Genomic DNA, 121,896 nt, shown 5'->3' on the forward strand with positions numbered 1-121,896 from the left:
CAGGGCCCATTTCTGTGTTGGGTATTGGACAGTAGCTCAAAAAAATGTCAGGATCAGAAATTCTTTTTTTTTTTTTTTTGTGAATTTCTTTTTATTGTTTATGCATAGAAAAAAAAGCAAAAAAAAAGTAATAACATTTTTCGTCACGCAGGGCGTAACACGACAGTAGAAAAACACAATTTCAATAGTCAAAAATCAACCCCCCACCCCACCCTCTCAGTCCTGGCAATCGTCCTCGAAGTATTAGGGCATATATATAGGGCATATATATTTTTATACATATTAGGCAGCATCTAGGTCTGACACAACCCAGGGTGCAGGGTCAGAATCTTAACCAGGATCCTTTATCTATTCAGGGCAAAGCAACAGGTTGGCTTCAATGCCCCTCTCAGCAGCAGTACATGTATTTTCTTTACTTCTCTGATGCTTCATTCAGTGGGGACTTAATTAACATCTGGTACCATCATGTATGAAGTAATACAGTGTCTTGCAAAAGTATTCACACCTCTTGAAAATGTCCACATTTTGTCATGTTACAACCAAAACATAAATGGATTTTATTTGGATTTTATGTGATAGACCAATAGAAAAAGTTTTTCCAAATAAATATGTGAAAAGGGTGGCGTGCATTTGTATTCAGCCCCCCCCCTGAGTCAATACTTTGTAGAACCACCTTTCATTGCAATTACAGCTGCAAGTCTTTTTGGGGATGTCTCTACCAGCTTTGCAAATCTAGAGAAAGACATTTTTGCCCACTAGCTCAAGTTCTGTCAGATTGGATGGAGAGCGTCTGTGAACAGCTTGGCCGTCATGATGCTGATTGGTCACTAAGGTTCTCTAACAAACCTCTGAGGGCTTCACAGAACAACTGTATTTATACTGAAATTACATTACACACAGGTGAACTCTTTTTACTAATTAGGTGACTTCTGAAGGCAATTGGCTCCACTATATTTTAGTCAGGGGTATCAGAGTACAGGGGGCTGAATACAAAATGTACGCCACACTTTTTAGATATTTATTTGTAAAAAATTTGGGAAACCATTTATAATTTTCCTTCCACTTCACAATTATGTTCCACTTTGTGTTGGTCTATCACATAAAATTCCAATAAAATACATTTATTTTTTTGGTTGTAGCACGCCAAAATTTGGAAAATTTCAAACGGTATTAATAAGGAAAATAAGTGTGGCCTCTGTAATGAATTTCTAAAGGTAACGATAATTAGAGGCTTGTACCATCAATCCCCATCAGATGAAGGGATTGGGAGCCTAGTGCTCAACCAGGCTGCCACTAAGATATGGGGGCACTTGGACTATCGTGGTACAGTAAAGCAATAAAATTCAAATATAAAAAAAGATACAACAGATTTTTATGGTGCAGAAAAAATGATAGATTATAGATTAAAACATGGTAGCAATTCATATATATCACCAAAGTAATTTAACCTCAGAAGGGGAGAATCACAGTGGGACAATTGATCAGAGATGGCATCTCTGTCAACTAGTTTTGCGGACAGTAGCCGATTCGTAAGGAGGGTATCCATATCCCTGCAGGCACCACCACCACGCGGCGACTTGGGGGGGAACTACCAATCATGATGAACTGGAATCTGGTAATAAGATACACAGAGTTAAGGGGTCCTGGGAAAGGCAATCCCCCTGAGGGAGAGGGTACGAGCGTGCGACTGCAGTGTAAAGCACTACAGACAAATGGCAGAGGGTAGAGGCATGGTAAGGCATATCCACCCCATGCCAGAGTCACTGAGGGCTGACTGAGGCACACGATCCCAGGTTCCCAGGTCCAGAGCCAGGGGTATGAATACTTTTTCAAGGCACTGTATGTGACTCACTCCTTTTCCTCTCATGTCACAATACTGGCATGGGAAGTAACTTAACAGATCTGTATAGGTTCTAAACTATATTGGCTCATAGCTTACAGAGCGCTTCTTTCCTCAGTCCCGGTAGTTGAACCTAGTAGAGGCGAGCCAGGGAAAGTATATGTAGCTGGGCAGGGGGCACTAAACAAACCTGTTGCTTGGCCTTGCATGTACAAGGTTTGTTTTAAAGACTGCAAAGCTGCAGAGGAAAAAGCAGAGAGGTAAATTGTGTCTGCAAGGTGCAGCTCTGTGCTTGTCTGTACGATCCTTGGCAAAGGCCGGCTCCTGGTCTTGCATACCAGGGATCATTTTATCTTTCTTTAATCTTCTTCTGTAAAAGGTTTCTACTCCTCAGCCCTCGGATCTTCTCCTGCCTGGCAAGGTTTTTCACAGAGATGAAAAAGTCGTCCTTCCATATGCACGAAAACCTCCTTCCTTTTCCCAAGGACAGTGCCTTATAGGACTTTTGTTAGAGGCAACATTCAAACTATAGATATGAATATTTTTACAAGCATTATGTAAAACATATGACTTGCTGGGAGATTTACATACATATTGAAAGTCCAAACTGCTTTCCAGAAAGCCACAAAATGATATCATTTTTCACATACACTCCTAGAAATCTTTCTTGTGATAAATAAATGCAGGGAGTTATTTGACTTTCAAAGCTTCTCTGAGGCTTCTGTTTATCCCTCCTCCGGATTTACATTCCTCTGCTAGTCTTGCTCTAGAAAGCCTAGGTTTGACTCATTTTTGTTAAAATAGAAAGTGTTGCTTGAATTCCCAAATATGAATATTACGGAATACAGAATGAGGAATACAATATCATCAACGTTTCTACCAAATCTGTCTTCTTACTGGTCCTATCCAGATCAGAAACAATGACTATCTATCAAATCCAAAACCTACCATACCAATAGACATAATTCTGATCAAAGGATCATTTTGAAGAAATAATCATGTTTTTTTTCAGAAATCAGATCCATTAAATGGGTGGTTTCATTGAAACTGTCCTGGTGGTAAATTCAATATGATTCAACCAAATGAATAATTTCTTTGTCGTGTTGAAGCAGAGCTAAAGTATCTATTTTTTAAGCAATTGCTTTGAAGTTGCAGGTTAAAAATAGTGTATTGATGCACACTGGCAATTCTACGTTAGCTTTTTATATTTTATATTTTCTTTGTGCTATCTTGCTCTTGCAGAGTTCATTCCATTTACTTCCTCGGCTTCAGAGGGAGATAATGAAGATGTGCTGTAATAATTGATGTAAAGAAGTGATGTAATAATTCCCTTTCAGAAAGTTACCTTTAGAAACGACTTTTATTTTTTATTTTTACTAAGAATGTAATAGGGTAGTTCTATTAATATAGGATTATTATTACATACTGAGGTTCTGAAAGCCTGTGCAGCCAGCAGGGACTGAGCTGGCCATACACGATTCAAAATTCGGCTGATTTATTCAAAATCCAGGCAAAATTCAAGCTGTGGGTGGTCCTGTTGGCAAGAAAATATTTGCCCAGGGTCCAACCAATATTGGACAAGCACAAAGATTCTTTTAGTTGGAATATCAACATCACTCACGCAGAATATTTTGCTCTCAATGTGGACCTCATGATGACTTTGAGACTCAAGAAACACTGACCCAGATAGCAAGGATAACTTTCCACAAACTTGTGCCAGTGTTGAATTGTAAGTCTAGATAACTTGCTGCAGATTTTCACTGGCAAGTTGTACGCTTGCAGAGCATTTGAAGCACAAGTTCTAGTAGACACTTTTCCAATTTGTAGCAAATCTGCATGGCGAGTCTCCAGCAAGAGCAATGTTGCAGTGGTGAGTCTAGCAAGAGCAAAGTTGCAGTGGTGAGTCTACAGCAAGAGTTCGGCAAGTCACAGTGACCCCTGTGGCGAGAGGACTATTGCACAACATAACTCAACCAGAACTTGCAGCAGACTTGCAGAATGTTTGCAAAGAAAATTGATCTGGAGTCATGCAATGCAAAATTTCTGCAATTGTGCAACAAACTTGTGAAGCCTGGTAAGTCTAGCAATAGTTTAGCAAGTCATTTTTAAACTTCCAGCTCAATTTCTTGCTATCTGGGTAGTGTTCTCCGGTTGGACAGGTGCTACCACCTGTAGAGCAGGATGGAAATTCAGCTCCAATTTGTAAAATCCAGTGTAGGCTTCTCCTTTAAGGGGCCAAGTAGTCCAGCTAGTTCTCTTCTATCTCACCAACTCCACTGATATTTGGGAAGCTACAAAATTATTGCTTCTGCATGAATTGGATGACCTATATTTGCATAAAATTATATTTTCTGTGTTGGTAAAATCAGACAACACAGCAGTGCTAATGTCAAACATTCACACATTTCACCATTCATTTTTATATGAAACTCTTCACCTCTTTAAGTTTTTAAATAGTACTTTTGGGTTGTTACGTGATTCTTTGTAAAGCATTTCTTCTCTAATGCCGCGTACACACAATTGGAATTATGGTCGGAAAAAGCTCCGATGGTTTCCCCGACGGAATTCCAATGGGATTTCGCTCAAGATAAAGAAGATAACAGTAACAAGAAAAACGAAACTTGATTTCTAGTGTGCATCTAGTTATATATATATATATATATATATATATATATATATATATATAGTAGAGTACAAGAAAGACAAACAAAATGGAAGCCAATTATAAGAAAATAGATGCAGTTAAGCTAAATATCCCTTCAACGGTCACACCAAATTCCGGCCATCAAGAACACGGTGATGTACAACACATACAACGGGACTAGAAAAAGGAAATTCAATAGCCAGTAGCCAATAGCATCCATCTCGTAGTTGAATCTGAGCATGCGTGAGTTTTGGCGTCTCAGAATTGCATACACACGTTTGGAATTTCCGATAGAAAGTTTTTCCGTCTGGAAAATTGAGAACATGCTCTCAAATTTTTGCTGGCAGGAATTCGGCCAGCTAAATTCTGATGGAGCATACACACGGTTGCATTTTCCGATGAAAAGCTCTCATCGGTCTTTTGCTGGCCGAAATTCCGATCGTGTGTACGTGGCATAAAGCCCCAATTTGTCAAAACAGCAATGGGGTTATAAAGAGGGCAGTACGCAAAAGTAGAGAACACCCTTTGCCTGCATTTTCACAAGCTCAGGCTCAGGTCCCTTTACAAAAAGAGTATCAGCAATGTGGGATTTAGCTAGAGAAGCAGCCAGGTATAGAAGAAGGTACATGTTTTCAATGACAAACTGAAGGTGTAAAACCATAGAAATGGGAAATGTTCAGGTATGAGTGAAATCTACCTTTAAATTGCATGTGTAGGTTAGTTTGAGTATTCAGAAGTGGCAAAATTAAATTACAGCTATTTTTCATTATTGCTTCAAATTAACAGAACACATTGATACCTCTGTTTTCTCTGAAAAACAACAGCAACTTCTAATACTTGACAGGAAGGTACAGCAGCGCCACCCACTGTTCATAACAGATACTGTGGAAAGAAAATGTACAATAGCTTCTCCATCTATCGGGGTAAAATTTGAATTTAGAATATAGAATTTCAGTTGCATTAACCTAGGGGTGCAGGAGAACATTCAAGTAATTTGCTACTATACCGAATTGAGTGTGTGTGTGGGGGGGGGGGTTGGCTGGGTGACAAATACAACCAACAAGCCTTTTCATAGGGATTATATGGGATGAATTATAAAACATTAAGTAGTTATTGAACTCAACAAGATATTATTTGTACTGCCCTGGAAGGGGGAGGTAAAGACCCCCCCAGACCAGTCCTCCCCAGCACTAAGACCCCTTTCAAACTGTGCTGCCTAGGGCGTCAGCGGTAAAGCGGCGCTATTTTTAGCACCGCTTTACTGTCGTTTTAGCAGCGCTATTCGGCCACTAGCGGGGCGGGTTTAACCCCCCACTAGTGGCCGAAAAGGGGTTAAATTCGCCTGCAAAACGCCACCGCATCGGCGTTTTGCCGGCGGTATAGCAGCACTGCCCATTGATTTCAATGGGGAGGATCGGTGGAGGAGCGGTGAGTTCACTGCTCCTTCACCGCTCCAAAGAAGCTGCTGGCAGGACTTTTTCTGATGGCCTGCCAGCGTACCTATCCAGTGTGAAAGTCCTCAGGCTTTCACACTGGAGTGAATGGAGCGGCTGTTTTAGGGTAGTTTGCAGGTGCTATTTTTAACGCTATACCACCTGCAAAACTCCTCAGTGTGAAAGGGGGGTGTAAGTTTGCTAAAGAAGAGATCTTACATCCAGCATAGCAATGCAATTATTTTAAGTGGCAGCTACATCACCCATGAAATCAATAGAATAGATTTATTAAAGGCGTAAAGGCTGTTCACTAAGCAAAGTGAATGTTTACTTTGCAAAGTATTTTTACTTAGCTTACTAAATGAGATATAGCTATATTCAATCTAAAGCCTCGTACACACAATCAGATTTTCGGCAGGGAATTGTTGGCTGTTGGCCTAAAATCCGACCGTTAGTATGCTCCATCAGACAATGTTGTCCAACTTTCCGCCAACAAATGTTGGATATCAGGCTAGTAAATTTTCAGCGGACAACGGTCTATTGTCAAATTTTCATTTTCGTCTGTACACAAGTCAGTCACACAAAAGTCCAAAGTACAAACATGCAGGCATCAGTGCTTACCAAACACGACAATAGCAGAAGGTGCCCAAAGGGTTGGGCTCAAGAGCTGAAATTCCAGGTAGTACGTCACTACGTTCGTGTTTGTTGGCCGACAATTGTGTGCCATTAGGATGCAAGACAAGTTCCTGGAACATGCCCTTCAGAGAAAAATCTGATGCTCTGTTGGCCAACAATCCGATCCTGTGTACGAAGCCTAAAGCCCCAATCATGGGACATAGGGGTTGATATACTAAAACTGGAGAGAGCAAAATCTGGTGCAGCTCTGCATAGAAACCAATCAGCTTCCAGGTTTTATTGTCAAAGCTTAACTGAGCGCTGAATTTAGATGCTGATTGGCTATAATACACAGCTGCACCAGATTTTGTACTCCACAGTTTCATATAGTTACATAATTGGTCAGGTTGAAAAAAGACACAAGTTAATTTAGTTTAACCAATAGAAAAAAGAAATAATAAATAGAAAACGATCATATACAGAATTCTTTACCCGCTGCGGATACAAGGGAAGGCAAAAAAAATAAAGCATGGTTCAATTTGTTCCAGCAAAATACATTTTGTCCTGATCCATCTGAAGGCATCAGATATTCCCTGGATCAACAATTGCTGGTGTTATTACCTATAACTAACTGTTAAGATCCAGCTATATTTTATGCATTCATGAATGTATCCAGCCCTCTATTTAAAACAATCCACTAAACTAGCCAGAACTAGTTATATTTCACATATTCACAGCTCTTACTGTGAAGAAGCCTTTCAATATGTGGAGGTTAAATCTCTTTTCCTCCAGGATTAAAGAGTACCCCCTTGTCCTTTGTAATGACCTTAAAGTGATTAATTCTACACCATGTTCACTATATGGACCACTTATGTATGTATACATGTTGATCATATTTCTTTAAGCCCATTACAGGGGGCATACCAACCTGTGATTTGCAGCTACTAAAACAAATCATATCAAGAGCAACAACTGAGATGTGTTCTTTCTTCAGAAGCCAACAAACATTGGCTATATCTGTCCCTGCCCTGATTCAAACCGATGTCTTATAAGAAAGAATGGGGAAGAGGTCTGGGTCCTATTCTGGGGTAGATTTAGAAGAAGGCTCTTGGAGTGATCCTGGTGGTAGAGCTAGATTTAGACCTTGGGGGCCCGGTGCACTTCATGTTTTCTGTGTCCCCCTTATACACAAAGTTGGTTTACATTCTTAATGACATTGTTAATGACAGTTACACATTTTTAAAATGTATGATACAACGTCATTCTGAGGTCACATGTGCACACAGACACACATGCAGTCATAGCGCACAATACAGTGTACCAGTTCAGAGTAAAAACTTTTACAGATGATGGACGGCAAAATATTACTTCCCAGGAACATTTAATAAAAGAAAGTAATTTTTCATCATTATTATGTACAGGAATTTAAATTATTTAAAAAAATATATATTTTATATCAATTTTATATTGTTTTTGATAATGTTTGTATGGGGGGGGGGCTTCTGTCAGGGGGCCCAGGGCAATTGCCCCTTTTTTCCCCCTTATAAATCCCGCACTGTGGTATTCCTTTCTATTTCTCCAACAAAATGTATATTGCATAGAGCATATTATACCCCACAGAGGTTGTTTCACTGACATTGTAGGAATGCTCTGATTAGCCTCAGGTGTCACGGTGGCCCAGTCAGTCATTCTCTTATGATGCTACATACACATTTACATATTTACATAGTTAGAGTACATACTTGGTAAGGTTGAATAAAGACACCAGTCCATCTAGCTCAACCTCTGTGGGTGTGTGTGTTTATCTCAATATAATTTCCTCTATCCCTGTATATTGCATTCGCTAAGATGCTCATCTAAGAGAGTTTTATCGACACTTCCTGCTGACACCACTGATTGTGGGAAGCAGATCTACATCCTTATCACTCCAACAGTAAGCAACCCCCTACGCAGTTTAACCACTTCAATACAGGGCACTTCCCCCCTTCCTGTCCAGGCCAATTTTCAGCTTTTAGCGCTGTCGCTTTTTAAATGACAATTGCACAGTCATACAACACTGTACGCAAACAAAATGTTTATAATTCTTTTCCCACAAATAGAGCTTTCTTTTGGGTGGTATCTGATCACCACTAGGGTTTTTATTTGTTGCTAAACAAATAAAAGAAGACCGACATTTTTTTCTTTGTTTCTGTTATAAAATTTTGTAAATAAGTAAGTTTTCTCCTTTACTGATGGGCACTGATGAGGCTGCACTGACGGGCACTAATATGCAGCACAGATGGGCACTGATAGGCGGCACTGATGGGCACTGATATGCTTCACTCATGGGTATTGATAGGCAGCACTTATGGGCACTCATAGGCAAAACTGATGGACACTGAAAGGCGGCACTGATAGGTGGCACTGATGGGCACGACTGATAAGGAGGCATTGGCAGGCATTTATTAATGGGCACTGATTGGTATCATTTATGGACACTAATTGACATCCCTTCATGGAGATGGGTGGAATACCTGGTGGTCATCCATGGTGGGCATCCCCGGTGGCATCGCTGGTGGTCCTGGGGGAGCATCCTCCATCAATCAGACCCCCCTGTCAGGAGAGCAGCCAATCTGCTCTCTTCTACTTGCGTCTGTCAGACGCGTTAGAGGAAAAGCTGATAAACTGCTTTTCCTGTTTACACAGTCAAACTGACATACCGCACCACCAATCGGTGCACGCTGGCTTGTTATCTTGAAAGATGTCATATGACATCCAGTAAGGATAACGGAACCACCACCCGACCGTCATTCTGCTATAGGCCGGGTGGGAAGTGGTTAAGGTTGAACAGCTTCTCCTCCAATTTCAATGAACCCCCATGTATCTTCTTAAGTTCCCTGAAACCGAATAGTTTTCTCCCTATGCTAGAACCACCATTAAGTTATTTGTATATTTCTATCATATCTCCTCTCATGCGTTGCTTCTCCATGGAGAATAAGTTTAGTATTTGTAGTCGTTCTTCATAACTGAGGTCCTCCAGTCATCTTATTAGCTTTGTCAACCTTCTCTGGACTCTCTCCAGTTCCAGCACATCCTGAGGACTGGTGGCCGGACCTGGATGGAAAACTCAAGATGTTGTTAGACCAGAGGTCTTATCTCATGAGTAAATTCCTTTTTTATTGCATTCTAATATTCCGCTTGTTTTGCTTGCTGCAGCTTGACATTGTAAGCCATTGCTGAGATTGTAATCTATTAGGACCCCCAGATCTTTTTCCATCCTGGCATCCCCCAATGGTTCTCCTCCTAGTGAGTAACTTGCATTCATGTTTTTGCCCCCCAAATGCATTATTTTACATTATTCAACATTAAACCTCATTTGCCATGTAGATGCTCACCCATTTATTTGATTGAGGTCCTCCTGTAAGGTTTCAATATCCTGCTGTGAAGATATTGCCTTGCTTATCTTTGTATCATCAGCAAACACTGAGATTGAGCTATTTATGCCAACCTCTATATCATTTATGAATAAATTGCAGAGAATTGGTCCCAGGACAGATCCTTGAGGTAACTCAAGACTATTCTGAGCGTATGCTATTTACCACCACCCTTTGGATGTGCCCCTGTAACCAGTTAACTATCCAGGTACCTACACTATGGTCTAAGTCAACAAACTGTATGAATTTTTTTTTTGCAAAATCCAGATATATCACATCCACAGGCCTTCCCTTATCTAAATGGCAGCTCACTTCCTTGTAGAATGTTAGCAGATTGGTCTGGCAAGAATGATCCTTCATAAATCCATGCTGATTACTACTAATGATACTGTTTTCATGTGCAAATTATTGGATATAGTCCCTTTTCGTCCTCTCCAATAGTTTATAAACTATTGATGTTAGACTGATTGGCATGTAGTTTCCAGGCAGGTATATAGCCTTGCCCTTTTTTCTGTGCTCCACTCATTACCTGTATTAATGGCACACTTGTAATCACACTTGACTACACTTGTAATCAGTGTAAAAGACACCTGTCCACAACCTCAAATCACACTCCAAAATCCACTATGGTGAAGACCAAAGAGCTGTCGAAGGACTCCAGAAACAAAATTGTAGACCTGCACCAGGGTGGGAAGACTGAATCTGCAATAGGCAAGCAGCTTGGTGAGAAGAAATCAACGGTGGGAGCAATAATTACAAAATGGAAGACATACAAGACCACTGATAATCTCCCTCAATCTGGCGCAAGATCTCACCCCGTGGGGTCAAAATGATCACAAGAACGGTAATGTAAGGGAAGTTTGGCTAACAGAAGCATGGGCACACCAGTGTGCATAGGCGCATACACGGGCGCGCACAGACGTGTGCGCACACAGATGCGCGCCAATGCTCACACACGGGTGCGCGCACATGCACACGTCTGGGCGCCAAGTAGTGTATTTAAACAGAATGCTGACACATGAGCTTTGCTGAGTGGTCTTTCAGCTAGTACCTGTATCTGATCTGTATCAGCGTTCCTGTGTTTGACCCAGCTTGTACCTGAACCTTCCCGTTGACTTCGGCCTGCCTTCTTGTGACACCGGCTTGTTTTTTCTTTTTTCTTTTTTTGCTAAATGCGAGCCCCCAATATTGTATTGTATATGCCTTACAGCAATCTCAAGTAGAGCCAAGTTAAAATATTCTAGTTTACCGGCTTGTTTTTGACCTTGTTCCTGCTTCATGCTCCTCTACTACACTGCACGACTATGTACTGAACCCAACCTGTATCCTGTCTTTAATTCCATCTCACATTCCAGTACCTGTTCTGCTCGGCTGTTGATGACCTCCTGGCTTATGTTCCGACCATGACTCTCCTGCTGATCCAGCAACACGGAGTTAAAGTCCTCGGTGCCCATCTGGTGATCTGAAGCTATTGGGTTCCTGCCAAGACCCATCCTGCGCCATCTGCTACATCGGCCCTAGTGCCACTCTGTGTCTTTCACTCCCTGTCATCTCTACCAGGGGGGCTAGACAGGAGGTGCAAGAGAAGCCCTCTCTACAGCTCAGTCTCCACCAGGTACGTGACAGGTGAGCAAAAATCCCAGAACCACACGGGAGGACATAGTGAATGACCTGCAGAGAGCTGGGACCAATGTAACAAAGGCTACCATCAGTAACACACTATGCTGCCCGGGACCCAGATCCTGCAGTGCCAGACGTGTCCCTTGGTTAAGCCAGTACATGTCCGGGCCCGTCTGAGGTTTGCTAGAGAGCATTTGGATGATCCAGAAGAGGATTGGGAGAATGTCATATGGTCAGATGAAACCAAAATAGAACTGTTTGGTAGAAACACAACTCATCGTGTTTGGAGGAGAGAGTTGCAACCAAAGAACACCATACCTACTGTGAAGCATGGGGGTGGCAACATCATACTTTGGGGCTGTTTCTCTGCAAAGGGAATAGGATGACTGATCTGTGTACATGAAAGAATGAATGGCGCAGTGTATCGTGAGATTTTGAGTGCAAACCTCCTCCCATCAGCAAGGGCATTGAAGATGAAATGTGGCTGGGTCTTTCAGCATGACAATGATCCCAAACACACCGCCCGGGCAACAAAGGAGTGGCTTCGTAAGAAGCATTTCAAGGTCCTGGAGTGGCCTAACCAGTCTCCAGATCTCAACCCCATATAAAACCTTTGGAGGGAGTTGAAAGTCCATGTTGCCCAGTGACAGCCCCAAAATATCACTGCCCTAGAGGAGATCTGCATGGAGGAATGGGCCAACAAACCAGCAACAGTGTGTGACAACCTTGTTAAGACTTACAGAAAACGTTTGACCTCTCATTGCCAACAAAGGATATATAACAAAGTATTGAGATTAACTTTTGTTATTGACAAAATACTTATTTTTCACCATAATTTGCAAATTAATTCTTTCAAAAATCAGACAATGTGATTGTCTGAATTTGTTTCCACATTTTGTCTCTCATAGTTGAGGTTTAGCTATGATGGCAATTACAGGCCTCTCTCATCTTTTTAAGTGGGAGAACTTGCTCAATTGGCGGCTGACTAAATATTTTTTTGCCCCACTGTAAATAGGTGAGCCAAGGCAAGGAGGTGTCATGAACCTCATTGGACTTAACGCATAGTGTGCCTTTATTTTTTCAAAGGAGCTAAATTCCTGGAATTCAGCTTTAAATAAACACAGCTTCCCCGTATTAAGCTAAGAGGATATTTAAAGAAGAGTACAAATTGATAAGCCGTGAAATGTCTAATTAAACCTGAACAACTGACATTACTCTTCATGTAAAGTTAAAAGATTGATCCTTTTAAAAACAAGAGAAAGCATGCTGTACCCCACATTTCTACTTCTGCTGCCAAGCTGTCAGCAGCTCCCCGACTGCGGGACAATGTCTTCACTGGAAGACGAACAAGTGTTCAATGCAGACTCTCACAGGAGAATAGGAAGGCACAGGTTCTGTATTCAACCCTTTCAAAGTGACAGAGCGGGGGATGCAGCTGGGAATGGAGTGACAAAACGAGAGAAAAGAACTGACAGTCCAGGGATTATCGCAGCAACAGGAAACTCTAACAACCCTCGCTTCTGCATGAACGACAAGTTACAGGAACTGTCTAAACTCCGTCTAAGCTGGGAGCAAAACTTTTTATAGGCAGCAATATAGAAGAGCATTATGCATAATTATCAGCAGTTAAAAGGTAATTCCAGTCAAACATGAAAATTGGACATTTAAACTAGCACAGGGGAAACACGCTACCAGTTAAGTGGCTCTGATATTTTTCCTTTCAGCAGCTGGCTGCATTGCTAACTACTGTAACGACAGGTGTAGATGGACCCTCAAGAGGATCCCTGAACCCTGATTGTACTGGGCTTTACCATTTCACCAAATGCAATGCAAAGGATCTCAATAGGAAAAACTCATATGCACACAGTGGGAGCACTACTTATGGGGCAGGGGGGCTTCTGCAGCCTGATGTAGGCAAAGCTTGGCGAACTTCTTAATGGCAGACTATACCTTCCCTAAGATCTCATTCATGTTTTGCATTAACCACTTCAGCCCCGGACCAATAAACACCCTAAGGACCAGAGGTCTTTTTACAATTTCGCACTGCACTGCTTTAACTGGTAATTGCGCGGTCATGCAATGTTGTAACGAAATTTGCGTCCTTTTCTTCCTACAAATAGAGCTTTCTTTTGATGGTATTTGATTGCCTCTGCGATTTTTATTTTTTGCACTATAAATGGAAAAAGACAGAGAATTTTGAGAAAAAATTATATTTTCTACTTTTTGTTATAAGAAAAATCGAATAAACTCAATTTTAGTCAAACATTTAGGGCAAAATTTATTCAGCCACATGTCTTTAGTAAAAAAAATGTCAATAAGCGTATATTTATTGGTTTGCGCAAAAGTTATAGCGTCTACAAACTAGAGTACATTTTCTGGAATTCACACAGCTTTTAATTTACGACTGCCTATCTCATTTCTTGAGGTGCTAAAATGGCAGGGCAGTACAAACCCCCCCCCCCAAATTATCCCATTTTGGAAAGTAGACACCCCAAGGAAATTTCTGAGAGGCATGTTGAGCCCATTGAATATTTTTTTTTTTTGTCCCAAGTGATTGTATAATGACACAAAAAAAAAAAAAAAGTTTACAAAAAGTTGTCACTAAATGATATATTGCTCACACATGCCATAGTTATATGTGGAATTGCACCCAAAAATATATTCTGCTGCTTCTCCTGAGTACAGGGATACCACATATGTGGGACTTTTTGGGAGTCTAGCCGCGTACGGTACCCCGAAAACCAATCACTGCCTTTAGTATTTCTGAGGGTGCAAATTTTTGATTTCACTCCTCACTACCTATCACAGTTTCGAAGGCCATAAAATGCCAAAATAACACAAAACCCCCCAAATGACCCCATTTTGGAAAGTAGATACCCCAAGGAAGTTGTGGAGAGGCATGTTGAGCCCATTGAATATTTTTTTTTTGTCCCAAGTGATTGAATAATGACACAAAAAAAAAGTTTACAAAAAGTTGTCACTAAATTATATATTGTTCACACATGCTATGGGCATAAGTCAAATTACCCCCCAAAATAAATTCTGCTGCTTCTCCCGAGTACGGGGATACCACATGTGGGGAGCCTAGCTACGTACTGGACCCCGAAAACCAAGCACTGCCTTCCGGATTTAAATATAAAATGCTACCAAAAAAACTGTTAGCGATCGCAGGGATCAGGCCTGACTCTGCGATCGCTGCAGTTATGTGTTTAGTGTTTTGTAAGTGACAGTGATCGATCGATACTGCACTTGGGTGGGCTTGGCAGAGGGGCAAAACGCAGGTGCTAGCAGGTATCTGGGCTGATCCCGCTAACAATGCATTTTTTTGGAACCCTAAACTGCTGGGGATGCTAGTATAGATCTGATCAGATCAGATATTGATCTGTTCAGATTCTATACCACTACGGGAGGTTTATGCTTTGCGTGTGGGTGTTAGCGGTACTGGCACTAACCTAGCGCTGCCTGGGGCGACGCAGACCCTGACCCTAAAACCTAATTGATATCACCCGCCGGGTGATCAGGGGGTTAAACCTTTCTTGGGTAATAAATGGTGGGTGCCCTGATGCTATAAAAAGCAAACTAACCAGAGTCACCCGTAACACTTATATGGTGATCACTGGTGAAAGGGTTAACTAGGGGCAATCAGGGGGTTCAAATTTTTATTAGGTAGTATATGGGGGTCCCTGGCACTATATAAAAACCTGACGGGGAACCTAAATAGCTAACTGGCTAACCAGCGTCACCAGTGACACTTATACTGTGATCGCTGGTGAAAGGGTTAACTAGGGGCAATCAGGGGGTTAAAACCATTATTGGGTAGTATATGGGGGTATCTAACGCTATAAAAACCTGGCGGTGAACCTAAAAAAATAACTAGCTACCTAACGACACTAGTGACACTAATGCAGCGATCAGAAAAATGATCGCTTAGTGACACTGGCAAAAGGGGGTGAAAGGGTTAACTAGGGGCAATCGGGGGGTTAAAACCATTATTGGGTAGTATATCGGGGTACCTAGTGCTATAAAAACCTGGCGGTGAACCTAAAAAAAAAACTAGCTACCTAGCGACACTAATGACACTAATGCAGCGATCAGAAAAACGATCGCTTAGTGACACTGGCAAAAGGGGGTGAAAGGGTTAACTAGGGGCAATCAGGGGGTTAAAACCATTATTGGTTAGTATATCGGGGTACCTAGCGCTATAAAAACCTGGCGGTGAACCTAAAAAAAGAACTAGCTACCTAGCGACACTAATGCAGCGATCCGAAAAATGATCACTTAGTGACACTGGCAAAAGGGGGTGAAAGGGTTAACTAGGGGCAATCAGGGGGTTAAAACCATTATTGGGTAGTATATCGGGGTACCTAGTGCTATAAAAACCTGGCGGTGAACCTAAAAAAATAACTAGCTACCTAGCGACATCAGTGACACTAATCCAGCGATCAGAAAAATGATCGCTTAGTGACACTGGCAAAAGTGGGTGAGAGGGTTAACTCTAGGGGCAATCAGGGGGTTAAACCTTTATTGGGGGTTGATAGGGGGCTACCCTGGACCTAACACTATCTGCCCTGACAGTTTTTACTTTTACAACTGACACTGAATGCAGTGATCAGTAAATAAATGATCACTGCAATCAGTGACACTGTGACTGGGGGGGGGGGAGGGGGGGCGATCGGGGGGGGGGGGGGGGGTTTGTGTGCCTGTGTGTACCTACATGTCAGTGTAGTGTTGGTGCAAACTTACTTTCTGTCTTCTCCTCGTAGTCCGGTCAAAAAGACCGCCCCGAGGAGAATGACATCACTTCCTCCTTCCTGTGTATACAATACACAGTGGGAGGAAGCTTCTCATTGGCCAGGAGCGATCGAGAGGGGGTGGCCAGAAACCAACGGCCATCCCCTCATCACGGATCGCTCCTGCAGCGAACCGGACCGCCGTATCCAGCGGGAGGGGGTCCGATCGGACCCCCCACCCGCTGGAAGGCAGGCACGTACATGTACGTGCTTGTGCCTGCCTGTGCCATTGCGATGACATACAATGGCAATACGGCGGTCCTTAAGTAGTTAATACTTGATAAAATGTGTTCTAGGAGATATTTACAAAAAGACAGTCACCGCTGTCTACGGTGCATGCGCCGTAGACAGCGGCGCAGGCGCACTGAGTGTGCCGCTGCTAACGGCGATATGCCGTTAGTGGTGGCTCCCGTGCACATGCGCGAGAGTGATGTCATCGCTGCTCCGATGCTGTGAGTGGCCGGAGCAGCGATACCTGGAAGAAGATGGACGCTCCGAGCTACAGGGGACAGCGGCGACATCGCTGGCTCCTGTGTCAGGTAAGTGACACATAATGGGCGATGCATAGTAGCCCATTATGCTTTACCTTTACAGGGAGACAAAGAGGAAGTGAACCCATCAGGGATTACTTCCTCTTTAATTTTGAGTGCATTATTACTAGGGATGCACCGATACCACTTTTTTGACATCGGTTACGAGTACCGATACTTGACATCATGTACTCGCTGATACCAATTACCGATATCTGATTTTTATCATGTGACCATTTTTTTTTTAAATTATGAAAAATTACACATTTTCGCCATAATGTGAGGAATTTAAATGCAGTCAAAAGACATTATGAAAGAAAACATGTTTATTTGCTGGTCACAAAGCTGTTAAAGCGCAAATTGCACAGAGCATGTTATATAAAAATACTAGAAAGCAAGCAAGCAACAGTTAGAAATAGAGCAGAGCACTCACCGGCCGCCATGAGGGGACATGGTGTAAGGAGAAAGCTCGCCATGTGGGGCAGCCATGTAGCAGCAAAACACGTCATGAGGGAAACAGCACTCACTGCCGTGTGGAGAGGCTGCAACCTTATTCGCTTCCCAAGCTTCGCCCAAGCTGATGTCACTTCCGGTATCAGTTTCTGGTATTGGTGCATTTTCACGAGTACCGATACCCCTGAAAATGTCAAGTATCGGTATCGGTGCATCCCTAATTATTACAATAGCAAGCAATGCACCTTCATTGAGGAATTTCACCATGATGCCCTATTACAGTGGCAGGCAACACACCACAAGGCACATGTGACACATGCGTTTAATGTTTATTTATTAAAAGTTCACTCTACGAATGTCTCAAGCATTTTCCTCCTATAATTGTCAGCTCCATCTATTGGCCATATTGTGGTATTTTCCTGATTGCAGCATTTTAGAAAAATAACACATTATGACCACTAGATGGAGATGATCATTGGAAATAAACGTATTAGACATATTACAGGATTATTTGTGAAGTGGAACAACATTTTTCCCTGATACATGCTTTGAGAAGGCAGGCATTTTATTGCAGAAGAGACGTGCAATGTCTCTTCTGCAATAAACTACACCTACCTGCTTGCTCACAGTGATCCCAGGACTGTAAACTGAGCTGTGCATGCTTACAGCAGTCGGTCCAATCCCTGTGTACTGGAAATGACTAGCTCCCGCACATATGCATGAGTGACGTCATCCTGTGCTGGCCAGTGAACATGGACAAAAAACAGCACCAGATCCTGGTGCCGCTGAAGAACCTTTGAAAAGGTGAGACGTTCAAACAGCAATTTTATTAATAGAGCCTATAGCAGTGGCTGAAATACCAGGGTCGCAAAGGTCACACTTACGACTGGGCCCTGCCACCATGTAATTAGGGGGGCTCTGTGGGACCATAACGCTAGGTTGCCACTGTTGTGAACCCAAAGTCATACAACTTACTTACGCTACTTACGACTTGCTTGCAATTTACTTGAGACATAGTTACATAGTTAGTAAGGTTGAATAAAGACACCAGTCCATCCAGTTCAACCTGAGTGAGTGTCTACAATTGTCCCTATCCCTGTACATTGCACACTCACATCAGTCCCTACCCACAAGGAGCCCACAATCCAAGGTCCTCATTCATATACTAGGGTCAATTTTGGACAGAAGCCAATAAACCGGAGTACCCCGGAGGAAACCCACACAGTCACAGGGAGAACATGCAAACTCCATGCAGGTAGTGTCGTGGTTGAGATTCAAACCAGCGACCCTTCTTACTGCTAGGTGAGAGTGCTACCCACTATACCACTGTGCTACATGCTTGTGATTTCCTTGCAACCTTTGTGATTTAACATTGCAGTATATGGCACTCAAATCATATATATATGTCAGTACTGCCTGTACTGACTGAATATAGAGTAAACACTGAATATATAGTCCAGGGGTTGACAAATTTGCTTGGAATCTAGGAGCCAGCTTAAAAAGTTAGGAGCCAGGTCCTTGACGGCGATCCGGACCTGTCCCTGGCCTGACATGGAGACGAGTGAGGGGAAGATAGCAGCGCCGTCGCCGCCCCCCCCCCCCCCCCCCCCCCCCGTCTCCAAGTCATTGCCCATAGCTCTTAGAGGGACATTTTTTTTTTTTCAAATGACAATTTTTTTTTCAATTGCATTTTAGTGTAAATATGAGATCCGAGGTCTCTCTGACCCCAGATCTCATATCTAAGAGGACCTGTCATGCTTTTTCTATTACAAGGGATTTTTACATTCCTTGTAATAAGAATAAAAGTGACACAACATTTTTTTTAAAAGAACAGTGGAAAAAAAAAAAGTTAAAATAAGCAGAAAAAATAATAATTTTTAAACGCGCCCTGTCCTGCCCGAATATAAAATCGGTGTTCGAACCACACATAGGAGGTAGCGCCGTGATCGGTAGAGCGAGAGCAATAATTCTAGCCCCAGACCTCCTCTGTAACTCAAAACGTGCAACCTGTAGAATTTTTTTAAACGTCGCCTATGGAGATTTTAAAGGGTAAAAGTTTGTCGCCATTCCATGAGCGGGTGCAATTTTGAAGCGTGACATGTTGGGTATCAATTTACTCGGCGTAACATTATCTTTCACAATATAAAAAACTTTACTGTTGTCTTATTTTTTTATTAACTAAATTATTTTTCCCAACAAAAGTGCGCTTGTAAGTCCGCTGCACAAATACGGTGTGACAGACAGTATTGCAACAACCACCATTTTATTCTCTAGGGTGTTAGAATAAAAAATATATATAATGTTTAGAGGGTTCTAAATAAAGGGAAGAAGAGGCAGGTAATATAAAACAATCATTAGCATTGCTGGTTTGTCATACCAACGGCGACCACAAGAGGGCGCCAGATTCCATAAGGAATCATAGGACCGCAGAAGGCCTCAAAGCCGCGGCCTAAATTTTCGGCCGCCGGCGGAACGGCCCGACGCGATCATGCTGGGGGGGTCCACAGAGACAGGATACCCCCAGCTGTGCTGCCCCAGGCGCGAGGTCGCTATTTCTAGTCGCCAATGCGACCTGGCGCCTGGGTTTTGTCGAGCCCTGATATAGTCTATGCTAAATGTAGCTCCCCAGTGCCGGCAGCACTCATGCAGCCCTAGACCATGACACTCCCACCACCATGCTTGACTGTAGGGAAGACACACTTGTCTTTGTATTACTCACCTGGTTGCCGCCACACACGCTTGACACCATCTAAATCAAATAAGTTTATCTTGATTTCATCAGACCACAGGACATGGTTCCAGTAATCCATGTCCTTACGTTCCTAGTGACTACATTATGTGAATATAAAGTAGTGTCAAAATGACAACATAAATAAAGTGTCACAGTGCAAATTGTAATGCATAAAATGACGTAGTGCTAATGAAGGTCTAACCACAAAGTGACCCGAGCATAAAGTGACAAAGAAAATGAATAAATAAATAATGTCAATATAATGACTAAAAAGTGGAAGGAAAAAGACTGATGTCCTTCATGACTACAAATAATAAAAATGCACAAAAGTCAGGTATTGAAAAAGTCCAAAAATGAAGATATGATGGATTTACAAGTCTATGAAAAATAATAGCATCTTTCAAATCACATGGATGTATATCAAAAATAATCCTGATAAAACACTGAATATAGTGATAGTGATTTAATGATGGTATTATTCCATATGTGCTCTTCCTCAATTACAGTCTCTCAGAACTCTCACCTTATAGCTATGTATTCTCGCCTCAAAGCAGTGGCCTGATTCTCCCGTAGTCCGATACCAATGAACAGTGTTCGGCTTAGTTGGTTTGTTTTTTCCTGATGTATTGTACATTTTGTCGCTAAAAAAAAAGAATAAAAAAAAAAAAAAAAAAAGAACAGGGTTGGTCAAGGATGGAGTTGATTGGTGCATTTGGGTATTTTAACCCTTCCTGCAGCACTTACCCGTAGATGCTGTCTAGCTGCAAGACAGTAATTAATCTTGAGGGGTTCAATTGGGTTTTAAAACATAACATCCTTAAAAGATGTTAACTATGCAATAATGAACCTTGGATCCTCTCATTTAATTGATAAGAAAATCATAGCTCTGCCAAAAACTAACAGTGTGCTGTCATCTCAGTAAATATACAGCAGCAGAAAGAAGGGATATTATAATGTAAGCCTGCGTCCGCTTACTGTGTTATGAGTGAGGAGCACATGAAAGATTCGACACTGCGATGAAAGGAACTAAGAAAGCATTCATCTTTGTAGATTTATAACACTTAAAGGGGTTGTAAACCCTTGGCATTTTTCACCTTAATGCATTCTATGCAAAAACCTTCTTTACTGCAGCAGCGCCCCCGAGCCCCCCTTATACTTACCTGAGACCCGTAATTCCCATGATGGGAACGGGCACACTAGCACCGGTCGGTGTCTCATGTCCTGATTGGATAGATTGATAGCAGTGCAGCCACTGGCTCCTGCTGCTGTCAATCAAATCAAATGACGTGGGCTCTGGGGGCGGAGCCAAGTCCTGCTGTCTGTGTCAACAGATGCAGTAGCAGAACACGGGAGCCCACCCTCACGGGTGTCCCGTAGGAGAGTGCTTCTCCAACTGGAGACTCAAGAAGAGGAGGAGCCAGTAGTGCCACGGAGGGACCCCAGAAGAGGAGGATCAGGGGCCACTTTGTGCAAAACCAACTGCACAGCAGAGGTAAATATGACATGCTTTTTTCTTTTCTTTTTTAAACCTGAAGCTTTACAACCCCTTTAAAGCAGTATAAAACCCAAAAAACAAAGTGTAATATATTGCAGCTTATTAATCCTTAGATGTGGTGGCTGCATTTGTTTTTTTCTTTAGTCTAGGGGAGTGTTATATATACTAACAGACTTAGTTGTGCTCGACTAACAAATTAAAGGTGAACTCCATCTCACAGTATTCAAGCAGTTACAGCAGTAGTTTTTTTTCTTTTGATATAGGGTTTTTACATAAATGTATAAAAGCTGTTGATTGTAAGCACCCCTTTCAGTGGTAAAGTCTAACTAAAGGCAAAAATAATAGTAATAATAATTAGAAATAATTAATAATAATGCATAGAAGTAGTACTTACCTTAGTTCCAAAATAGTCCAGTGCTTGTGTGGTCCCTCACCGGCAGCAGCATCTTCTCCCCAAATTCTTTCAGGTGTCGGTCTTAAGCCGTCTCGATTGGCCTGAACGGGATGACATAATTTCTGCACATGGACGCAGCTCAGTGTACATACTGCAGGGGATTGTGGACAGGCAGAGACATTGCATGTACTGTATGTTCTGCAATAACAAGCCTGCCAGTTTACATTTTTTCATTTTTCTACTTTAGTTCCACTTTAGGGATCGTAAAGTTTCAAGGTTTTTCACCCTAATGCATTCTATGCATTAAGGTGAAAAACCTTATTTGCTGCAGCTGCACCCAGAGACCCCCCCCCCTTTTTCTTACCCGAGCCATCGTTGTGCACGATCCCAGCTGTCTCTGCCCTCATTGGATAGATTGATAGCAGCAGAAGCCATTGGCCCCCACTGGTGTTAATCAAATCCAGTGACACGGGAGCAGGGGACATGGGCTGAATCCCACTGTCTGTGTTAATGGACACAGCAGTGGGACTCGGGAGCGTGCCCACATGGGTGCCCCCATGAAAAAGAGCTCTCCATGGGGGCACCCAATGAAGAGGTGGAACCAGGAGTGCTGGCAGGGAAGCCCAGAAGAGGAGGATCGGGGCTGCTCTTTGCAATACCCTTGCACAAAGCAGGTAAGTATAAAACCTCATACACACGATAGGACTTTGTACAAACTTTCCCTTGGATTTTTGTACAAAGGGCGTCGGCCCTGAACTTGTATTGCATACACACAGCAGGACTTTTTCAGCCAACTTTCACCAAATCATGTGATTTTTCTGCTCTTTACCGCCACCTTTGGTCAACTTCTGTATTGTTGTCTGATCTTTTGCATTGGTTCTGAGCATGCCTGTTTGTACTTTGTACAAAAGTCCTATGGTTTTCTGTACACACGATCAGACTTTGCTCCATCTGACTTTTGTTGGCAGTCTGATGAAAACCAAAAAAGTTTGTCCGATGGAGCGTACACACGGTCGGATGTTGCTCCAAAACAGCTAATTTGCATGTTTGTTGTCAAAAAGTCTGATCGTGTGTATGGGCCTTAACATGTTTGTTATTTTTCTAAAAAAAAAAGTGAACCTTTACAACCCCTTTAAATGATTTGTCTCAACACTCTAATGACACGTACACACGATTGGACTTTCAGCCAACAAAACCGTGGAATTGTGTTCGAAGGTTGTTGACTCCAACTTGTCTTGCATACACACGGTCACACAAATGTTGGCCAACAATTACGAACGTGGGAACATGGTGACGTATAAGATGTACGACGAGCCAATAAAAAGGAAGTTCAATAGCCAGTGCGGCTCCTCCTGCTTGATTCTGAGCATGTGTGAACTTTTGTACGTCAGACTTGTGTACACACGATCGGAAATTCTGACAACAATGTTTTGTTGGTGGAAAAATTGAGAACCTGCTAGCCAACATTTGTTGGCAGAAAGTCAGACAACAAATGTTTGATGGAGCATACACACGGTCGGACTTTTAGCCAACAAGCTCACATCCAACATTTGTTGTTGGAAAAGCTGATCGTGTGTACGGGGTATAACTGTTAAGTCCCATACACACGATTGGACTTTTTGACAACAAACATGCAAATTAGCTGTTTTGGAGCAACATCCGACCGTGCGTACGCTCCATCGGACAAACTTTTTTTGTTTTCATCAGACTTTTGTTGGCTGTGTGAACGGACAAACTTTTTGACAACATAAGTCCGATGGAGCAAAGTCGGATCGTGTGTACAGAAAACCATCTGACTTTTGTATAAGGTACAAACACGCATGCTCAGAACCAATGCAAAATATCAGACAACAATACATAAGTTGACCAAAGGTGGCGCTGGAGTAAATGAACGTCCTCTTTTGAAGTGTCGTCAGTATGTTGAAATGTCACTACGTCTACGTCAATCTAGGGATTGGTACGCTGCAATATATTACATATTAAAAAATTTTGTATTTGGATTAAATATAATTTTAACAACTTTTATTTTTACATGAGCAGTACACAGAATGTACAAGGGATATCGATGGTAACCATGGTCTTCATATCTTAAACGTGTCATAGATGACAGGAGGTGAAGTACAAGCTTGCCTTTGGATGACCTCCCGCTAGGACATGCCAGACTTTTCTTCCCGACCTGGTCGATGGACACAGGAGATGCACTGGCAGGGAGAGAAGTGTTCTTTTTTTTTTTTTTGCAGAGAAGGAACTAATTGGTGATAAGATGTGAACAGACTTTCCAACATGTCAGAAAGTCTCCATCTGCAGAAAGCACTTAGGATGATACGGAAGTGCTTGTTATGGCTCTTTTTCTAAACCCCTGCAGAGGTCAAATGTGCATCCAGAATATTAAATCTGGTCTCTGTGTACAGGGTGTAAGGGGCTGATTGCTTGTTAGGAGGAAAATTCAGACAGTATGAGGCTGTTTTATTGGAATATGCATATTAATTATAGTGACAAAAAGAAGAGAGGTATATGTTTCCTAGCATCATATCTATTTACCTAAATAAATATGTATAAAAGGGAACCTGTAGTAAGAGAACTGAGGCTGCCATTGCTGACCTCTCCTTCTGAAAATTCTAGTATCCTGGTTGTTATGCTGATCCAACAGCTTTAATGTTTTTTAGCTACTTGCTGACCACCCTATAGCAGTGTTACTGCTGCAGGGCGGCAGCGCTGCGCAGGATAACGTATATTTACGCGATTCTGCACTTCCGGGTATCGGGCACAAGTGTGCCCTGCCGCCGACTCACAAAATCACAGCAGGTCCCAGTGATCCGATGTCCACTGGCACATGCTGATCGTTTGGTACGCCGGCTGAAACAGCGATATGCCTACATAAACAAGGCAGATCACCGTTCTGTCAGTAAGGAAGGTATGGATCCTGTGTCCCTGCAAAGCAGGGACACGGATCCAGCACAGTTTTTAAGGCAGGGCAAAAGGGGCAGCTGCCCTGGGCCCCATCATTGTAGTGGGACCCAAAGCAGCTGCCTCATACTTGTCAACTATCCCAGTTTAAATGCCCTTATTCCTTGGAGTTTTAGTCCCATGCTGTGTCCCCATATCTCAGTCTAAACTTCTGCTGCTGCTGCCCAGCTTTATGCAAATAGTCATGGACCGCGGCATTGATATTTAAATAGAGGTGGCATTCATATGTATATCATGTCCCCCTGAGGTCATATCCACAATTACTTCTGCTGAATTCTGCCCACTGGGGAGGTAAAGGGACATGCTTGATAGTCCTGCCTACAACTGTAGTCATTAAGCCTAACATCAGTCTGTTCTGCAACAGTAAGCAAATTGGATGTGGAACCCTTCTTCAAAATAACATGGTGCCACAGCACCCTGAATTTTGGTGCACGTGAATACGCAGGCAGTGAGGAGATGATGGGTTGTAACCTTTAGCAACCAATCAGTGAGCAGTAATGCTGTGTACTAACCTCTTGCAACCAATCAGTGAGCAGTAATAATGTTCAGTAACCTCTAACAAGCAATTAGTGAGTGGTATAGATGTTCATTAAATATATAGAAAGAATAGGGCCCGAGGCGCTACCTTACATTTTGTGAGCTGCATCAATAATAAAGGGGTCTCCAGAAGCAACTATTCCCCAGAATTCTCTCTAGCATCAGAGGAAGAGGCCCTCTCGGTGAAGGGAAGGCAAGGTCACCCTGTATCTCCTCTAGTGTTAAAAGCACAAGGAAAACATACATTAAGTGCCCCCTCACGCTACGTTAAATATACTAGGCTATGATATCCAATATAAATATCAAATCGTGTACATAAAGTGCTGCCCTATATTAGTGCACACAACAGACTCCAAACAGGCTAGAATTGGGCACACCATCCCATACACACACGCTGCCAACACTATTATATAAGGTAATTCCAGAATATCGAGATGGATTGAACAAATGAAAAATAAATTAATATAAAAATACATATAAATAACAAAAAGCAAAATATATATCAAACCATATATATATAAGTGTAAGATACTCAATAAAGATGCTCCTCTGTCATCCAACTAGTCCACAATATATATCTCTGAGAAAAGGAGAGCAGCATCCACCATTAGTCCATATGTCAATATAGTCCAAAATTAATGAAAAAACAATTCTCTTATGTTCATAAAGTGCAAGGTGCAAAAAAGTGCAAAAAACATGTGCAATAAGTGCAAAAAAAGGCTTTTTTTATATATGTACCACAAGAAGCTTCCAAAAATATATATATATATATATATATATATATATATATATATATATATATATATATATATATATATATATATATATATATATATATATATATATATATATATATTGCGCACAGTCAATAAGTGTCAGTTCTCAGGAATTATGAAGTAGATCAAAGGTAATACAGCAGGTTAAAGGTGACTTTAGTGCTTGATCAAAAGTAATCCAGTGACTTCCGTGCTCACCCGTTTGGGTCCCCACTCACCAGATCCTTATACCCCAAAAGGGTTAAGTGCATGTAGTCCCTCAGTGTCTGGCTGTTTCCGTTCGGCTCGTCCTCCTCCTTTCACTTGTCCATATTCTTTATGCCTGGGATAGTTCCCTTATTTAATTATGGCCTGTGGCGATATGATGGATCCTCAGAAAGAACAAAAAGCAGCTCCCATGGTGGAGTATTTGTAAACACCAAGATTCATTTATTAAAAAAAAAAAAATCTTACAAATCAAAAAATACTAAATTAAAAAATAAAAAATATTGTAGCCAGCAAAAACAAACAACAGTTAGTGAATACCAAATATAAAAGCACCTATCGAGTCCCAATAGTATCCACTGGTGACACTATATAGAGCGTTATACACCCACTACTGGCCCGTGTGCTGTAATACCCAAATTCTCACATAATTAGCAAAGAACGCTAGGCAAAAATCGATCGCTCAAAAACCTGGTACAGGCGCTAGATCTGTGGAGGAGCGGCGTGCGCGCCACACGATCTGCGACCCGGAAGTGACGTAGTGTGCGTGGCTCCATCGTACGCGTTTCGCCATTGATGTCCTCAGCGGCAGTGCCACGCCACTACACACTATGCTCTATAAGGACGAACTAGTCACCTCCTACTTCTGATCACCCAATCAAAATGCTAAAATTCTAAATATGCTTTCTTGCCAGTATGAAAAGCTATAGTATTATGCATATTAAAAGGAGCCTGTAAGTACCAGCATTTGCCCCAGTATGCTATGCGTGTGACTACAAGCCTTCCTACTTGTCAGCCATTAAAGCATAGTCTACTTATCACGCATCTACACCAGCCGATTCTAATATTATCCTATGAAACTACCGTTGCAACAGATATTACCTTGTAAAACTATTGTTACAACAGCAGGGTTCTGTAATAAAAAGAACCTATATGCTAATGGTTACACCCATATGTGCTCTCCATGGGAGCATAAATATACGCCTCCTCTATCAAATTAAATACACATAAATACACCTAAAGAATAAATTACCTTCCAAAATACTCCATTTGTCCTAGGTTCCATAAAGGGGTCGAAAATATGATTATACACACATGTATTTACATACATCCTGAGCGAGGGCATCTAATCTACCCCTCAGCTAAACCTGCACCTTACACATTTGTTTGGTATATTCAATTAATACACCCATTTGGTGCCATTTCACCATCCGCAGCGTTGATATATTACGTAAAGTAAATGCCACCATAGGTTAATATAGAACCCCTGATTATCCAAGAGGGGCCCGAGGGATTCTTACAGTGAGAAAGTCCCAACCCACTAGTTAGAGAAGGGGGGGAGAACTACCATATAATATGAAATATAATATAAAATAATGTAAAAAAAAAATTAAGGTAAAAAATAAAATTCTAATATAAAATATAAAATAAATAAAAATATTATGAATAATAATAGTAAATAAAACTAAAAAAGGAAACTAAAAAAAGGAAGAATGGGGAGATCAGTATATGTCTATCGCAAAAACCTTTACTATTAAGGTGGGGATCTTAACTAGTCCCCTAAAGCTTTTAAACCTTTAGTCATTTGTTGTCCTACCTAAAGCCACAGGCTGATTGTCCATACCCTAAATGTATATATATATATATATATATATATATATATATATATATATATATATATATATACAGTGGTTTATAATATTTTATTGGCCAGGTGTTGTTTGTTTTCACTGTGGGAAGTTGTTTATTTTCAGTATCATCTCTACTTCGTAGATCACATGAAGTACTATATATATATATATATATATATATATATATATATATAGCCCCCCCATGGTGTCATTAGGGGTTGGCTATAAAGCAATTTAGATCTATATCGAGATTCAACCCTCTAGAGGCAAGGGACCCCAGTCGGTATATCCAAGCGGTTTCGTTTTGGGATATAAGGGTGGTCATATTTCCTCCTCTCCACTTATATTTTATACAGTCTATCCCATAAAAGACCAGACCTGACAGGTCTCTGTGATGAAATTCGTCAAAATGGTGGGATAGATTGTGTTTCGGAAATCCTTTCTTGATGTTATTAATATTCTCTCGTATGAGTACATATAAGGGCCGTGTGGTTCTGCCCAAGTACTGTAAATTGCATGGACATTCAATTACGTATGTTCGTGTGTACTTCGGCAGGTGATTAGCTCTCGGTTCTTATATTATTTGTGGTCTGTCCTCCATTTAAAAATTTATTTTCTATGAGGTTGAGGTTTGCTAACCCTACATGGTAGACATCTTTGACACCTATAGAATCCTTTCAGCTCACTAAAGATTTTTATTGGCTTAGGTGGGTCGATCACATTGTGCACCAAATGGTTCCGAAGAGTAGGAGCTCTTCTATATACAAAGCAGGGCTTTGTTGGGAGGATTTTAGATAGAACTTTATCTTCCTGTAGGATTGGCCAATATTTCTTTACGATTTTCTCAATATCTTGATATTGTGTACTATATCCTGTAATGAAAGCCAGATCCATTTTTCTTGTTTCTTTTTTTTGCTTTATTAAACAGGGTTTTTCTATCTGTATTTCCAATATCCTTCTTGCGTTTTAGTAATGATTCCTGTTTATAGCCTTTCTCCACAAATTGCATAATCAATCTATCAGCTTGTATGGAGAAATCTTTCAATGTATTGCAGTTTCTTTGGAGCCTTAATAGCTGTCCTTTCGGAATGTTCCCCTTCCACTTAGGGTGATGGCAGCTAGAAATTGGTATATAACCATTTCTATCTGTTTCTTTAAAGAAAGTCTTTGTATTAAGAGTATCTTCGTTTTTGAAAATTTCCAAATCTAGATGCTCAATCTTGTGATCGTTACATTTTCCACTGAAGGTTAGAGCATATTTGTTGCTGTCCAGGCTACTCAGGTATTTCTCAAGAGAGTCAGATGTTCCATCCCATAATACTATGAGGTCGTCTGTGTACCTCCGATAGAATTTCAGTTGTGGTATGTTCTTAGCGTATATATACTCGTCCTCCCACATATTCATGAGTAGGTTGGCCACGCTCAGGGCATAATGTGCCCCCATTGCTACCCCCTTTGTCTGTACATAGTAATGCCCCGTACACACGAGAGGGATTAAGTCTGACAGACCTCCAAAGGAGTTCCGCCGGAGTTCCGACGGAGTTCTGGCGGACTTTTCGACCGAACGGACTTGACCACACACCATCACACCAAACTCCGACGGAGTCGAACGTGATGACGTACGACTGGATTCGACATAGGAAGTTCATAGACAGTAGCCAATAGCTGCCCTAGCGTCGGTTTTAGTCCGTCGGAGTAGCACACACACGAGCGAATTATTCGAAGGGGACCGGGTCCGGCGGAGTTCCGTCGGGAAAATTTGAAGCATGCTTCATTTCTAAAGTCCGTCAGACTTTAGCGAAGCTAAAGTCCGTTGCAGCCCACACACGATCGGATAGTCTGACGGACTCAGTCCGTCGGAGTTTGGATGTCGAAAAGTCCGCTCGTGTGTACGGGGCATAATGATGTCCATACCAGAAGTAGTTACACCCCATGGCCAAACATAACCCTTCAACGATATACTGAACCTGGTCCTGCTTCATATTTGTATGTTCATACAATGCTTTCTCCACGCTCACAAGTCCATCCTCCTGTACAATGCTGGTGTATAACGAATTAGCATCTATAGTAGACAACAGGTAATTCTGTGTCCCCTTTATGTTTTGCAATTATTCTATGAGCTGAGAGCTATCCCGTAGGTATGACCTACCTTTAGGGATCAAAGGTTTCAAAAATGTATCCAATTATTCCCCTAGTTGTGAGAAAACTGAGTTTATCCCACTAATAATTGGCCTCTCAGGGGGCTTGGTTAGCCTTTTATATATCTTAGGTGTATAATAAATAACCAGGGTTTTTGTAGAATTGGATATTAGATATTCAGCTTCCTTGGCATTGAGGATGCCAGTTGATTTTCCCTTATTTACGTACGCTTTCAGTTTTTCTTCATATTTTAATTTAGGATTCCCCCTTAATTTCTTATAGGTATTTTCCACTTTTAACGAATTCTCCATCTCTTATTGGTAGTCTTTTTTATCGAGGATAACCAGACCACCCCCCCTTGTCACCTGGCCTTATGACAACTTCCTTTTTATCTCCTAGATCTTTAATCGTTTTCCACATATTTTTAGTCTTCCTTGTATTGCGTTTCTCAAGTTTCCTTAAGTCGTTCTCTACCATTTTACTAAAAGCTCCCAAACACTGGTTACCCGGTGTATTCGGATTAAAAATGGATTTGTTCTTCAGATCTGTTTGAATATATGCTGGTTCTGGATTCACTCTAGCATCTGTATTTAATGTAAAATGCTTTTTCAGGTTAAGCTTTCTCATGAATTTTTTTAAGTCTATGTAGGTTTCATTTATCTATGGGTTTATCCGGAGCAAATTTTAACCCAAGGTCTAAAACTTTTATTTCTTCTTCAGTGAACTCCACATGACTTAAATTATATATCCCTTTCCCCATTACACTCTTCTTTTTCTTGTTCTTTCCTCCTCGACATCCCCTATTACGCTTCCTTTCTCCATATCTCTGTACAGGTCCCATTCCCCTCCCATAACTGTTGTCCCAGTCTGTCCTGGGGGTACGTTGTTCCATATATCCTTGGTGTTCCTCCTGATCTTCAGATATTCTGTGGTAACCCCCTCTGGGTTAGATGTTCAGTAACCTCTAGCAATCAATCAGTGAGCAGTAATAATGTGCAGTAATGTCTAATAACCAATTAGTGAGTGGTATAGATGTTCAGTAACCTCTTGCTATCATTGAGCAGTATTGATGTACAGTAATCTCTAGCAACCAATCAACAAGCAGAAGTCATGTGCTGTAACCTCTAATATATAACAGTGAGGCATAATGTGTGCTGTAACCTCTAGCTGCCAGTCAGTGAGTGGTAATGATACACTGTAACTGTAACCAATCGCAATTGCTGTCTGATCTGATTCAGTAAACTGATTTTGAGTCTAGCTGCTATTTATTGTATGTCTCAAAGCATGTGAAGAGCGAAATTGCATGGAGGGGGGGGGGGGGGGGCATGAAAATGTTTGTCCAGGGTCCAATCGATATTAAAGACGGCCCTGCATGGATCTATGCCTTCCTATAGTAAAAAAAAAACACCTCTCACTGTACAGTAAAACACCAGCTAGGTACACATTTAACCCTTGGATTGCACCTGATGTTAACCTCTTCCCAGCCAGTGTCAATAGCACAGTGACAGTGCATAATTTTAGCACTGATCACTGTATTAGTGTCACTGGTCCCCAAAAAAGTGTCAGTTAGTGTCCAATTTGTCCACCACAATATCGCAGTCCCACTGTAAGTCACTGATTATCACCATTACTAATTTAAAAATAAAATAAAAAAATACATAAATATAATGTGTATATCTCATAGTTTATAGACGTTTTAACTTTTGTGCAAACCAATCAATATGCTTATTGGGATTTTTTTTTTTACCAAAAATATGTAGCAGAATACATATTGGCCTAAATTGATGATGAAATTAGATTTTTTTACTTTTTTTTTTTTTCAAAATTGTCAGTCTTTTTTTGTTAATATTGCAAAAAATGAAAAACGCAGAGGTGACCAAATACCACCATAAGTAATGAAAAGGGGGGGACTTTTGTGGGACATTAAATGAAATGTATGTGAATACGTCTCCATCCCTAAATCAGTACAGAAAAAATAGGTGGTGCGGTAGCAGAAAAACAGTCTGTGTAAAAACACAATGTTTATTTCTTGGTAATAATTGCATAACATGTTAAAAAATCCATTAACAAAACATTGTAAATAAAACTGCCAACAACAGCAAATTGATACATTGTATAATAGATATGAAAACTGACAACAGCATCAAGATAATGCATTGTAGGATAAATATGTAGCAGCCATCCTAGATGACATGGACCACCTCAGAAACAGAATATGAACATGAAATCTGTATGAATAAAACAAATTGAACCATGTAATGAAAATGCAATGCGTCAAATAAGTCCTACGTGTTTTGTGGATTTATTCAACTTTTTGAGCTGAATATGAAGTGGCTCCTACTAAGTAGAAACAACGATCGCTCTCCTCCTCTAGTCAGCCACTTTCCCCCCCACAGTTAGAAACACACATAGGGAACACACTTAACCCTTTGATCGCCCCCTAGTGTTAACCCCTTCCCTGACAGTGACATTTATACAGTCATCAGTTAGCTATGGTCGCTGTATAAATGTCACTGGTCCCAAAAAAGTGTCAAAAGTGTCTGATGTCAGTCGCAATGTTACAGTCCCAATAAAAATCGCAGATCACCGGCATTACTATTAAAAAAAAAAATAATAATAATAATAAAAATGCCATAAAACTATCCCCTATTTTGTAGACGCTATAACTTTTGCGCAAACCAATCAATATAAGCTTATTGTGATTTTTTTTTTACCAAAGATATGTAGAAGAATACATATCGGCCTAAACTGATGACATTTTTTTAGGGGGGATATTTATTATAGCAAAAAGTACAAAATATTGTGTTTTTTTCAAAATTGTCACTTTTTGTTTATAGACCAAAAAATAAAAACCGCAGAGGTGATCAAATACCTCCAAAAGAAACCTCTATTTGTGGGGAAAAAAGGACAACAATTTTGTTTGGGTACAACATTGCACGACCGTGCAATTGTCAGTTAATTCGACGCAGTGCCGTATCACAAAAAATTGCCTGGTTAGGAAGGGGACAAATCCTTCAAGGGCTGAAGTGGTTAACACCAGTGCTCTAAAGCTTGCCATATAGGATTAAAATGTAACTGGTTCAGCAAGACCCGGATGAATTTTGGTCCATGTATGGGCACTGTGGTTGAACAGAAGTCAATCTACCTATCAACTTCTCCTGAACTTCCCTATTGGAAAATGTCTGCTTAATCAGTGCTGCAGGCTATACAGTGGATATGAAAAGTAGGTAGGTGAGGAAAATTAAAGGGATAAAGGATTTGTGCTAGGAGGGTTTTTCTGTTTTGTTTTGGGGGAGGGGGATTTGTGCTGGGGGCATATGGGGAGAGAGAAGATTTGAGCTGGGGTGGTGGGATGGGGGGCAAAGATTTGTGCTGGGAGGGGGATATCAGCAGGGGGGCAGATTTGCAGATTTGTAATGAGAGGAGGGAGAATTAATACTTGGGGGTCGAGCATGCAGATTAGTACTCAATTTTTTTTTTGGGGGGGAGGCAGGATTTTCGCTGACACAGTGCACATACATCTTGGGAGGGGGGCGAAATTTGGCATGTTCGCCCTGGGATCTAGATTACCTTTTCCCAGCACTGCCCTGACCTGTCTGGTGTGTTCCTTGGCCTTCATGATGATGTTTGTTCACTAAGGTTCTCTAAAAAAACTCAGAACAGCTGTATTATTACTGAGATTAAATTACACACAGGTGGACTTTATTTACTAATTAGAGGATTTCTGAAGACAATTGGTTCCACTAGTATTAGCAAGGGGTATCAGAGTAAAGGGGGCTGAATACAAATGAAATGCAACTTTTCAGATATTTATTTATAAATATTTCCACTTCACAAATATGTGGCACTTTGTGTTGGTCTATCACAGGGGTCAGCAACATTTTTCCACTTAAGGGCCAGATTCAATGTATGTGAATGCATGTAGAGCCGCATTCACCTGCTAATAAATGAAGATGAGGGGTAAAAAGGGGAGTACAGTGGAGGCTGTGGACGGGGTGGGGGGAATACAGAGGTGGCTGTGTACGGGGAAGTACAGAGATGGCTGTGGATGGGGGTACAGAGGTGACTGTGTATGGGGGGGTACAGACATGGCTGTGGATGGGGGGTACAGAGATGGCTGTGGATGGGGGGTACAGAGATGGCTGTGGATGGGGGGTACAGAGGTGGCTGTGGAGGGGGGGTACAGAGGTGGCTGTGGAGGGGGGGTACAGAGGTGGCTGTGGACAGGGCGGGTTCAGAGGTGGCTGTGGACAGGGGGGGTACACAGGTGGCTGTGGACAGGGGGGGGGGGTACAGAGGTGGCTGTGGACAGGGAGGGTACAGAGGTGGCTATCGACAGGAGGGGTACAGAGGTGGCTGTGGATGGGGGGGTACAGAGGTGGCTGTGGACAGGGGGGGTACAGAAGTGGCTGTGTATGGGGGGTATATAGGTGGCTGTGTACGGGGGGTACAGAGGTGGCTGTGTATGGGGGGTATATAGGTGGCTGCGTACGGGGGGGTACAGAGGTGGCTGCGTACTGGGGGGTACAGAGGTGGCTGCGTACTGGGGGGTACAGAGGTGGCTGTGGACAGGGGGGTACAAAGATGGCTGTGTAGGGGGTACCGAGGTGGCTGTGGATGGGGGGGTACAGAGGTGGCTGTGTGGGGGGGTATATAGGTGGCTGTGTACAGGGGGGTACAGAGGTGGCTGTGTACAGGGGGGTATAGAGGTGGCTGTGGGCAGGGGGGTACAGCGATGGCTGTGAAGGGGGTTACAGAGGTGGCTGTGAAGGGGGAGTACAGAGATGGCTGCATAGAGGGGTACAGAGGTGGCTGTGGACAGGGGGGGTACAGATATGACTGTGTAGGGGGGTACAGAGGTGGCTGTGGATGGGGATATATAGGTGGCTGTGTACGGGGGGGGTACAGAGGTGGCTGTGTACGGGGGGGGGTACAGAGGTGGCTGTGTACGGGTTGGGTACAGAGGTGGCTGTGTACGGGGGGGTACAGAGGTGGCTCTGTACGGGGGGGGTACAGAGGTGGCTGTGTACGGGGGGGTACAGAGGTGGCTGTGGATTGTATTCCTATTATTCACTCTGTTTAAAAAATACAGGTATATACCTCATTAAGAGCGCTGCTCGGCACTCACGTGACCCGTCACCTTTCTCTTTTCCTCTTCTGACAATTGTAGCAGCAAGGCCAAGAATGACGTCAGTCAGGGGGGGAGGAGAAGAGGAGGGGAGGAAAGGAGCAGCGCTCTTAATGTGGTGTATAGCTGCATTTTTATTATATAACAGACACTTTTGCAGATTACATTTTTAAACAGACAACCACTTGTCCGTGGGCTGAGTGCCCCTGAATTAATCACGACACTGTTTTAGCGGTGGTGGGCCGCGGGTTGCTGACCCCTGGTCTAGCACATAAAATTCCAATAAAATACATTTACGTTTTTGGTTGTAAAAATTTGTAAAGTTTTTAGGGGTATGAATACTTTTTCAAGGCACTGTATAACATACTGTAGATATGAATACTATGCAACCTGAATCTTCCCTTTTATCTAATATAAACACTTTTATGGGACGCTTGTAACTAAACCTTGCGGGTCAGTGTCAGGGTCTGCTGCTTCTTGTCATCCTGACACTACAGTAAATGATGCTCCATCAATTCTATTGACCACTTGATTTAATTTTCACTCAACACAAAGTTGGTGAGGCAGAAACAACAGATACAAATTAGCTAGTTAACATTTCAAGAGACTGGAAAAATGAAGGAGCCGGGTCTTGAAGATGGATCGATGGGACCTGCTCCACTGATGGATTCCATTCTAATTAAGAAAACAGGTCATCTGGGAAACGATCTGACTGAGTCACTGTCTAGATCTATAGCTTGATAGCTACTTTGCAATCAGCAGATACAGGTTAAAGTATTACCCTGAGCCTACATATATATAATGAACACCTGGCTTGTTAGGAGGAGCATGGATAACTAGATTCTCATCAAGACAAAACTCTGAGGCCGCGTACACACGCGGGGACTGTTCGCTCAACTTTGTCCGTCAAACAGTTTCAGCGGACAGTCCGCTCAAAATTAGCATGGACGGACTTGCCCACACACGACGAACGAACAGTCCGCTGAAACCGTGCGCGATGACGTGAACGGCACGTACGACGGGACGAAAAATACGACGTCCTATACACTGCAATGCAAACTTCGGCGTGTAAATCCTTTCTGAGCATGCGCGGAACTTAGTTTGACGAACAAGCCTACACACGAGGGGACTGTTCGCTGAAACAAAGTTTCAGCGGACAGTTTTTCGGAATTTCCGAAAAACTTTGTTCAGCAGACTGTCCGCTGAAACTGTCCGCTGAAAGCCCACACACGAGCGGACTGTCCGCCGAAACACTGTTCAGCGGACAAAGTTGAGCGAACAGTCCCCGCGTGTGTACGCGGCCTGAGGCTGAGTTTCATCTTCCCATGAGGCCCACAGCAGGGGTCCGGTGAATCCCCCGTTTACCATATCAGGTCCGATTTCAGCCCAAATTTTTGGCTGAATTTGAACAGATCAAAAAATGCACAGGGCTCCTGTGCAGACTCGCACCGAAGCCACAGCGGAAATATGTGAACCGACTGGTCAAAATCTCCTGCTGTTGCGAATTGGATGCGGAAAAACCCGCATCCAATTCGAAATAGTGTGAACCCAACCTGAGTATATTTTCAGTTAAAAATGTGATATAAATACGTTACAGTTCACCAATATTCAAGTTTTAACGTTAAAGTAGATGTTAAACCAACCTTTCTTAGCAGAGTTTCCTTTTTCTTGAATAGGAAAAAACAATGGCGCTGCTGTAGCCATACCAAAATGACAGCAGGGTTGATGTGAGGGATGAAAGGGGAATAAACGTTTCAAAAGATCAAGGGAAGAGGCAGTTCCCCTATGTAGGTTTTGAGTTAACCACTTGCCGACCGGCCGCCGCAGTTTTAGTATGGCAGGTTGGCTCGGCTGGGCAAATTGACGTTACCTTATGTCGCTTCCCATTGTGAAACACTAGGGACGCGTGCCCGTGGCTCGCCGCCGAGGCGATCGCCCGGCGGGCGCGATGACCATTTTTGGTCATTGCTCATGACAGAGTGAGAACTGGGATCTGTGTGTGTAAACACACAAATCCTGGTACTTTCAGGGGAGAAGAGACTGATCGTGTGTTCATAAAAAGTATGAACAGCGATCTATCATCTCCCTTAGTAAGTCCCATCCCCCTACAGTTAGAACACAGTGAGACCCCTTTCATGTTTGGGCGTTTTTCAGGTGCTTTAGCGTTAAAAAAAAGCGACTGTAATGCGGCGCTTTATCAGCGTTTTTTGGGCGCTGGCAGTGTGAAAGAGCTCTTAAAGCACTTGGGCTTTCACATTGGGATTGCAGATGAGTCTTCTTTCAAGCACTTTACAGGCATTTTTTTTAACGCTAAAGCGCCTGAAAAATGCCCAAGTGTGAAAGGGGTCTGAGGCAACACAGTCAACCCCTTGATCGCCCCCTAGTGTCAACCCATTTTTATAGCACTGATCACTGTATAAATGGCAGTGGTCCCAAAAATGTGTCAAAAGTGTCCGATGTGTCCACCATAATGTCGCAGTCCCGATAAAAATCGCAGATCGCCGCCATTACTAGTAAAAAAAATAAAAAAAATGCCATAGATCTATCCCCTATTTTGTAAACGCTATAACTTTTGCGCAAACCAATCAATAAATGCTTATTGCAATTTTTTTTTACCAAAAATATGTAGAAGAATACGTATCTGCCTAAAAACTGAGGAAAAAATTAATTTTTTTTTAAAACATGTGGGATATTTATTATAGCAAAAAGTAAAAGATATTGTGTGCCAATATTGTCGTTCTTCTTTTGTTTATAGCGCAAAAAATAAAATCGCAGAGGTGATCAAATACCACTAAAAGAAAGCTCTATTTGTGGGAAAAAAAGGATGTCAATTTTGTTTGGGTATAGTGTTGCACGACTGCGCAATTGTCAGTTAAAACAATGCAGTGCTGAATCGCAAAAAATGGCCTGGTCATTGAGCAGCCAAATCTTCCGGGGCTGAAGTGGTTAACCTAATATATGAAAACAGAAAAAAAACAGAGGACGTCTCTATCTGAGTGTAGAATGTTGGAAACAGCTATTAAGGTAGTAGGTAATGAATAAATATTGCACTGACATGTAATGGAGGAAATATTGGCTTGTCATCTGTGGAGGTCTTGACATCTCTAGCAGAGATCGGCCGGCAAGCGGCTCATGTTGTGTAGAGATCAGCCGGGAAGCTGCTGGGTGGTGAGAGAGAAGCGCTTGAGATTAGAGAAGCCGGCAGCATGGTGTGCGTCTGGGTCACCGAGGGTCATAGAGATGATTGAGGACCATCTGGTCCACAGGCAGCTCTATGGTAAACCGGCAGCGCCCCCTAAACTATTCTCAAGCTCTCCGATAGCACAGGCGAGCTCAGGGAAGCTGCTAGGATGGCTTTTGCACTGTAAGATCGCTAGCTGAAAAAAGATATGTGGATGATGCCTGTAGCTACAGGCATCATTCAGATATCTCCACTCAAATCCGGACATCATATGACGTCCTACAGGCGGGAGGTGGTTAAGCAGTTGTGTTGGTGGGACAGTTTACTCATAGCCCACTCATTCAGGAACCGTATACCTGTTCCTGCTAACCTGCACCTTTCTAGCTAATGCTCTGTAGGTTGTGAGTCAAATCATGAGAATGTGAAGAATCATCTCCTAGCCTAAACATTGGTTTGTTTTGGGGGCTCGCTGGTAAATCTTTTGATCGTTTGTGATTAAACCCAAAACCAAAAATTTAATATATTGCAGCTTACCAATCATTAGACTTACACTTTATAAGCAGTTACAGCAAACATTTTTATTTCCTTTTAGGATAAACGTTTTACATAAATAGATAAATTCTGATCAATGTAAGCACCCCTGCCAGTGGTAAAAGGTTTGCCTCAACCCTGTAACTGCAAGAGAGCTTGTTCTTTTGAAAAACAACAGATTGACTGGACAGATCATCAGAACACGAATGCAGCCATCACATCTAAAGCCCCATACACACGATCAGAAATTCCACCCGTAAAAGTCAGATGAGAGCTTTTGGTCAGAAATTCCAATGTGTGTACGCTCCATCGGACTTTTGCTGGCAGAATTCCAGCCACCAAAAGATTGCGAGCATGTTTTCTATTTTTCAGTTGTAAAAAGTTCAGATTGGAAATTCCGATCATCTGTACAAATTCCGACCTACAAAATTCCTATGCATGCTCGGAAGCATTGAACTTAAAGCGGGATTCCACTGCCTAAATTATTATTTTTTTTTAATACAATGACATTAATAAAAATTAGTACCGTATATACTCGAGTATAAGCCGAGATTTTCAGCCTCTTTTTTGAGGCTGAAAGTGCCCCCCTCGGCTTATACTCGAGTCACCGCTGTCTGACTGCCCGAACAGCGTGTCGAGCAGACAGACAGCGGCCATTCTACCTTTCAAAAGCCGCGCCTCCGCCTCCGCCTCCGCCTGTGATAGGCGGAACACTCAATTTCCCAGCAGTCAGTGTTCCGCCTATCACGGACATCGGCTCATCCTCGTACTACGGACGAGGATGAGACGATGTCCGTGATAGGCGGAACACAGACTGCTGGGAAATTGAGTGTTCCGCCTATCACAGGCGGAGGCGGGAGGCGCGGCTTTTGAACAGGGGAATGGCCGCCAGGGCGCCGACGAAGAGCGGCGATCCTGGCATGGGACGACACGGAGGCTCGGGACGGGACGACACGGAGGCTCGGGACGGGACGACACGGAGGCTCGGGACGGGACGACACGGAGGCTCGGGACGGGACCGGACGGAGGCTCGGGACACAGGTAGGCTGGACACACAAGGCTGCACGGACACACACACACACACACACACACACACACACACACACACACACACACACACACACATGGATGGACACACACACACACACACACACAGGGAGGGATGGATGGATGGATGGACACACACACACACACACAGGGATGGATGGATGGATGGACACACACACACACACACAGGGATGGATGGATGGATGGACACACACACACACACACACACACACAGGGATGGATGGGTGGATGGATGGACGCACACACACACACACAGGGATGGATGGATGGACACACACACAGGGATGGATGGATGGATGGACACACACACACACACACACACACACACACACAGGGATGGATGGATGGATGGATGGACGCACACACACACACACAGGGATGGATGGATGGACACACACACAGGGATGGACGGACACACAGGGATGGACGGACACACACAGGGATGGACAGGCATATCTCACCCTCGGCTTATACACGAGTCAATAGGTTTCCCAGTTTTTTGGGGGTAAATTGGGGGCCTCGGCTTATACTCGGGTCGGCCTATACTCGAGTATATACGGTACTTGTTCCAGTTTTGAAGTGTTTAATGAATAATGTTTAATGAATATATTTTCTTGTTAAAAAGTAAGTAGATTCCGTCTGTTTGTGGGTTCTCATCTTGCCTGTGGGCATGTGAAGCCCACAGGCATCCTCTTCCGGGATACAGTGACACTCATGTTCCATCATGCAGTGCGCGCTGTATCTCCGATCTCGCGCATGCGCAGTGACTTAATTTCGGAGCGGAGACAACAGCTCAGGTTGCCATCGCAACAGGCAGCGTCGTCCGAAGTCCCGCGATGGCAACCTGGCTGAGCATGTAGTAAAGGATTTCTTTAATCCCGCGATAACTCGCGGCTGGCCGCCGCACAGACTACTGGGATCAATGAGAAAAGATCCCAGGAGACAGTGAGAGTTGCGGAAATGAAGAAATAGCCACAGAAACCCAGCCCATATCCGCAAGACACACATTCAGGAAGCAGAGAGATTAGAAAGAAAAAAAAAAGGTACATTTTAAAACATAAAAAAAAAAAATGTTCAGTCTTAGACTTAGAACATCCATCTGATCACTTAGAGCTCTTGTATATAAAACGGGTGGAGCTCCGCTTTAATTTTCTCGGCTCGCCGTAGTGTTGTACATCACCGCGTTCCTGGCGGTCGAAAGTTCAGAGAACTTTTGTGTGACCGTGTGTATACAAGCCAAGCTTGAGCGTACACACGAGCGGATTTTCCGGCGGAAAAAACTTGGATGGTTTTTCCAACGGAAAATCCGCTCGTGTGTACGGGGCATAAAAATTGGTAAGCTGCAATATAATAAAAAATTCTTGATTTTTTTGGACTTCTTGAAAATATATTCCCCAAACCCCCCCCCATTCATGCCCAGGTCATTTTTTGTCATACCGGACTGCATTATTTTAACTGACAATTGCACAGTCATGTGACATGATACCAAAATAAAATGTATGTACTTTTTTTCCCACAAATAGAGCTTTCTTTTGGTGGCATATTTTATTTTCTATAAACAAAAATAGACCCACAATTTGGGGGGGAAAAACAATATTTTTTACTTTCTGCTATAAAACATATCCAATAAAAAATGTAAAAAATCTAATTTCTTCATAAATTTAGGCCAATATGTATTCTGCCACATGTTTTTGGTAAAAAAAATCCCAATAAGCGTATATTGATTGGTTTATGCGAACGTTATAGTGTCTACAAACTATGGGATATATTTATGGATTTTTTTTTATATACTAGTAATGGCAGCGATCAGCGACCTATAGCAGGACTGCGATATTGCAGCAGACTGTGAGACACTAACTGACACTTTTGACACTTTGTGGGGACCAATGACACTAATACAGTGATCGGTGCTAAAAATATGCACTGTCACTGTACTAATGACACAGTCTGGGAAGGTATTAAACATCTGGGGTGATCAAATGATTAACTGTGTGCTTAGCCGGTGTTTTTGTGTACACATGGTGCTGCTTTCACTAGGGGAAGAGACTGATCCTAGTGTTGGCCCGTAACCACAACATTGTCATTAAACCCTCTGACAAGGGTGGCAATGTCGTGGTTATGAATAGCATCCATTATATTGAAATGTTTATAAAAATACTCAGCAATTCTGAATGGTATTGACCTATACATAGGCCGTTGATAGACAAATTCACTCAAGATTTTCATCTGATGGTGGCTGCAGCATTTTACCATAATGTCATATCCAAACAAATATGGGAATGTATAATAGTGGGCTTCCCTAGGGAAGCCACCTTTTATGCTTTGCCCAAGTTGCATAAGCACTCTACGAATCCCCCAGGTAGGCCCATCATATCTGGGTGTGGCAACTGAACTGAAAATCTCAGTTGTGTAGAGGACAATCATCTTAAACCTTTTGTAACATGTATATCATCTTATGTACCGGATACTATCCACTTTCTGCAAATCATTCAAGATATGCATATTGAGGACAATACCCAATTGGTCACTATAGATGTTGAGGCCATATATAGCACCATTCCTCATGAGAAGGGCCTCGCAGTGACACGTCATGTGTTGTCACAATCTATCAAATGTGAACCTAGTTACACTGATTTTATTCTAACCTCTCTTGAATTTATACTCCACTATAACGCCTTTTGCTTTGATGGTTCCCACTACGTACAGGGGGTGGCGATGGGGACGTGTTGTGCCCCATTGTACGCCAACTTGTACCTGGGGGAGTGGGAACATTCACTGCTCACCAATGACTCACTATCTGTGTATATGGGCCATGTACTTGCATGGCACTGCTACATAGATGACGTGTTCATAATTTGCGGCGGATTGAATGATCTTTTACACAAGTTTATGGCCTAATATTAACAAATTTAATTTAAGTTTTACTATGTCACATAGTACAACCGAGATCACCTTTCTGCATGTACTCAGTAAAAAACAGACAGATGGCGGCCTTTCTAGTGAACTATTCCGTAAATCTACAGAAGGGAACTCATTATTACTTGCATCAAGTTTCCATCCTAAATCTTTACTTGCATCAATCCCTTAAAGTCAATATTTGAGAGCTCGCCAGAATTGCTCAGATGATGCCAGCTTCAAAAATGAGGCTGACGCTCTGAGAAATAGACTTCTAGAAAGGGTATACTCCAGTCTCAAGAAAGCCTATAGAAACACAATCAATCTATCTCGCCGAGATTTATTAAATGCACACAAACAATTCTCAAATGATGATACAACTAGAATTATCACAACTTACTCGACACAGCATAAACAAATTTGGCGTATCTTAACCACTTCGCGCCCGCGCTATAGCCAAAAGACGGCTGCAGTGCGGACGCTAACTGCCGGGAGGGCATCCCTGGACGTCCTCCCTTTAACTTTCCCTCTGCGCGCCGCCGCGGGCGCACATCGGGGAAGTTCTGTGTTGGCCATGTCCCCCGGACACAGCCAGTCACAGATCGCTGTAAATGGCCAATCACAGCGGCCGTTTACAGCGTGATCGGCGTGCCCAATGAGAGATGATCTCATATGTAAACATATGAGATCATCTCTCATCGCCGGCTCTCCCTCCTCACACAAACAGCGTGTGAGGAGGGAGAGATGAACCGCTGCAGAGATGCAGCAGTCAGTGTAAAAAAAAATTAAAATAAAATAAAAATACAGTGCCCATCTGTCCCCACTGCCACCTGCCCTCACTGCCATTTGCCCCCACTGCCACCTGTCATCAGTGCCATCTGTCCCCAGTGCCACCTGTCATCAGTGCCATCTGTCCCCAGTGCCACCCGTCCCCAGTGCCACGTATAAGTGCCACCTGTCATCAGTGCCACATCAGTGCCACGTGTCATCAGTGCCACATAGTGCCATCTGTCATCAGAGCCACATCAGTGTCATGTGTCATCAGTGCCACATATTAGTGCCATCTGTCATCAGTGCCACCTGTCAGTGTCACGTGCCATCTGTCATCAGTGTCACATGTCAATGCCAGGTATCAGTGCCATCTGTCATCAGTGTCACGTGTCATCAGTGCCACGTACTAGTGCCACGTCTAAGTGCCATCTGTCAGTGTCACGTCTCATCAGTGCCACGTATTAGTGGCACCTGTCATCAGTGCCACATATCAGTGCCATCTGTCATCAGTGCCACGTCGGTGTCACGTGTCATTGTCCTGGTGCTCCAGGGCCTTCAAAAGTGTAATAGGTAGTCAACAAGTTAGATGTGTAATTTATGATCCTAGAACACGTGATGGCGCTCCCTGCATGTTGGGCCTCTCTATGTGCCCAGGCTGTGGAAAAGTCCCACACATGTGGTATTGTAATAATCAGGAGGAGTAGCATAATTTATTTTGGGGCATTATTTGTGGTATACACATGGCACATGAGAGAAATAACCTATTACAATGACAATTTTGTGTAAAAAATTTTAATAAAATAAAAAATCTTCATTTTGCAAAGAATTGTGGGAAAAAATTACATCAAAAAGCTTACTAAATACCTTGGAATGTCTACCTTGAAAAAAGGGGTCATTTAGGGGGTATTTGTACTTTTCTGGCTTGTTCGGGTCACAAGAAATGAGATAGGCCACCAGTACATCAGATGTGATCAATTTTGTATGATTCGCACCACAGCTTGTAGACTCTAACTTTCACAAAGACCAAATAATATCCACTAATTTGGGTTATTTTTACCAAAGATATGTAGCAGTATAAATTGTGGCCAAAATTTATGGAGAAAAAATAATAATGAGCAAAATTTTATCACAAAAACAAAGAAAAATTTGCTTTTTTCAAAAAAAAATCGTTATTTTTTCATTTATAGCGCACAAAATAAAAAACCCAAAGGTGATCAAATACCACCAAAAGAAAGCTCTATTTGTGGGAAAAAAAGGACAAACAATTAATTTGGGTACAGTGTTGCATGACTGAGTGAGTAATTGTCATTCAAAGTGTGAGAGCACAGAAAGCTGAAAATTGGTCTGGGCAGGAGGGGTGTTTAAGTGCCCAGTAGGCAAGTGGTTAAACAAGTACTGGCACCTATTAACAATAGATTCATTACTTGCTCCATTTGTCTCCGAACTGTCAGCAGTTGCCTATAGAAAGGCTCCCTCTGTGGGTGACAAACTTACAGCTAGCGAATACAAATCAATGAAAGGTCACATGTAAAACCTTGGGAACTTTTGCATGTGGTGGATGTAGCTATTGCCAATACATGGATAGGCGTAAACACTTTGATTTGCCTAATGGACGCAATTTCCGTCCTAAACATTATGTAAATTGTAGCACTCCCAGCATAGTGTACCTACTCACTTGTGAATGTGGGTGCTACTATGTTGGGAAGACCATAAATTAATTTTGGAAAGGACTATACCAACATCTATCCACCATATGCAAACGAGACCCCGATGTCCCCATTGGTCGCCATATGGCACTAGTTCACCCAGAATCTATCCCGAAGGTAAATTTCCCGGCACTTGACCGTATACATTTCAACTCCAGAGGTGGCAAATTTAACAAGCGTCTCCTCCAATGTGAGTTGAGATGGATATTTAATTTACAGGCCACCTCACCACTTGGCCTAAATGAGGCATTTAACTTTAATTCCTTCCTTTTAGGCATTGTCTCAGGGGGCTGTGAATTAAACTTATAGCTTCCCGTTCAAAGTCCAGGTTTTAATGACATCTTAACTTCCCTGCTCTATACTATATCTTTCACACTACAGCTTCATAAATTCATTAGCTATGCAAGTGTCCCTTTTTGACATTATGGGGACACTATGATTAGTGACACTACAGCTTCCCTGTATTGTGATGTATCCCTCACAATACAATCTTGTGACTGCATTATTTACCTTCTTATTGCATGTATGCAATATGGATGATTTATTCTATTCTATTGTTAATTGTGTCCATTTGATATTCAACTGCCATGTCTTTCTATTCCCCTTCTCTTAATTTTATTTTTATTCTTATTATTTTAATTTACTCTTTTATATATTTTTTGGCCTCTGTTTGTTCCTTGTAACTTTGATGTTTTTGCATTGTAAACACGTTGTCTGTCATTGTCCTTTTGGTCCACTGGGTGGTGCACGGTGTGCTCCCTGGGCTGCCTTGTTTTTTTCTCACCACCCGGTGGTTAGGCTCCACCTGTGCTTGGCTGGTGGATGACAGGGATCTCCCTGTCTCCATACAAGCCATCTGTGCCGGTGTCCTATCATATATGGTCCCCCATCGGATAGTGTCCGCTGTGTACTGCGCATGTGCAGTACACAGCACACAAAGATTCCAAAAATAGCCAAGGATGAACGGCGCCTGCGCCGTGAGTCCAGGTTCTATCCCGCCATCCAATTGGACATAGAGTAGGAATATAAAAGAGCCGAGCGCAGCGAGGCCGAGCCTGAAGCGTGGCGAGCGAAGCTCGCCCGAGAGGGGCCCTCTAATTTTCCCAACCCTATGTCCGCTTGGATGGTGGGGCTACCACCTCCACTTACGGCGCAGGCACCGTTCATCTTCGGAGATTTTCCGAAGCTTCTTCTGCCCCGTACTGCACATGCGGACACTATATGATGGCAGGACACTATCTGCCAGAACACCGGGAGGAGCTTCTACCTCTCCCAGCTGTGTCTACGACACGAATGGGGACTTCCTTTTTGCTGGCGACGCACTGGTGCATGATGCCATCACGCCAGAGGGGTGGGGCTGCACCACGCGCTACCGCGTCAGGGAGACACTCTGAGTCCAGGGAAGCCGGACAACCAGCACCACCCCCTGTAAGGATTGCCTCCCTCATCAGATGATTCTCTAACAGCGCTCACACAAAACTGGCATGTCTGAGCACGGCCGCACTGATGTCTGCGCTTCTACCAGTATACTGAAAGATAATGTATTATTCAATACAGGCAATTCTGGGCAATAGATGCCTCTGCTTTGCTGGCACATGGGATATCGATCCCCCCCGGGGCTGAGGTGAGGAATCGCACCCAAAACGAGGATAGCAGCTGTGTAAAGCCCAGGTGACCGATCGATATCCCGGTCCTCTGTTTCTCCTGGACAGATGTTTGGTATCACCTTTGGGCCGGACAGTAAGTTATAGCCCCCCCTTTTTTTGAGAGATGGTTCTCCGTTTAAAGGTTATCCCATATTTATAGATACTTTTGATCTAATTTCAGAGCATTTGTACTCCTGATGATTGGCATGAGCCATGAAACGTGCGTCGAGTATATATCCAACTGATGCCCAGATCATTTCGACTTACTATGAGCAATTGCTAATGTTTATTGGTTTTATGAATGGATGAGTATGTCTACACATCTGTATTGTTAACGATGTTGTATTGTACTTTGTAAAATGACTGTATATCTAAACAAATGTATTTAAAGAAATGTACCAAAGTAAATTGTATCCTATATCTTGAATATTGAATATCTTTCTACATAGTTTTATTTTTATTATTTCATTTTTTTGTTTTAATTTGTTTGGGCACATACTGTACAAATGCAGTGCACATGGGTTTAATGCTGTATTATATTGGCCACGTTATCACTAATTAAGCACAATACATATTACACCAATTATTATATATTCATTTGCATAATTTCTCACACACATATGTGGTTTTTGGCACTGAACTTAGTTAGGCCACTAATTTTGATTTTTATCGCTACACTTTATGCAATCCAAAATGGACAGCCAAGCAGATGTCACACATATGGTGTGTACATTATAAACAAATATATTTCTTATTCAGCAACACACCTCATTTAAAGTCCCATTTCCCCCTTTTTTTGAATATTGAAAATTTCTTCATCAGTTTAGGCCAATATGTATTCTTTTACATATTTTTGGTAAAAAAAAAAAAAAAAAAATCGCAATAAGTGTATATTGATTGGTTTGCGCAAAACTTATAGCGATAGATTTATGGAATTTTTATTAATTTTTTTTTTTTTTTTTACTAGTAATGGCGGAGACCAGCGATTCTTAACGGGACTTTGACATTGCAGCAGACAGATCAGACACTTTTGGGGACCAGTGACATTTATACAGCAATCGGTGCTATAAAAATGCTCGGATTACTGTATAAATTACACTGGCAGGGAAGGGGTTAACACTAGTGGTGATCAAGGGGCTAAATGTGTTCCCTGGGAGGTGTTTCTAACTGTGGGAGGGGGGTGACTGACTAGAGGAGGAGAGAGATCACTGATCCTGATCACTAGGAACAGACTATCACTCTCTACTCCCTTGTCAGAAGGAGGATCTGTCTGTTTACATTGACAGATCCCTGTTCTGGCTCTCTATGGAGCAATCGTGGGTGGCTGGCGGACATCACAGCAGCCGGCCACACGCATCAGCTCCTCCGTCATGCAGCGGGCACGTGCGCCTACTATAGCTGTAAAATGGACCCATGTACAGATACAGCGATTGGTGGGAATGAGCCAAGCTGCAGCAGTATGACATCGGCTGGTCGGAAAGTGGTTAAACAATGCAAGGTTTGAAGCAAAAGTCTTATTTTGGGATCAATGATTAGCTGGACGACAAACTTTTTGTGTGGGGCTTCAATCTCAGACTCTCGAAGTCTCAAAGCAAGATACGTTGGTAAAATTCTGCTATCCTCCCTTTACCAATAAAATAATTCCAAAGTTCCAGCGTTATCTGCCCATTTTTACCTAAGTTACAAAACTTCCAGTGTCTGACTCCATACAAGGATGCCGTTAAGGACTCCTGACTTTCCCAATGACAGCTCTGCTCTTCCCATAGTCACCCTGTTACCACTGCCGCCATCTTTTCGTTGTCGTCTTTTGATCAGCGTCTTCTTTCCTTATCCATTGTGTGCCAGAGTTGCATTATCCAAACACTCTGTAGAGTACAATACAAAAGAAGGATAGTAAATAGATACTGGAGAAGAGTTTTTTGGCAGAAAAAAAAAATCAAATCATGTAGTTTCTACAAAAAAAAATAAAAAATAAATGAGCTCTCCCACCTAGCACATTTCTAATTTGCAAGTTTAGTTCCTCTAATAATAATACAGGAGATCAGACATTTACTGCTATCTAGTGGGCAAATATTTTATTGTTTTACTTGAATACATTCCTTTACCTGGACTACTCCAATTACAATTTTAAGATTGGACAAAGCCACAAGTGCGATAAATGGTAAGATATAAAAAAAATATTTAATAGGTTCACATACCTAATTTAGAGCTTCAGGGACACTATGGGGTTTATTTACCAAAGCTAGAAGACAGCAAAATGAGTCAAAATTCAGCAGAGAAACCAATCAGCTTCCAGGTTTTATTGCTAAATCATAATTAAACAAGCTGAGGTTAGAAGCTGAATGGTTTCTCTGCAAAATTGTGACACATGTTGCCCTCTCTAGCTTTACTAAATAAACCCCTATGTGATTTATAGATATATTCCACCAAACTGCAACATTTATGACTCTCATTCACTCTAATGAGGGACTTTTGCCTATCAGGGCAATGGTAAATTATCCACTTCAATACTGGGCACTTCCTGCCCAGGCCAATTTTCAGCTTTCAACACTGTTTCACTTTGAATAACAATTGCAACACTGTTCCCAAATGAAATTGTTAGAATTTATCACAAATAGAGCTTTCTTTTTGTGGTATTTAAAGTGGGGTTGCACACAGAAAAAAAAACATTAATATTCCTAAAAACAATTAAAAAAAGCTTTTGGAAATTTTTTTTTTTAACTCACCTCTAAAAGGCTGTTGCTAGGGGGTCGCTCGTAGTCTGCTTCAGTGCCTGGGCTGGTGACATCACTTCTCCTCGGCGCAGGAAGGGCTCAGCTCTGCCCCCTCCCTCTTGTCAATCATCTGGGACACGTGACAGGTCCCAGATGATTGTGCGGCCACTCACAGCGCGCGGTGCCGCTTACGCATGCACAGTGGGTGCCCAGCTGTCAAGCCACAGCCGGGCGCCCACAGTTACAATTCTGGCGCCGCAGAATGGAGGGGGGGCAAGCAAGGCTTCAATCCCCTGTATCACTGGACCCTGGGACAGGTAAGTGTCCGATTATTAAAAGTCAGCAGCTGCAGTATTTGTAGCTGCTGACTTTTAATTATTTTTTTTTTTAAATGGGCACACCACTTTAACCAGTTGCCGACTGCCGCACGACGATGTACGTCGACAGAATGGCACGGGCAGGCATATGGGCGTACATGTACGTCCCTGCCTTCCCGCGGGTGGGGGGCCCGATCGGGCCCCCCCCGGTGCCACCCCCTCGTGATCGCTCCTGACGAATGGAAGTGCAGCATGACATCACTTCCTCTCCTGTAATGTAAACACAGGCAGAGGAAGTGATGTAATCTCTCCTCCGTGTCGGTATTTTTCGTTCCGGCACCGAGGAGAGAGGATCGGTGAGTTGCACAAACACAACACTACACAGTAGAACATGCCAGGCACACTCTCACCCCCCCGATCACCCCTGCACCCCCAGTCACAGTGACACCAAATGCATATTTATTTTTTTTGCATTGGTGTCATTTGTGACTGTAATAACTGTTAGGGCAGTTAGGGTTATCCCCCTTTAGTTCTAGGGTACCCCTCTAACCCCCCAATAAAGGTTTAACCCCGTGATCACCCCCCGTCGCCAGTGTCACTAAGGCTGGGTTCACATTGCAGCGGTTTATGAGAACGGATGTGATTCGCACCGCACTGCAGTGCAAATCACATCCGATCTCTGTGCGATTCGAGTTCAGCCATACAGATAGTATGGCTGAATTCGCATCGCACCCGCCGCAAACTCACACGGGACCCTTTTTTTGGTCCGCAGCAGAATCGGATCGCATGGGTGTTCACACCATGCGATCTGATTCCTGTCCGAGTTTGCAGATCGCACTGCGATATGCGAACTGATCTGGGGGTGTCATTAACATTTCACTGACACTCCCAGCAGTTCGCATAGGGCAGTGTGATGCGGGAACCCGCCGCGGATTCGTGGCGTTCCCGCATCGCTCCAGTGTGAACCCAGCCTAATAAGCGATCGTTTTTCTGATCGCTGTATTAGTGTCACAGGTGACGCTAGTTAGGCAGGTAGGTATTTAGGTTCGCCGCAGCTTTTTATAGCGCCAGGGACCCCCATATACTACCGCATAAAGCCCCCTGATTGCCCCCTAGTTAACCCTTTCACCAGTGATCACCATATAACTGTTACAGGTGACGCTGGTTGGTTAGTTATTTTTTTATAGTTTCAGGGCACCCGCCATTTATTACCTAATAAAGGTTTAACCCCCTGATCATACACCTCCCTTAGTAATATAGTATCTGATCAGATCTATATTAGCGTCGCCAGCAGTTTAGGTTTCCCAAAACGCATTGTTAGCGGGATCAGCCCAGATACCTGCTAGCACCTGCGTTTAGCCCCTCCGCCAAGCCCAGCCCACCCAAGTGCAGTATCGATCGATCACTGTCACTTACAAAACACAACACACATAACTGCAGCGTTCGCAGAGTCAGGCCTGATCCCTGCGATCGCTAACAGTTTTTTTTGTAGCGTTTTGATACAGTCGCTGACAGCCTAGGTGCTTTTTTTACCTGTGAGTCTCACTAGTGTACCCCTAAATTTAGGGGTGTCTACTTTCCAAAATGGGGTCATTTGGGGGGGGTTTGTGCCATCTTGGCATTTTATGGCCTTCAAAACTGCGATAGGTAGTGAGGAGTAAAATCAAAAATTTACACCCTTAGAAATCCTGAAGGCAGTGCTTGGTTTTCGGGGGCCCCGTACGCGGCTAGGCTCCCAAAAAATCCCACACATGTGGTATCCCCGTACTCAGGGAAAGCAGCAGAATTTATTTTGGGGTGTCATTTCACATATGCCCATGGTATGTGTGAGCAATATATCATTTAATGACAACTTTGTGAAAAATAAAAAATAAAAGTTTGTAATATTCCCGCAACTTGTGGCAAAATATAAAATATTCCATGGACTCAACATGCCTCTCAGCAAATAGCTTGGGGTGTCTACTTTCTAAAATGGGGTCATTTGTGGGGGTTTTGTGCCATCTTGGCATTTTATGGCCTTCAAAACTGTGATAGGTAGTGAGGAGTGAAATTACAAATGTATGCCCTTAGAAATCCTGAAGGCGGTGCTTGGTTTTCGGGGCCCCGTACGCGGCTAGGCTTCCAAAAAGTCGACCACATGTGGTATCCCCGTACTCAGGAGAAGCAGCAGAATGTATTTTGGGGTACAATTCCACATATAACCATGGCATGTGTGAGCAATATATCATTTAGTGACAACTTTGTGTAAAAAAAAAAAAAATTTTTTTTTTTTTGTCATTATTCAATCGCTTGAGGCAAAAAAATTAAATATTCAATGGGCTCAACATGCCTCTTATCAATTTCCTTAGGGTATCTACTTTCCAAAATGGGGTCATTTGGGGGGGGGGTTTGTACTGCCCTGCCATTTTAGCACCTCAAGAAATGAGATAGGCAGTCATAAACTAAAAGCTGCGTAAATTCCAGAAAATGTACCTTAGTTTGTAGATGTGACAACTTTTGCGCAAACCAATAAATATACAGTTATTGACTTTTTTTTTACCAAAGACATGTGGCTGAATACATTTTGGCCTAAATGTATGACTAAAATTGAGTTTATTGGAGTTTTCTAATAACAAAAAGTAGAAAATATCATTTTTTTTCAAAATTTGCGGTCTTTTTACGTTTATATCGCAAAAAATAAAAATCGCAGTCAGTCAAATACCTTTAAAAGAAAGCTCTATTTGTGGGAAAAAAAGGACGCAAATTTTGTTTGGGTACAACATTGCATGACCGCGCAATTACCAGTTAAAGCAGCGCAGTGCCAAATTGTAAAAAGACCTCTGGTCATTGACCAGCAAAATGGTCCGGTCTGAAAGTGGTTAATCGCCACCTGTTTTTTTTTTTTACTCAATAAATGAAAAAAGACCGGAAAATTTACATCACAGTGCCCTCTGTCAATCTTACAGTGCCCCCCTTTACATTACAGTTCAGTCCCCTTTACAGTATTGTAACAGGGGCTGCACTTTAAAGGGGCACAGTGATGTTACAGGGGCTTCACTGTAAAGGGGCATGGTGATGTAAGGTGCGCTGCACTGTAAAGGGGCATGGCAATGTTACAGTGGCAGCAATGTAAAGGGGCATGCTTATGTTACGTGGGCTGCACTGTAAAGGGGCAATGTGATGTTACGAGGGCTTCACTGTAAAGGGGCATGGGGATGCAACGGATGTTGCCCTGTAAAGGGGCATGGTGGCGTAACAGGGACTACACAGTAAAGGGGCATTGTGATGTAACATGGGCTGCACTGCAAAAGGGCACTGTGATGCAACGGGCTACACTGTAAAGAGGCATGGTGATGTTACAGGCACTGCACTCTTCTAAACCCCCTGGAATCACATTAACATCCAGAGATGGTCTATTATGGAAGGGGAGCCAAATCTTTGTTCCAGGAAACATCCGAGTCGAAGTATTAAAACTTCTTCATGATCATCCGCTGGCAGGGCACTTTGGGGTCTGCAAGATCTTGAGCTGCTCCTGTGCACATTCTGGTGGCCTGGTCTGGAGGAGTTCTGCAAAAAATATGTCAGTTCATGCCCTGTCTGCACTCAAACCAAGACAACAAGAAATTGGGCCTGGGGACTATAAAACCCTTACCTGTACCTGATAGACCATGGAAGATGATCGCCATGGACTTTATAGTAGAGCTATCTTGTTCCGAGGGGTGTACAGCAATCTTCTGAAAGGCACCCCATCCGCTATGGAAACTGCCCGTGTATTCATCAAAGAAATTGTTAGATTACATGGAGTTCCTGCAAACATCGTATCAGATAGGGGGGTGCAGTTTACTTCACATTTTTGGAGAGCCTTGTGTGAGATTTTGAAGATCGACCTAGCCCTTTCCTCAGCCTATCACCCCCAAACTAACGGGCAAACAGAAAGGACTAATTAGACTCTCGAACAGTATATCAGATGTTTCACGTCCTTTGTACAAGATGACTGGGTGTCTGTCAGGGAACCTCTGCAGCAAATGCCTGTTCCCGTGTACTAATCACCAACCTTTGTCCCTCCAATGCGAACACACGTGGGCCAAGTTGCAAGCAAAACCCGGATCCAGTACGCGCACTGGCGCATCCACCTGAACAGATATGCGCATCCATCGGAATAGATATTCACATTAGCGCATCCATAGGAATAGATATGCGCATCGACGCATCCATTGGAACAGATATGTGCACTAGGCGCATCCTTTGCACTGGTTCGCTTGTGCGCATGTGTGCACGTCAACGAATCATGGCGCACGGCGCCCTATTTAAATGAGGAGCCACTTAGTGTCAGTGCTGGATTGTCTCTTGTTCCTGTATACCTGCTGTTACCTTGTTTGACTTCTCCTGATCCTGAACACCCGGCTCTCCCTAACTACTTACCCCTGCAACCTTGTCTTCCTCTGTTTACCTGCACCGACCCCAGCTTGGACTTCTGACTATGGCTCTTCTAATTTTGTACTTCGCTGCCTAGCCTGTTGCAGACCTCTGCCTGTCCCCGACCACGAGTCTGCCTGCTGTTTGTGTACCTCTCTGCCAGCCCATTGCCAACTCCTGCTTGTTCCTGACCTGCCATTTACCTGCCTACAGGCACCTGCACCTTTCCGCTGCCCTAGCGGTTCCTGTCTCCACCTCCAGGGGTGCTAGGACCGGGACAGTTCAAGAGGCCACCCACGTCATTTCGGACTCTGCTGTAAGGTACGCGACAGTGTCCCTGCTGCCCCTAGCAGAATTCGCCTACAATAATGCCAGCTATTCGGCCACAGGGCAATCCCCCTTTTTTGCTAATTATGGCTTTCACTTGTCATTCTTACCTGACTTTCTTGCAGAGTCTCCAGTTCCTGGAAGTACATAGTGTGGTGGATTTCCTCAGTCGCAATAACCAGGTGATGCAGAAGCCAGTGTCCAAGGCCCAGGCAGACAGCAAAACAGCCTTTGACCGGAAGAGAAGAGGGGAATTGGACCTCCAGCTAGGTGATCAGTTATGGCTTTCTACAAATAATCTCAGGTTGGCTTTCCCTTCAAGAAAACTTGCACCCAAGTTCATGGGACCTTTTCCAGTGAGAAGAAAAATTAATGAGGTATCTTACAAGTTATCCTTACTCGACTCTCTAAAGATTCATGTCTCATTGTTGAAACCTGCAGTACCTGATCCCTTTCCTGACAGAGGAGCCAAACCACCAGAACCTGTTTTAGTTGACAGAAGTGAAGAATACGAGGTGGAGGCCATTCTTGATTGTAGGAAACAGCGAGGGCAAATACAATTTCTAATCACATGGAAGGGGTACAGTCCGGAGAACAACTCCTGGGAACACGACAGCAACATCCATGCTAAAAGGTTAATCCGTGCCTTTTTCCTTGCCCATCCTGAAAAGAGAGACCGGTTAGGCATCTGGAGGCTGCCCTTTGGGAGGGGGCAACGTCAGGCAACTGCCAGGATGGAACAGGGGTATGTACATGGACAGCGGCACCTGTGCATTCGTGCTAAGAGCTGCTTTGCGCCAACAGGCTTTTAAAAGAACAGTAGCTGCACTTGTTCAGTGCTGTTTGATCTGCAGCTCTGTGCCTTGTAACCTGTGTCCTGCCAGCTGATCATTCTCTTCCCCACAACCCTGGGCTGTGGTTGTTAGCAGGGAGAGTCTTATCTGAATCTGGAAGCTCCCTTTAACAAGAGGGCCCCCAGATCACACCCCCCCCCCCCCCATGTCAATAAGTATGAATAATTGTACCCAATACTCATTCACCAAAAGAGCATTTAAAAAAAAAAAAAAAAGAGTTAGGACTGCTGAAAATACTAGTGTGCCTTGTCACAGCCTTTGCAGCTTATACACGTATTTGCAAATGTGTGAAAACTAAATCCCTGTTTTGAATGTGAACTGTTATGCCACGTACACACAATCGGGATTTCGGCCAGCAAAAGACTGATGAGAGCTTTTCATCGGAAAATGCGACCGTATGTATGCTCCATCGGAATTTAGCTGGCCAAAATCTCACCAGCAAAAATTTGATAGCACGTTCTCAATTTTCCCAATGGAAAAACTTTCTATCGGAAATTCTGATCGCGTGTATGCAATTCCGACGTGCAAAAACTCACTCATGCTCAGATTCAACTACGAGATGGAAGCTATTGGCTACTAGGTATTGAACTTCCTTTTTCTAGCTTCGTCATATGTCACCGCATTCTTGGCGGTTGAAATTTGGTGTGACTGTGTGCGGAATTTCAATGGGAAAAACCATCAGAGCTTTTTCCAACGAGAATTCCGATCGTGTGTATGCGGGATTAGACAGTACTAGTTGCAGCTTGGTTGGTAAGTTGAGCTGCAAATTTGTTTGATGATAGTTCCTTCTTACCAGCTGCATATAACACAGAGGAGATGGAGCTTTGCAGTCACGTGACCACATAGAAGAACAAGTAAAAATGTTATTTGATATGCGATTTATGCTAAAATGTATGAAGGGCAATAAGAGAGGAAAAGGAGTCAGTGTTTAAATGGTGAATTATGGTATAGCTAAAGCTTTAAATCAGCAATTCATCGTGGGCCGCATCAGCAGTATGGATGCCCTTAATCTGGTACCCGGGGGTTTCAGAAGTGCGTTACACACAGAGTGCCGAGTTCATTATTACACTACGTGCAATGTTCAGGAGGGTGTTTTATAAAGAGTGCAGCATTCAGTGGTGCACTATGCACGGGGTTCAGGGGTGCGCTTTGCACAGTGTGCAACCCCCAAAGCTTTCTCTCTAACCTTGCCTGGATCTATTAGCTCCCTGTGTAGGCAGCTCTGCCTTGCCTTGCAAGGAGATCATTCTGTCCCCCACCATGAGTGCGTGCAAGATCTGTCAGTTGAGGGAGATGCTGAGAGCAAAGCTGGCTTCTGTGTTTACAAAAAATGGAATGTGGCTTCTTTCTGTGTTTACAAGTGACAGAGGGGATCAGGAGCAGAGGGTGAGAGCCAGAAGTGGCAGAATGTAATTCCGTGAAGGTTTACATCCTTTAGGATTGGTTCACGCGTAAGATGGATCCTTCTCACAGCAGGGGTCCGGTGCGTGCTGGTTCACCGTTTCAAGTCCGATTTCAGACAAAATTTTGGGCTGAATTCGCACCTGAAAATGGACCAAAAGACATGCAGCGTTTTTCTGCAAAACGCACCAGACTTACTGCGGAGATATGTGAACCGGCTCCATAAAGAGCTGGTCAAAATCTCCCGCTATTGCAAATCGGATGCAGAGATCCCACATCCAATTCGCAATAGTGTGAACCCAGCCTTAAGGTAAAAATACCTTTTGACTTTAGAACCACTTTAAGGGCTCCAGTTTTTGGGAACAAATGTCAACTGTCTACCCAACAAATGTCAATGTCTACCCTTTGTCCAGTTAAGAACTGGCTTAATAAGTATCAGATGTTTCTTCTACATCTCACTCATTGTACTGCTCATTGTCAGGTTACAAGGCATTGCAGTGGATGAACAAAAATTAGAACCCAAGCCAAATCAAATACACAAATTCTGATTGGGTTAAATGGGTGTTTTATATAAATTATCACCAGGCAAAAGTAATGTTAAAGAATAAGTGCACTTTTAAAACATCGTAGCCCCTTTTAATGAAGCTAGTAAGGACAGAAATATGGGAGCTGTATTTTGACTTATTTTAAATCTACATGAGGTCGGGCTGTCTGCCGTATCCGTCCTTCACTACTCGGTGCATCAATAACCTGCAACATACAAATTGCATATCATGTGTGGGGGCATCTACAACTTAAAATAAAAAAAAAAAGTTTGCAACAGAGCTTCCACTTTTCTGTTCTGACAGGAGGTCTTCAAAGTGTATCTCAACAACAAAAATTGAATATATTGCAGTTTAGCAGTTCCTTAGGTATGGTTGCATTTGTTTTCAATAATCAGGCTAAGAACATGTTTAGCAAGTACAGAAATATTGATTCTGCCAAAAATGCAGTATCCTTGTCACTTCTATTGAGCTTAAAAGAAAGCAAAAAATAACTTTATCTTTAGTGAGAGTAAACTACTAGTCCCATCAATACACCATGAATGAAACAAAGGCAGACGTGTTTGAAGTCCGGCTCTGAGACAACCATGGCTATGTCTATAGATTAGTGTAGACGTGAAGGGACAAGAAGTGTGTTATTTGAGGTTTACAAAATGAAAATAAATGAATAAAATACAGCTACATATAAGGATGGCTGAGCTGTAGCATATTATATTTTTTATTTTTTTATTTTGGGTTTAGATACACATTAAAATGTATTCAGGTAAATCCAGCAGGTTAGCAAATATAACCTTTTATCTATTCACCTTTGTTCTGCAAAGTCCTCTTTACATAACAGTCTCTCTGCATGCAGACAAATCAAACAATGCACCCCAGGATCCCTCGTTATGTGCATGCTGCTTTGGTTAGCTCTGGCACACTGTCTGAGATCAGCAGGAGTGCAAGGACATCTAAAGAGATCTTAAGCAGATCTTATGAGATCCATGCAACACAATGGGATTGATTTACTAAAACAGGAGAGGGCAAAAATCTGGTGCAGCTCTGCATAGAAACCAATCAGCTTCACGTTTTGTTTTTTGTCAAAGCTTAATTGAACAAGCTGACGTTAGAAGCCGATTGGCTACCATAAACAGCTGCACCAGATTTTGCACTCTCCATTTTTAATAAATCAAACCTCATAGTATAGTACACTTGCAGTTGTACACCCTTTCAGATCATTCACAGAAGGTTTTAAATATTTTTTTTTAGAACTGATGACACTGGCTATGAAGAGCAACAGAATAGTTTGTTTTTATTCTCACCACAACTGTGCACTTATTCTTTAACATCATACACAATATTAATGCTATATTTCACTCTGCATCTTTCATCTTTACAGGCGTTACATAAGAAATCCACATAGTATATCAGCAGTGACATATTAAGTAAACTGAACCATTGCTAAATATGATCAGGTCCTCCGTAGATACCTATAGGCGCTTGTTGAAGACTAAAATTACAACTCTTTGTGCAAGTTTGGTAATCATGGAGGGCAAACAGTTGTCATAAAACGTAGAAACAGAGTGTACATGTTTGACTTGACCGTTTTTGAAGAATTCCTATGATGGATCTCTGTGTGAGGATGCAGGTCATGGTACAGTACGTCATCAATTAACTCTTCCCTCTTCAGACCAGCCACTGAGTAGAGTGCATGGAGAGCTTTGATGTCATACAATCATACAAAAGGGGTTCTGGGTCGCTGGTTAACCATTGTTTTAGCCCTTGCTATTACAGGCCATGAAACAACTCTTCAAACCGTCACACAAACCCTGGAGAAGAGCCAGGAGGATCTTCCGAATTTAGATTGCAGTTCTGGTCCAACTCCGTTGAGTGAAGAGGGCGAAGCTGATGCTTAATATAATCTGTATTAACGATAGTTTTGTCAGATGTGGTTAAAGTGCTGGTAAAGGACAGACTATATAACATATAGGAATCTGGATCTTTTAAAAGCCCAATTAACACCGACTGCTGTGGACACGATCATCACTTAAAAGGTCAGGTGTTAAAACCATTTGCCCCACAAAAGGCTGAAGGTCTGAACTGTACCAAACCAAAAATCAGGCCTAAATAGAACCTAGCAGTCTCTAGCACCAACATCCTTTTTTTAAATGTCATCATCATAAGATAATAAGATGATCAGTACGCATCTCCTGATTGCCCTGGTCTCTGAAGGTCAATTTTCCTTTTCTTTGCCAAGAGAAGTTTCCTTTCTTGATCCTTTGAAGAGTTCACAGTGGATGTTACAGCAGATGGTGGTGAAAGGACTCCACACTGCACCCTTCACTCCACCAGCATTTAAATCCTGCGGCAGCGCTTCCGCTGACAGTCCTCTAGCTCTGGTGTGCAGCTGCTGTCAGAGTCACTTCCGCAGGAGGTGCTAGCCGTGATGTCGTTTTTGCGCTGTCGGCTGGGGCTGATGCCCATCTGCAGGACCCAGCCCAACTTGTTGCTTAGGACGTGTTTGAGCCCAGGAGGGATGGGCAAGGCCTCCAGAGAGTCTATGTTGTCAGGGAGCAGCTGCCGTATGCGGGCACAGCATAGGTACTGGAGGGATGTGCGGCAGCAGCATGAGCGAATGACCTTCATACTGCTCTTAGCAGCTGTGGAGCAGACCATTGGGAACAGCTTCTTGTTCCTTAACTGTGTTGCTGCGACACCTAGGAGACAAAAGATGCATATTAGAAAAAGGTCATAAAAAAATACAGGGGTTGATTTACTGAAGAGTGCAAAAGCTGGTGCAGTTCTGCATATAAACCAATCAGCTTCCAGGGTTTTTTTTTTGTCAAAGCTTAAAGAGGAAGTAAACCCTGATGGGTTTTACTTCCTCTTTATTCCCCTGCAGAGTAAAAGCATAATGGGCTAATATGCATCACATACTAGCCCATTATGTGCCACTTACCTGAAACGAAGCCCGCGATGTCCCTGCCTGATGGACGATCTTTACCCCTCTTCCTTCCAGGGCCCGTGGACTCCAGCTCTCTGTCTGGCCAGAGTCACATGACGTCACTCCCACACATGTGCGCGGGAGCCATGGTCACGGCATAGAACCGGCACGACTGTGCCCTTTTGTGGGCAAGCACGGATGACGTCAGCGCAGGCATATATGCTAAATATCTCCTAAACCGTGCAGGTTTAGTAGATATTTCCAGTACCTACAGGTAAGCCTTATTGTAGGCAAAAGTGATCTGTAAGGGTTTAAAACCACTTTAAAGTAATTGTAAAGTCTCAGGTTTTTTTTTCCCCCCTATAAAATTAACAAACATGTTATACTTACCTGCTCTGTTGCAGTGGATTTTCACAGAGCAGCCCGAGGTGCCAGAGGTGCCTCTTCTTTGCTCTTGGGCCCCTTTCTCCTCTTTAGTGCCCCCACAGCAAGCAGCTTTCTATGGGGGCACCGGAGCCGGGTCACAGCTCTGTGTCCATTCAGACATGTACCCCTGACCCAGTCCCCTCTCTCTCCTGATTGGCTAGCTGACTCTGTTAGCAGCGGTAGCCAATGGTGCCACTGCTGTGCCTTAGCGAATCAGGAGGGAGAATCTGGGATGGCTGAGACACTCGTGGACATCGCTGGACAGAGTGGGACCTCAGGTAAGTATTAGGGGGCTGCTGCACACAGAAGGATTTTTATCTTAATGCACAGAATGCATCAAGATAAAAAAAAACCTTCTGCCTTTACAACCCCTTTAAGGAGATAAAAAAAAAAATAGGATTTTTGTACTCACCATAAAATCCTTTTCTCTGTAATTCACCGACCGACACAGCTCCTCTCTAACAAAATGGGTTGTCAGCCCTATCACTGGAGATTACTAGGCAAGTTGTAATACAACACTTCAGAACTTTTAGTTCCGCCCAGGTGGCAGTCCCTAGGCTACAACACTACAGCCTGCTCCAGCAGAACTCAGTACGTCAACAAGCAGTATAACGTAAAGAGAAAAAAGGAGGAGCGAGTGCTGTGTCGGTCGGTGAATTACAGAGAAAAGGATTTTACGGCGAGTATAAAAATCCTATTTTCTCTGTAATTCACCGACCGACACAGCTCCTCTCTGTAACAAAAAATGGGACGTCCCCAAGTAGTGCCAAACGAGGGGTGGGAAAAACCGCATAAGAACTTCATCCACCATGGCAAGTGGGAACTAGTGAAACTAAACCCACAAAAAACAACAGTGTGTGGAAAAACACCACCACATAACCGGGTATCCTCAACAGGAGTGATCCCCAAGGCCACAACCATTTGCGGAAGTAATGCAACAGTGCATTAACATAACAGTACTGCGTTTTTTTAATCGAAAAACCAGGAAAAAAATTTGATTGCATATGGAATTACAACTACACAGCCGCCTGCAAAACAAGGCGGCCAAAACAGGCATCAGCCAAGGCACTGACATCTACCTTGTAGAACTTGGTAAAAACATGGACAGATGACCAAGTCGCCGCCTTACACACCTGAGCAACCGACGCCTAGTGTCGGAAGGCCCAAGACGTTCCGATTGCCCTTGTAGAGTGGGCCGTGACCGGAAAGGGGGGCACCTGCCCCTTCAAGGCGTAGGCTTGTACTACAATCTGTCTGATCCACCTGGAAATGGTGGCCGACGAGACTGCCCTACCCTTCTTTGGACCAGCCACCGAAACAAACAGTGAGTCTGACTTCCGAAAGGGAGCCGTGGCAGACAAATACACCTTCAGAGCCCTAACCACATCGAGAGCGTGAAGGGCCACCTCTTTGGGGTGCTTCGGCATTGGGACACAACAATGGTAATACAATGTCCTCATTGATATGAAAAGCCGAGACCACCTTTGGTAGAAAGGACGGTTGCGGACGCAACACCACCTTATCCCTGTGGATGACCAGATAAGGCAACTTGCAAGACAAGGCTGCCAATTCCGAAACCCTCCTGGCCGATGTGATGGCCACTAGAAAGAACACTTTCTGGGAAAGAGTCAACAGGGGAATCTCCCTGATATTTCCAAACGGTGGTTTTTGAAGCGCCGATAACACCAGGTTCAAATCCCTTGGGGGCAACGGTGGGTGCACCGGAGGGACAACATGTCGTACCCCCTGAACGAAGGTACCCACTAAAGGAGTGCGATGCCAGGGGTCATTGGAAAAAAAAAAAAAAAAAAGACAGCCAAGGCTGAGATTTGCCCCTTGATAGTGCTCAATGCCAATCTCTGCTCCTTGCTGGAGAAACAGCAGGATCCTTGCTATGGAAAAGGAACGCGGATGCCACCCTTTCTCCTCACACATGGAGATGTAGGCCTTCCGAGAAGAAGATTTCCGTGCCCTCAACATAGTTGGAATCACTGAGTCCGACAGACCCCGGTTCCTCAACACCCGACTCTCAATAGCCATGCCGTTAAAGCCAGCGATGGTAAAGCAGGATGAAAGATTGGACCTTGTGATAGGAGGTCCTCTCGTGACAGCAGTCGCCAGGGAGCGTCTGCCACCAGAAGCACCAGGTCCACGTACCAGGGCCGCTGAGGCCAATCTGGGGCAACCAGGATTACTGGAATCCCCTCGGCTTCCACTCTGCGAAACAGATGTGGCAACAGCTTCAGTGGAGGAAAGGCGTAGATCAGCTGGTACTGATCCCACGGAGCCACCAGTGCGCCTGACGCGTCTGCCCACGGATCCCTTGCCCTGGACATGAATCTTGGCACCTTTGGATTGAGACGGGAGGCCAATAGATCCACATCTGGTGTGCTCCACTTCAGGCACAGTAGCCTGAATATCACTGGATACAATTCTCCTGGGTTCAGCATCTGTCGGCTCAGATAGTCTGCCTGCCAATTTTCCACCCCCGGGATGTAAATGGCTGACAAGGCCGGTATGTGTCGCTCTGCCCACCGAAGTATGTGAGCGACCTCCCGAGCAGCGGCTGAGCTTCTTGTTCCCCCTTGGTGATTTATGTATGCCACAGCCGTGGCGTTGTCCGACTGTATCCTGATCGGATGCCCTTGAAGACATATTGACCCTGTGTGGAGGCACAGGCTGATCACTCTCAATTCGAGCAGATTGATTGCCAACTTGGATTCTTTCGTTGACCAGAGGCCCTGAGCCGACTGAATGCCCATCACTCCACCCCAGCCGGATAGACTGGCGTCTGTAGTGATCACCGACCATTTCAGAGGAAGGAACGATTTTCTGGACTGAATCACCGGGGACCTCAACCACCAGATCAGAGAGTCCCTGACTGGCTGCCTCACCTGGATCTGTCGATCCAGGGACAACTGAGATTTGTCCCATTTCAACAAGATCTCCATCTGCAGTACTCTGGTGTGGAACTGGGCGAAGGGTACTGCCTCGAAGGAGGCTACCATGAGTCCCAGTACTCGCATGCAAAACCAGAGCGACGACCACTTGCGGTGCATCAGCAGTTTTACCATGGACCTGAGAGTCTGCAATTTGTCTGAAGGGAGAAAAACTCTCGCTTCCCTGGAGTCCAACAGTAAACCTAGGTACTCCAGACGCTGGGTCGGCACAATCACCGACTTCTTTAGGTTCAACAGCCACCCAAATTCTTGCAGAAAGCATGGTGATCGCCACATCCTCCTCTAATTCTGAGGCAGAAGATGCTCTCAGGAGGAGATCATCCAGGTAGCCCACGACCGCGATCCCACATTGCCTCAGCAATGCTAATACTGGAGCCAGTACCTTGGTAAAGACTCTGGGGGCTGATGCCAGACCAAAGGGAAGAGCCACAAATTGGTAATGGGCTTCCCTGACTGCAAAATGCAGAAACTTTTGATGCTGAAGGCATATGGGTATGTGCAGGTACACATCCTGGATGTCCAAGGACATTCTGAACCTCTGCACTTTTACAAAGTGATTGAGGGCTTTTAAGTCCAAGATTGGACGTACCCCTTCCTTCTTGGGAACCACAAACAGATTTGAGTAGAATTAATGGAAGCGTTCCGATTTAGGAACTGGTACAATCACCCCTCGATTCAGCAAGTCCCTACCGCCCCCAACAGGGCCTTCCGGCGAACCGGGGACACGGGTATGCTGGAGGGGAAGAATCTGTTTGGCGGCCAAGAGAGAAACTATCTTGTAGCCTGTCGAAATCAGATCGCAGACCCATTGGTCGGATAACCGGGAGAACCACCAGGCTGCAAACTCCCGAAGGCGACCCCCTTCATGCGGTAGCACTTTTGTTCGCAGGCTTGTTAGGCTTGTGGTTCCAGGGACGTTTTTGACTGTCCGTGGGCATCATGTCGGGCTGGGGACGTTTTCTCGAAGCACCAGGCAGACGAAAAAGCCGCTTGTGAGCGGAAAAAAGAGGGCCCTTGCCTGCGGCGTGGCTCCTTAGCCTTCCTGGCCTGTGGGAGTAGAGTAGAGTACGCTTACCACCAGTGACATTTTTAATAATGTCATCTAACGAGGCTCCAAAGAGCCAGTCGCTAAGGAAGGGAAGATCCGTCAAGGCTTTCTTGGATGCCTGGTCAGCAGACCAGCATTTCAACCAAATCAGGTGCCTCAGCACCACAGCTGACACTGAAGCCCTGGATAACAGAGGGAGAGTATCCAAGAGTATCCAAGGCCGCTTCACAAACGTACTTAAGGCCTTGCACTAGTTGGTCTGCTAGTTCCACGCAGACAGGGGAGGCCTGTTGCTCTCCCAATTCACGGGAACACCTTAGGTGAACGTGCTGGCTTGCGGGACCCAAAAGGGACTGGTACATCAGCAGAGGGATCCGCTGGCTTCTGAATCTTCAGGGTATCACGCACAGTGCTCCAACTAGCGCTTTTTCGCGCACTGACCCGGACGGGGACCCTCACTGTCCCAATGGTCCTGGTCAGCGTCATCTGACAAGACAGAGCAGGGGTCACCGGCCTCAGCAGGACCTGAGTCTGCGTCAGAGCTCTCCCCAGAGGACGGGGGGGGGGGGTTAGGGGCCGCTTTTTAGCACCTTTCTTCCCACGTACCGCCTCTATCTTGGCAACGAACAAATTGAGGACCGCCGTAAGGGTGTCCATAGGGACCGCGCAGGCCGCAGGTGACCCGGTTGCAATTGCCTGGATTTAGCGGGAAAAAACACCAGTTTCTGAAGCCATGCTGACCCTACCCTGTCTGGCACTCAAAGGGGACTTTGGACAGTGACAGTCCCACCCTCCTGCTGCCGTTGGCTGAGGGGCTCTAACCCGCTGGACTCACCACCCTGGGCCGTTCCGTGCTGTATTACCGCAATGCATGATGATCCCCAGCGCTCCCAGATGCAGAGATAGCAAAAAACTGTCGGTGGCCGGCCGGTCTCACGATCGGTGAAAGATCTGTGGGCGATCAAACACACGTGTTCAGAACACAGGATAACCTCCCCTGCGCTCTGTTATGACCAAACAGGAAGCAGAGGGCACAGGGGCAGCTGCAAGAGCACAAAAACGTGGGCCGACTACAAGAAAATGGACGCCGGTGTTCTCAATAGGGAATCACCAGGAAAATGTCCGCCTGAAGCCAGAAGGCAGTCTGACCCTTGCCCATACTTAAAATGGCTGCCGAACAGCGCTATGGGGGACTAGAGAGAACATGTGGCAGGCACAGAGCTGCACCCACACAAGGGCATGACTACACAGGCATCCAGCGGGATAAGCTGCAGGACCCAGGCACCCAGAACAGCTAAAACCCCCAGGTAAGAGCCCAGGCACACACACACCGCTCAGCACATGTACAGCCCCCCCCCCTCCTGTGGGGGGGGAGGAGGGAGTTAGGGGAGAGAAGAGAGGGTGTGAGGGGGGCCCCCGAATCAATCTCCCAGGGAATGCCCAGCTGCTCCACCCTGACAGGCAGGGAGAGCTGTCCTGAAGCTGGGAGACATTCCACGGTAGTCAGCTCCTGATCAGTACAGGGAAGACTACTGGCCTCGGCATACTGTGACGAAGACATCAATAGCCCGGTCATATGTACGCCCCGGAGCATAAAGCTCACTGACCACCTCTGGAGCCGAGGTATGTCGTGGCCTGCCGAGCTGTAGCTGCGACCTGCACACGCTCGATGGCCGGACTGGGGAGTCTACAAGGATAAGTGAACCAGCCTTTCACCCAGCCGGCTGTTGATAGAAGATCACAGGATCATTCATCTTGCGAAAAAAGCCAAGCTTCTGCACCAAAAAAAACACGGACCTATGGGCCTGCACGGTTCCTAGGTCTTATCGCCTCACTAGGCAAGAAAAAATGGAATTCTGCTGGAGCAGGCTGTGGGGTTATAGCCTAGGGACCGCCTCCTGGGCGGAACTAAAAGTTCTGAAGTGTTTATTACAACTTGCCTAGTAATCTCCAGTGACAGGGCTGACAACCCATTTTGTTACAGAGAGGAGCTGTGTCGGTTGGTGAATATAAGAGAAAAAAATTCTGTTTAGCAGCCCCCCTAATACTTACCTGAGCCCATCTCTATCCAGCAATGTTGCAGGAGAGACTCGGCTGTCTGGGACTCTCTCTCTCCTGATTGGTTGAGACACCGCAGCGGCGCCACTGGCTCCCGCTTCTGTCAAAGTCAGTTAGCCAGTGAGGAGAGAGAGAGAGGGCGGGTGGGGCTGGGCAGGGGCTTCGTGTCTGAAGGGACACAGGGAGCCGAGGTATGGCTTGGGTGCCCCCATAGCAAGCTGCTTGCTGTGGGGGCACTCAAGAGGAAGGGGCCAGGAGCACCAGGAGCCAGGAGCACCAAAGAGGGACCCAAGAAGAGGAAAATCGGTGCTGCTCTGTGCAAAACCACTGCACAGAGCAGATAAGTATAACATGTTTGTTATTTTTAAATAAAATAAAAAAAACACAAGACTTTACAATCACTTTAACTGAACAAGCTGAAGTTAGAAAACGATTGGCTACCAGGCACAGCTGCACCAGATTTTGCACTCTCCAGTTTTAGTAAATCAACCCCAGAGCCTGTTGCCTATTCTATTAATTATTCAGCCACATACAAGAAAGTACTTAATATTAACTTGTAAAAAGAAACACTTTCAAGTGACACTCTCACCTTGTCCATGCAGGAAAAGTGTCCCTGCAAAGGGCATGTCCTTCCCACTTATCCACCTTGCCTGCACTCCCCTGCAGCTATCTCCTCCTCCACAGCTGCACTTCTGGGTATTACAGTGCATGTGAGCTCCTCTTTCATAACTATGCTCAGGTCTAGCAGCTAATCACTAGACTTGAGCACGGTCAAGTCACTCCCCCTGGTCACGGACATCTTTGATTTTAGTGGCAGATATGGAGGAGGAAGGAGATAGGAGGGAGGGCAGGCAGGGCAACATCTGGCTGCCTAATCATCAAAAGAAACTCCATTTACAATTTCAAATTGTATTCAAATGTTAATTCTTTTATATTTATCATGTATTTAATGAATTAATAGGTTTTAAATTGATCTTTGATATTGTTTTTCACTAGCTATTTACAACTATTGTTTTACAAAAAAAAACAATACATGTGTGCCAAGCTTTAGCCATTGAGCTTTGTAAACCAGTTTCTTTCCAGCAAAGTAGATAAGATTATATAGTTAGATGTATGAAAAGGAGCCTACAACTCTACCTACTGGTTGAGAACACAAAATATTCATATTCGTTAAACAAAGTTATTGCACTTGCATTCATATTCATTATTTCATATTTATCCACTTGACGACCGGCCCATAGTAAAAATGGCCATTGCTTTGATGGTAAATACAGGTGTGATGGTAGCAGCTAGCTGCGATAACCGAGGTATGTTTCCTTACTATGGCCGATTCTTTTTTATTTTATTTTTTTATATAAAAGCGGTCCCGCGGGCGGATTCACTGTGGGATCACTTTCACCTTGTAATAGGAATAAAAGTGATCAAAAAATAAATAAAAAAAGGACAGTGTAAAAATAAAAAAGTTAAACATATAATAAAAAATTTAAAGTGCCCCATCCCTCCGTGCTCAGAATCGACCACTTACGCAAGTCACGCAAGTATATGTAAACGGTGTTCAAACCACATGTGAGGTATCGCCATCCCTGAGAATGTTAGAGCAAGAGCAGTAATTCTAGAGCAAGACCTCCTCTGTAACTCTAAACAAGTAACCTGTAAAAAGTGTCACCTATAGATATTTTTTTAAGTACCGTGGTTTGTTGCCATTCCACGGGGGTATGCAATTTTAAAAACATGACATGTTATGTATCTATTTACTTGGCTCAGCATTGCACATTAGACAAAAAATGTAGGTAAATATTCATAAAAATAAATTTAATTGTTATTTTTATCAACAAAAAAATGCGTTTGAAAGACTGCTGAACAAATACTGTGTGACATAAAATCCTGCAACGATAGCCATTTTATTCTCTGGGGTCTTTGTTAAAAAATATATATGTTTGGGGGTTCTAAGTAATTTTCTAACAAAAAATACTGATTGAAACTTTTAAACAAAAAGTTCCAGAAAAGGCCTGGTCTTCAAGTGGTTAATGAATTTATCAGTTTTAAATTGTTCTTTGATATTCTGTTTTTTTGCTAGTGACAATTATTATTTTACAAAAAAACATTAAATACAGGGTGGACCCAAATGTTGACTCATTTACATATGTGTGCAAAGCTTGAGCTATTGAGCTTTGTAAATAGGTTTTTCTTTTCCAGCAATATAGATAAGATTATATAGTTAGATATATGAAAAGGAGCCTACAGCTCTACCTATTGCTTGAAAACAAAAATTATTCATATTAATTTTTTAATATCTAAGGCCCCTTTCACATGTGCGGATCCGTATTCAGCCATCCGCTTGCTCAGCAGGGATCGCTCCTTTGATCCCTGCTGAGCCGGCGGATGACAAGCCTGTCTCTGAGCATTGTGCAGGGACAGCCCTGTCAGATCTCTGCTCTCCTCTATGGGAAGGGGGAAATCGGATGATTACGAACCGCCGGTCTGTTTTCATCCGATCCGCCAGACCCAAAATAGGGTTTCCATCCATCTGGATTTTGCAGAGCGGATTGGATCGGGCAGATCGGATGTCAGTGCACATGTCACCACTGACATCCGTCGCTCCATAGGAGGTGTAAGGAGCGACTGTTCAGATCCGCACGTGTGAAAGAGCCCTTACTAAAAAAAAAAAAAAAAAAAAAAAGCAGACGTTATTTGTTTTCCAGTCTAGACCAAAATATAAAAAGAACATTTATATTTTCCCACCAATGCATTTGCGGTTCTTGTAGAAGGTCAGCACCCCGTGCCATGTGTCCAGATGCACGCCAATGATCGACCCCTGGCCAAAGCGAGAGGAGAAATTGCTTTTGTCACCCTTGTGCTGAAGTAATCCTGAGAGACAAAGAAGACAAAATATCAGTCTGAAAATTTAGTGAGATTGTGTCTATTCCAATAACTGCAGATAGGGACCTCGGAAAACTGGTCTGACACCTGCAAATATAAGATCAGCTTAGTCCTGTGTGCCAGGTTTTTACTTTAGAGATTTTAGGAGAGTCTCTCCCTAGCTTAAAAATGTAGGTTAACGCACAAAAAAAAAATCAAGTATTTCAAAATTCTAATTTGCAGTGGTTTTCCATTCTATAAAGGATGTTTTATTCACTTACAATTTGCCTTTGAACTTGCTAGAAAAATTTTACTACTCTAGGAGAGAATTTCCTAGTCCAGCCTCCTCCCTCTTTGCACCTCCCAGGATGCTCCTTTTCTGGGAGCTTCTAATTACTCTCTGTGCTGGCCCAGGATCTCCAACCCTCCTCATCTCCCTATTTAACCTTTCATGTAACTGTCGGGGAAGAAGAGAAGGGTAATACTATAGAGCAGTGATGGCAAACCTTGGCACCCCAGATGTTTTGGAACTACATTTCCCATAGTGCTTATGCACTCTACAGTTTAGTTGAGCATCATGGGAAATGTAGTTCCAAAACATCTGGGGTGCCAAGGTTCACTATCACTGCTATAGAGTGTTACTTGAATGACAGTGGTGTCCATTGGAGATGCTGACATCACATCCAATATGGCTTTTGGATGTCAACGCAAGAGATGTTTTTCTAATAAATACCCATATAATCATATGAGAGGATTTTTTTTTTTTTTTTTAATGAAACATCAGGTGGCAGGGTGTTCTAATCAGCCTACTCTAACCAAGACCAATATTTCAATTTAATGTGAACAATTCGATCCTCCTCTTTTCAGGTACCCTGTCAGCGCTACTGGCTCCTCCTTCAGTCAGGGCCCCCAGGAAAGAGACCCTGGTAAGTATTAGGGGAGGACCGCTGCACACAGATGTTTTTTTTTACCTTCATGCATTGAATGCTTGAAGGTTAAAAAAAAAAAAAAAAAAAAAACCTTGAGCCTTTAAAACTACTTTAACCTGTCCTTATATATTCTTTTGAAGATTTTAGTGCAATATTTTTCTGCAATAGTTTGTGTCCCTTTCCCTTTCACATTAAAGGGTCGATTCTCTTGCAGTTGTATTCCCCATATTATTTGATTATTCTGTATACTGGATAATCCATCCTGGCAGTCAGACATCCCAGGAGTTTGTACTAACTGCTGAAGTAAGATGGACGTTAGTGATGTCTTGACAACTTCAATGGCTAAAAGGATCAGTATTTGTCATAATTAGGCTTTAAATATAGATTGGATTTTTAAGTGCGTTTTTTAAACACAAAAAGTGTTATGCGTCACCTACCAAATGTGCCTTCCAATCAGGAATAAGCATGCATTGCTTATCAAGTTTCTTTATTACAAGGCCCTGCTGACAAGTTCCTACTGTGAGTGTAAAATCAAAAAATTGCACATTAAAATCTGGCACACCAAGACAATAAACCCAATTACTGTAAAGTCCTGATGCTGGATAGGACTGGAAATACCATTAGCAGTCAATAGGGTCTACCGTCTTCAGTCCTACCTGTGTATGATAGCCCCCAACTCTCTGCATCTTTTCCTAGAAGACTGCAAAACGTGTGACGATATTTGTCCAGGTTCACATCCGATGTTCCAATGCCAACCATCTGAACACAATAAAAAGATATTATCAGAACACTAAAAATAATAAAAGGGGTAAAAAACAGCATTGCATTTATAGGTAGCTCTTGTATAATAGACAGCAATGCACACACATAGACTTCCGGCTGGATGCAGCTGCTTAGGCCCCATTCACACCTGAACATAGCATTTTCAGGCAGAAAGTCGCACAATTTTACCGTGATTTTGCAGCGTTTTGCCACGATTTTGTGCAGGGCAAAAGGTCACCAATGTAAAAAGAAGAAAAACGCCCAAATCTGCCCGATCCGAGTGACAAAAAAGGGTGCAGAACTTGTTTGAGCTTTAGGCGTTTGGCTTCAGGTTACTTGGAGTGGAGATGTGAACCATCTCCATTGAGCATAATAGATTTTTTTCCCCTCCAGTGTTTTGTAGCTCAGGCTCCAAGCTACAAAACACTCAGGTGTGAATGGGGCCTTAGGCCTTTCACATCTGCAGATGCCAAGGCATGGCAGTTGAACATTCATATCTGCCCAATTCTAAGGTCAAAGTTGGCAAAAGAAAAGGAAAAAAAAAGGTTAATTTTAAAACCTAGTCAAGGCTTTTGATGCTTTCAGATTTTCATGTCATAATAGCCCTGGGAAATAGGGTTGTAGGAGAGTTAGGTGTGACTGCTGTAACTGTTAGGCCTCATGTACACAGGGCAGTTGAAAACCTCTTCTGACAGCTGGAAACAGACAATGAAAAATGTCCTTTTTACAGCTTTTACATACTGAGTTTATGCAAGTTTAGCAGCTGTTATGAGCATTTGTGGTTAGAAGCGTTTTTACAGAGAACCTCAGGAGACCCTCCCAAATGCCCACAAAGCATGAAAAACAAGTAGTATTAACTATTTTCAGCCATTCTGTGAGAGAAGAGAGAGCAGCAGCAGAGAGAGCAGTGTGCTTTAACTATGGATTTGCTCTAATTCTCTCTCTGTATGTCTCTCTCTCACTCTGTCTGTCCGTCTCAGCCATTCCGTGAGAGAAGAGAGCAGTGCGCTTTAACTATGGATTCGCTCCAATTCTCTGTCTCTCTCTTTCTCTCCCCTTGCAGGCAACAGCATGTGGTGAAAATTGCGTTTTTCTCATAATTTACATGTGCCTCTTTAAAAAGTTTATAAAACAAAGATGCACATAAACTCAGGTTAAAGCTTTTACACGCATTTACAAGCAATTGAAATGCCAGTAAACTACCGTCCTGAACATGATTTATCTGCGTTCAAAAAAATGCCAGTAAACTCAACTGCCTCTAAATTACTATAAACAACTGAGTATACATGTAAACATAAGATAACAGAGGAGAGTTCCTGGGCTGCTGAAAAAAAACGTGTTTAGCAGCTGCAGTGTACATGAGGCCTAATGTCTCCCGTACACGGGAGTTAGAAAAAATGAGCTGCAAAGCCATTACCAATGCCAGCAAAAAGCAGCTGTAAAAACCTGCATTTTGTAGCTTTTTGCACTGGCCAAAATAGAAAAAAGTAAAAAAAAAAAAAAAACAAGACCTCCCAGACCATGCCAGACCCTTCAGTCTGGTATAGCTGGTACAGATTTTGAGGGGAAACCCCATGAGTGGGCCACCCCCCCCGTTCCTGGACCATACCAAGCTACACACCCTCAACATGGAATACATTTTTTTTTTACAAAATTAGATGGTTTTGACAAGTCCTTCAGTGAAAATTTTCTTCCAATCTTCTCCCTCCAGGTATCCTCCGCCGCCGACCCGGTCTCCCATCTTTGTGCTAGCTCCGCTCTCTGCCGGTTCTTATATAGCAATGGGGCATGACCATCTGGTGACATCACCATGAGACCCCTCCCCCTGTGATCTAACGTGCGACCAGGTTGGCGGCGAAGAAGACCGGAGGGGAGGGCGAGAACTAGAGGAAAATTTGTCAAAACCATCTTTGTTTCTAAGTACAATACGCTGCGCAAACTGTTGGCGCTATATAAAACCTGTATAATAATAATAATAATAATAAAACCAAGATAAAAAGGATTCCAACAGCATTATGCATAAGCTGCCTCTTAGTTTTTTATTGTTTTATTTTGAGAAGCACTGTAAAGATATCTGCATCTTTCAATGACAGGAACATACCATGTCTGTGCCATAAACCGGGGACGTCATCTTGATCTCCCAAAAATGCTGTCCCTTGGTAAGCATCTTAGTTCCCCGAATAGCAGCTGTACCACAACTGTACTCCATGTGAAAGCTCACTTTGCGATTTTCACAGCTCAGCACCGTGGCTGTGGACTTACTCCCATCATCCCACACCCAGTCGAAGTCTGCAAGAGAACAGCAGAAGAACAGAAAACAAAGTTAGCAACAGGCAACCATTTGCTTTAAAGACCAATAGTCAGTGCTCGGTCTTACAGTCATCATCTTCTCCACACTGGCAGATCTGGTGGAAGGCGTACAGGCTGGAGCAATAAGCATCTTTCTGGTTGTCACAACTACAATAGGATTCGCCTGTCACAGGCACTGCGCTGGGAATGGAAGCCGGCAGATGTAGCAGCTCAACCTCGGAGTCGCTGTTACTGTGCTGTGAACAATGAGGAAGCGACAGAATTTTGAGTTTTAAAGTGTGAATTCCTTTAGTACATTGTTTACAAAATTAGGACATTACGACCCTGACATCATTGCCACCCTGTCACTGGAGGCAACTTGCCGCCCAAAGGATTACTAGGAGAGCAAATAATCCATTCATAGGACAGGATCACTAGTGTGACATGGGGCTTACTGACAACGGAAGCTATGCCGAGGAACAAACTTAAAGAACTTAAGTCTAAAATTAATCATTTTCTAGAGTTTCTAACAACAGAGTTGTTATTATACCCAAAAGTATATCTAAACCCAAGAACAAGAATGGTGGTTTTAAAAAAATGTTTAACTCGACAGTTGTACATAAGTGAACGTTTATATACTGTATGTTCACAATTACATTCAATGTATAAAAAAAAAATTATATGTTTTGTATACAAAATATGAATGTACTAATACAATCAGCATTGCTAAATTACGGTATACCTTGTTAATTATTGTGAAACAAAAAATGTGTCTTTTCCGAAAAACAGAACAAAATAATATTAATAAAACAAATGGAAAAAAAAAAACATTTAATGCGTCACGTCCTGCGTTACAAGCTGTGACACTTTCAGGTGTATTCACCTCTCCCCAACCTATACGCAATATCTATATACTATAATGCAGTGCAACACTCTAATTGAATACAGTGCATACATAAATAAACTTCTATAGTGAACTGTCCAACACCCAGAGCTTCTTATGTGGAAAAAATGTTGGCGTTGCCCTTCTGTCCCATATAACGTGCTGGTGATCACGAGAGGAGAAGAGTTGAGAGGAAGAGCTGACCCCAGGAGATTAGGAGAGGAGTGAGGAAGTGTTTGCTTGGATCTCTGAGTTGCTGTCAGATGAGAATGATGGGCTTTTGATTTTCTTGTGGGAGGTGAACTGGCAATTCAGCTGGTGGTGGATCACTTGTCCCAAGGAATTTGATCATTCATATTAAGAATTTTGGATAATGTTTTTCCACATAAGAAGCACTGGGTGTTGGACAGTTCACTATAGAAATCTATTTATTTCTTTAGTCTTGCACTGCACTATAGTATATAGTTTATTTTATTTTTTTATACAAAAAATGCTTAATCAAATAAAGAAATTGAACAGTTACAGTCTCTTGAATGTTTGTATTACCTACATTCTAAAATACATTGCCAATAAGATCACATAATGAGATAGTAATAACTGTAAATGCCCCATACACACGGTCAGACATTTCGACCATAAAATCCATCGGATTCTGGCCGAAACTTGTCTTGCACACGGTCGCACAAAGTTGTCAGAAAATCCGATCGGCCGGAACGAGGTGACGTACAAAATATACGACGGGACTACATAGGAGCCCAGTAGCCAATAGCTTTCGTCTCCAAATGTTTTCTGAGCACGCGTGGCAAATTGGAAAATTCTAGATCCAGCTCTTAAACCTTTTCCGTCAGAAAAAGTCTGATAGAGCCCACACACACACACAATTGGATTTTCCGACAACATAATTCGATCTTTCTTTTTCCATCTGAATTTCCGACCGTGTGTATGGGGCATAAGACTGGGGAGGTCACCCCAAAATTAACATGAGAGTAGAATCACACCATATGTACCATTTGTTTGGCAAATTTTAAAGGACAGTTCCTATTTATACACAGTGCCTTGAAAAAGTATTCATAACCCTTGAAAATTTTCCACATTTTGTCATGTTACAACCAAATTTTGGGATTTTATGTGAAAGACCAGTGATGGTGAACCTTGGCACCCCAGATGTTTTAGAACTACATTTCCCATGATACTCATGCACTTTGCACTGTAGTTAAGCATCATGGGAAATGTAGTTCCAAAACATCTGGGATGCCAAGGTTCACCTTCATTGTGATAGGCCAATACAAAGTGGCACATAATTGTGAAGTGGAGGAAACTGTAAATGGTTTTCAATTTTTTTTTACAAATATCTGAAAAGTGTGGGGTGCATTTGAATTCAGCCCCCTTTACTTTGATACCCCTAACTAAAATTTAGTGGAACCAAAGTATGGCACAACTGCAAACCTACCAAAACATGGCCATCCACCTAAAGTGACAGGCTGGGCAAGGAGAGCAATAATTGGAGAAGCAGCCAAAAGGCCCATGGTAACTCTGGAGGAGCTACAGAAATCCACAGTTTAGGTGGGGGAATCTTTCCACAGGACAATTATTAGTCGTGCACTCCCCAAAACTTGCCTTTATGGAAGAGTGGCAAGAAGAAAGCCATTGTTGCAATAAAGCCATAAGAAGTCCCGTTTGCAGTTTGTGAGAAGCCATGTGGGGGACACAGCAATCATGTGGATGAAGGTGCTCTGGTCATATGAGACCAAGTTTTAACTTTTTGGCTTAAAAACAAAATGCTATGGGTGGCAGAAAACGAATACTGCACATGACCCGGAACACACCATCCCCACCGTGAAACATGGTGGTGGCAGCATCATGTTGTGGGGATGCTTTTCTTCAACAGGGAAGCTGGTCAGAGTTGATAGGAATATGGATGGAGCCAAATACAGGGCAGTAGAAGAAAACGTTTTAGAGTCTGCAAAAAACTTGACTGGGGCACAGGTTCACCTTCCAGCAGGACAATGACCCTAAACATACAGCCAGAGCTACAATGGAATGGTTTAGATCAGGGGTCTCAAACTGGCGGCCCTCCAGCTGTTGCAGAACTACAAGTCTCATCATGCCTCTTTTTGTGGGAGTCATGCTTGTAGCTGTCAGCCTTGCAATGCCTCATGGGACTTGTAGTTCTGCAACAGCTGGAGGGCCGCAAGTTTGAGACCCCTGGTTTAGATCAAAGCATATTCAAGTGTAAGAATGGCCCAGACAAATTCCAGACCTAAATACAATTGAGAATCTGTGGCAAGACTTTAAAATTGTTGTTCACAGACACTGTATCTTTCATAAGGGATAATCTGATTATCCAATGATTTCCACTGGACTATGACCCCTGTACGTTTGCATTGTGTGAAAGAGCAATAAATGATAATGATTACAAAAGCCTGTTTCCCCCCCCCCCCCAACATCACCACAGATCAGTGACAGTTATATCAAGTTGAATTTTAAATTTTTTTTTACAAAATTAAAAAAGTTCACTTTTTGGAAAAAATAAGTGCACATATTTTTGCAGGGGGAAAAAAAATGTGCATTTATTTTTTTTCCTGCAGAAGCTTGTAAAGCATTGAACCCGTGCAAAGGCAGGAACCTGCAGAAGCTCTACAGCTTTCAGCCTATGTACGGGCTGACTATTACAAGATGCAGGGCTTACAAATGAACTACAAGAGCGCTAATCAGTACCCTCGCAGTTCACTGAGAACTACAAGCCATCAGTCACAATGGCTGGCGGTACTTGTAGTTCTCTCATTCACAGATCACTGTGAATGAATGATGTGACCATGTGGGCGGAGCCCCGCACGGGCACGTTATTTTTAGAATGTGACAGTGGGTGTGGGGGGGGGGGGGGGGGGGGGGGCGTTCAAGAGGCGGGTCTGGAGCATGTTACACATAACACCCGAATTATGGATGTACCATGTAACATGCTCTGAAAGGTGAACCTATCCTTTACAGCAGGACTAAACTATTTAACACATACTTTCTCTCAACTGCAAAAGTTCCTTCATGGGTACTGACATATTCTAAGGTCTTCTAGGTTTGGCATCTTGATTGGCTGGCGCAGGATAACATAACTCCCGTGCAGACACAAGAAAGTTAAAAAGGAGAAGTCCAGCCTGAGCTTTTTAGGCTGGGCTTCTCCTCTGGGCCACAGGAGTGCAATTTGTTTTGCATTCCTGTGACCCGCAGCATCTCTCCGCGCGGGGAGGGGAGAGAATTGAGCCATATTGCTAATTTCAGCGAATCAATAAAAGACATAAGAAGTCTCTTCTGCAATAAAAACTTCCTGCTTGCAATTTTCTGGACAAAGTTCTGCTTTATGGTCTACAGTCACTTTAACAATGGCTGCATGGCAGGCTGAGGGGTTGTTACCTAAGGGACCGTTCCTTGGGCGGAACTAGAAAGTTCTAGTTATATTATCACATGTTAACATGTAATGCCTAGTCCCCTCTTGAAGGTGGCATAATGACCCAATGGTCTAAAGAGAGAAGCTGTGTCAGTCGGTGAATATAAGAGAAATTTTGTTCTTTTAGAATAGATCAAAAGGGAAAAACTTCTGTTTGTAAATTAGGGCAGTTTAACCACTTAAAGACCAAGCCTTTTTCTGACATTTGTTGCTTACAAGTTAAAATCAGTATTTTCTGCAAGAAAATTACTTGGGACCCTCCCAAACATTTTTTTTTTTTTTTTTTTTTTTAGCAGAGACCCTAGAGAATAAAATGGCAGTTGTTGCAATATTTGTCACACTGTATTTGCACAACAATCTTTTAGACACAATTTTTTGTTAAAAAAAATACTTCCATGAATAAAAAAAAAAACTAAACAGTAAAGTTAGCCCAATTTTTTAGTATAATGTGAAAGATGATGTTACGCCACGAGAATCGTGAACTTTATTCTAAGCAAAAAAAAAAAAAATTCTAATTTTTGCCAGAATCGTGCAGCTCTAATACAATCCATACCTGTCCATCAGAGTCATAGCCCCGAGTCTCTTCTCCAGCTGGCAGGACTGGGGCTCGAGTTTCCTGGTCTCTGCGGACTCCGCTCAGGACAAATCGCCAGGCACGGCTGTTGCGTGGGCGACGTGCCATGCTGCACAGTAAATGCTGCAAAATTCCAAACAAAAAAGTCATTAGATGGCCCACAGTCTTGCTAAATTTTGTTAAATGCAAGCACCTTACTTCAATGAAACATTCAACAGCAAGCTTCACGCCATCAAGCTGGCCGTAGAAATGCCTCCCCTCATATTCCATTATCCGATTTTACTACCTTCACTCTTCTTTCCTCTAATTCCCCTCTACCCTACCCTGATCTTTGTAAATAAAGCTACCTTATTGTGCCCCTGCAATCAGAGGGTGAAGATAGTTCTTTATGTTTAAATAAAAAGTCGTTTTTGTGTCCATTGTCAAAAAAAAGTCTGTAAATAAATTTGTGATCATAAGTTTTAATACCCAGACAGAATTTATATGATTTCTAGGCCATTTTTCAAAAACTATGAATGATAAACACAAAAAAGGTTTCCTTCACTCGTGGTCAGTGTTTGGCTGAAGCCTTTTATTATTAATCAACTGTGTTTAAATCATAATGGACAACAGAAACTACCCAAATGACCCTGATCAAAAGTTTACATACCGTATATACTCGAGTATAAGCCGAGATTTTCAGCCTCTTTTTTGAGGCTGAAAGTGCCCCCCTCGGCTTATACTCGAGTCATCGCTGTCTGCCTGCTCGATCAGCGTGTCGAGCAGACAGACAGCGGCCATTCTATAATTCAAAAGCCGCGCCTCCGGCTCCGCCTTCGCCTGTGATAGGCGGAACACTGAATTTCCCAGCAGCCTGTGTTCCGCCTATCACGGACATCGTCTCATCCTCGTACTACGGACGAGGATGAGACGATGTCCGTGATAGGCGGAACACAGGCTGCTGGGAAATTCAGTGTTCCGCCTATCACAGGCAAAGGCGGAGGCGCGGCTTTTGAATTTTACAATGGCCGCCGAGGCGCCGACGAAGAGCGGCGATCCTGGCAAGGCACGGGACGGAGGCAAGGCACGGCACGGGACGGGACGGAGGCAAGGCACGGGACGGAGGCAAGGCACGGGACGGAGGCAAGGCACGGCACGGGACGGAGGCAAGGAGGCAAGGCACGGGACGGAGGCAAGGAGGCAAGGCACGGGACGGAGGCAAGGAGGCAAGGCACGGGACGGAGGCTCGGGACACAGGCTCGGGACACAGGTAGGCTGGACACACACACACACACACACACACACACACACGGACACACACACAGGGATGGATGGATGGAGACACACACACACAGGGATGGATGGATACACACACACACAGGGATGGATGGATGGATGGAGACACACACACACAGGGATGGATGGATGGATGGACACACACACACACAGGGATGGATGGATGGATGGACACACACACACACAGGGATGGATGGATGGATGGACACACACACACACAGGGATGGATGGATGGATGGACACACACACACACAGGGATGGATGGACGGACACACAGGGATGGACGGACACACAGGGATGGACGGACACACACACAGGGATGGACAGGCATGTCTCACCCTCGGCTTATACACGAGTCAATAAGTTTGCCAGTTTTTTTGGGGGTAAATTGGGGGCCTCGGCTTATATTCGGGTCGGCCTATACTCGAGTATATACGGTACCCTGGTGATTTTGGCCTGATAACATGCACACAAGTTGACACAAATGGGTTTGAATGGCTATTAAAAAGGTAACCATCCTCAGCTGTTATCTGCTTGTAATTAGTGTGTGTATGAGTGCTACGACCGCGTGTATGACTACCGCGACTTGTCAGGCGACTTAGCCGCCTGAAAAGTCGCGCTCCGTTCTGTACTACGGAACCGTTCTAAGTCGGAGTGACTCAAGTCGCTCCGACTTAGAAAAAGGTTCCTGAACTATTTTTGGGGCGACTTCAGGCGACTTGCATTGACTTCTATACAGTAGTCGTTTTGCAAGTCGCTGCTGAAGTCGTGTGCAGGTCGCGTCTGTGAGTCGCGCTGCAAGTCGTGTCATCCCTGTGCGAACCGGCACTAAAAGGTCAATGAGTTTCTGGACTCCTAACAGACCCTTGCATGTTTCATCCAGTGCTGCACTGATGTTTCTGGATTCTAAGTCATTGGGAAAGCAAACGAATTGTCAAAGGATCTGTGTGATAAGGTAGTTAAACTGTATAAAATGGGAAAGGGATATAAAAAGATATCCAAGGAATTGTGAATGACAATCAGCAGTGTTCAAACTCTAATCAAGAAGTGGAAAATGAAGGGTTCTGTTGAAACCAAACCACGGTCAGGTAGACCAACTAAAATTTCAGCCACAGCTGCCAGAAAAATTGTTCGGGATGCAAAGAAAAACCCACAAATAACTTCAGGGGAAATACAGGACTCTCTGAAAAACGTGGTGTGGCTGTTTCAAGATGTACAAAAAGGAGGCACTCGAAGAGAGATGGGCTACATGGTCAAATCGTCAGAAGAAAGCCATTACTATGCAAATCCCACATTACAATACGCCAAAAAGCACAGAGACAAGCCTCAAACCTTCTAGCACAAAGTCATTTGGAAACCAAAGTGGAGCTTTTTGGCCACAACCATAAATGCTACATTTGGAGAGGAGTCAACAAGGCCTATGATGAAAGGTATGGAGGTGGATCGCTGATGTTTTGGGGATGTGAGAGCAACAGAAGGCACAGGAAACTTGCCTTTGTCGACCACGTTTGATGGCAAGATGAATGCAGTATGTTATCAAAAAATACTGGAGGAATATTGGCATTCATCAGCCAGGAAGCTGTGCATGGGACGTACTTTGACATTCTAACATGACAATGATCCAAAACAGAAGGCCAAGTCGACCTGTCATTGGCTACAGCAGAATAAAGTGAAGGTTCTGGAGTGGCCGTCTCAGTCTCCTGACCTTAATATCGAGCCACTCTGGGGAGATCTCAAAACATGCAGTTCATGCAAGACAACCCAAGAATTTACAGGAAATAGAGGCTTTTTGCCAAGAGAAATGGGCAGCTTTACCATCTGAGAAGATAAAGAGTCTCATCCACAAATACCACAAAATACTTCAAGCTGTCATTGATGTTTTTTTTTTTTTTTTTTTAACAAAAGAAGCTGTCGATGTTTTTTTTTTTTTTTTTTAACAAAAGAAGCTGTCATTGATGTTAAAGGGGACAATGCACTGTATTAAGAACTGGGGTACGTAAACTTTTGACCAGAGTCATTTGAGTAGTTTCTGTTGTCATTATGGTTTAAAAAGAGTAAACACATTTGATTGATAATAAATGGCTTCAGCCAAACACTAACCATGAGTGAAAGAAAGGTTTTTAAGTTATCATTCATATCCTCTGAAAAATGGCCAAGAGTTCATAAATTATGCCAGGGCATGTAAACTTATGGGCAAACTGTAGTTCTATGTGAACTTCTCAGTCGCATTACTACAATAGCTGTTTGTAGATATAACTATGCTGGACTTTAGCTTACTGTAACAGACTTGATTTCTATCATTATGTATGGATATTTGGTTTCCTCTTGTAAAATAAAAAAATAGTGAAGGCCGGTGAGAAAATTACTGAACAAACTTGTGCACTGTAATTTGACTCCCTGTATCATCTAACATACCTGTCTGATCCAGCCTAGCTGTCCTCCCCCCTGTAAACTGACCAACGGTTTATCAGGGCTGCTGAGCCCCAACACCGTAGTCTCAGCCTCCATCATCCACTGCTCTCCTCTCCCCCTCACCTGTCAGCTTATGTCAGTGCCCATCCCCCCCACCCCTAGTGCTGCTAAAGTAACTTTGTAATTTTCAGGCAATGCCCAGTGTTTGATAATGCTATGTGCCCGGTGTGTGCTTTATTAAAAGAATGCCATTCTATACCTTATTTCAGAGTGCTCACGTGATCACTCGCCGCTCTCCTCCTCGCCTCCCAATGAACGACAGTGGGGGATTCTCAGCCCCTCCTGCTGTAGCTGTCAGATTGGAAAAGGGAGGGGTGGGCAGCCACGTGAGCGCCACTCATAAATAAGTACTCAAACTGCATTTTTTTTTAATAAAGCATACACACTGGGCACACAGCATTATCGAACACTAGGGATTGCCTGAAAATTACAAAGAGGGTTAACAACCCCTTTAGCTATAGGCAAATAAAATAGAAAGAAAAAAGTCCTCCAGCAGGCACTTAAAATAAACAGAAAAAAACATTTTGAGTGAGGGGTCTCCGGGGAAGCTCGAGCGGACCGGAGGAGGTAAACCTGGTGTTGGACTTTAAAGTGCTTGTAAAAGTTTAGGGTTTTATGCAATTATAGTAATTATAGTAAAATGCATTAAGGTAAAAAATAAACCTCTGTGTTGCATGTGTCCCCCCCAACCCCCCCTTTTACTAACCTGAGCCCGATCCAGCGTTGTGTAGGGGAGCCGCTGCTCTCCCAGCTCTGTCCCTCCCCACTGCACAGATTGACCTCAGCGGGTGTCAAGCAAATTCTGTGACAAGCAAGTGGGGGGCAGGGCCGAGCCGCCCTGTCTTTTTCGAAGGGCGCAGACAAGGCTGCTGTAGAGCAAGCCCATACAAGTGCCCCCATGGAAAGCGGCTTTCTATGGGGGCACTCACAAAACAGGAGGATCTGGGCAGCTCTGTGCAATACCATTGCACGGAGCAGGTAAGTAGAACAAGCTTGGTATTTTAAAAGGAAAAACACCCAAAGGTTTAATGTTACTTTAAAACTGAAATCTGGAAAAAAAAAAAAAAAAATCTACAGCTACCTTTACAGTGGGGTTCTCCCATTACTGAAAGGTAAAAACTAGAGATGCACCAAAATTTCAGCCGCCAAAATATTTCAGCTAAAAAGGTGCCAATGATGGCACTGAAAATGCACCGTGATTATACCACGAATTCTCTGCGATTTCACCGCAATTCCACCGATTTTACCATGATTTGCTTATGGTGTGTTTTTCATAGGTCATGTGACTCAAAAAATGCATCAAAAACATAAAATGGGTGTGTTAATGATGCATCCTTGCTGCGTTTTCAATGCATTTGAACTAGGTGTATTTTTTTTTTTTTTAACTGAACTAAAATTTACCAAGCTGGATTTTTAACACCACAATGGAAGCCCAACGGACCAGCGTGCAGACATACATAGAATTTAAAGGGTTACATTTTTCCCGTGCTAAAAAGGTGCCAATAATGGCCGACAAACTCATATTCATTTAAATTAATGATATTAATTAAAAAGTTGAATATAATACAATTCTATATAAAAATCTGAATATTTTTTTAAAAACTGTAATTTTTGGTTTTCGGCCAAGTACATCCTGCATATTTGGTACCACAATTTTCAGGGCACCTCTAGTAAAAACGCTGAAATCTGTCTAGGATACCATTTAAAATGTTCTTTTAGATACCCTATCGCTTGCTCCCCTGGCAGCTGGCACTTTTCTCCAAAGTTCTGGACCGCTGACCAGGCACTGCATGCAAATACACTAGAGTGCAACTCATTGAGCACCAAAGAGAAGCAGCTTTAAGGCACCAATCACGGAGTGAGGGATAAGATACAGTAAACCTGCTTTTTAATAGCAACCTAGAAAACAAGAATTTTACTTTTGCAGGGGAAGCCCCACTGCAAGGCCAACTTTAGATGTTGCCCAGAGCTTAGCTTTAAATCCCAACACTAGACTCTTCGCCTCCTGACCGCCCAGGTTCCCCTGAAGTTCAGTTTTTGTTTTAATGTGTAACCTTCTCATACAAAAAAGAACCACCGACAAAATAATTATAGAGATTTGATGCAGTTTGAAAGTAAACCAGTTAACTAGGCCAATTAAAGGAGAAGTCCAGCCTGAGATTTTTAGGCTGGGCTTCTCCTCCAGGTCACAGGAGTGCCATGCGATTGGCACTCCTGTGACCCTTTTTAGTGGAGAGCAGTCTGAAGTCTGCCCTCTGCTGATGTCACTGCAATCAGTTGAGGCACCGCGTCATCCCGACTTCCCAAGTCTGGATCTGCCAGCTGCCTTGATTGATGGCAGTCTCAGCGAGCCGCTGAGATGGCCACTCCCCACGCCTCCACAGCTCAACGATCCAATGAGTGTGGAGAAGCAGAGAGGAGAGACGCCGAGTATGAAACTAAAATGTAAAAAAAAGCCATAAAACACACATATACAGAAGTGACCCAGATGCTTTGCTAAGGTCTACTAAACTGTAGTGTCCCTGCTCCAAGTACAGACAGACAACACAAGAGAGGACATGCATGCATTCTGATCTAAATATAACTGTATTAAAAACGTGCTGATACAGAAAAGCAGATTCCTGTATTAGTTTAGGAAAATAAGTCAAACAGAATAGTTTTCTGTTTTAAACTTTCAGGAAAAGTTACTTTAGAACCTCTTTCATACTAAAGCAGTTTTCAGGCATTTTAGTGCTAGAAATAGCACCTGAAAACTGCCTCCCATTTAGTAGTGAGTGCTTTCACAGCGGGGTGGTGTGCTTGTGGGACGTTAGGAAAAGTCCTGCAAGCAGCATCTTTGGGGTGGGTTGCGACCGCTGTAATTAGCGCTCCCAAACCGCCCCTGCCCATTGCACTGAACAGGCAGCGATTCCAAAGCACTTTGAAAGCGCCGCAACACGGGACTTTTTACATTTTTTGGGCTGAAAAATCGCAGCTAAAACAGCACAAAAGCGTTGCAAAAGTGAGCAGCGCTTTAGCACTAACCGCCGGCGCTGTCAGTGACAAAGGGGTCTAAAACTTTTGAAGTTTTTCTTCATGTTCCATTATGTCAGCGTACAAAACAAACCGCCCGGTTGTTTACACTTTCTAAAATTACAACCATGAAATAATCTAGTGTCCGAGAGTTTCAATTTACATCACCATCTTGTGGCCAAGATTGTAACTGCAGCACAATTCTTAAAGGAGAAGTCCAGCCAAAGCTGGACTTCTATGGAATTTGTTTTGCACTCCTGTGACCCATTTTCAGCAGAGAGTAGACTGAAGTCATGGGTATCAGTCCAGGCACCGCGTCTATAAAGTCTGGATCCACCAGGTGCCTGGATGGACACCTGTCTCTGCCTCCTAGCAAGCTGCTGAGAGTCTGAGATGACCCGCTTCGCCCTCTCCACAGCTCAGCACTCCAATGAGCATGGAGAGAGAAGAGCAGAGAGGTGTAACTGGGGGGGTAAGGTGTTTATTTACTAAAGGCAAATCCACTGTGCACTACAAGTGCACTGAGAGAGAGAGAGAGAGCAAGGTACAAAGAGCGAGAGAGGAGCCAGGAGTGCAGGCAGGGGACCCTATTAGAGGAGGATCTTGGCTGCTCTGTGCAAGACCATTGCACGGAGCAGGTAAGTAGAACAAGCTTGTTATTTTAAAAGGAAAAACACCCAAAGGTTTAATGTTACTTTAAAACTGAAATCTGGAAAAACCTAAAGCTACCTTTACAGTGGGGTTCTGCCATTAATGAAAGGTAAAAACTAGAGATGCACCAAAATTTCAGCCGCCGAAACATTTCAGCTAAAAATATGCCAATGATGGCACTGAAAATGGACCGTGATTTTACCACGAATTCCCTGCAATTTCAGTGCAATTTTACCATGACTGGCTTACCGGCGTGTTTTTCATAGGTCATGTGACTCAAAACCTCCATCAAAAGCATAACACGGGCGTTTTAATGATGCGTTCTTGCTGCATTTTGAACTAGGTGCGTTTTTTTTGTTTTTTTGTTTTTTTTAACTGAACTAAAAATTTACCCAGCTGGATTTTTAACACCACAATGGAAGCCCAACAGACCAGTGTGTAGAATTTAAAGGGATACAGTTTTCTTGTGCTAAAGGTGCCAATAATGGCCGACAAACTCATATTCATTTAAAAATTGATGATCTTAATTAAAAAGTTGAATATATATATAAAAAATTTGAATATTTAAAAAAAAAAAAACTGTAATTTTCAATTTTTGGCCAAGTGCATCCTGCACTACAAGTGTGCTGAGAGAGCTACAAAGGATGAGCATGAGAATGAGCGAGAGAGCTACAAAAAACGAGCACGAGAATGAGCGAGAGAGCTACAAAAAGCGAGCACGAGAATGAGCGAGAGAGCTACAAAAAGCGAGCACGAGAATGAGCGAGAGAGCTACAAAAAGCGAGCACGAGAATGAGCGAGAGAGCTACAAAAAGCGAGCACGAGAATGAGCGAGAGAGCTACAAAAAGCGAGCACGAGAATGAGCGAGAGAGCTACAAAAAGCGAGCACGAGAATGAGCGAGAGAGCTACAAAAAGCGAGCACGAGAATGAGCGAGAGAGCTACAAAAAGCGAGCACGAGAATGAGCGAGAGAGCTACAAAAAGCGAGCACGAGAATGAGCGAGAGAGCTACAAAAAACGAGCACGAGAATGAGCGAGAGAGCTACAAAAAACGAGCACGAGAATGAGCGAGAGAGCTACAAAGAACGAACGAGCGAGAGAGAGAGTGCGCGAGAACGAGAGAGAGAATGCGAATTAGAGAGAGAGAGAGAACACGTGCGAGAGCGTGAGAATGTGAATGCGTGTGAATAAGCGTGAAATTGAGAGAGGGCCTGCGAGAACTAGAGAGAAAGTGCAAGAACGAGAGAGCAAGCACGAGGGCGAGCGAGAGAGGGAGGGAGCGAGCGTGAGAAACGAAAGCGCGAGAAACGAGAGTAGAAAGTAAAGAAAAGTTAAGGACAAAAAAAATGAATTTATAATGTTTTTTTTATATCTATACAAAAATGTTAAAATGTTTTTCTTTTCATTTCTATTTTAAACTGAATGGGTTGTTTTACGAAAGGGGGTCGTTAACAAGTAATTGCTATTTTAAAAAACAAACAGTTTACAAAGAGGGTTATGTACACTCAATGGTTCAAAGCGTGATGACTCTTACCCTATTGTTCTGTTATCTCTTAACTATAATGGATTTGTTTGCTTATCCCTTGTTCTTGTTGTAACACTTTTGCATTGTGCTATTAGCTGTATACTTAAAAAAAATAAAAAAATCCTTTGTAAAATTAAATAGCAAACAAATTTATACCATCTTCTCTGTGCAATGGAACTCCTATTCTTCTTGATGTGCCACCATAGGAAACCCCTTCCTATTAAGGCACACCTGTGGGCATGATCCCAAGCTGTGCTGCCTGAGTCCATAGACAGATAGCGTGGCTTGGCCCCGCTCCCATCACAGCAATTAGCTGACAGCAGCAAAAGCCAATGGTTGCTGCTGCCTGAGCAAAGCATGCTACAGACGGGCACAGTGCTGGATCAAGAGAGGGCTCACATAAGTATTTGTGGGGGGGGGGGGGGGGGGGGGGGGTGAGAGGGCATACTGCTACCTAAGCAATTCTTACCTTAATGCAAGGAATGCATTAAGGCAAAAAACAAAACAAAAAAAAACAAAAAACATTTGGGCTTTATAACCACTTTAAAGGAGACCTTTCTGAAAAGATTATAAAAGTACATATTTTTTGCATATTTCTTATTTCTTTTAGAGAAGCCTGCAGAGCATTGCACCCACAGTCATCAACGCCCTCACAGTCCATTTAGAACTACAAGCTGTCTGCCACAATGGAAGACTGGACTTGTGGTTTCTTCCTTCACAGATTAATGTGAATGAATGAATGAATGATGTGGCCGTGTAGGCAGAGCCCCTCATAGCTGTGCTGATTTTAAAATGTGAGAGTGGGGAGAAGAACCCCCCACCTGCTGTCACGGGAGGATTAGGAGATGGGGGTCTGCGTGAACATATTACACCCTAAATATGGATGTACAAAGTACAATGTAACATGTTTAACCACTTGTCGACCAACCTACAGCGGTTTTACTGCTGCAGGGTGGCCATGCTGTCCAGGATTACACACACACACACACACACACACACACAAATATTAGAGCTGCACAATTCTGGCCAAAATGAGAATCTCGATATTGTTTTGCTTAGAATAAAGATCGCGATTCTCGTGGCGTAACATCTTTCACATTATACAAAAAAATTGAGCTAACTTTACGTTTTTTTTTTTCACTGGTCCTCAAAAGTGTCAGTTAGTGTCCGTTTTGTCCAAAGCAGTAATGCAGTCCCGTGCTATGTTGCTGACTGCCGCTTTTGCTAATAAATAAATGAATTAAAATTCCATTAATATATCCCATAGTTTGCTGACGCTATAACTTTTGCGCAAACCAATCAATATATGTTTACTGGAATTTTTTATTTATTTTTTTTAACCAAAAAGATGTAGCAGAATACATATTGATCTAAACTGATTTGATTTTTTACATTTTTTTTATTTGATGTTTTATAGCAGAAAGTCAAAAATAGTTTTTTTTTTGTTTTGTTTTTTTGTTTTGGTCTATAGGGCAAAAAATAAAAACCGCGGAGATGTTCAAATACTACCAAAAGAAAGCTTTATTTGTGGGGGAAGACAAAAATTGTATTTGGGCACATCGTCGCACGACCACGCAATTGTCAGTTAAAGTAACACAGCTGTACTGCAAAAAATGGCCTGGTCATAAAGGGGAGGGAAAATCTTGCGAAGCTGAAGTGGTTAAAAGGTGAAGGTATCCTTTATAAACCCAGTCGTCTCACATATGCGTCCACAGGATACCTCCAATCTGTGTTGGCAGTGCGCTCCTGAGTAAGGATGGGCTCAGGCATGTTCGAACCCCCACATGCCCGTCAGGAAGCTGGCACTGCGCAGCGCTAATCACAGGCAGTTCATTGGTCCGCAGCTGCAGAGATCAGGAAATGTCTCACTGCCTGTAATTAGCGCTGCGCAGCGTCAGCTTCCTGGCAGCACATGGGGGTTGCGGACACACCGGAGCCCATCCTTACTCCTGAGCAGTCGCAGACAACAACCGATATGCCGCGTACACACGGTCGGATTTTCCAACAGAAAAATGTTCGATGGGAGCTTTTTGTAAGAAATTCTGACCGTGTGTAGGCTCCATCGGACATTTTCCATTGGAATTCCCGACACACAAAATTTGAGATCTGGATCTCAAATTTTCCGACAACAAAATTGTCGGAAATTCCGATTGTGTGTACACAATTCCGACGCACAAAGTTCTACGAATGCTCGGAATCAAGCAGAAGAGCCGCACTGGCTATTGAACGTCAAATTTTCTCGGCTCATCGTACGTCACCGCGTTTGGAACATTGTGTGACCGTGTGTATGCAAGACAAGTTTGAGCCAACGTCTGTCGGAAAAAATCCCATGGATTTTGTTGTTGGAATGTCGGATCAGTGTGTATGCGGCAATAGTTTAGTAGTCTCTCTAGTTTACAATTAGGACCTTACGATCACATGACTGTTGTAACAGCCAATCACAGCAGTTACATGAGCGGGAGGCCCACCTTCTGGTGTCAAGACCCTCTTGAAGGGCCACTGGAGGGGGAAGGGGCAGCAACTATGATCATGATAATAATCAGTGGCATCGTTAGGGGGTGGCTTTTGGGGCTATAGCCCCAAAACTGGGGCCCATCTCCCCAAGTCTCTGCAGGGGTCCGGGAGGGCTCTCTGTGGACATACACACAAATACGTATATTACCTAGCAATGCCCCTAATAATAAACAACAACATGTGATCATATATTTTATACAATGAAAAGAAAAATAATGAGAGAGAGAGAGGAGAGAGGAGAGATTCCAGCAATGACAACAAACCTCTCCCTGGGTCTCCTCTCCCCCCCGGGTCTGCTCTCTCCCAGGACCCCAGCTATAACCTGTGGCCCCTCTACTCTCCAGCACCTCCCCCCCCCAACAATTCTCTGCCCTCCACACAGCCCCCCACACCTCCTTCCCTCCCCCAGCCTGCACTTACCTCCTCGCCACAGACGTCAACAATAACCCCTGAACTCCCTCTGCCCCTCCGACGAGCAGCGGTAACCCCTCCCCACGCCTCAATTGGCTAAGGCGCCGCGTCATTCAACTAACACCGCGCCGCTATTGGCTAGGCCAGCTGCCTCTCCGTGCGATAAGGCGGGTCCGTGAGCAACCTTGCTCGCGCCGATTGGTCGTCCACAGCCAGTCCCTTTTACAGCAAGGTCACGCCTTTCTCGTTGCGTTTACAGTATTTGCTTTCATTGCTGGCAAGTGATTGGCTGCGGGGGATTCTCTCACGTGTTCTTCCGGCAGCGAGTTGTTAGTTCAGCCAATAGGAGCAAGGAGTTGCTTTATGCTTGCTGCTGGTTGGCTGGTTTTGTTAGCTGCGGAAGTAATTGTACAACATGGCCAGTGAAGGTGGTGAGTGTTCTCTGGTAGTAATAAGAAGATGTAGTGCCGGCTGTGTAGAAGGACAAGTGCCAGCATGGCGCAGGGGGCTGCCTAGGCTTCAGTGCTGCCATATGAGAGTTTGGGAAGAGGCCCTTAGCCTTGTGACTGGAGGAGCCCCACCACCTCACACTGGCTGCTGGGGAGAGGGACATTGATGTATGACTAAAGGCATTTTGCATACGGTAAAGCCCCTTATGATTTACCAAAACCATATAATATGAGGTCACACCTTAGGAGGTTCAATTTGTATGCGATCAGGCAGACCCTCGCACTACATGGTTTTAGTAATGACAAATCTGCAGAAAATCTAATAGTGTGTGAGGGTTATAGGCCCTGTCAGTTTTATTTATGCCATCTGTGTCCCATGGAGGAGGTTTTCTTTCACTTCCTGTCCCATAACCAAAACAGGAAGTGAGAGGAAGTCCCTCCGAAGCGAGGATTCCTGGTTGTCAGCAGTAGGGATGAGCTCAGGCGTGTTCGCGTGGAACACGTGTGCAGAGCCCGCCAGGAAGTCGGTGCTGCGCTAATCACAGGCACTGAGACATTGCCCGATCTCTGCAGCCACACATAGGGGCAATGTCTCACTACCTGTGATTAGCGCAGCGCTGCACCGACTTCCTGGCGGGCTCTGCACCTCTGTTCCTGTCTGGTGTCAACCCAAAAAAATGTTGTTTTTTTTTGTTTGTTTAGCCTTTCACTTTCAGTGATAATAGTAAACAGGATAAATAGAGAGGGTGAATCTCCCTAACAGGGACACGGAAAGCAATAAAAACCCAAAAGGGGCTCTAATCCTTCTCCCAAAAAAAATGCCTTAAAGCTGAATCCCAGAATAAGTAAAAAGCCTCCTGTGTAGTGGGGCTGTGCCTGTACTGCAAGGGTTGTTTGTTTCTGTCTAGGGGACCTGGTAAAGCACTTTTACTTACCCGATCCTCCACTTCCGCATGCTTCCCGGTCCTGCTGGACTGGTCCCTGCACTCCAGTGGTCCAAGGTCCTCTGAAGTCATCAAGACCGATGCAGGGCCTTTCAGTGGATGCCAAAGGACAGGGTGTTTGCCGGGGGAGGAATCAGGTAAGTCCTTGTTCACAATGAAGGCAACTTTGAAATCGTGCGACTTCACTACAAATTGCACGATTTCAAAGCCACATGTTGGTGCGACTTCAGTTGCAACTTGGCTGACATCTGTGCTGCTTCATGCACAGATGTCTATACGGGTCACACCTAAAATCAGAAAAAGTAGTGCAGGAACTACTTGTTCAAATTGGTGCGGAACCGCAAAGTTGGTGTCGCACCGTTTTGAACAGTGCCATTGCTGACAATAGGGTGCGACTTGTCATGCGATTTTAGACCTTACAAGTCGCACTGGTGTGAACGAGGAATAAGCCATCATTCCTGTTAAAAGCGGCATTGGAATTGTGCGACTTCATCTGAAATCACACGATTTCAAAGCCACACGTCAGTGCGACTTTGGAAGACATCTGTGCAACTTCTTGCACAGATCTCTATGCAAGTCGCACCTGAAATCGCCAAAAGTAATGCAGGAACTACTTTTTCACATCGACGTGGCACTGCAAAGTCAGCATTGCACTGATGTGAACAGTTTCATTGCCAACAATTGGGTGCAATCGCGTGCCAAGTGGCTCCGGTGTGAACACACCTGAGTGAGAGTGAGAGTATGTGTGTGTGTATATATATATATATAATATATATATATATATATATATATATATTTTCATTCAGTCATCGTGCACTTTTAAGGTGATGCTGAACAAAAGATTCTATTCAAGCCCCTCCTGTTGCTCCCGACCTCCTCCAAATTCTGACTTCCTGTTATAGGGTGGCAGCTGACGGGAAGGCCCCATGCTGCTACCTGAACACAGCACTGTATAGTGTATGTAGCCGATGCTACGTACAATTTATACAGCACTGACAGCAGCTGCATCAATCACACATTTGAGATGGATGCGGGAATCCTCCTGCGGTGTCTTTGTGTGATGACAGCGGGAAGACTTCCTCCCAGTCGCAATACACTATACAGGCAGGCTATAGCCTGCAGCGCTGATCATGCAGGAATTTTTTAACAAGGTGGTTAAACAGAAGTCAATTAGTAGAACAACTTCTGTTCAACCACATTCCCCATACATTGAAATTCAGTCAGTTACTGCTTTAGGCTTTAAGGCCTAAAATGTGCATTGTACTATGTGTACAAATTTTTTTTCAAAAATGGCTCCAGCAGTGAAAGGGTTAAGGGGGGCTGGGCATAAAAGAAAAATTTTCCTTTTAAACAATCAATAATTTATATATTGCTGTTAGAAGTTTACCGTGGATGGCTGCACTGGGGGGGATCTGCTAAAACTGGAGGGTGCAAAATCTGCTGCAGCTCTGGAGAGAAACCAATCCGCTTCCAGGTTTTATTGTCAAAGCTTAACTTAGACCCCTTTCACACTGAGGCAGTTTTCAGGTGTTTTAGCACTAGAAATAGCCTCTGAAAACTGCCTGCAATTCATTGCAATGGGTGCTTTCACACTCGGACGGTGCGCTTGCAGGACGTTAGAAAAAGTCCTGCAAGCAGCATCTCTGGGGCAGGTTGGTCCAAAAACACAAAAGGAGAAAAGGAAAAAGAGAGGGCGCACCGATCTTGTGCATTATCCTTTAGGTACGTATTTATTGAAGAAATAAAGCAGAAAACTACTCACAAACGATCGTATAAAATCTTGCAGTAAGACAGTACAAGTAGTCATCAAATAGCAGCATCCAATACAAGACGAACAGGAATCTCCAGAGGTCGCACCACTCGCCATCCTCTTCTCATCCTTCCTGTCTCCAGGACATGCTACCATATGATGATCTTCCGCAGATTCATTGCCAGTTTACATAGGCGCAATGCGGGAACACTGCAGGTTCCTGCATTGCGACCGACTCGCATGGCATTTCACACTGCTAAATGCAAATTGCTGGGAGTTTCAATAAAATGTTAATGACACCCCCATTTTGGCTTGAATATCACACTGCGAACTGACAGTTTGGACATGAATCAGATCGCATGGGTGTGAACAACCATGCGATCCGATTCTGGTGCAGACCAAAAAAAAGGTCCTGTGCCAGTTTGGTTTGAATGCTATGCAAATTCAGTCATACTATCTGTATGGCTGAAATCACATCACATATGATTTGCACTGCAGTGCACCTATGTGAACCGGCACTTGGGGTCTGTTCACTCTGTTCTTTGTTAACACATTCCCACATTCTAAAACGCATGTGTTCAGCTTCCTCATAATAAAGATTGGGGGAGATTTATTAAAACTAGAGCACACAAAATCTGGTGTAGCTGTGCATAGAAACCAATCAGCTTCCAGGTTTTATTGGAAAAGCCTAATCAAACTAGGTGAAGTTAGAAGCTGATTGGTTACTATGCACAGCTGCATCAGATTCTGTGCTCCCCCCCATAGGGAACATTTCCATCTGTTTCCATCTCAGCTCTGCTACGCAGCACACTTTTAAAAATATATGATCTGTTTCTTCTGCATTAAAGTACATCAGGAGGCGCCTCGGTAGTCAATGGTAGTGCATCAAAAGGTAAATAACGTGGTTTGATGCATTGGCAATAGGAAATAAAACACCTTGGTCAAGGGCTGTTAACCCCATCCACTCCAAATGCTAATAAAAAATTTATAAAAAAAACATTAGAAAGACGTAATAACAGATCTCAACATACAAAGGACCATGTACTGTACAAAAAGACGCACCTTTGTGCACACATATGGGGGCAGGGTGGTGTAGTGGTTAGCACTCTCACCTAGCAGTAAAAAGGGTTGCTGGTTCGAATCTCAACAACGACACTACCTGCCTGGAGTTTGCATGTTCTCCCATGTGTCTGCATGGCTTTCCTCTGGTTTCCTCCCACACTCCAAAGACATGCTGGTAGGTTAATTGGTTTCTGTCCAAAATTGACCCTAGTATATGAAGGGGGACCTTGCATTGTGCACTCGTTGAGGGTAGGTACCAATGTGAGTGTGCAATGCACAGGGATAGGGACGATTGTAGACACTCAGGTTGAACTGGATGGACTGGTGTCTTTATTCAACCTAACTATGTAACTATATAACGAGCCCACAATCCAAGGTCCCCCTTCATATACTAGGTGGAACTGCATAGTTTTTCAAATGCTCGAGAGTTTTCATAGGTTTACTCATTTTACAATCAGAACTATGAAAATGATGTCTGTAAGGTAATAAGCTGCTTAGGACAACGCCTTCTCTTTTTGTTCCAAGGCTTATGAATGAGAGAGTCGCAGTACAGTGGATGAAGGCAGCAACATAAAATTTACCTAATCTCTCGCTCACAATTCTAATTTTATATTATAATATTTTTGCTTATTTCAGAGAGCAATAATCTTGCTGGTGTACAGCACATTATCCTGGTGTTGTCAGGGAAAGGAGGAGTCGGCAAAAGTACCATCTCCACAGAGCTCGCACTGGCACTGCGTCATGTAGGAAAAAAGGTGAGAGGTCATTGAGGCACCTTTTTAAAAAAAAAAAAAATAAATAAATAAAAAAAAACATAAGAGGCTATTGCAGCATCGTGAAAAGGGTGAGGGGCTATTGTGACATTGAAAAAAGTGAGGATCTGTTGCAGCACTTTAAAAATGGGTGTGAGGTTCCTTTGTAGCATGAGAAAAAATAATTAAAAAAAGGAGGGCCATTGCAGCATTAAAGAAAAGGAGGCAACATTAAACAAGGTGTGGGGCAATTGCAACATAAAAAAAAAAAAAAGGATCTATTGCAGCACTGAAAAGAAAAACAAATAAATTGAGTCCATTGCAGCATAAAAAAAAGAGGTGAGGGGCTCAAACAGCATAAAGCCAGAAGGTTTTTTTTTTAAATCTTAATGCATTAAGATAAAAAAAACTTCTGTGTGCAGAAGCCCCCCTCAACTCCCTTAATACTTACCTGAGCCCATCTCAATCCAGCGATGATGCACGAGAGACTCGGCTGTCTGGGACTCTCCCTCCTGATTGGCTGGACACACAGCAGGCGCCATTGGCTCCTGCTGCTGACAATCAAAGTCAGTGAGCCAATGAGTACAGAAAGAGCTCCGTGTCTGAATGAACACAAAGAGCAGCATCTCGGCTTGTGTGCCCCCATAGCAAGCTGCTTGCTATGGAGGCATGTGACAGGAGAGCCAGCGAGGTACCCAAAAAGAGGATTGGGGCTGCTCTGTGCATAAATACTGCACAGAGCAAGTAATTATAACATGTTTGTTAGAATTTTTAAACAATAAAAAAAACAAGATTTTAGTATCTATTAAAAAAAAAAAAAAGTTAGGGGCCGTTGTAGCATCTTGGGAAAAGAAAAAAAGGTTGCTTAAAGAAGAACTAAACTTTCTCAATCATCATTACCTATTTTTAATCCTTATGCTGCTAACCTTAGTAAATAGATATACTAGAGCTGGGCGATTAAAAAAAAAAATTGATTCACAATTCGAATCAAATTTTTTTGATGGACACTGCGCCGGTCCTGAGGAGCTGTGGGCAGGAGTTTTTAGTTGAGGCCGCGTGGACTAGGCCGAAGCCACGGCCTCGCCTAAAACCTCTTGCTTGCAGCACCTCAGGACCGGCACGGTGAAAGCCCCGGTTCTGGTGAAAAAAAATCAATAAAAAAAAATCGATTTGCTGAAATTTTGAATCGATTTGACCTCTCAACTCGATTCAAGATTTAGATCGATTTTTTTTTTTTTTTTTTTTTTTTTTTTTTTTTTTTTTCCTCAGCCCTAAGTTATACCATATTTACTTGTTTTAATACTTTTTTTCTCATTTGGTTCCTGGCCTAGGCCAAAATAATGTCATGCATCTCTTGAGCCTTCATTGGAATTTTTTCTTTTCTTTCATCTGATGGAGGGGAGAAGGGGCTTTCTCATCCAAGTACACACCCCGCGTGCATGCCTGAACTAAGGGAAGATGGATTCCAGGAAGTAAATGCTACCCGAATCATCTGCCCTTACTCAAGATGGCCACAGCTAGAAATGCGAATTTCAAAGTGATTTCTCAACAAAATAAAGCATGGAGACATGGATGGATGGGGCAGTTTCAGCTTTGAATATTAAAAGTGAAATAAATAGAGCTTTCAGTTGAGCATTAGCCTTATGGAGAACTCCCAAAACCAACGACTAATAAGACTCGTGGCCAACTGACCCACCCTACCTCATCATATCCAAAAAGGCCCCATGGACCCTGAAGTAACTCGCAAGCCGCATGGAACGGCGTCAGGGCAAGACTATAGAGACATTAAGTATGACCTGCCCTAGAAGGTTCCGCTAGCCATTTAGTCCAAACTTTATCATATTTTTTGGGGCAACCCCTATGTGCATACGTGTCTTTATAATAGGGCAGAACATTATTAACTTGTTGTTCTGTAAAAACTATTTAACCACTTACAGACTGGACCATTTTGCTGGTTAAAGACCAGACCACTTTTTGCGATTCGGCACTGCGTCGCTTTAACTGACAATTGCGCGGTCGTGCGACGTGGCTTCCAAATAAAATTGACGTCCTTTTTTCCCCACAAATAGAGCTTTCTTTTGGTGGTATTTGATCACCCCTGCGGTTTTTATTTTTTGCGCTATAAACAAAAATAGAGCGACATTTTTGAAAAAAACACATTATTTTTTACTTTTTGTTATAATAAATATCCCCCAAAAATATATAAAAAAAACATTTTTTTCCCTCCGTTTAGGCCGATACGTATTCTTCTACATATTTTTGGTAAAAAAAATCGCAATAAGCGATTATTGATTGGTTTGTGCAAAAGTTATACCATTAACAAAATAGGGATAGTTTTATAGCATTTATATTAATAATTTTTTATTATTTTTTTTTTTTTTTTACTAGTAATGGCGGCGATCAGCGATTTTTATTGTGACTGCGACATTGTGGGGGACCCATCGGACATTTTTGACACATTTTTGGGACCATTGTCATTTATACAGTAATCACTGCTATATAAATGCAGTGATTCCTGTGTAAATGACACTGGCAGTGAAGGGGTTAACCAGTGGGTGGCAGTGTAGGGGTTAGGTGTTCCTAGGGGTGTGTTACTAACTGTGGGGGGGTTGGGCTTTCATTTAGTGAACACTGATCTCTGCTCCAATCACATGGAGCAGAGATCAGCGTCACTAGTTGCTAGGCAGAATGGAGAAATGCTGTTTACACGGCATTTCCTCCATTCAGCCGTCCCCTGAGACGCCCGCGGCGATCGAGTCCGCGGGTCCCGCGACTGGACTCACGGGGGTCCCGACCAGCGCGGGAGCGCGCCCCCGGCGGCGTGCTCCCGATGGCAGGGCAGCATTGAAGATTGGACGTACCTGTACGCCAATATGTCTGCCCGTGCCATTCTGTCGACGTACATCGGCGTGCGCTGGTCGGGAACCGGTTAAAACAAAATACATTGACTGGTAAAAACATTTCTCAACTAATAACATCATCATTTACCTAACCCTTGAACGTAATAATTTCTGTCGGTTGTAACATGAGAAGTCTCACTCGTTATGCTTCCATTGTAGGTTGGAATTCTGGACGTAGATTTGTGTGGGCCCAGTATACCTCGTATGCTGAATGTTCACAATCAGGATGTCCACCAGTGTGATGTTGGCTGGGTGCCAGTCTTTGTGGACCAAGAGAAGAGCATCTCCCTCATGTCTATTGGCTTCCTGCTGGAGCACCCTGATGACGCTGTGGTATGGCGAGGACCCAAGAAGAATGGTATGGCTGGTATTGCCCAGAACATAAAGCAATATCACAGAGTTCCATAGTTAGCCCAGTTAAAAAAAAGACTGATTACCATTATCCTACAAAAGTCTTCTTACATAGTCATATAGAACTAAAGCTCATAGGGCTGCTTTGACCTAGTTCATCTTGGCATTAAGCTAGCCATTCACTTTTAGGTTTCCTTCAATAAACTGCAGGCCAAATGAGGGGACAATTGATAGGTTCCTGCATTCACACTAAACAGCATGGATGGAGGAATCTGTACTGTTGGCTACTGTATTAGCCGCAGCACCCTAGGGCTGCCTGATTACTCAAGTTACCTGAGAGGATGCAATAACTGTTCTGCTAATAGTTTTTCACCCCAGTCAATTTTTAAATTGATTTTATCAAGCCAGGTGGGCAGGACTATCTATTGCCTGAATTGCAGCCAATTTAGCACAAATTGGACAAAAGTTTTTGTTTTCCTTTACACCAAAAGTGTGGCGTTTGAACTTTGAAAGACTTCAGTCTTTTTTCAGCCTACAGTGAGGGGGAAAAAGTATTTGATCCCCTGCTGACTTTGTATGTTTGCCCACCGACAAAGAAATGATCAGTCAATAATTTTAATGGTAGATTTATTTTAACAGTGAGAGACAGAATAACAACAAAAATATTCAGAAAACACATTTCAAAAAAATTATAAATTATTTTGCATTTTAATGAGTGAAATAAGTATTTGATCCCCTATCAATCAGCAAGATTTCTGGCTCCCAGGTGTCTTCTATACATGCAATGTGCTGAGATTAGGAGCACTCTCATAAAGGGAGCGCTGCTAATTTCAGATTGTTACCTGTATAAAAGACACCTGTCCAAAGAAGCAATCAATCGAATTCAAATCTCTCTACCATGGCCAAGACCAAAGAGCTGTCCAAGGATATCAGGGACAAGATTGTAGACCTACACAAGGCTGGAATGGGCTAGAAGGCCATCGCCAAGCAGCTCGGTGAGAAGGTGACAACAGTTGGTGCGATTAGTCGCAAATGAAAGAAACACAAAATAGCGTTCAATCTCCCTCGGTCAGGGGCTCCATACAAGATCTCACCTCGTGGAGTTTCAATGATCATGAGAATGGTGAGGAATCAGCCCAGAACTACACAGGAGAATCTTATCAATGATCTCAAGGCATCTGGGACCACCGAAAAAACAATTGGTAACACACTATACCATGAAGTACTGAAATCCTGCAGTGCCCGCAAGGGGACCTTGCTCAAGAAAGCACATGTACAGACCCGTTTGAAGTTTTCTAATGAACATCTGAATGATTCAGAGGAGAACTGGGTGAAAGTGTTGTGGTCAGATGACACCAAAATCAAGCTCTTTGGCATCCACTCAACTCGCCATGTTTGGAGGAGGAGGAATGCTGCCTATGACCCCAAGAACACCATCCCCATTTTTATTCTGTCTCTCACTGTTAAAATAAACCTACCATTGAAATGATAGACTGATCATTTCTTTGTCAGTGGGCAACTGTACAAAATCAGCAGGGGATCAAATACTTTTTCCCCTCGCTGTAGGTATATAAAATATCCCCGTCTATCCATTACTTATACATTATAATAATAATACCTGTTATTACTACACTTTTGCTTATAAAGCTGAGACTGACTCTGACAGCTAGTGTGGAGTGATAAGTAGACTGGCACAGAATCAGCCAAAAACAGAACCCAATTGGGGAATCGGTTGGGCAAGCTTGTTTACAAAGACGATCCCATCTTTGCAGATCAGTATTGCAACCAGGCCAATAGTGCACATGTCCAGATTTTTTTGCTTGCACTCTATAAACATCTTAAGATGAGAACTGTACAGTAATTCATCTTTTATCTTCTAGCTCTAATAAAACAGTTTGTCAGTGATGTGGCCTGGGGAGAACTGGACTTCCTTATTGTGGACACCCCACCTGGAACATCAGATGAACATATAACCACCGTGGATGCTCTGCGGCCCTTCCATCCAATGGGAGCCGTACTGGTCACCACTCCACAGGTGCTTTATGATAACTGTTGCAGGGCATTTGGTTACCCCTATGACCTGACACTGCCATAGCCTGATTCTTTCTTTTACAATCATTCAGTGGAACTAACTAAGCTTTGTGTACCACATTAACCACTTAAGGACGGACCGAACCTCTTTCTGAGATTTGTTGTTTACAAGTTAAAAACATTTTTTTTTGCTAGAAAATTACTTAGAACCCCCAAGAATTTATACATTTTTTTTTCTAACACCCTAGACAATAAAATGGCGGTCGTTGCAATACTTTCTGTCACACCGTATTTGCTTAGCGGTCTTACAAGCGCACTTTTCTTTGAAAAAAAATACTTTTTTTTTTTATTATTATTAAATAAATAAATAAAAAAAAATAAAAAATTAAATAAGACAACAGTAAAATTGGCCCAATTGTTTTTATATTGTGAAAGCTAATGTTACACTGAGTAAATTGATACCCAACATGTCACACTTCAAATTGTATCTGCTCGTGGAATGGCGACAAAATTTTACCCTTAAAAATCTCTATAGGCGACGTCTAAAAAATTCTACGGGTTGTAATATTTTAAGTTACAGAGGAGATCTAGAATTATTGCTCTCACTCTACAGATCGCGGCGATACCTCATTTGTGGTTTGAACACCGTTTTCATATGTGGGCGCTAGTCATGTATGCGTTCGCTTCTGCACGCAAGCTCGTCGGGCCGGGGCGCTTTTTTAGAAAATGTTTAACTTTTTTTTTTTTTTTTTTTTTTTTTTTTATACTTCCCTTGTAATAGAAAAAAGCATGACAGGACCTCTTAAATATGAGATATCAGGTCAAAAAGACCTCAGATCTCATATTTACATTAAAATGCAATAAATAAAAAACATTTTGTCATTTAAAAAGTTAAAAAAAATAGCCCTTTTTTTATTTTTATGTTCAATCATTTTTATTAATTATAAAAGGTATCAAAAAATACAACCGATATACAGTATAACAGTGTCACATTTTAGTGACAACATTTTATCAAGTCAACAAGTATGACTTCAATAGTCCTAACAGGTACACCATGACTATGGTGTTGTCATTATACAGCTTCTGTCACACCTAAGTGGCCCATATTAATACTAATGTTAGGGGGGGTCCCCCCCGTGTCCCTTCACAAGGACATTCTGCAACGTAGGAGAGAACCCCTGCCCCCACTCCTAAGTGTATCATTAATCATCACATCTCTATCCGAAACTAGACCCTTAACCGCCAACAGTGTCCAAGAGGGACTTATAATGAAGGGCAACACATCCAAAATTTCTTATAGTGTACCAAAAAGATTAAATGAAACGAAAAGTACAAAAGAGCCCCTTAACAATATAAGGCCTAATCGAAAGGAATATTAACTCGTGAATTAGCGTCTCCAAGGTGCCCAGTGATATTCATAGTTGTGTACTCTACTATCTTTTATATGCCATTATTTTCTCATATTCGGCTATGACATTTACTCTAGCAACCACCTCTCCAATAGCAGGGGGTTCCAATTCTTTCCATCTATACATTATTGCTACTCTTGCTGCCAGCAAGATATGCGTAGTAATAGATCTTACCGGCTTGGGGTAAGTATTTAGATCAATGCTCAAAATTGCTAGCTCCGGGCTCAACTCTGCTACTGAAATTTTCCACATTATGTCATGTTACAGCCAAAAACGTAAATGTATTTTATTGGGATTTTATGTGATAGACCAACACAAAGTGGAAGGAAAATGATAAATGGTTTTCCAATTTTTTTCCAAATAAATATGTGAAAAGTGTGGCATGCATTTGTATTCAGTCCCCTGAGTCAATACTTTGTAGAACCACCTTTTACTGCAATTACAGCTGCAAGTCTTTTTGGGGATGTCTCTACCAGCTTTGCACATCTAGAGTGACATTTTTGCCCATTCTTCATTGCAAAATAGCTCAATCTCTGTCAGATTGGATGGAGAGTTCTGTGAGCAGCAATTATCAAGTCTTGCCACAGGTTCTCAATTGGATTTAATGTCTGGGCTTTCTAACACATGAATATGCTCTGATCTAAACCATTCCTTTGTAGCTCTGGCTGTCTGTTTAGGGTTTTTGTCCTAGAAGGTGAACCTCCACCCCAGTCTCAAGTCTTTTGCAGACTAACAGGTTTTCTTCTAAGACTGCCCTGTATTTGGCTCCATCCATCTTCCCATCAACTCTGCCCAGCTTCCCCATGCTGAAGAAAATAATCCCTACAACATGGCACTGCTACCACCATGTTTCACGGTGGGGATGGTGCGTTCAGGGTGATGTGCAGTGTTAGTTTTCTGCCACACATAGCGTTTTTGCTTTTAGGCTAAAAATTTTAATTTTGGTCTCATCTGACCAGAGCCCCTTCCACATGTTTTCTGTGTCCCCCACATGGCTTCTCACAAACTGAAAAAGGATTTCTTATGACCTTTTTGTCAACAATGGTTTTCTTCTTGCCACTCTTCCATAAAGGCCAGATTTGTGGAGTGCATGACTAATAGTTATCCTGTGGACAGATTCTCCCATCTGAGCTGTGGATCTCTGCAGCTCCTCCAGAGTTACCATGGGCTTCTTGGCTGCTTCTCTGATGAATGCTCTCCTTGCCTGGCCTGTCAGTTTAGGTGGACGGCCATGTCTTAGTAGGTTTGCAGTTGTGCCATACTCTTTCCATTTTCAGATGATGGATTGAACGGTGCTCCTAGAGATGATCAAAGCTTTGGATATTTTTCTTATAACCTAACCCTGCTTTAAACTTCTCCACAACATTATCCCTGACCTGTCTGGTGTGTTCCTTTGCCTTCATGATGTTGTTTGTTCACTACAGTTCTCTGGAAAACCTCTGAGGGCTTCACAGAACAGCTGTATGTATACTGAGATTAAATGACACACCGGTGGACTCTATTTACTAATTAGGTGACTTCTGAAGGCAATTGGTTAAACTAGATTTTAATTAGGGGTATCAGAGTAAAGGGGGCTGAATACAAATGCACGCCACACTTTTCACATATTTATTTGTAAAAAAAATTGAAAACCATTTATCATTTTCCTTCCACTTCACAATTATGTGCCAGTTTGTGTTGGTCTATCACATAAAATCCCCATAAAATACATTTATGTTTTTGGTTGTAACATGACATAATGTGGAAAATTTCAACGGAGTATGAATACTTTTTCAAGGCACTGTGTATTTAGGAATCAAATGGTTCTATTCTGTGTAGGAGAAGAAAATGAAAAAGAGAGCAGCATATACCATTCCTAATCAATAGGGACAGCAGAGGAAGTCTCTCCAGGGAAATTCTCTTTTAGGCCTCATGCACACGAGATGCAGTTAAACGCGCGTTCAGATGCAGTTGGACAGTTTTTTCAACTGCACCTGAACTCATTCAATGTTATCCTATGTGTCCATGCACACAGTCTAGTTTTTTTCCGTTTATATGCAGTTGCGTTTAATCTCGTTTTTCCAGAAGCAAAAAAAATGCGTTCAGAAACAAAAATTTCTGCATTTCAGACGCAAAACGCGGCTAAACGCGGCACCCGCGTTTAGCCGCGTTTGCGTTTATATGCGTTTTTAAAGGTGACCTTTTTTTTTACATTAAAAATCTCAAAAATGATTGCAAATGATGAAAAACCATTAGAAAAATATTTTAAACAATTGCAATTGCAAGTGGACAATCCACAACTTGTGGCAAGTGACGTGGCAAGTGGACAATCCACAACTTGTGGCAAGTGACATGGCAGGTGGCAAGTGATGTGGCAAGTGGACAATCCACAACTTGTGGCAAGTGACGTGGCAGGTGAAGTGGCAAGTGACGTGGAAAGTGGACAATCCACAACTTGTAGCAGGTGACGTGGCAAGTGACCTGGCAGGTGACGCGGCAAGTGACTTGGCAGGTGACGTGGCAAGTGGAAAATCAACAACTTGTGGCAGGTGACTGGCATGTGACGTGGCAAGTGGACAATCCATAACTTGTGGCAGGTGACGTGGCAAGTGACGTGGCAAGTGGACAATCCACTTGTGGCAGGGGACGTGGCAAGTGACGTGGCAAGTGGACAATCCACTTGTGGCAGGTGATGTGGCAAGTGACGTGGCGAGTGGACAATCCACAACTTGTGGCAGGTGATGTGGCAAGTGATGTGGCAAGTGGACAATCCACTTGTGGCAGGTGACGTGGCAGGGGATGTGGCAAGGGACGTGGCAAGTGGACAATCCACATCTTGTGGCAGGTGATGTGGCAAATGACGTGGCAAGTGGACAATCCACAACTTGTGGCAGGTGACGTGGCAGGTGATGTGGCAAGTGATGTGGCAGGTGATGTGACAAGTGGACAATCCACATCTTGTGGCAAGTGACGTGGCAGCTGACGTGGCAAGTGACGTGGCAGGTGACGTGGCAAGTGACATGGCAAGTGGACAATCCACATCTCGTGGCAAGTGACGTGGCAGGTGATGTGGCAAGTGACGTGGCAAGTGGACAATCCACAACTTGTGGCAGGTGACGTGGCAGGTGATGTGGCAAGTGACGTGGCAGCTGACGTGGCAAGTGGACAATCCAAAACTTGTGGCAGGTGACGTGGCAAGTGATGTGGCAAGTGGACAATCCACAGCTTGTGGCAGGTGACGTGGCAAGTGAACAATCCACAACTTGTGGCAGGTGACATGGCAAGTGACGTGGCAGGTGATGTGGCAAGTGACGCGGCAAGTAGACAATCCACAACTTGTGGCAGGTGATGTGGCAAGTGACGTGGCAGGTGATGTGGCAAGTCACGTGGCAAGTGGACAATCCACAACTTGTGGCAGGTGATGTGGCTGGTGACGTGGCAGGTGGACAATCCACAGCTTGTGGCAGGTGGCATGGCAGATGACGTGGAAAGTGGACAATCCACATCTCGTTGCAAGTGACGTGGCAGGTGATGTGGCAAGTGACGTGGCAAGTGGACAATCCACAATTTGTGGCAGGTGATGTGGCAAGTGGACAATCCCCAACTTGTGGCAAGTGACGTGGCAAGTGGACAATCCACAATTTGTGGCAGGTGACGTGGCAGGTGATGTGGCAAGTGGACAATCCCCAACTTGTGGCAAGTGACGTGGCAAGTGGACAATCCACAACTTGTGGCAGGTGCCGTGGCAAGTGACACGGCAAATGCAAGTGTACAACTGCTCTCTATGCTGCTGCTGCTCACTCTGATCAAAATAGCAGAAATAGTTAAAAAAAATGCTTTGAGAGCTTGGGGAGGGTCTACATGATGTTATCTTTATAAACGCGTTTAAACGCAAACGCGTCTAAACGCGGCATGCAAACGCGGCAAAACGCGCATTTCTAAACGCGCGTTTCAGCTTTTTTTTAACAGAGGTTTCATCTGCGTCTCGTGTGCATGAGGCCTTAGTCAGTCAATTCCCCCATTGGATGTTTCCCCTTCTATTCCTGTCCAGTAAACACTTACAATTTTGGATTTTTCCATCACTTTAAATGATGGTGACAAAGGTCACCGGAATAAATGGATAAGTCCCTGCAGGGACTCCGACAGCAATAAACATCTGATAGGGGTTCTAATCCTTCCATAATCCATCTAAAACGAAACATTTATTTTTTATTTTTGCTCTTTGTGTCCCTGCTGGGGATACCCTTCTGCTTGCCCCACAGTAATCATTGCCACGGAGGCGGTGGGGAAGTGGAGAAAGTGAGGGGAGATCCTCCAATATGGACTCCTGTTCCTTTTGACAGATTTCTAAGATCAGAATTCAATTGACATTGGAATTCTTGCCTCTCATTTTCTACTGCATCTCCAGGGTGGGAAGTGACAGCTTATTTCCCCAGCAGGATACAGGCAGCCAAAAATAAGCAATAGCAATTTTAACCATTTCCTATCTGGAAATAAAATGTTTTTGCTCGACATATGCTTTACAGTGCATGTAAAACCTAACAATGAACTTCTCTTACTTGTTCTTTTTTATATGTTTAATATGAAGTTGCAAAATGTTGTGTTTTTTTTATATATCCTGTTTGATAAGTAATAAAAAAACTTGCAGGAACTTTACCCATGAAAACTTGTTAAAAAGTAATGTTCTTTAGCAGGGAACATACGTTCCACATTAATAATTATTCTACCAACCTTGGTGTGTGCTGTAAATGGTCTCCAGCGTTCCTCCTGTTTCTTCTTGCTGGAGGCTGCCTTTTCCTGAAGCCTAGAGTAAATCATAAAGCAGAACTAAACTCATCGATATAACTGTTTCAAAGAACAGGTACATTCCTGGAATTCCGGAATTGCTAACTGTCCATTTACTTGTGCCCTCAACTAAACTGTCAAACCATCCAATTGTTGGTGTCATGGTTCCAGATCAAACAAAAGCAGCTTCCTTGGCTGTAAAGGATAGGAGGTTTTCATTTCTCTTTTAAAGCTTAGTTCCAGCCTGGATGAAAACAAAATTAAAAGTCGGCAGCTACAACTACTGTAGCTGCTGACTTTTAACCTAAGGACACTTACCTGTCCAGGGAGCCCACAATGTCTGCACCTGAAGCTGACCCATCTATTGGCTCTGAGTGCAGGCACCGGCATCCTTACTAAGAGAAACAGGAAGTGAAGCCTTGCGGCTTCACAGCCTGTCTACTACTGTGCATGCGTGAGTCACGTGGGGCATTCTGAATGGTCTCGTCATCTTCTGGGACACATGCAGGTCCCAGAAGGCAAAGGAGGGAAAGAGGAGGGCCTGGATCAAACCGCGGAAGTGACGTACCTCGCTACAGCACTGTGGGACGGAAGTCCCAAAGAAAATAAACAGAAAAGGTATGAAAAAAAATATATCCAAAAATGAGGGGGGGGGGGGGGGGGAGTGCATATATTTTCAAAGGAGTTAAAATTTTGGGGTTAAATGTGTGTTCCCTCAGCATGTTTTAACTGAGGGGATGGGAGTGACTAGGTGAGGAGCCATATCGTTGTTCCTACTTAGTTCCGACAGAACAGGGATTTGTGTCTTTACACAAATCCCTGTGCTCCCTCTCGTGCACGCGATCGCATTTGGTCGGTGGCGATCGCGACTGCGGACCACGTGCATTGGGTCCCCAGCCGTCAGCCGTGCAGGGGGCATGTACGCCCTCTGGCAGCTCTTAAAGGCAACCCCGTACCTATACAGGGTTTCGTACAGGGGTGCCATTCTCCCCCCAAACCCCCCTCTCAACCCACCCCACTGTAAAAAGATGTGAACTGGTTCAACATAACTAATCCGGTCTGCCTAAACAGAAGAGGAAGGGTCCCCTTTTGTTTATTTATTTATTACTTAATTTATTTTAGCGGCCGGAATAGACCCTTTGCAACCGCTTGTTTATAAGAATGCTTAAACCTTTTGATCAGGTCCGCCTTAAAAACTGGCAGACCTGATTAGATGACCCGTGTGAAAGGGGCCCAACAGTGATTTTTAGTACCTGTAGGCTAATTGAATGAAGTGGTATAAAGTGAATTGATTTTGTGCAGAGTAACCTCTAGCAACCAATCAGTATTTATTATATTAAACCAATATCAAGAATAGAGGAATTTTGATTGTTTTTGTTTTTTTTAAGCTTTTTGCAGTTTACCCATTGCTATCTGTCTTGTTCAGTAAAACTGACACGGGTTGCCTCCTGACTTCATATAAATTTGATGTTGCAGGCTGTATCCATTGGAGATGTCAGACGGGAGCTGACGTTCTGTAAGAAGATGGGTCTTCCAATCATTGGAATTGTAGAGAACATGAGTGGATTTGTGTGTCCACATTGCACGGTCAGTTAAAGAAACAAGTACATTTTTTTTTTTTTTTTTTTTAAATGATTGGATTGTTCTTATCATCTTGTCATCACAAAGTATTATTTACCAAAAACCATGTAGTGCAAGGGCCTGCCTGATTGCATACAAATTGAAACTCTTAAGGTTTGATCTTATATTATATGGTTTTGGTAAATCTGAAGACAAGAAAATCGTCAGAAAATTGAATGTATATGTAATGTAGAGCGAGCCTGCAGACCGGAGCAGTCAGGTGTAAGTAAGGTAGAGCAGGGCGTACAGGCTGGAATAATCCAGTGTATGTAATGTAGAGCAGGGCTTATAGACTGGAATAGTCCAGTGTATGTAATGTAGAGCAGGGTGTACAGACTGGAATAGTCCAGTGTATGTAATGTAGAGCAGGGTGTACAGACTGGAATAGTCCAGTGTATGTAATGTAGAGCAGGGTGTACAGGCTGGAATAGTCCAGTGTATGTAATGTAGAGAAGGACTTATAGACTGGAATAGTCCAGTGTATCTAATGTAGAGCAGGGTGTACAGACTGGAATAGTCCAGTGTATGTAATGTAGAGCACAGCATACAGATTAAAGTAGTTTGATGTATATAATGTATAACATAGCATCCAGACTGGAATAGTCCAGTGTATGTAACGTATAACAGAGCATACAGACTGGACAGTTTGTTGTATGTCACGTTGAGCAGAGCATACAGACTGGAGCAGTAAGAAAACAAATCTTCCGGCCATTGCAGCTGTAGAGTACATGAGTGAAATCCTGTGTTCACATTGGTAGATTGCAGAACTGCTTTATCAGCAGGAAATACCAGTTTGACAGGATGTTTTGCATTTTTATATATATTTGCAAACGTTCCTGGTATTCTGGGGTATAGTAAAACAGTTAATATGTTACATCACATCCCTAGCTCTAATCTAGTGGTAATTCTTACCTGTTACTATCCCAACTTATTCCTTTCACTATCAGCACTTGGATAACATCACAGCAATGCACATCCTGCATTTTTGGACTGTTCTTTAAAAGCTCCGAAGCGCGTCGCCTGGTACAAATGTTTGTCTCGCTCTCATGATGGGAGTAGATCTAGTTATAATTAAAACAAATATATTGTGGTTGATTTACTAAAGGCAAATAAATACTCTGTTCACTTTGCGGTGATGTTTTGTTGACTTCCATCTTCCAGTCATATGCATGTAAATACTGTTTTTTCTTTTTTCCCCCTTGCACATGATTGGATATTCCTTGCCACATTCTCTAGGATAATGGGGAATTTCCTTGCAAAGTGAACAGCTGTTTAGTTTATTAGCCTTTAGTAAATCAATCCCAGTGACATAATACAAAAAAAATACAGGCGTAATTTGTTTACCATGCTGAACTTTGCAGATACACACAGGTCCCATTTACCTAATGTTTATCTCCTGAAGGTCTGTAATATCTGTCTTTTGGTTGAGGCAAAAGACTGACAGCAGTGCACTTATGCCGCGTACACACGACCGGACATTCCGGCAGAAAAGGTCAGACAGTCTTCCCGATGCACTTCCGACCGAACGGACTAGCCCACACACGAATGGACCAAAGTCTGTTTGTTTTGAATGTGATGACGTACGACGGGACTAGAAAAGGAAGTTCAATAGCCAGTAGCCAATAGCTGCCCTTGCGTCGTATTTGGAACATCAGACCAGCATACAGACTAACGGTTTTCCCAATAAAAAATGTATTCCGTAGCACAGATTTGAAGCGTGTTCTATTTCTAGGTCCATCTGAATTTTTGAAGAAAAAAGTCAGATGAAGCCCACGCATGATCGTAATATCCGAAGGAATGATTCCGTCTGACCTTTTCTGCTGGAAAGTCCGGACGCGTGTACACGGCATTAGATCTGTTTATTACCTGGGGAGAGCACAACCGACCTCAAGAGCTGGCAGTAGATGGGCAATACAGAGTACAGATGGCAAAGATCACAGATGTAGAACAGATGAGGATCTTGCCCAATTTCCTGTTTGATCTTCTGGTCCAGTGCCTCTCTGAACAGATTTCCTGTGATTAAGATTTTTACTATTTTCAATACAGTAGACAGCTATAAATACAGTGCCTTGAAAAGTATTCCTACCCATTGAAATTTTCCACATTTGGTCACGTTACAACCAAAAACGTAAATGTATTTTATTGGAATTTTATATGATAGAACAACACAAAGTGGCACATAATTGTGAAGTGGAGGGAAAATGATAAATGGTTTTCACTTTTTTTTTTTTTTTTTTTTTTTTTTTTTTACAAATATCTGAATAGTGTGGCGTGCATTTATATTCAGCCCCCTTTACTCCGATACCCCTAACCTAAATCCAGTGGAACCAATTGCCTTCAGAAGCCACCTAATTCTAATTAGTAAATAGAGTCTACCTGCGTGTAATTTAATCTCGGTATAAATACAGCTGTTCTGTGAATCCCTCAGAGGTTTGTTAGAGAACCTTAGTGAACAAACAGCCTCATGAAGGCCAAGTAACACACCAGATTGGTCAGGGATAAAGTTGTGGACAAGTTTTAAGGCTGGGTTCACACCATTGCAAATTGGATGTGGATTTCACCACATCCAATTCACAGTAGCAGGAGATTTTGACCGGCTATGGAGCCGGTTCATGTATCTCCGCAGCAGGTCCAGTGCATTTTGCACAAAAACGCTGTGTGTCTTTTAGTCCGTTTCAGGTCTGAATTCAGCCCAAGATTCGGGCTGAAATCGAACCTGAAACTGTGAACCGGACCCCTGCTGTGAGACAGATGCAGTGATGGTAGGAACCCAGCCCTAAAGCAGTGTTAGGTTATAAAGGGAAAAATAAATTGCGCTAGCCAAAAAACAAAAAATCGTAGAATTAATCTATAAGGAAGGCAGCAGAAATAAGTGGGATACACACACCTAACAGCAATAAGGAAGTATAAAAAAATGCGCCAACATACAAAAAAATATAAAAAATATTGTATACACCAACTTCCCAAAATATAGAGAAAATTTGTAATAAATTAATAAATAATTGGTATACTTCAAAACTTATAACAAAATAGTGACAGTCAATATGAATCCATAATTAATGAGTTCATGAAAAAAAGTCCATAGATGGTCAACCCTTGCGATCCTATATAAAAACACCACGGTGGTTGCACACACTTGAAACTGCGCACACGTGCCCGTCACCTTATAGTGAGTGCGCTTACCAGATTAAAGCTTAATGAGAGCGTGGTAAATATATCCTTAGTCGCCACAGGGTACTCCTCCTCTTAATGGATCAGCACACCATACTTATGAGCAGTATTCATATGCACACATCTTATTCAATGGTCCCACAGATTGCTATCAATGGCTCAAAGGAAATAGAGGGAACCGACATAGTGTAATACTGATAAAAAGTTTAATAAGAGCAAGAAAAGGTAGCACACTTACAAGAACATCGAGTCAGTACAGCATGTACGGTAAAGCATAAAAAAAGCCGGCCGGCATTCGGGAGCCCGTCCTCCCCTTCTGCAACGTGATGGCGTCACTGCGTGCCTTCCCAGACGCGTTTTGTCATAAGTTGACGTTGACAACGTCAACTTATGACGAAACGTGTCTGGGAAGGCACGCAGTGACGCCATCACGTTGCAGAAGGGGAGGACGGGCTCCCGAATGCCGGCCGGCTTTTTTTATGCTTTACCGTACATGCTGTACTGACTCGATGTTCTTGTAAGTGTGCTACCTTTTCTTGCTCTTATTAAACTTTTTATCAGTATTACACTATGTCGGTTCCCTCTTTTTCCTTTGAGCCATTGATAGCAATCTGTGGGACCATTGAATAAGATGTGTGCATATGAATACTGCTCATAAGTATGGTGTGCTGATCCATTAAGAGGAGGAGTACCCTGTGGCGACTAAGGATATATTTACCACGCTCTCATTAAGCTTTATTCTGGTAAGCGCACTCACTATAAGGTGACGGGCACGTGTGCGCAGTTTCAAGTGTGTGCAACCACCGTGGTGTTTTTATATAGGATCGCAAGGGTTGACCATCTATGGACTTTTTTTCATGAACTCATTAACCACTTTCAGACCGGACCATTTTGCTGGTAAATGACCAGAGGTCTTTTTACACTTTGGCACTGCGCTGCTTTAACTGGTAATTGCGCGGTCATGCAATGTTGTACCCAAACAAAATTTGCGTCCTTTTCTTCCCACAAATAGAGCTTTCTTTTGATGGTATTTGATTGCCTCTGCGATTTTTATTTTTTGCGATATAAACGTAAAAAGACCGCAAATTTTGAAAAAAAATGATATTTTCTACTTTTTGTTATTAGAAAAATCCAATAAACTCAATTTTAGTCATACATTTAGGCCAAAATGTATTCAGCCACATGTCTTTGGTAAAAAAAAAGTCAATAATTGTATATTTATTGGTTTGCGCAAAAGTTGTCACATCTACAAACTAAGGTACGTTTTCTGGAATTTACGCAGCTTTTAGTTTACGACTGCCTATCTCATTTCTTGAGGTGCTAAAATGGCAGGGCAGTACAAAACCCCCCCAAATGACCCCATTTTGGAAAGTAGACCCCCTAAGGAAATTGATAAGAGGCATGTTGAGCCCATTGAATATTTTATTTTTTTGCCTCAAGCGATTGAATAATGACAAAAAAAAAAATTTTTTTTTTTTTTTACACAAAGTTGTCACTAAATGATATATTGCTCACACATGCTATGGGCGTATGTGAAATGACACCCCAAAATAAATTCTGCTGCTTCTCCTGAGTATGGGGATACCACATATGTGGGACTTTTTGGGAGCCTAGCCGCGTACGGGGCCCCGAAAACCAAGCACCGCCTTCAGGCTTTCTAAGGGCGTAAATTTTTGAGTTCACTTCTCACTACCTATTACAGTTTTGAAGGCCATAAAATGCCAAGATGGCACAAAACCCCCACAAATGACCCCATTTTAGAAAGTAGACACCCCAAGCTATTTGCTGAGAGGCATGTTGAGTTCATGGAATATTTTATATTTTGCCACAAGTTGCGGGAAAATGACAAACTTTTTTTTTTTTTTTTTTTTTTTAACAAAGTTGTCACTAAATGATATATTGCTCATGCATGCCATGGGCATATGTGAAATGACACCCCAAAATAAATTCTGCTGCTTCTCCTGAGTACGGGGATACCACATATGTGGGACTTTTTGGGAGCCTAGCCGCGTACGGGGCCCCGAAAACCAAGCACCGCCTTCAGGCTTTCTAAGGGCGTAATTTTTTGATTTCACTCCTCACTACCTATTACAGTTTTGAAGGCCATAAAATGCCAAGATGGCACAAAACCCCCACAAATGACCCCATTTTAGAAAGTAGACACCCCAAGCTATTTGCTGAGAGGCATGTTGAGTCCATGGAATATTTTATATTTTGCCACAAGTTGCGGGAAAATTACAAACTTTTTTTTTTTTTTTTTTTTTTTTTTTTCACAAAGTTGTCACTAAATGATATATTGCTCACGCATGCCATGGGCATATGTGAAATGACACCCCAAAATAAATTCTGCTGCTTCTCCTGAGTATGGGGATACCACATATGTGGGACTTTTTGGGAGCCTAGCCGCGTACGGGGCCCCGAAAACCAAGCACCGCCTTCAGGCTTTCTAAGGGCGTTACAGTTTTGAAGGCCATAAAATGCCAAGATGGCACAAACCCCCCCCAAATGACCCCATTTTGGAAAGTAGACACCCCTAAATTTAGGGGTACACTAGTGAGACTAGGTAATAAATGGCGGGTGCCCTGAAACTATAAAAAAATAACTAACCAACCAGCGTCACCTGTAACAGTTATATGGTGATCACTGGTGAAAGGGTTAACTAGGGGGCAATTAGGGGGCTTTATGCGGTAGTATATGGGGGTCCCTGGCGCTATAAAAAGCTGCAGCGAACCTAAATACCTACCTGCCTAACTAGCGTCACCTGTGACACTAATACAGCGATCAGAAAAACGATCGCTTATTAGGCTGGGTTCACACTGGAGCGATGCGGGAACGCCACGAATGCGCGGCGGGTTCCCGCATCGCATGCCTCCCGGCGGCAGTTCACACTGCCCTATGCGAACTGCTGGGAGTGTCAGTGAAATGTTACTGACACCCCCAGATCAGTTCGCATATCGCAGTGCGATCTGCAAACTCGGATCGCATGGTGTGAACACCCATGCGATCCGATTCTGCTGCGGGCCAAAAAAAGGGTCCCGTGCGAATTTGCGGCGGGTGCGGCGAATGGCTGAACTCGAATCGCACAGAGATCGGATGTGATTTGCACTGCAGTGCGGTGCGAATCACATCCGTTCTCATAAACCGCTGCAATGTGAACCCAGCCTTAGTGACACTGGCGACGGGGGGTGATCACGGGGTTAAACCTTTATTGGGGGGGGTTAGGGGGGTACCTTAGAACTAAAGGGGGCTAACCCTAACTGCCCTAACAGTTATTAGTCACAAATGACACCCGCCGGGTGATCAGGGGGTTAAACCTTTATTAGGTAATAAATGGCGGGTGCCCTGAAACTATAAAAAAATAACTAACCAACCAGCGTCACCTGTAACAGTTATATGGTGATCACTGGTGAAAGGGTTAACTAGGGGGCAATCAGGGGGCTTTATGCGGTAGTATATGGGGGTCCCTGGCGCTATAAAAAGCTGCGGCGAACCTAAATACCTACCTGCCTAACTAGCGTCACCTGTGACACTAATACGGCGATCAGAAAAATGATCGCTTATTAGGCTGGGTTCACACTGGAGCGATGCGGAAACGCCGCGAATCCGCGGCGGGTTCCCGCATCGCATGCCTCCCGGCGGCAGTTCACACTGCCCTATGCGAACTGCTGGGAGTGTCAGTGAAATGTTACTGACACCCCCAGATCAGTTCGCATATCGCAGTGCGATCTGCAAACTCGGATTGCATGGTGTGAACACCCATGCGATCCGATTCTGCTGCGGGCCAAAAAAAGGGTCCCGTGCGAATTTGCGGCGGGTGCGGCGGGTGCGGCGGGTGCGGCGAATGGCTGAACTCGAATCGCACAGAGATCGGATGTGATTTGCACTGCAGTGCGGTGCGAATCACATTCGTTCTCATAAACCGCTGCAATGTGAACCCAGCCTTAGTGACACTGGCGACGGGGGGTGATCACGGGGTTAAACCTTTATTGGGGGGGTTAGGGGGGTACATTAGAACTAAAGGGGGCTAACTCTAACTGCCCTAACAGTTATTACAGTCACAAATGACACCAATGCAAAAAAAAAAAAAAAAAAATGACATTGGTGTCACTGTGACTGGGGGGCAGGGGTAATTGGGGGGGTGATCGGGGGGTAAAGGGGGGGTGTGAGTGTGCCTGGCATGTTCTACTGTGTGTGTGAGTGTTGGTGCAACTTACTGATCCGCTCTCCTCCGTGTCGGAACGAAAAATACCGACACGGAGGAGAGAATACATCACTTCCTCTCCTGTGTTTACATTACAGGAGAGGAAGTGATGTCACCGGGGATTTCTATTCGTCGGGAGCGATCGCGAGGGGGTGGCCATGAATGAATGGCCGTCCCCTCGTCCGGGATCGCTCCCGCACGAATACCGACCGCCGCAGGCACCGGGCGGGGGCCCGATCGGGCCCCCGACCCGCGGGAGGCAAGGGACGTACATGTATGTCCTTATGCCTGCCCGTGCCATTGTACCGACGTACATCGGCGTGCGGCGGTCGGCAACTGGTTAATTATGGATTCATATTGACTGTCACTATTTTGTTATAAGTTTTGAAGTATACCAATTATTAATTTATTCCAAATTTTCTCTATATTTTGGGAAGTTGGTGTATACAATATTTTTTATATTTTTTGTATGTTGGCGCAGTTTTTTTATACTTCTTTATTAGTGTTAGGTTATATAAAAATATCCCAAGCTTTGAACATCTCACGGAGCACTGTTCAATCCATCACCAGAAAATAGAAACAGTATGGCACAACTGCAAACCTACCAAGACATGGCCGCCCACCTAAACTGACAGGCCAGGCAAGGAGAGCATGCATCAGAGAAGCAGCCAAGAGAAGAGGCCCATGGTAACTCTGGAGGAGCTACAGAGATCCACAGCTCAGGTGGGAGAATCTGTCCACAGGACAACTATTTGTCATGCTCTCCACAAATCTGGCCTTTATGGAAGAGTGGTAAGAAGAAAGCCATTGTTGAAAGAAAGCCATAAGAAGTCCCATTTGCAGTTTGCAAAAAGCCATGTGGGGCACACAGCAAACATGTGGAAGAAGGTGTCCTGGTCAAATTAGACCAAAATTAAACTTTTTGGCCTAAAAGCAAAACGCTATGTGACAAAAATGAACACTATACATCACCCTGAACACACCATCCCCACCGTGAAACATGGTGGTGCATGCATCATGTTTTGGGGATGCTTTTCTTCAGCAGGGTCAGCAAAAGACTTTAGACTGGGGCAGAGGTTCACCTTCCAGCAGGACAAGGACCCTAAATATACAGCCAGAGCTACAATGAAATGGTTTAGATCAAAGCATATTTATGTGTTAGAATGGCCCAGTCAAAGTCCAGATCTAAATCCAATTGAGAATCTGTGGCAAGACTCGAAAATTGCTGTTCAGACGCTCTTCGTTCAATCTGACAGAGCTTGAGCTATTTGCAAAGAAGAATGGGTAAAAGTTTTACTCTCTAGATGTACAAAGCTGGTAGAGACATCCCCAAAAAGACTTGCAGCTGTAATTGCAGCGAAAGGTGGTTCTACAAAGTATTGATTTAGGGGGGCGGAATACAAATGCACCCCACACTTTTCACATATTTATTTGTAAAAAAAAAATTGAAAACTATTTATCATTTTCCTTCCACTTCACAATTATGCGCCAATTTGTGTTGGTCTATCACATAAAACCCCAGTAAAATACTTTTACCTTTTTGGTTGTAACATGAAACTTGGATGAAAATTTCAAGGCATCGAAATGCCCTTATTTTTTTTTTTTTTTTTTTTTTTTTTTTGTAATTTCATTCTATTGAAAGATATCATTAAACTCAGATGTGTCTTTCCCATCTCTAGGAATGCACCAACATTTTCTCCAAGGGTGGTGGTGAAGAACTAGCAAGGCATGCTGGAGTCCCATTTCTGGGTAATAAAAAAAAAAAATCACTTTTATGTAACACTGTAGTTGTTTGTAACATCCTAAAACCTTAAATCTGAACTCCTGGCACAAAAAAACTCTCATTTAAATATATTTCTCAATAACCACAAAGAATATAAATATGCTTTGTTTGCACCAAATCTGTTAGAAACGCACACAGCAAACCAAGGGGTCTTTTTTATTAGAATATTTGGATGAATATGACAAGCATTTTTACATCCTTGACCAATTCTAATTATTTTAGTATTATTATTCTAGTATTTTTCTTAATATACAGTATAATACTGATTTCTTCTGATCGTCAGCTCCATCTAGTGGCTATAATGTGTTTTTTTTTTTTTTTTTTTTTTTTTTCCATTTAAAAAAGCCTCAGCCAGAAAAAATACTGCGTTATGGCCATTAGATGGAGCTGATGATCATAGGAAACCACTGTATTAAGAAAAAAAATCAGACAGAATTCCTCCACTATTATTATTTTATTTATTTTTTTTAAATGGATCCCCAAGATCCAAGTTTTTGTTTTTATTTTGATGGTATTGGATTATCTCAGAGGTCATTTTTTAAGCGTTTTTAGTACCCCAACACTTCATATTCCTGATATGTGCCTGCTGTACCATGTTCTTGTATGAGAAAGTCTCCTGTTCTCTTTGTATTGTTTTTTTATGTGAACTTCGTGGTGTTCCTGACAGTCCCTCTGTTTTCCTATTAAAAACTGACCACACTGAGCATGAGAGGACACCCATGGTCAGTGCCCTAACTATGTCTGCTCTCCTCCAGTGATCAGACTTGTCCTGACATGCCCCCACTGTACAGCCATTCACTGGGAAGCTCAGTGTACTGATAGTAATTGGAAGTATAAGATGATGGGAGTCACACTTCATAATTGGGTTCTTGTATTCTGTTAGCAGTAAAGCCGCTGCATACCAACTCTATCCTTGTGAACAAGCCAATAAGGTTTTTTTCTCCTGGAGACTACATCCATGCAGTTGTTTTATTGCTAACATGGTAAGCTGCTAAGGTGAGCTAATTATGGAGTACAACTCCTATCTTCTTATACTTTTGTGTTGGAGTGGAGACGGATTACAGGAGCCAGCACCTGGCTGGTCTGTGCATGTTAAGGGGGAGTGGTGCCATGGAGTAGGTGTGGAATTCCAAAATGTCATGGTTGGCAACATAAGAGGCAAGAGTATATCTTCCAATAGGGACAACTCTTTAAGAAGCAAACTTCCTGTGTAGAGATTTTGTACTTGTACACCAGTAATATGACACATCTTTACAGACCTGTCTTAACTGATCACTGTTGTAGATAAAGCAGGTTTACCTCTGTATTAGACATTTTTCTGTAATGCACCGACATTGGAGGTCAGCGCAGAAGTGCTTCTTCATGTGGCTAACCGACATGGACTCAAGTTACCGCTCATACTAAAATGTGGGCTGTGAGCTGTCCTGTAGCATGTTGTGTGTTTTTTATGCAGCGTGTCCTGTGTTGGAAGTAGAACAGCCCTTGTTTATTGCAGAAGAAAATGTAGAAATTGATGCATATCCTATTTTCTTACAGGACGTGTCCCTCTTGATCCCAGCCTGGCCCAAAGTCTGGAGGTTGGCAAAGACTTTCTTCAAGAATTTCCCAAAAGTTCAACATATACAGCCATTATCAGCATTGCCCAGCAAATTTTGGACAAAGCTGACAATTCCTCCTCCTGACCTTGAGAATTTTTTACGATACAAGCCTATAGGACTCTGAAAAAGATGAACCTTTACCATAAAAGGCTTGTATATACCAAATCAGGGGACTAGTCACATTCCTGCTGGTGCAATAGCCCTGTTGACCTTGTGTTTCAGAGGTTTCTATGATTTACTATATAAATAAGTCAAAGGATAAATCCAAGGAAAGATCCAAGCTTACTCACCGACCAGCCCACTGACAACCGAATCAACCTATCTAGACAGTGTGCGTAAAACAGGGATTTAGTCTGTACACATTTGCAAATACATGCGTAAGCCACATAGCCTCGTCACGGCACCCTGGTATCTGTGGTCCTATCATTGGCTTATGAGTGACTCACAATAGAAGCACATGCATTTTGATGGGTAGGTGGACTGAAGGGAGACCACCCCTTCTTTGTGGTACAGAGGCACACTGAGCACCCAGAAAATCGCATAATGGCTGCAAAGGTGTCAATGCGTTGCCTGACTAATATAACAGTAATATTGATACAAAAAAAAGGTGTCCACCGCCCCCACCTATAACTGGCCTTTGCAGCAAGTAGCATTGGAAGGCAACATATGATATAAACAAGGCCAATGATAAATCCAAGGAAAGATCCAAGCTTACTCACCAGGCCAGCCCGCTGACAACCGAATCAACCTATCTAACAGTGTGCGTTAAAACAGGGGTTTTGTCTACACACAGTCACTCATAAGCTAGTGATATGACCACAGATACCAGGGTGACGTGGTGAGGCTCTGTTGCTTGTGCATGTATTTGCAAATGCATGCAGACTAATCCCCTTTTTTAACTTATACTGTTAGATAGGTTGATTCAGTTGTCAGCAGGCTGGCTGGTGAGTAAACTTGGCCTTGTCTTATGTTGTGTTGCCTTCCAATGCTACTTGCTGCAATAGCCAGTTAGAGGTGGGGGTAGTGGACAATTTTTTTTTTTTTTTTTTTTTTGTATTGCTATGATTACTAGTCTGTCTTAAGGCCTGTATTGACTGCCTTTTGTTCACTTCACTTCAAATAGGTTTTGGATTCCTGTACAAGTCTATAGGCATGCAAAACCCCAACTGAAGAGGTTAAAATGCAGGTTAGAAGGACGTCTCCTTCTAATGCACCTCTTGGTAATCTCTGAGTGATCTCAGAGGCGTCTCAAACGGATGCTATCAACACTAGCCCAAAGCCCATAAAGAAACTCTGGACAGCCAAGGAAAAAAAAAAAGGCACCTGCATAAGAAAATGAGAAATACTTGTCTGGTGGGTGGTGACTGCTATCTTCAGTTTTTTGATGGATACTAGAAATGCTTCCGCCACAGTAGTTCATCTGCAAGCCACATCATCATTACTGCGTTGTGGAGTGTAACATTCTGGGATAAATGGTATCTAACACATGCAAGGATACAAATTTAGCCGCAAATTTAACATTCACTGCAAGTGAAACTTCTAGGTGCATGTGTTTTTAATGATGGTAATTGATTACTCTCCAAAAATTGTTGAAAGTCTCATCCATAGCATTATAAACATGCCTCAAAATGTTGGATACTAAATATTATTCAGTCATTGCAGGTCCTCAAGAGAGCAGAGAGGAGCCACCATCTGCCGGACAGCCGAGCATTGTTAATCTTTTTTTTTTTATAGAGGCCTTTTTAGATATATGGTCTTTCAGTTACTTTAAGCTGGCTGCATCCCTTACAAAATAATTGTGCAACGTCTTTTAGATTCATCAAAAATAATATAGTGTAAGAGCCTAGCTAGAACATCTATTCAGTTTATATGCCATCAAGTATACCCACACAATTGTTTTTGTGAAAGATTGTACGATCAGATTGCAGTATTTGGCCAGGCTTAAAATGAAAACTATTGGTTTACAGTGAATGTTATGTATTTTTTTTTTCTAAAAGTTTATAAATTGATATTTCAGATTTTTTTATGTTTTTGTGTGAAATTCTTATTCTATACATAAACATTTAATACAGGTGCTATCCATGGGTCAGAGCGTGCGGTGCATTCTAGGCTGTCTGCTGAGACAGAACTAATATTGCTCTGTTTAACCATTCCTTCAGACTGAAGTTGCAGACAGCATTGTCCCTATTTGGAGAGAAGAGGTATCCCTTCTCTGAGTCATTCAACTGTCTGTGTATGATGGTAGAACGTTCTAATCCAGTTCTGTATTTACAGTAAATCAGCTTAAGGCCCCTTTCATCTGTTTTTCATCCATCCATTTATGGATGAAAAACGGACATCAATGCATTGCTATGGAAAAACGGATGACCATTCATTTTGCATCCGTTTTCATCCGCTTCCGTCAACATTCGT

General features: G+C 43.2%; 2 protein-coding genes across 2 annotated transcripts; one reads left to right on the forward strand and one right to left on the reverse strand.

Annotated features, from left to right (window-relative positions):
- Positions 1-57,694: 57,694 nt before the first annotated feature.
- Positions 57,695-90,824, reverse strand: SPSB3 (splA/ryanodine receptor domain and SOCS box containing 3). The gene is made up of 7 exons (XM_077449174.1): positions 90,709-90,824; positions 78,818-78,961; positions 74,031-74,199; positions 73,755-73,942; positions 71,548-71,650; positions 69,846-69,971; positions 57,695-60,384 (listed from the first exon to the last, which is right to left on the reverse strand). Exons 2-7 carry the CDS (start codon positions 78,944-78,946, stop codon positions 60,023-60,025), a joined length of 1,077 nt encoding a protein of 358 aa, XP_077305300.1. The 5' UTR covers positions 78,947-78,961; positions 90,709-90,824; the 3' UTR covers positions 57,695-60,022.
- Positions 90,825-90,985: 161 nt separating this feature from the next.
- Positions 90,986-121,506, forward strand: NUBP2 (NUBP iron-sulfur cluster assembly factor 2, cytosolic). The gene is made up of 7 exons (XM_077449175.1): positions 90,986-91,130; positions 95,541-95,659; positions 98,716-98,914; positions 100,788-100,942; positions 108,588-108,698; positions 117,783-117,852; positions 119,423-121,506. Exons 1-7 carry the CDS (start codon positions 91,115-91,117, stop codon positions 119,566-119,568), a joined length of 816 nt encoding a protein of 271 aa, XP_077305301.1. The 5' UTR covers positions 90,986-91,114; the 3' UTR covers positions 119,569-121,506.
- Positions 121,507-121,896: the final 390 nt, after the last annotated feature.

Source organism: Lithobates pipiens, unplaced genomic scaffold (genome assembly GCF_037356315.1).
Source record: "Lithobates pipiens isolate NorthernLeopardFrog02 unplaced genomic scaffold, aLitPip1_a1.2 Scaffold_22, whole genome shotgun sequence".
Taxonomy (NCBI): domain Eukaryota; kingdom Metazoa; phylum Chordata; class Amphibia; order Anura; family Ranidae; genus Lithobates; species Lithobates pipiens.

Excerpts from the sequence above, each read along its gene's own strand:
- SPSB3 (XM_077449174.1), bottom strand. The coding sequence starts at position 78,946 with ATGGCACGTCGCCCACGCAACAGCCGTGCCTGGCGATTTGTCCTGAGC. Across the intron at positions 74,200-78,817 it reads GCTATGACTCTGATGGACAG|CACAGTAACAGCGACTCCGA; the intron begins GTATGGATTGTA and ends CATTGTTCACAG. Across the intron at positions 71,651-73,754 it reads CGGTTTATGGCACAGACATG|ATGGTTGGCATTGGAACATC; the intron begins GTATGTTCCTGT and ends TATTGTGTTCAG.
- NUBP2 (XM_077449175.1), top strand. Across the intron at positions 100,943-108,587 it reads TACTGGTCACCACTCCACAG|GCTGTATCCATTGGAGATGT; the intron begins GTGCTTTATGAT and ends TTGATGTTGCAG. Across the intron at positions 117,853-119,422 it reads TGCTGGAGTCCCATTTCTGG|GACGTGTCCCTCTTGATCCC; the intron begins GTAATAAAAAAA and ends ATTTTCTTACAG.